We start from the raw sequence: 144,179 nt of genomic DNA, 5'->3' as shown, positions 1-144,179 counted from the left end.
TCTCCCGTGGGCCTGGCCACAAGTCTGCTCAAAAGGCCAGGTGGAGCGGGAGACGATGAGAGAAGGGAGCCCAGAAGGAAAGAGGGGGGTTCTCTGTGGCTTTCCCATTCCTGGGTCCCGGTCTTCCTGAACCCAGATATTTTGGGGGGTTCTCTGCGCCTTATAATAAATGCACCTCATTTGCACACCTTCCTTCTATTTTTTTCCCCATTTGAGTGGGTTTCTGCTAATGGTGACTGATAGCGATGACTGACAGAGCTGCCGACTTGACCCCCCAACTCCTCACCCCTCTTGGTGCGGGAGAGAAAGATGCGGAAGCCAAAATGTCAGACTTAATTCCCCAACCTTAGGATTAAAATATGGGGTGCAGACATGGAAACTCACAGGGCTGCCTAGTAACGGCCGGACATGCATGTTCCTCATCTCAGTTAATTGTTACAATATCCCTTTGAGGCAGTTATTGTTGCCGGTTTATAAGTAAAAACATTGAGGCTCAGAGAGGCTCAGCAACTTGCCTGCAGTCACACAGCGCCTGCTGAATCCATGCATGTGTTCCTCATCCCGCTCAATCCGTTCCCCAGTGCTAAAGACCCCTGGTCAGAAGGGCTCACGGAATTCAAAACATTAGCCAGAGCAGGACTCTGAGGAGTTTACTGGTCCTATTAAGGCCCTGACGCATGTTTTAAATTTCATTTTCCCAAGCCCTGGGGAAGACTTGCTAAGACAGCCGAGTAGACAGCAGCTGTGGACACAGATCACTTCCTAGGGGCCCCATTCGGTGACTCTCCTCATCAGCTGGATCCTCTGCGCTGCTGTGGCCATTGCCTGGAGAGGAGACGGCTGTGATTCTTAGAGCCCCCCTGCTCTGCCCCCCAGGCCAAGTACGGTCCCAGACCCCCAAGTCAGAACCACCAGGGGCATTTGCTGGACGGCGGTTCTCCGGGTCGTCCCCCTCCCCGACTGGGCTGCGTTGAATCAGAGCCTGCTAATGTCAGTCCCTGGATCTGCACACTTGAAGGCAGATGCAAAGAGTCTTATGCAGACTTGGGCACCGTTTTGGACGTTGAGGACCCCATGTCCTCCAAGTGAGCCAAGAGTCCTCCTCGTGGGACCTTCCCAAGTGTTTCGCTTACATTCCTTTCCTTCATTAGTGCTTTTGGTTTCCTTTGGGGCACTGCCTGACTCGGCCAGGGAGCGCTTGGGAAAGCAGATGCAGTTCTGCTGGCCCACCATCCTCCAGGAATGCGGGGGCTTCGTTCTGGGTGGCTCTGGGCAGTTTGCCGTCCTGCTGACCGAGAGAGTGAAGAACCCCAGACGCAGGGGGGTGATTTCCAGGGGCTACAGAGGCCTGGTGCCCGAAAGCAGCTTTCCTGGCTGGCTGGTCACTGCAGAGCAGCAGAACCCCCTGCAGAGAGCCCCCACCCAGAGCAGGGTGCAGGGAGGGGTTCCCTTTAGCATCTTTACAAAGGAGGGTCTGCAGCAGTCAAGCTGGACAGGACAGAGGAGCTGAGAGGTCAAGATGGTCTGGTACTTCATGCAAGTTTGAGAAAAGCTGAATCATCCATCTCGGATGTGGGGAGCGGGTGTGCAGACTAAGAGGGTCCCTGGTGGTCAGGGACTGAGCCACCCCTCAGCTCTAACCCGTGGAGCCACATGGGAATGCAATGTGAAAAGAATGTCTCATCTTTCCACAGAAATTGGAAACGCTGATTTTATGTGGCGTCTCCCAATTTTCAACAAAATGTTCGCGACGAATTTGATTTACAAAGTACATTCTATGCTGGGCAGATGAATATATCTGTTGACCGGATGCGGCCCTCGGGCTTTGTCTAGGAGGCCATGATTCTGCAAGGGGCGAGCAGAGCTGGGTCAGACGCGTGCCCTCTGGCGGGCAGCCTCCCAGGCTGAGGCTGGAGGCCGTGGGAGGCAGAACCACCAGGGACACAGGCGGGGGTCTCGATCGGGGGGATGGGGGCGGGGAGGGGTCTTGGCATCAGGTGGGCCCAAGCTGGCCTGGGGAACATCCTTGGTGAGGAGCCTTCATTTATTCTTTCAACGAATATCTGTGGACTCTGCCATGCGCCAGGCCCTGGGATATGGTAGTCTATTTACTTTCTGTGGCTGTCATAACAAATCACCACAGACTTGGTGGCTGAAAGCAGCAGAAATGTATTCTCACAGTTCTGAAGACCAGAAGTCAGAAGTCAGTGTCGCCGGGCTGGAAGCCAGGTGCGGCCCAGGCTGTGCTCCCTCCGGGGACTCCAAGAAGAGGATCTGTTCCTCGCCTCTTTCAGTTTCTGGTGCTGCCAACATTCCAGTTTGTGGCCCCGTCCCTCCCATCCCTGTCTCTGTGGTCACACAGACCTTCCTCTCCTGTGTCTATCCAAATCTCCTTCTGCCTCTCTCTTTGAAGGACACTCTGGATTTGGTGTAGGACCCACCTGGATGATGCAGGATAATCCCCCATCTCCAGATCCTGAATCCTATTCGCAAAAACCCTTTTATCTTATAAGGTCCCATTGAGAGGTTCCAGGGACTAGGACTTGATAGCATTAGGAGACAAAGATTGTTCAGGTGGTAAAGGAGAAAACAGTGAGTCTCTGCCCTTGTAGACCCGACTTTCTAGTGGGGGAGGCAGGAAAAAGCCAAGAGGCCAATAACTGCCTAAAATAATGTCACACTACGCAAGTAGGAGGAAGAACAATCAAGCTCCTTTAGGTACCCTCAAACCTCAGGGGTGCTCCGGGGGACGGGAGGGGAGCCTTGCCCCATCGGGCCTGCCCTGGCCTCCCTCCAGCCAATCAGGCAGACCCAGCGTGTCCCCAAGCTGCACCCCTGCGTCTCTTACCTCACGCCTGCTGCAAGTGTGTGCGGGAGCCCTTGAGACTTGGTGGATGAGAATGTCATCTGGTGGGGACTGAGAGCACAATAGGGACGGGACCTTTCCAGATGTGGGCCACAGTCAGCCTGGTTGCTGCCAGGCTCCTGCTGGGCTTACCCTGGTGGATGAGAACAGACTTCCTGCAGCACACTTCCTTTCTGAGTTCCAAGCCCCACTGGGGAGATTTTCTGGGCTCCCAGAGGCGCGCATCAGGGATTCCAAACCTGCCGCTCCCTGGGCAGGGAGCAAGGCAGGCATAATGGCAGCGACTTCCACTGAGGGAGGACTCCTCGTGGGAGGGCCTGGCAGCCCCTGTGCAAGCCTCCCAGAACAGGCACCCGCGCCTTGGGGTGTCTGACCAGGTGGAGCCATTTAACCGGCGAGCCCAGCCTGGGAAGCACACCTTGGAAGAGCCTGCTGAGAAAGGGCCAGAATGGGGAGAGTCTCCGCCACCTCAAGGTCACATGATACATTTCAACGTCTGCTTTCTCCTGTCCCACTTGATCTCCCCTGCCAGGCACACACCCTGTTTGGCACGTGAATTTAAGTGCAATTCGTAGACAAAACCTCACACCACCCCCTCCTCCCCTGCCTCCACCCTCTGTCACCCTGACGTCTCCCCTCCCGGCCATTGGGAAACTCCGGATGGGGGCCGGGTCTACCCATCCCCAAGAGCAGCAGGAGCTGAGCCTCTCCCTCCTGCCCCCAGGAGCGTGGGCTCCTGACAAGTCAGGCACTTGCTGTCTATGTGGTGAGACATTCTTCACCCTCTCTCAGAAGGGAGGAATGTTGGGGCAGGTCCACCGAAGCCAGGGAAAGCCCGAGGCTCCAAGGCACCCTGGGGGACAGGGAATCGGGCTGGGAACATTTGGGACCTGGCCGCAGTGCTGGGAAGCAGCTGGGCATGGTGGCTTCAGAAAGAGTGGGGACAGCGGGACCCTGCTTACTCACCTGACCTTGACCAAGAGCCCTCGTGGGGACTCTGGAAAAATAAGAATAAGGCCACTTCTCTCACCTGGTTGTTATGAAAATTAGATCTAATTTCAGCATAGCCCCTAAGACATACTAGGCACTCATTAAATGGGAGAATATTATTGTTATGGTTCATATGACATGACCTTGAGAAAGTCATTCTATCTCTCCGGAATTGCTTCCTCAGCTGTCAAATGAGGCATGCTCAGGCTCTTCGGTGTTGTCGTCTTTCAAACGGGAACAGTCATAGCTCATCCCCCATCGGTTATCACGGGGGTTCCACAGGTCAGTGGGGCACAGAGCCCACTGCTACTCTGCATGCCGGGACACGCCATCCCTCCACGTCTTCCCAGGGGACGGCAATGGGCCCAGGATCAGAGTCCAAGCAAAGGGAATGGTTTGCAGGAAGCCCAGTCCAACCCAGCCCCGAGCCCAGGGTCACAAGGGCCCCACCCCTGGCAGCCACCCACAGGCCCACTCCTGCTCAGCCGGTCCTGCTGTCTGTTAGACTCGGGGTGGGATATTCGGGCAGGACACATGCGCAGGGATGAGACAGGTTCTCACTTCAAAGACGAGCAAACTGATGCCTAGGGAGGTTCAGTACTGTGCCTGGGTCACATGGTAGATCAGTGAGGAGCGGAACACTGGAGAGCTGGTGTCCTGAGACTCCTGTGTCCCACAGGATGGGAGTCCCAGCATCACCTAGGGAGAGGGCATTAGACCGCCCCAGCCCCTGGACCTGGAATGCTGGGGCAGCTGGTGAGTCACTTCCCAGGGCACCACGAGCACAGCCCAGGCCGTGGCGGGCACGCAGAGGCCCGGAGGCCCAGCTGCGGGTCCTGGTGACGCACTGACCTGCGGACCACATAGGCAGGAGGGAGCACCCGGACCCCGCCGACCCTGCCGGAGCTCCCAGGGCCTCAAATATCCAGGAACCTGGAGAGGAGAACCCAGCCCGAAGCAGAGCATCTGCGAGGAGCTGCTGTCCCCAAATTGTCACCAGGGATTCACGAAATGGAGTTATTTCAAGAAATCGTGACGTCTGATACGTCCTGGACTGGCCTGGCTTAGGGAGTTAAGTTCCATCCCCTTTTGAGGTCCGTAGCCCACAGAAGGACTGGTCCGAGGCCACCTCTGTCCCCTCCTGCTCCTTCCTTTTCTCCAAGCATCACCTGGAAAGGGCTGGTCGGAAAAACACTTATTGATTCTGTTGGAAGAGTCCACTGGGCATAGCTGCTCCGACGTGGTCTCTGCCCCCCCCCATTAACCACTCCCCCCCAGTCCCACTCCCCTTAGCCTGGCCTCCGTGGGCTGTGGCTTCCCCACGTGACGGAAGAGGATAGCACTGTGCAGAGGTCATTTCAGCAAAGACCTTGGGCGTCCAGGCCCAAGGACAGGCTGCAGGGCCACAGCATGCAGAGTGCCCAGGGCGTGGGATGTACTCACAGGCTCACCTGTTCCAAAGTCTCCCCCCCAAGCAGACTGGAAAGTTTCCAGTCTTGCGCCGTTAAAGCAGGGCTGCAGTCTGGACACATGTGTGAACATGGTGTGTTATTTGATTCATGAACACACTGCTCTGTGGTCACCGAGCCCCTGTCCATTCCCCCGCACCCCGGGAACACAGCTAGACCTCTTCCCTGTCTCTCCTGCCATTTGGAGCGTGCTGACTTGGGACCAGTGGAATGTGGGAGGAGGTCATGTGAGCCCCTCCGGGCTGCCCAGGAAAAATGCCTGCAAATCCGCTCTGCCCTTTCTCCACCAGGGAGGAAGTAGAGAAGGCTCCAAGGTCTGGAGAGGGCGGAGCCCAGGATGGAAAGATCCCTGATCTCGGAGAAGCCACCGGCAAAGAGCCGCCCAGGAGGGCCTTCCAGCCAGGAACCCTGATGTTGGATCCCTGCCTCAGGGAGAGGAAACTTCCAGAGCTTCAGGCCAGGGCCAGGCAACTGCAGAGCGCAGGCCAAATCCAGCCTGCTGCCTCCTTTTCTATGGCCTGTGAGCTCCACATAGTTTTCGCATTTGGAAAAATGGTTTAAAGAATAGAATTTTGTGATGCACAAAAATGACGTGACATTCAAATTTCAGTGTCCGTGAATAAAGTTTGACTAGAGCACAACCCGCCATTCATTCACATGCTGTCTGCAGCTTCTTCCACAAGGACAGAGATAAGGAGTTGCAACGGAGATTGTATGGCCTGCGAAGCCTCAAATATTTACTCTCTGGTCCGCAGAGATGGTTGGCCCAGCCCTGCTTCCTCTAACCAGGATTTGGGGGCTGTTTGTTAGGAGAGTTAGCTTACCCTGGCTGACCCAGCTAAGGGACTTTTCTAAAGAGATACGTTGAATCCTTTGAAGACTGAGGTAAAAGGCAAAATTGGCTTTTGGAGGATGATGCTAATCCACAGTCCCACTGAGGCTCAGGAGCAGGACCCTCTCCCGCCACTCCCCTGGCAACCCTGGGAATGTGATGCACCCTTACCTGTGAAATCAAGTAAGAATTCCATCCTCCTAAGATTGTGGTAGTGCTGATACGACATAATCAATTCACATCGCCTGTAGTTGATAGAGTTGGTATCTACCTTTGGGTGCCTGGGGGTCCTTCTCAAGACTCTTATAACACGTGGATGCTTTTAGTGCCTAAGGCTAGCCCTGGGAGGAAGAGCTCCTTACCAGGTCAAATTTTACTGCCTGGAGAGTATCTGTGGAAGGTGCTTTGTCCTTCGGACATGCATGCTGTCACATGGCCCTGTGACAGAATATCAGAAGTCCTGTGCTTTTCTCCATTCGCTAGGTTTCCATAGCGCCTCCAGACTCTGTTGCAAGTAGAATGCAATCAGATGGCATGATATTGTGACTTCTAATGAGACCTATGTATTTGGCCTTCCCGCCTGTTTCTAGCACAGAGCTCCTAGGACTCTTGAAAGGAGAGCAGTAAAGTTGTCTCTTGTTATGTTAATGAGGTGACCTTTAGACCCCATCTAAGGCTGGGGGCTGGTTGCCTGAAGAACCAGCCATGTGATTAGAGGCTTGGAACTTTCAGTCCCATCCCCCAACCTCTGGAGAAGGAAAAGGAACTGGAGGTCATGTGAGCACCTCCAGGCTGCCCAGGAAAAATGACCTTGGGGGTCCAGGCCCAAGGACAGACTGCAGGGCCACAGTCATTCACTGCCAATGACCAATGATTTAATCAATCGTGGCTAGGAAATGAAGCTTCCATCAAAACCCAAAAGGACGGGATTCAGAGAGCTTCTAGGTTGGTGAACATGTGGAGATTTGGCCGACCTGGAGAGGGCATGGAAGCTCATACCCTTTCCCCATACCTGGCCCTAAGCTTCTCTTCCATCTGGCTATTCCTGAGTTATATCCTTTTATAATCAGCCAGTGATCTAATAAGTAAAATGTTTCCCTGAGTTCTGTGAGCCACTCTAGCAAATTAATCAAACTCAAATAGGGGGTCATGGGAACCTCTGACAGTTGATCCAAAGCACAAGTGATAATCTGGGCTTATGACTGGCATCTGATGTGTGTGTGTGTGTGGCAGGGGCAGTCTTCGTGTGGGATCTGATGCTCTCTAGGTAGATAGTGTCAGAATTGAGTTGAATTGTGGGATACCCAGCTGGTGTCAGAACTGCTTGATCATTTGGGACTCCCCACCCCCCAACACACACCGAAGTTGGAATTGGGTCCAGAATCATTGTGGGTTGGTGGGAGGGTGGGGGAGCCTGAGCACTTCTGCAATGGAGAACTCTACTGGTAAAAGATCAGTCCTCAACACCAGTAGAATGAGGACACCCAACTGCACATTGGCAGATCTCTACAGAAAATCAAGAACCCTCTGTCTCCTTTGAAAATTCCTACTGATGAGAGGGCCAAGGAATACTCAAGATGATGCGAGGCAATGGTTAGACAATCTGAATTCTATCTAGCACATGAGCTGGTGAGGAACTGAAGGAAGGAAACTATTTTTGGGAGCTGGTTAAATGTACAAGTCAGAGACACAGATGGAAATTCTATCCGGCAACATCCACAGGTCTATCAGGAAAGTACCAAGAAAGGAGAGAGAAGGTGGCAGAGATATGCTGCGGGCAGCTCCTACTATCCATCATGGCCAGTTATTAAATACTTAGGAACTTGGTGAGCCTGTTGGTAAACTGTTGGTAACTTAAACTCAGCCATGGTGGAAGTATTTATACCACAGAAATTGGCAGAAGCCACAGATCAAAGCTTTGTGATTACTTACCAGAGAAATAATTTACCAACACATGACTGGGTAGAGGAAATAGAGGAATGAAGAGTCTGGAATGAAGACAATGTCCCAGCAGGGAAAGAGCCTCCCCTCGGAGGAGGAGAAGCAGCAGAAAAGGAGTCGAATAACCTTAGGAGGTAAATATTTTTCCTTTAGGGAAAATTTTCAGTTAAAGCTCAATGGTTAAATAATTTGCCCAAAGTCACATAGCTAATAAGTGCCAGAGTTGGAATCTGAAATCAAGGGTTTCTGGCTCTGATCATTTTTTTGTTTTTTGTTTTTTCCACTCCACCAATAATAGATGAATGAATGGTTAATATAGAATTACCTGTTTTAAAGAGTCTTTATAGAGGCTGTCTAAAAAATTCATAATTCATGAGTTAGAATCACAACTTGCTTTTGGCTTGATTTTCAATGGCTTTATTCTCACAAACCAAATACACCCTCAGTGGATCCAAGTTTGCTATAATGAGAGGTTTTCTGTATGTCTAATTCTTCATGTATAGTCCTAGAAGCCAACGCCGAGAATGTGTTTTGAGAATGCTTTGGTGTTGCCCCTGGAGTCATGCCTGACCTCTCAAGGAAGCCAACTTTAGAGGCAAAAATCTGGATATGGTCACCACATCCAGGAACTGGGTGGTGACTTTGAAGAGGATGACTGCCATTGAGAGTCTAAGTCCTGCTGGCTGTCTCATCACACCCCTTGGGGAACCCTTGGCAGTTGTCTCCAATGGGGCAGGGGGTTGGGGAGGTTGGAAACTCACTAGACTTCTGTTTGTATTTCTTTTGGCAGGGATGGCTACGTGTGTGGACAAGAATTATTAGGATGACTTACCTGGATTTAACTAGTCAGGATAAATTAAAAATCTTCTTGACTTTCAGAAGTAATTTTGAATTTTATAGTAAGATCTTGGTGCTTCATCTGCAATCAGGATTCAAACACCAAAACCCAGTAGTTGGAAGTGATGATTCATTCAAACAGCACATTCACAGATTTTGAAATAGAACATGGCTCTCTCTGCTCCCATAAAATTCATTTCATTTTCCTTTCAGAAGTCAGAGCCATCAGACAACTTAGGAATGAATGTCAGCTCATTCTGGGCTGTGCTCAGGGTTTTGTTTATGTCAATGTGAGGGGCGGGACAACCCTTGACATTAGCACTGCTCCTCACTCTGCATGCATCGATGCTACACCTGGCTGGACTCTTGACTGCAAATGGTTCTCCCCACTTAGGGAGGGCCTTTCTTCTGCAAGGTTTATTAGGGCCAATTAGCTCTTCAGAGGAGTATTGCAAAAATACCCACAAAGTAAATTCAGGAGACACCTCCCTTTAAATGGACAATGTTCTACCAACAAGCTGTAACACATCCAGAGCAGTGATGTTAAATTTTCGGTCTTCGGGACATAGCCTGCAGCCCTCCTTCATTTCCCTAGCTGCCTCTGGATGCATCCTTGCCACATAGACAGGTGACATACAGGCAGAAGAGCTGCAATATAGTGAGGCACCATGCCATCTGTGAAGGAGATAACTGGTCTGGAATTACCCACTTCTTGTGTCTAATCTAATCTGGACAGGCTTTCCAGAATACTATTTACATATTGAAACCCTCTCAATAGTTTGTAGACACTCATCTCTTCTGGAAGGCTCATGAGTAATTTGTCTCGGTATCTCTATGTAACTGAGACAGAAGACTTGGCTCTACCCATGAAAGGATTAGTCACCTGTATAAATAAGGATAGAAACAGCTTGAGGAAATAGATTCTGTGAGACTCAAAACAAGATCACTGAGCACTGAAACGTACAACACAGAGGCACACAACATATGTCATTGCATCCGCCCACCACCCCACCCCACCAGCAATATCAACAACGAACAATGGAGAAGAATGTGCAAAGTGCAGTACCATCGACAAGGTATCATCAATTTTCCAGCTAACCAGCTTGGCATCACTCACAGATTCATTTATTTGAGATTCATTCATTCCTTAATCTGACCTGATTCCCCATTTCCTCCCCACCCCAAACCCTTCACCAGGTTCTCTGGAACTTTCCATCTCCTCAACTTCTTCTCTAAACTTTTCCTTAACTCTTTGCCTTAACTGAAATGGGGCTGTCCCTCCCCAGAGGATTCCACTTGCCCTGCTGCCCCTGGGGGAGAGGAAGGAGGGCTGGTGTAAGAGAAAGGTGGGGGCAGCTCAGAAGGTGAGGAGCTCCCACTGCTGCTTCCATACCACTGTCTTTCCCCTCCTGCTCAACTGGCTCCCTATTCTTGCTGCTGTCATCCATCAACCCACCTGGCTGAACCTCCAACCTTGAATGGACTCAACAGTTTGTCTTTTCCACATATTTGTCATTGCCACAGAAAGTCTACCAACCCAGTGGACAGATTCCACCTCAGTCCATTAGGACAAGCCTCAGAGACACTTAACACTGCTCAGCACCCAGACTCCTTCCCTGGGGGTTGATATTTGGGCTATTTGAGATGATTTTATGTTCTTTCCCACCCCACACCCCATTTTCAGGGGTGCCCTTGTTTCATATTTCCTACGTGGAAAACTGAAGCCATTAGAGGGGCCATCCCTCAACTTTCCCACCACCCCATAAAGATGTGTACCTGCATGGTCCCCATCTCCCTGTCCTCTCCCCAGTGCAATGGGCAATATGTCCCATTCCCCTCCTTACCCTTGCATGGTTTCCTGCTTCCCCACCCTCTTCCTCACCATCGCCTTCCATCTGGCCACTGGATTGTTCCCTGCAGCATACAAACATAGTCTGGCACCCTCCGACATGAAAAACCACTTTCCAAGGATTCTGAGCCCCTCTGCGTCATCTCTCTGCTTTCCTCCACAGCAGAACATCTCCAAATGCTGTCTTTACTCTCTGTCTCCATGTCCACACCCCTGCAATCTACACCTCTTCAACTCTCTCCAATCTGACTGTTGTCCCCTCACCTCAGGTCTTCAGTGTCTCCTTGTGAAAAAATCCAGTAGACACATCCTTCCCTCATTAGCGTTGCTCACATTTGTCCATTCTCTGCTAATCGAAACACCCTCCTTTTTCAAAGTCTTGGGCCTCTCCCCAACCTGGTTTCTTCCTGTTGCATTTCACACCCATGTTCTCTCACTCTTCCTTCACTTACCAATACTCAGTATGACACCACCCCAGGCTTGGGTCTGGGACCTCTTTTTCTCCATCTGTACTCTCTTCCTACATGATCACATGTGGTCAATGCTTTAAATACCTTCTTTATGCTGAGGACCCCAACAAGACCTCTCTAGCCCTTGCCCATGATCCTCATGTTCTTATATCCAGGTGCCTCCTTGGAATTCCTAGGAGGCATCTCAAATGGAATAATGACCAATATGGAGCTGCTAAACCCCTCTTCCCACTGGGAAAACAAAAGCAAAACAAATAAACACATTTATTTCTTTCCCTTTTACAATTCCTCTCTCATGGCTGAGTGCTCACAGGTGCCTACAGCCAAGAGGACACCCCTGTGCTTGGCAGCCTAAGTCACACTGTTCTTAAGCCATTATGCCCTTTGATGGGAGATGTTGAGAGGAAAAGTGCTATGGTCCACTAAGTTGCCATGCTCAGCTTTACTCTCACCCAAGACTTCAATATCTCTCTGGTCTCGCCTCCAGCTACCATCCACTGCCATGTGGAACTGATACTCTTGCCTGCCCTGCAACCTTCCACCCTTCTCTGTCAGCAGCACCCCCATATTCCCATGGGACCTCACCTCTCCTCCAAATTCAGTGTGCCTGTGTCAGCTCAAGGTTGACTCTACTCCCCAGCTCCCTGACAATGGGCAGATGACTGAAGTATGACCAATCAATCTATTCCATTTCCTTGGAAACGTGACCCAAGTCTGGGCAAAAAGACCAAATTCCAGACCTTTGGAGTTACTGGAAAAGTAAAGCTACCCAGCTAAGAGTGCTGATGACATTTGAACCCCTGGATCCAGCTAGGCCCCAAGTTATTTCTAAATCTGTCCATTATGGGAGCCAAAAAATGCCCCAGTTTTATTTTTACTTAAGCCAGTTTGAGTTGGGATGATTTTACTCACAACCCAAAGAGCTCTAATTAATGCATCAATTCATTCATTTTTTTTACTCACTTACATGCATAGTAAGTACAAGGCATTAATCCATCTACTAGTGACTTGTCTAAATCATGTCCCTGAAACCACAAATGCTCCCCTCTCCCTGCCCCGTTGCTTATGGGATCAAGCTCTGGCATTTACAATCCATAATTGGGCCCCATCTGTTCTCATTCCTCAAGACTCTTCTTAAATGAGCCCACTACACCAAGGAGGCCAGTTATAATCCCCTTAAAATGCTGTATGTATTCCACTTTCAACCCTTTCTTGGCACTCTCCATATGTGATCCATCTTCAAGATCCATCTCCCAGTCATGGCCCCTGCGAGGAGTTGCCCATATGACTGGCTCAGGCACTCAGCTCCTGGGCCACATCCCCTGCTGGAGCCTAGCCTCCCTGCCTGTGTGTCTTATTTCCTAAAGAGCAACATGAAGTCTGGGGCTGGGTCTCCTGCTCCTTTCGGGTTCTTGAGACCCTGAGACAGAACTGGATATGCTCACCAATGACAAGAACTGACACTTGTACAGGGTCTAGTATTTTCCAGACCTAGTTCTATGCTAATTCTGCTCATGCTCCCAATAACAACAGTTGAGAAACTGAGACACCCCAGAGCTTACCCAGCGTCACACAGCAGATAGGTGATGGGGCCAGAATAAGAAGTTAGAACTATCCCAACCCACACTGGAATTTCATGGGCAGGAGACTGACGCTTCTTCAGTGAGGAGAGGCAGAGGAGACTTGCAAGGAACATGCATTTCTGAAGCTACCTTTTCCCACCCAGCACCTCTCCCACCATCTATGGTGAAGGGCCAGCTTGAACCCACGTATGTCCTAGTGGTTCAAGAAGACGAGTCCACAGATCACTTGTTTGACCCTTGCAGCAGTGTCACACTGCTTTAAAAATTTCTTAGTCTCCACATCTGTACTTGTAGCCTTGCAGAGAGTAACAAACAGCAGACCAGGCGTTGAGCAGCAAATTGAACCAACTACTTTCCCAGCGAACGTGGTGCCTTTCTCTCCAACCTGTCTTTCTCAACCCTTCCTATCTGATGCTGGAGTCCACGTGCCTGGAGAAATGAGCTGGGAAGCAGGGAGCCAGCCCAGAGGAGACACCAGACTGACCAGAGCTTGGCAGGGGCACTGCTGAGACAGCAATGGGAAAGCAACTCAGCAACTCAAAAAAAAGCTCAGCCTCCCCCTCCCTGAGCCAGTGGCCACAGGCCAGGTCAGCTCTGTCACTGACCAGCAAGAAAACATGGAGTCAGCACCAAGGGCCATTGGGTCTCTTCAGAAGGACTAATCAGACCACTTAAAGACAGAGGTCAGGCTGATGGACTCGAACCGGGGGTTAATGGCCTCTGTCCAGTAAATTCTCCAAGTTTGATTAATTCTTTCAACAAATGTTTATTAATTGCCAGGCCCCACGCCAGCACTGGAGATAGAACCAGGCCATGTCTCCTGCTAGCTGGAGACAGACGCCTGAACAACAGCTCACAGGGGCAGTAGAGTGTGGGTGGACAGGGAAGAAGAGGGGAGGCCGAGAGCCTGGTGGCCTCTCTTCCATGCTGTGCCATGAGAAGCTGTGGGAGAATTGCCTTTCCCCCTGCCTGGCCCAGCCCATTTCTTGGCATCAGGCAGCAGATCCCTCCAGGTGCCCCTGGGTTAACAAGCAAAGGAAAGCCTGGGGGTCAAGCACCATGTCTGGCACCTAAGGAATTAGAACTGAACCAAGGGGCAGCACCGGCACAGGAGCCCCCTCCCCACTAAATCCTTGTCCTCTTCCTGCCCCCCCTTCCACCCGCCATTCTTTCTTGTAGCAGGAATCTTGATGCTGTGAGCCGGGATCTGTCACTTCCCCAGCAGACATTGGGAAGCCATTAGGAGAACCGAGTTCTTTCTTGAGGCTGAGAGGCAGCATGATATGCTAGAGAAGGTGGTCTTTGACCTCAGAAAGATCTGGGTTCCAATCCTGAGCTGGCCACTTTGGAAGGATGATGTAACGTGGGTGAGAGCTTAGACTCTGAGCCAGACTGCCTGAGGCCAAATACCAACGGTGTCAAGTCCTAGCTTGGTCACGTTGTGTCACTTGCCATTTCTGTACCTCAGTTTCCTTCCTCATAAAGTGGGGATCCCTGCCACAGGACTGTCAGCAGAACTGGATGAGTGAATTCACATAAACAGAGCTTAACAGTGCTTAACACAGAGCTGAGCTAACAGTAAGCACTTAGTATTACTAGTTAGTTATATGTTAGATATTGCTAGCTACTCACAAGGATACTTAAAAGAATTAAATGGACTAATCACTGAAAAATGGTGAGTAGGTGCCTGACAAATACTAGTGTCCTCTCTTCCACATTTTTCTGATAAGATGAAGAACACATGGAAAGTGGAATGTGCCGGCCCCGCCATCCTAACAGGCATAGGCCTGCTGTAGAGGGGACTGTCCCAGGGATTGTTCCTGCTGTCCCTCGGATGTACACGGGGCCCCAACTCCTCTAAAGGGGTTGTGAAGTTCTTGAGAAAAGATCCATTTGAGTTCATCTTCATGTTTAGATGCAATTTGCTTGAACGAAAGAAGCAGGAAGGCAGAGAAGTAGAAGACTATGGCAGAATCAGGCCTGCCACAAGTCCAGAGGAGCGCCAAGGACGTCCCCAGCACATCCCTGCCCTTGACCTGGGGTAGATGCCAAAGGTCCCTCTCCATAGAACCGAAACTTCACCTTTGCAGAGAAGGAAGCCAAGTGCTGCCCAGAAAAGTCAAGGCTTAAAAATGCTTATTCCTCCCAGAATGTGAGGTTTCTCGCGGCCTTTTCCTGGGTGTTTTTGTGACAGAAGGCGGAAAACCGTCAAGGGTCCAGAGCTGAAGTCTCAAGGCTAGAGGTGACTAGAGGGAGGTGAGAAGGGTAGGAGGAGGACCCCCAACCACCATCTTCCACTGGAAATTGCCACCCCAAACTCTGACTAAGGGACTCGGAGAGAGGGCAGGCTCTCCATGAAGTGTCCCCAGAGCCCTTCTCCTCTCTGTGGCCATTGTGGGGCCCAGCCCCTGGAGAAGGACTAATCAGACCACTTGAAGACAGAAGTCAGGCCAATGACCTCGTCCTCTTCCTGCCCCGCCTTCCACCCGCCATTCTTTCTTGTAGCAGGAATCTTGATGCCATGAGCCGGGATCTGTCACTTCTCCAGCAGACATCAGGAAGCCATTAGGAGAACCGAGTTCTTTCTCGAGCCTGAGAGACAGCATGACACACTGCCTGCCCAATGCTGGAAGGAGGAGAGTCCCGCTGAGGGCCTTTCTCTACGCAGCCCCAGAGACCCTAGAGTCACCCCCACATATACTCCCCGGAGGGCGGGGATGGACCTGGCTTTAAACCCCTGTTCCTGAACCCAGACCAGTCTCCCCTTGTGCTACCTGGACCTTCCATCCAACTGGTTCATACCAGCCCTCCCCAACACTGCCCTGCCATGACTTGGGGCTGATGTCACCATCCGAATGGTGACCCAGTCCCTGACTTGGGCCTCACAATGGGATTCGGTTTCCCCTCGCCCTCTGCCTCTGACCCCCGGCCTCTGTCTGCCTCTCTAGCTGGCAGAGTCCGGTCACACCTGAGCTGAGGGCACCAACAGGCACCTCTGGACTGGGCTAGCTGAGGTGAGACCGGGGGAGCCCAGGGCAGAAGCCAGCAGGCAAGGCAGGAAGCGTGGGATAAGGTCACCCTGGGATAGCCGCATGGCAGGTGAGTCACCCCTGAAGAATCCTCTAGCTTATAAATAGGCCAGGCTGGCAATGATGAGAAGAACAATAAGGGACCATTGTCTTTCTTGATAGGCTGTTACTAAACCATGAATAATCCCTCTGAGGAATTAGATTCTACAGACAGCTCCTGAGCCGAGCCCTTCCGTGCCAAACTCCAGCATTGCGAGGGCCCCAGGTGCCCGGGAGCGTGCTGGGGCTGTAAGTACATGCCTCTCCCAGGGCATTTAATGAGTCAGCACACCAACCTACGAGGTAAGTATGCCCATCCTGAGTTAGAGATGGATCAACAGGTTGGAGGGGTTTCCTTCCCAGGCCCATGGTTGAGTCACTGTTAGAACCCAGGTCTGTCTGCTGCGAGGCCTCAGTGACTTCAGCCTGACCATGGGGCTTCCCGGCCTGACATAGGGTGGGAGGGCCGGGGGGCCCCAAGTCCTGTGCTCTGACACAGTCCCACCAACCAAAGAGTCCACTGACACTCGAGTATAAGGCTGGCAAGGGGAGAAGTGGTTGGAAATCCAGTCAAGCAGGAATGGATCTATTAAACTTTTTTCATCTTTATGTCCCTTAAAAACATTAAGTAAAGGCCAGAGCCAGGAAAGGCTTCCAAAATGAGCAAAGCAAAAGTCTGTTCTCAGCTACAAGGTCATCCGGAATCCATTTGCCAATGAAGGTCAGGTCTCTATCCTTGCAAGAGTTCTGAAGACCATTCCAGCAATTCCCTGGCCCACACCACCACACCCACACCTGCTTGTCCCACACCCCCTGGGAGGGAGCAAGGCTGGGCCTGGCTGGGTGGGCATCGGAGTCCTCAGGAGACCAGGATCAGATCGAGACTCCACCCACTTCCTTGAGCCTCAGGCCCAAAGTGCAGGACCGTGCACATTCCCAAGCTGCCTGGGATGTGGAGATTGGGGGCAAAGGTCACCAGAGCCCGAAAAAGCTTCCTCCCAGCCGGCCGCAGACTCCTGGGTCTGCTGGGGACAGAGGTTGGGAAAATTGTACCTGCTCTCTCAGGCATGGCAGGAGCCAAGCCCTGTCTGCACCTGCAAGGTTGGAAGGGTACATTTTAGCACTACTAATGCAAACTAGGAGGGAGGTTAGTTTGCTTATTTTTGTGTTTTGCTCTTTTTTTTTTGCATAAACACCAAGCAGCCATCTTTCTTTCCCTTCCCCAAACCAGCCAGTGACCTCGTGAAAGCTTTCAGTGCGGGGTATATTTCAGGGAAGAAACCAAGTCTGTCTGGGTGTCTGCAGGTCTGGAAAAGAGATTTCTAAACAGGCTCTCTGGGAAGATCCTTCCTCCAGGAGTTCCTGGGTGGAGCAGGCAGCAGCCGGGATACAAGAGCTTTCTCCATGGACACGTGCAGACCTCGCCTTTTCCCCAATACCGGAAGATGACCTAATCCCTAAGCCAGGCCACAGGGCTGCTTCCTCCATTGATTGTCAAGTCCATTGGCTTCCTTGAACCTTGGACATCTTACACACAAATTAGAACCAAGGACAACTGCTTTAGGTCAAAACAGGCTTTGACCTCAACAATGAGGTAAAACCTCAATGAAATGGTTTGATTTCAATGCATATTTCAATCAATATTTCAACGAAATGTCTGTGTACTTGATGTCATCTGTGTATCTGTCTGTGGACCTGGGGGCTTGTTTCCTATGATGACTCCCAGTACGGGCACCCAAACTCACAAGCCAAATGCAAACCCACAACAAGGATACCCCTTACCCACCCCAAGCCTTCCCTCCTAACACTGGCACCCAAGGTTACGACAAAATGTGGGTACACCTCCAGCCTTCAGCTCCACTAGATTTGCCAAGGCATTTGTCCAACAACCCAAGACGGCAGACCACGGACACCATGCTGAAGTCAGTGCAGCCTGAAGGGCTTGGAGGAAAGGAATCTGTATGATCTGAGCACACACCCAGTTGGCATACAAGCAAGACACCCATCACCAGAGTCACTGTTCACTCCTGTGCCAAGCCCAGCTCCCTTAATCTACCAGCCAGAGTCTAGCCAAGGAATGGAGAGGTAGGGCCGTCACTTCCAAATGGCACACAAATCCTTCCCCACCAATTGGCTACCTCTGAGTAACTGGACCCAAAACATAGACACAGTCCCTTAGGTCCATGACAAACAGGGCAGGGCACGGCAGGCCCATCCTGGCTCTGATGGAGCTGGGTTTGGCCCTGTTGCCTGTGAGAGTAGGACCTGCACTGGACCCTGGGTCTTATGCTCAGGAGTTTTCTGATAGATGGAGCACTCAAGAGACATCGCTGCCCTTTCCCACTGGAGCTCATCTAGGAGACCATGACCCAAGCCAGTCACCAGCCAGTCCCCTTGTCTTCCCTTCTGCTTGTTTTCCTATGGTCCCATCCACTTCTGTGGCTGTTGACCCATATCCGCACTTATAGCCCAGAGTCCTTTCCTGAGTTCCAGCTGGTAAAGGGCCAGTTCTTTGGGACACCCTGTGTCTGCTCTGCAGATGCATCAAACTCACCATGTCCATGATGAGCTGACTTTATTCTGCCCCATTCCATCCTGGCCCCAAACCTACCCTCCTTCTACATTCTCTATCTTGATAAAATGCACAAGGGCAGATATTTCTGCTACTCCTCACCATCGCCATTTCTATCACGACCACCACCACCACCTCCAGCTCTAACATCATCTCTATGTCCACTTCTAATTGCACCAACACCCCCATCTCCACCGTGTGCACACACACTCATGCTCACACACACCCCTAATGACTCATCCAGTTCTAGCAGTTCTTTCTCCTAAATTTCTTGGAATCTGCCCCTTCAGTGCATCTACCCAAATGCTGCCTGAGCTGGGACAAGTCCATGTTAGTCTTGCTATAACCAGCTCTTCATTGTTCGTCTCCTCCTCCTCCCATCTGCTTACACATAGCTGTTAGGGGAACCTTTCTAGTGGCCCAAAGCCCTGCAAAGCCTCCCCTGTCCCACCTGCTCCCAGACTTCCCCAAATGTGCCCTAAAAATAAAGAGAAAGTTTTGATCAAATATGGGAAATGTTGGATTCGAATTTTAAGTGCTTTTCTTTGTTGTGAGATTGGTCAGCAGTGCCTTTGAGATGAATAGCATGGAGACACTTAATGGGGAAGAAAGTACATGTGATTTTCTGAATTTCTTTAATCACGTAAGTTTTGGTGAAGTTTCTCAGGGTGGGAGAAGCAAAACCAAGACACCTGTTTTTGGCTCTGGCTGCCCCTTTTCACAAATCCCTCCCTGCTGTTCGATCTGCACAAAGGTCCTTTCTCTGCTTCACAACCTCCCACGTCAACGTAACCATCACCCCCCCCCACACTCCTACCTTACTCGATTTCTAATATTATAATTGTTTTAATTTCTGATATCTCCCCTGTTCTAGGAGCTCCCTATGGGCAGGGAATAATGGGGATCCCCTCAGCCAACACAGCACCTGAGAAATGGTGGTGCCCAGTGTTTGTGACAAACTGTAGAATGCTTACTGGTCCGGGCAGGAAAAGTTGAAGCAGACCAAGTAGTGTCTTGTGCGACTAGCCCACCCTCTGCATCTCACTCCCTCTCTGTCTCCCACTCCTCAACCCACTGCTCCCTGGACTCTGCCTCGGCAGCACCCCCACCGACGTAGCTCTTCCTCATTTGCCAATGACCCAATTCACTAAATTCACGCTGGTGTGTTGCAGTTTCCAATGGACTCAACCTCTAAGCAGGAGTTTACACAGCTGCCCCTCTGTCTTTCCCAAAGCCTCTCACGCACAGCCCCACCTGATTCTCCTCCCACTGGCTGCTCTGTCCTGGTCTCCTTTCTAGGTCCAGCCTTATCCACCCTTCTAGTCTGTGCTGGCATTGCTCCTCCTCAGGCTTGGCCTGGTTCTTGTCTCCTGCCCTGGGCTCTTCCTCAGTGGGTTCCCTTTGCAGCTGCTCTTGGGGCTTTGGCCACACCGCATCCCCTGCTAATTCCCTCCTGGTGTGCCTCCCTCAGTCCTCTCCTCTGAGCTTCCAGTCTGATTCCACCAACTGCTCACTTGACAAATACACTTTGACATCTCCCTGGGGCCTCAGATTCTGGAGAGCCAAAATATTAACTCTTGATCTGCAGGCTCAAGCCTCATCTGCCTCCAGGATTTTCCCCCATCCACAGATGGCACCACCATCCACAGCCATCTGCCCACTCCCTCACCTCCCCAGCTTGGCCAACAGTTAGTCCCCATAAATATGTCTTTTTTTAAAGTCTTTAAAATATTTTATTTTATTGTGATAACATTTAACATGGCATCCACCCTCTTAACAATTTTTTAAGTGTCTAGGGCAGTATTGTTAACTCGAGGCACAATGTTGTACAGAAGACCTCCAGAACTTCTTTATCTTGTGTGATTGAGACTTTATGCCTTTTGAGTCCATTCCTCAGGTCTCCCTCCCTCTAGCCTCCGGTGGCCACCCTTCTACTCTCTGCTTCTATGAGATCCTTTTGGGTGGATACCCGGGAGTGGGATGGTTGGATCATATGGTATTTCTATTTCTAACTTTGCGGGGAACTGCCATACTGTTTTCTACAATAGCCACATCATTTTGCATTCCCCTCAGCCATGCACAAGGTTTTCCATTTCTCCACCTCCTGGTCACCACTTGTTTTCTTTTCTCTCTCTCTCTCTTTTTTTTTATAATAGTCATCCTGACAGGTATGAGGTGATATCTCACGGTGTTTTGGATTTGTGTTTCTCTGATGATTTATAACACTGGACATCTTTTTTTTTTTTAGTTCCCTCCTTTTCTCTTGGTCCCCACTGCTGCCACCCAATCTAGATGCCATCTTCTCTTGCTCGGCTTCTTACAAGAGCTTCCAAACAAGCCTCCCCTTACCCATCGTTACCTCCACCCATGCTACGACAAGCAGAAAGGTCCTTCCAAATACAAACCATTCCCTCACTGAAACCCTCCAGTGAATTTCCTCCATCAGCTCTTGGGATAAAACGAACATCCCTAGTGTCGACCCTCCACTCATCAGTGTGTTCCCAGCTGCATCTGTGGCTTCCCACAAGTCAGCCACGCCAGCTTTCGTGGTTCACTCTCCCCACCCTCCCCCTTCCCGTGTCACTTAGCCAAATTCCTCCATCTAACTCCGTCATTCCTTTGGAGTTCAGTTCAAATATCACCTCATCACAGACATCTTCCTCGGACCCTTCTACATACATGTCCTTGTGATACCAGTGGTTCTTCATAAACTCACTGCAACAGTGATTAAATCCAAAACTGTATTTAGACTCTGTTTCTGTTGGGTTTCCCTTGCCAGAATGCAAACTGCAAAAGGGCAGGGAACCCATGCTTCTTGTTCTCACTCTGTCCCCAGGGCACACAAGTGGATTCAGCCCATACTTCTTAAATTTAATGTCTGGTGAGCTTGGCTTATTCAGAGGCAGTTTCTCTAACTAAGTTAAAAGCAAAGGTTTCAAGAGGCTTGTGGGCAACTCAGTCGGTTAAGCATCCAGTGGTTTCAGTTCGGGTGATGATCTCTGGGTCTTAGGATCAAGCCCCGCATCAGACTCCACACTCAGCATGGAGTCTGCTTGAGATTCTCTCTCCCTCTACCCCTCTGCACCGTGTGCTCTCTCTTTCTCAAATAAATAAATAAATTTTTAAAAATAAATAAATAAATAGAAGCAAAGTTTTCGGAGTCAAACATGGCTCTACCTCTCACTAGCTTTGGGACTTTGGGACTCAGTTTCCTCATTGGTAAAAGAGGGATAACTGTGCATAGGACCTGGCATGGAGAATAAGCTCAAGGAATGTCAGCAGACTTTTCTTTCAGCAGAGGAACAAAAATCTCTATTCTTGCTTTCCTGAAGGTTCAGTGCTTGTAGACATCTCCCTCACATCACACAGAATGGAGACAGTATTGAGTCGTTTCCTAGGGCACCATAACAAAGAACCACAGACTAGGAGGCTTGAGCTACAGAACTGTATTGCCTCGCAGTCCTGGAGGCCAGAAGTCTAGATCAGGGTGTTGGCAGGGTTGGTTCCTTCTGAGGGCAATGAGGGAGCATCTGCTCCAGTCCTCTCTCCTTGGTTTATAGAAGCATGACCACCATCTCTGCCCTCATCTTCAGGACTCCCTGTGTGTATATGCATGTGTCCAGATTTCCCCCTTTAAAAAGATACCAGTCATATAGGATGAAGGGCCCACCCTACTCCAGTATGATTTTATCTTAACTACTTATATCTGCAACAATCCTATGTCCAAATAAAGCCACATTCTAAGGTACTGGGGGCTTAGGACATCTACTTCAGTTGTGGAGGGATACAATTCAACCCATAACAGAGCCTATCTATGGGGTCTGAAAAGGAGCCCTGGACAGGCTGGCAGGGCTTAGGCAGGGGGCCCTCTGTGTTTGGTGGCATGTGCTAGCCTAAGTGTCCAGTGTGATGAAGCCCTCAGACTCTGCCTGGCCCAGGAAAATACTTTTTAAAAATTTATTTATTTTAGAGAGAGAGAGAGGGCGCAAGTTGGGAGAAGGAGAGTAAGAATCCTCAAGCACACTCCCTGCTGAGCACAGAGCCTAACGTGGGGCTCAATCCCAGGACCCTGAGATCAATACCTGAGCCAAAATGAAGAGTCGGATGCTTAACCAACAGCAAGCTCCTGGCTGATCTGACCGGCCAGTCACCCAAGGAAGGTCACGGGTCCCACAGCTCCCCTTATCTGCTGACAGAGAAAAGCACCCACCCTCCCCTCCCTTTTCACCTCATTACCAAGAACTGAGACAGGCCAGAACCTTCCGAGAACTTGCAAGACAAATGAGAGTAGGCAAATATTTCTGTGGCTTGCTTCAGTTCCTGTGGCTCTGTGGCCCAGTTCAGTGTCCGGGGTCTTCACTCCAGAAGGTCTCCTCCTGACTCCAAGGAGTACCCAAGAATATACCTAGGACAAATACACCGGGTGGTCTAGACTCCACAGGCTGCATGACCCCCAGCAGCTGGAAGGCAAGGTAGGCCCTTCACAGAAGGCATTTTGTCTACATCAAAGGTGGCAGAGGGATGCCCGCTGAGGCCATCCCTTGAGGTTAGCTCGTCACAGCCATGATTTCCCTCTTTTGCCTCCCATACATGTCCAGGATCTTCAGATTTAAACTAGTGACTACAGCTGATTAGTGACATGCCAGGCACGTAGTAGGTGCTTGATAAACATGCCCCAGACTAGCATTTCCAGTTTCCAAATGGAATTATCTTCAGCTGACATCCCCTTCAAATTCCCCTTTGGTGTCCCCTGCCAGGACTCCAGCTGTCCAGTCACCTCAGCTGGGATCTGTGACCCTTCTTCCAGCCTGTCCGTAAGAGGCCTCTGGGGTCTGTCTCCCCGTTTCCCTCAAGCTCCCCTCACTTCTCCAGCCACACAACCTCTAACTAGGCCTGCGCTTGTCTTGCCTCCAACTTGATGACTGTCTTCATTCTCATCTCTACTCCAGTGGTCTCTCTCTGTCCTATCCATCTGACCTCTGCCTCCAGAGCCCCAGAACAGCCCAGGACCCAACGTCTGATCATGCACTGTTTGGATGGACATTGTCTGGCCTCCACCCGTCTGGTCATCTTCCCCTGCCAGCCCTTTCCCATGCCCCTCGCCCTCTGCCTCAGCCCCACCAACCCCTGTCTCATCCCAGACCATGCCGTGCAGTTCCTCCCTTGCTACAGGGCCCTCTTTCCCCAATTCTCCAGCTGGAAACACTCCTATTCATACTGTGAAACCCAATGCCAACTCACCCTCTGTGATCACCCCACTCCTTCATCTCTCCTTCCAGAATAGGTTGGATACACGTCCACTGTTGAATTTGTCACTCTGCATTGTGATCGTCTGCCCATTAGTCACTCTCCCATAAACGTCCCAGAGGTTCCCAAACCCCGGTGTGCACAAAATCAGCAGGCAGCATCATAAAAAGGCAGGTTGCTTGGCTCCATGCCCACGATTCTGATTTGGGAACCCAGGAATGTGCCTTTTAATAAACATACTGGGTGGTCTTGTTGCAGGTGGTCTTTGGGGCCTACATTGAGAACCACTGCTCCTGTGGGTTCCAGGCTAGGGGATCTTGTCTTATTCAGGGCTGTGTGTCTCCAGCTCCAGCTCAGCCTCCATCACATGGAATGACAGGAGAGCTGGAGTGCGGGCCTTGGCTCATGTAGCTACCCCCTTCCACAGCCGAGGGACAATGGCAAGTGCCTCGGTCCCCCTGAGCCTGGCCCCTAACTCCATCTGAAAAAGGGAGACCTCCAGGCCTGACTCACAGAGCCTTGGGGAGAATCGCAGAATAAAAACCTGAGGTGCAACTTTTGAACCTGATACACTATCAGTGAACACTGCCAAACCTATAGCAACCCATGCTTCTCATAATTTTCCAGGAGGTCCAAGAGGTCTCTCCAGCCCATTCATGGGCAAACAGTTCTGGAAGGAGAAATCCCTCCTTCTTTGGAATTGATAGAGTTTAAAACCAGTCCTGGGTTCCCCTAGGTCTCTTGCCAAGTTTTAGGAAGGTGGGTGTTAATGCATAGAGATGAAGGAACCGACACTTCCCGAGAAGACAAAAGGTGGGAGGTGTTGCCAGCACGCTGTGTGCCTCTGTGATGGGGATGGCCCCAGTGACAGGGAACAGCAATGGCCAGCAGAAATGCAGGTAGCCAAGGGCCAGGGCCTGCCCAGAATTCAGCACCCTTATTTCTGTTTAACTCAACTCCAGTTGGATTTGGTCGTGCACCCACCTGTGTGCTCTGTCTCACCCACACACTGTGTCATGCATTCACTGATGCACAAATATCTATTGAGTGCCTGTTACCTGCAGTTGCTGCATTAGCCCTGGGATTCAGAGACAAGAGAAGCCTCTACACAAGAGGATTTACAGCATTTGAGGGCACAGATAAGCAAGCAGGAGTGAAGCAAGATGGTAATTGCTGGGATGAAAGCAAATGGAAAGTTCTGGAAGGACTTGAGAGAAAGACTACCAAGGTGGAGTCCTGCCTTTGCCTGTGAATAGGGATGGAAGAGGCCAATGACACAGGAAGCCCTCATTTCAGAGTCAAGGTCCATTGGGGTGTCCCATGTTGTCCCACCTCTCCTGGTGCAACGCAAGGTCACTGCAACCTCATCCACCAGTCCTTGAGGCCGGGGGCCTGCAGGCCGGGGGGTGGCTGGCCAGGAGGACTGAGCAGAGAGGGCAGAAGGAGCATGGAGGAACCAGTGTGCCAAGAATCAGAGATGGGGACCCTGCCAGCCCTGACAGAGACTCAAGGCCGCTACCCTGGTCTGTAATTGATCTCCCGGACTAGTTCTTACAGCATCCGACTTTGTCAGGGTACCTCTTCTTGGATCCCCATGAGCCCTTTGTAGTCTTATTTTAAGAAAGCATTCTACTTGAGCCAGATTTGTTCATTCATTTGTTCAAGAGTATTTATCAGGCATCAACTAGGTGCCAGGCATAATTCTATGTTCTTGGGATATATAAGAGAACAGCTTTAACAAAGACCCCATTTTCACGGAGCATGCATTCTAGAAGGAGGAAACAGACAATAAGCAAGAAGCATAACAAATAGGTCAATGATATAGTATGGAGAGAGTTGTCGGTGCTAAAAGGCAGAGAGTAGACTAGAGTGAGGAGATTGGGGGCCTAGAGAGTGGGGGAGTAAGTTGTAATATTAAATAGGGTGGTCAGGTGAGTCCTCAGTGGATTAAGGGGATGGAAACAACACTATCTAAGGGAAGGCTGCTTCTGGCAGAAGGCAAAACCCCACATGGCGGCACTTCCAGAATGTTTGACGCACAGCAAAGAGACCAGAGGGCTCGAGCAGAGTGAGCAAACGCAGAGCTGTGGGGGAAGGAGGCAGGTGAGGTAAGGGGGCCTGGGGTCCCGGGCACCCCCTGCGGGCATGAGCAGAAGAATATCACCAGCTGAGTTATGCTCTTAAAGCAATCATCCTGGCCACATTTTGAGACTAGATGGGAGAAAGAGGAGACTAGCTGGGATGCTGTTGCCATATTCAGGTGTGTTATTGATGCCCAAAGGGGAAGCAGAGTTAAGTGGGGAGCAGCGGCAATTCTGGATCTATCTATCCTGTGGGAGGACCAGCTGGGCTTCCTGACGTTGGACGTGGAACGTGAGAGAAAAGTCGGGTGTGAGTGGGTTTTTGTTGCTTGCAGCCACAAGAGCTGAATCTTGAAACTGGTCTCCTTTGCTCTCGACCAGGCTTCCAAGTGGGCTCCCTGAGCCTGACTTGCCACCGGGCCCAAGGCCTCGAAGACACTGCCTTAGAAACCACCCTTTGCCCTGTGAGGAATTAGGGACGATGACTCAGCCAAGGGATTGAGCGCACTAGGCGTATTTACACACAGAAGCTAGAGTCAGAAGGAACAAAGGGTGTGAATGAGAACTACAGGAAATAGACCATGGGCCCAGGAGCTTGTTCGGGCTCAGCACACTTTCCCACACACAGTCAGCAACTGCAAGGCCAGTCCTCTGTGGCTGAAACTTCTCAGTGAAGGCACGAGACCACACACATCAGTTTATTTACGGGGACTTTGCTGGTGTCATTGAAACTGCTCACCTACTCCCATCCATGAACTTCCCAGCATTTCCCAGCCTCTCTTGCTAGGAGGTCCGGTCACATGACTAAGTCTAGCCAATGGACGGTGAGCACTAGGGAGGTGCTTTCCTTCCAGGACAAGCACTAGAAAGACTAGAAGGTCGTCCATCCCTCTCTTCCCCTGCTGCAGTGACCAGAGACAAATGCAGGGATGTTGGATCGCTGAGTTTCCATGGGACAAGAACTACCACCAGCTCTCAATGGACCTCATATGAGCAAGAAATAAACTTGTGTTTGTTACAGGGTTAATTTATTGTCACAGCATGGCACAGCCTTCTCTGATCACTACAACTGGCCAAAGACTTTTAGACCAATTGAAACAGTAACAGGAATAAGTAATAGTCACATACTATTTTACAGCTTGAAAGAGCTTTTGCTTACTCTTGATCCTTATCTACTCCATGAACTAGGTAGTTCTGTGTGAACATTTTCAAACAGACACCTTCTAACCAGCTGAGAAAAACAATTACAGAGACATCAGTAGCTTTTCTTTGTAGAAGACAAAATAGAAAAGAAGAGTGCTTTACCACACTGTCAAAAATTACGGATGTATGGTGATGGATGTGAGCTAGACTTACTGTGGTGATCATTTCACAAAACAAATGCTGAATCATATGATGATGGGTGTTAACTCGACTTACTGTGGTGATCATTTTTGCAATATATACAAGTATAGAATCATGTGGTATCCCTGAAACTAATATAATGTTACGTCAATTATACCTCAATAAAACAAAAGCAAGGAAAAAAAAGAAACATGTAGCACCCACTTAAAATCTGAGACTTTAAAATTTTTTCCAAAATCATAAACAAATGTATCCTAACAAGTTTCCTTTTTCAAAATGTCATTTTGTTTTAAATTCCAGTGTAGTTAACATACAGTGTTATATTAGTTTCGGGTGTACAATAAAGTGATTCACCACTTCCATACCACATCCTGTGCTCATCACAGACCAGTGCCCTCCTTAATCCCCATCACCTATTTAACACATCTCCCCACCCCCAACCCCTCTGGTAACCATCAGTGTGTTCTCTATAGTTAAGAGTCTGTTTCTTGGTTTGACTCCCTCTCTTTTTGTTTTTTTTTTTTTTCCTTTGTTCATTTTGTTTGTTTCTTAAATTCCACATATGAGTGAGATCATATGATATTTGTCTTTCTCTGACTTATTTCACTTAGCATTATACTCTCTAGCTCCATCCACATCATTGTAAATGGCAAGACATCATTCCTTTTTATGGCTGAATAATAGTCCATTGTATATAAATACACATCTTCTTCAACCATTCATCTATCGATGGACACTTGGGCTGCTTCCATAATTTGACTATTGCAAATAATGTTGCTATAAACGTAGGGTGCATCTATCCCTTTGAATTAGTGTTTTTGTAGTTTTTGGGTAAATACCCAGTAGCTCAATTACTGGATTGTAGGGTAGTTCTATTTTTAACCTTTTGAAGAACCTCCCAACTGTCTTCCAGAGTGGCTGCACCAGTTTGCATTCCCACCAACAGTGCAAGAGGGTTCCTTTTTCTCCACATCCTCAACAACACTCATTGTTTCTTGTGTTTTTGATTTTAGCCATTCTGACAGGTGTGAGGTGATATCTCATTGTAGCTTTGATTTGCATTTCCCTGATGATGAGTGATATTGAGCATCTTTTCATGTGTCTGTTGGCCATCAGTCTTCTTTGGAGAAATGACTGTTCATGTCTTCTGCCCATTTTTTTTAAATTGGATTACTTGGTTTTTGGATGTTGATTTGTATAAGTTCTTTATATATTTTGGACATTAACCCCTTATCAGATATGTCATTTGCAAATATCTTCTCCCATTTGGTAGGTTACCTTTTAGTTTTGTTGTTTCCTTCACTGTGCAGAAGCTTTTTATTTTGATGTACAAAGATTCCTTTTTACAGACTCTCAGAGAAGCCCTATTTTTAGATTCTGAAAAAAAATTAACATGCACACAGGAACAACCTTATCAAGAAAAAGCAGGATCTGATGAGAAAGCTATGAACTCTAGTACATGTGCTGTTGAAGCAAGCATGCAAGCTATGAATTCTAATAAGGGAAATAAAATAAAATTTTAACAAACAGAGAAAGATACTGAGTTCTTGACTGTAAAGCTTCAATATTGTAAAGATGAAATCTCTTCCCAAATTAATTTACAAGTGTAATGTATTTTCAATCAAACCTCAAGATGACCTTCTGAATGACTTGACAGCATTAATATAAAATTCTTCCTGAAGAATGTAAAGCTAATAATAATGGAGAAAATTTTGAAACAAAAAAAGTATAATGCATTGCCAGGTATTAAAACAAAGCCTTTCTTAAAGCTACCATCATCAAGAAAGTGTGGTGTTGGTGGAGAAATAAACATACCAATGAAATGGGATTAAAAGAAAGCTACCAAGAAAACCAAGTATTTCAGTAATACAAGATAAAATTCCAAGGAATAAGTGACAAGGGTTTAATGATTTTCAAACTCCTAATCTCTGGAGTATTCCACACACTCCCAGAGAACAGTGGTTCTTTACGGCAAAGATTGTCATTGGGAGGGCCCAAGATGGAAGGAAAACCATGTTAAATTGTCTCTGTGTGTGGAGTGCCTGGGTGGCTCAGTTGGTTAAGCAACTGCCTTTGGCTCAGGTCATGGTCCTGGAGTCCCGGGATCGAGTCCCACATGGGGCTCCTTGCTCAGTGGGGAGTCTGCTTCTCCCTCTGACCCTCCCCCCTTTCATGCTCTCTCTCTCACTCTCAAATAAATAAAATCTTTAAAAAAATGTCTGTGTGTGTGTGAATTTGGAAAATTACCCCAATATATACATGTGCAGTAAAGTGATAAACAGCTCAAGATGTTTCTTACTTCTTCAAGAGAAGAAAGAGAGTGAGATCAGAAAGAACATCAAAGGGTCTTCAAAGACTTGAGATATTTTGTTTATTAAGGTGAGTGGTGGATAGAGAAAGGTTCATTGTATTATTTTTTGTTCTCTCTATAGACATTATACATATTCTTTGTATGTGTGAAATATTTCCTAATATATTTTAAAGCCCCTGAGGAATATTAGGTATCCCTCCTGGGAAGGTGTACCCACACCATCTCCAGTTATGAATCACTGAATTAATAAATGATAATAAAACAATAAAAGAACTTAAAGAATTATCGGTAGTACCCATGATGCACCAGAGTTTGCAAAAAAAAAAAAATGGTCATGAAGATGAGGTCTAAATGCTTTCATAAAAGCAAATGAGGGAAATAACGTTTAGCCATTCCCTTCTTTTGCTAGCACCTCACCCTCCATACCCTGCCACAAACAAAGGCATAGACTTCCCCTACATCAGGAATCACCATTTATAATTGTAATGGGGGAATATGCCATTCAAAACAACAAATGAAATATTTTAAAACTCCCATAGATAAAAGAGTATAAATTATAGATGAAAAAATGTACACCAATTTACTGAACAAAATTTAAAAAGCCCGAGTAACTCCATGAGCCTCACTGGAAATGTTCAATGTTATAAAGGGGTGGAGTCTGCCCCCAAATAATGCACAAATTGAATAAAATCCCAAGCAAAATCCTAAAGGGTTCCTATGGAATGTGCAAAATGGATTTTATTTAAAATATAGAATAAAATATAGAATAGCCGGACGTGTTTGAAAAATAAGAAAAATGACAGGTTTTTGATATACTAGATATCAAAATATTCTATAAAGTTACAGTAATTAAAACATTGTGGCATTGGCATATCAGAATAACAAATAGATGGATGGGAAAGGATAAGTCTTGGAACAGACTCATGATTTTTCAGGAATTTATTACATGATAGAGGACCATCACCAACAGAGACTAGAATGTTCAATAAATGAAGTTAGGATGACTAACTACAATTAAAAAATAATAGACTTAGTTTCCTAAAACACCACTATATACAAAAATAAAATCCAACTGTATTAAAGAATCAAATGCAGAAAAATAAAATTATTAGAAAAATATATAGGGACATATCTTCATATTTGATATGCAAAAAGTCTTTCTAAGCAGAATACCAAAGCCAGTGGGTATAATGAGAACACTTAACAGATTTAACCAACTATCACTTTTAAAACTTCTATATAATCATAACATCATTTGCAAGGTTTGATGACCAGGGAGACTTAGAGAGAAAATATTTGCAATATGTATACAAGACTATGTTCAAGTTACAAATTGTAACAAATTTATAAAAGTTAATCAAAGAAAAAAGAACAGCCTGATAGAATAAATGGACAAATTGTATTTAAAAACAATTCACAATGTGTGCAAGACTGTTGAATCTCAGATCTGTACCTCTGAAACAAATAATGCAATATATGTTAAGAAAGAAAAAAAGAAGAAGAAGAATGTAGCAGGAGGGGAAGAATGAAGGGGGGGAAATCGGAGGGGAAGAAGAACCATGAGAGACAATGGACTCTGAAAAACAAACTGAGGGTTCTAGAGGGGAGAGGGGTGGGAGGATGGGTTAGCCTGGTGATGGGTATTGAGGAGGGCACGTTCTGCATGGAGCACTGGGTGTTATGCACAAACAATGAATCATGGAACACTATATCTAAAACTAATGATGTAATGTATGGGGATTAACATAACAATAAAAAAACTAAAAATAAATAAATAAATAAATAAAAATAAAAACAATTCACAATAGATCCTGGATCACCACATCAAAAACTAACGATGTATTGTATGGTGACTAACATAACATAATAAAATTTAAAAAATTTAATAAATAAAAATAAAAATAAAAACAATTCACAGAAGAAATACAAATGGTTGGTAAACCATGAAGTACTGTGCATGAAAATGCAAATTCAAACAATGAGATGACATTTTAGAATCTATCAGATTGGCAAAAATTTAAAAAGATTGATCATATCCCATATGGGTTAGAGTGTGGGATAAGGGGACTCATCAAACACCGTTGGTAGAAGTGTGGCACAGGGACCATGTTGGGCAGGGCATTGAGTGGTGTCCATCAATTGATCACCCTCTGACTCAACAATCTCACAGTTAAAAACATAGCTGACCCAAATCCTTGCACCATGCACAAGGCCACATGTTCAGGAACATTCCCTGCAGCATAGCTGGCAACAGCCAAAATTGGAGAAATTTAAATGTCTGTTGGGATAAGACTGTAAAAATAAACAATAGTGTATTTCTACTGTAAAATGTCATGCTCCTTTACCAGAATGATGTGGTTCTGTATGTGCCGAAGGAGAAAGAGACCAAAGATCTATTCTTAAATGCAAATAATAGAGCCTCAAAACAATACATTTATTATGACCCATTTGTGCAAGTGCAAAACATATATACATATTATAAAACAAAGAACTAGAATGATCCTCACCATTCTATTACTCTGGCAAGAGAGATGAAATTGGGGGTGAGATGGGGAGATTGGCTCTGCAATGAAAAACTTTTAATAATCTATGGTTCTGTTGGATTTGACATTTTAAAAAGATTATATTTTAAAAACTGAATAATAATAAATCCAGACTTATTCCATTTTAGTTGTTAAAAGGCAAATAATACCTAAACACATATGCAGGATTCCTTATTTTGCATAATAGTATAGGACCATAAAAATGTGTGATCTGAAATCATGCAAAGGAATCTTAAGATTCAATGGAGAAGACACACTCTAAACTTTCTCTGGGACTACGACTGGATCTTGAAGAGGAACTTACATGTTTTTCTCAATATACTTCTGGGTTATTGAATACTTGAAAATGATCCTTGGAATTTTAAAAAGAAGAAAAACACATGCAGAAAAATAAAAAGTCATCTGACAAAAATACCATTGTTTTTCTAAAAAGATATGGAAAGTGCATACAAATAGAAAGATTTCATTAGATTGTTTTTAAATTGCCTTTATTAGATTTTTTAAAATTATGAAGTAATACATGTCTTTAATAAAGGAAGTAAGCCAAAGACAATAAGGAAAATGTTAATATTTCTGGACTTTATTTTGTTTCATTTGTTTCTGATTTATGTCATTTTTATGCCAACTCTTAAAGCAGTTTTAAAGTAAATTGTAATAATCTGGTGAGGCAAAACACTTGCTCTACAGCATTTTTTTTTTTTTTAAATAAAATGTTCTGGGGTATTCTTAAACTTTATTCTGTCATATTACCTGTAAAACATATTTGTTCTATTCTAAGACATACCATTGAAATTCCATTTAGAACTGCATTTTATTTTTGTTCCTATACAATTTTGTGTTTATATCTAGAAACATGGCATGTCTCTCCAATGTTTTAATATTTTTTAGTTCCTTAAACAAAATTATAAAATTTTCTTCAATAGGCATTGTATCACTTTTGCTAGATGTCTTCTTATGTATGACCTATTGAATTTTTTCACTAGCATGAGTAGGATCTTTTCATTTTAATTTCTAACTAAATTTGTTAATACAAAGAAAAGCTATAGATTTTTATAGATTTACTTTGTATCCAGGAAGTTCATTAGATATTCTTATCAATACTGATTTTTTAGTCTCTTGGGTTTTCAAAATACCCAACCCATTACAACTGCATATAAAGATAATTTTATCTTTATTTCTGATGTTTATGTTTTTAAATCAATTTTTTATTTTTTATGATAGTCATAAAAGCACATAGTTTAAAAAGTCAAATAATATGCTAGAAGACTTATAACTAAAAACAGCAGTTCCTTACCATGCTCACTTTTGATTCTGAATTCTCAGATGCAATTGATTTTATTTTTTTTAGTTATTTCTTCTAACATTTTCCTAATATTTATACTTCCAAGTGTCATGCTTATATTAGTATCTTTTTATTTTTATTTTTTGGTTTAGATACTATCTATTGACTTCCTATAAAGGAAAATAAGAATTTAGCTGTCTTATACCACCTCTCACCCACAAGTATCTTCCCCATTCTCCTAGTACAGTTTTGTCACAATAAACCATTTTTTCATATTCATATGTCATATTATCTATAAATATTATCTATAATATCTCTATCTAATAGTAAATATTATCTATAATATCTCTATCTAATAGTAAATATTATCTAGAGCTGAGCTACACGCATAATGGCTATGACCATCTTTCCTTTACTGTACAACTTTTCTTTCCCTGAAGTTATTTTTTTTAAAGATTTTATTTATTTATTTGTCAGAGAGAGAGCCCAAGCAGGGGGAGCGGCAGGCAGAGGGAGAAGCAGGCTCCCCGCTGAGCAGGGAGCCAGATGCGGGACTTGATCCCCGGACCCCAGGATCATGACCTGAGCCGAAGGCAGACGCTTAACTGACTGAGCCACCCAGGCATCCCTCCCTGAAGTTATTAATGGCTTTTGTTTTTTATTTGTTTCTTTGTTTTGCATGTGTGTTGTTATTATCTTGTTTTGCTTAGTTATTCACTAGCATTGCTCTGGATACATTCTCTCAATACATTTGAACACATCCAATGATCTATTGACTTTGTTTCTTTTCTAGAGATCTCTTTTCTGTGGCCCTCTGCTTTCCTGCTTTGAATGGGACCAGCTGCTCCGCTAGGCAGCAACACAGCTGTAATTCTGGACTTCGTTCACATTAGCCTTTCACAACAGCCCTTTGCCTCTCCCCTTGTTTCCCGTGCTTCATTTATTTCAGGTTTTCATTGTCTTTCTCTAGATAGAAGATAGATTTTGATAAAGAGGTCATTCCCATACGCTGGAGAAGTATTCCAGTGAAGAGAGAAACATGAACCATTAACCAAAAAAGGGAGGAAGAGAAGGAGTAACCTGAAAAAGAAAAAAATTGTGTCACCTGAGAGAAGGAGATAATATGTAGGAGGAAGTTCGCAGAGAGTACATGCGATGAGCTGAGTTTGGAGAGGGAAGTCTTCCCACAACCATCAGCAGGAAGAATCAAAAGATGGACTCTGTTTCTGGGAATTTGGCAGACTACATTATTTGGGCCAACCCTCCTGCTGAGAAAAATTTTAAATGCTGGATAAAATAGAAGAAGCATTTTTTAAGCATCCAAAGCCTAGCTAAATATTGCATTTATTATATTTGCTTTTTGACAGTCAAAAGAGGTCAACTAGTAATAATTTCATGTTTCAACCCTAATAGTGAAGAATTAACAGGACAAAAATCTAAGGGAAAGAGGAAACCCCAGAGAGGTAAGAGCAATACTGGAGTTGCTTTTGCTTTGAGGGCATTTGTTGACCCAGGCAAACTTGAACTCTGATCATTCTCTTGATGTTGAGGGGGCAAACATCAAAAGTGAGCAGTATAATAGGAGAATCTTCCAACATTAAGCTATGAACCTGAAAATCTATACTCTCAGAATAAAGATGAAGCAGGGAACTAAATGAGAGTTGCTGAGACACTGAGCAGAGTGTGGGGGGCACTCCTCTGAGAACTTGTAATCTTAGGTAGGCTATTGTGGAGATTTGCATCCCAAGTTCACATTTCTAGGGTAGTCTCGAAGTAATCTCAATTGTGAGTTTAGTTTAAAGTGGTCTTTGTCTCCCTCTCTGATTTCTTCCGGAGAGGGAAACAAACCATGAGAGACTCTGGACACTGGAAAACGAACTGAGGGTTACAGAGGGGAGGGTGATAGGGTAACCAGCTGATGGGTATTAAGGAGGGCACATATGATGAGCACTGCGTGTTATACGCAACTAATGAATCGCTGAGTACTACATCAAAAACTAATGATGTACTATATGTTGGCTAACTGCACATAATAATAAACAAAGAAGACTAAAAAAAAAAAAAGAAAAGAAAGTGGTCTTTGGCTGGTAGTGACCCCAGGCAACTTGCAAAAACAAATGCAAATCCTGAGGAAAAGCACTTTATCCCACAAATACTTTTTCAAGAACAATGAGCAGCATACAATAAAAAAAAATAAGCAAGTATATAAGGAAAAAGGCACCACAAGTGAGATCCAGTAGAAACAATGGGTAACAGAAACAGACCTGAAAAAAAGACGGGTATTAGTTTATAAGACACAAGTTATAAAAAACAACACTTAGAATGTTAAGAGGTATTTAAAGCTTAAAAAATATCCGCAGAGAATAGGAAACTATAAAAAATGACATAGAAGATTTGAAATAGAACCAAATAGAACCTCTAGGAATAATTTAAAAGGAATAATCAAAATTCAAAACACAGAATTTTTTTACTTCTATTTTTTATTGTGTTAAAATATACATAATATTTACTATTTTAACAAATTTTAATTATGTAATTCAGTGGCATTAAGTATATTCATATTGCTATGTAGCTGTCATCTCCATCCATCTCCAGAACTTTTTCATCTTCCTGAACTAAAATTCAGTACACTTGAAACATTAACTCCCCATTCCCTCCTCCCCCAGCCCCTGGCAGCCATCATTCTACTCTATGTCTCTATGAACTTGGCAACTCTACCCACCTCATATGGATGAAATCATACAGTATTTTCCATTTTGTGTATGGGTTATTTCACTTAGCATAATGCTTTCAAGTTTCATCCATGTTATAGTGTGTATCAGCATTTTTCTTTTTTTTTAAAAATATTTTGGTGGATACACAAAGCCAAAAATTTACCATCTTAACCATTTTTAAGTGTGCAGTTCAGCGGTATTTAATAGATTCTCATTCTTGTGCAACCATCACCACCATGCATCCCAATATCTCTTTCTATACTATAGAAATAAAGCTCTGTACCTACTAAACAACTCCCCATTCTCCTGTTCCGCTATCCCTTAGTAACCTCCATCAACTTAACTAAGTACCTCATACAAGTGGAATCATACGGTATTATCTTTTTGTGACTGGCTTATTTCACTTATAATACTATCCTCAAGATTCACCCACGTTGTCACATACTGCAAAATGTCCTTCTTTTCTAAGACTGGATGGTATTTTGTTGTATGTATATACCACATTTTGCTTACTCATCTGTCCATGGACACCTGGGTTGTTTCAACATTTTAGCTATTGTAAAGAATGCTGCTATGAACATGGAGGTTCAAATGGCTCTTTGAGACCCTGCTTTCAACTCTCTTAGGTATATACTGAGTAGTGGAATTGCTGAATCATATGGTAATGCCATTTTTATTTCTTGAGGAACTGCTACACTGTTTGCCACAGGAACTGTCCCATTTTAAGGTCCTACTAACAGGGCACGATGGTTCACCCCATCACCAACACGTGTTGGTTTCTGTTCTTTTACTAGTAGCCATCCTAATGGGTGATATCTCATTACAGTTTCGATTGCATGTCCCTAATGATTGGTGATATTGAGCATCTTTTCATGTGCTTATTGGTCATTTGTGTATTTTTTTAAGTTTTTATTTAAATTCCAGTTAGTTAGCATACAGTGTAATATTAATGTCAGGTGTAAAACATAGTGATTCAACACTTCCATACAATATCTGGTGCTCATCACAACAAGTACGCTCCTTAATTCTCATCCCCCATTTTTGAATTTCTTATTTAATTTAATTTCATTTAAATTCCAGTTAGTTAACATAAAGTGGAATATTAGTAATAAATGGCCAAAGAAGATGTGATAAATACACACACACACACAATGGAATATTACCAGACCATAAAAAAGAATGAAACCTTGAGGGCGCCTGGGTGGCTCAGTTGGTTAAGCGACTGCCTTCGGCTCAGGTCATGATCCTGGAGTCCCAGGATCGAGTCCCACATCGGGATCCCTGCTCGGCAGGGAGTCTGCTTCTCCCTCTGACCCTCCTCCCTCTCATGCTCTCTGTCTCTCATTCTCTCTCTCTCAAATAAATAAATAAAATCTTTAAAAAAAAAAAAAAGAATGAAACCTTGACATTTGCAAAGACGTAGATGGAGCTAGAGAGTATTATGCTAAGTGGAATAAGTCAGTCAGAGAAAGACCAATGCCATATGATTTCACTCACATGTGGAATTTAAGAAACAAAACAAATGAGCAAAGGGGAGAAAGAGAGAGAAAGACAAACCAAGAAACAGAATCTTAATTATAGAGAACAAGCTGATGGTTACCAGAGGAGAGGTGGGAGGGAATAGGTTAAATAGGCAAAGGGGATTAAGGAGGGCCCTTGTTGTGATGAGCACAGGGTGTTGTATGGAAATGTTGAGTCACTATATTGTATACATTAGTGTATCTTTGATGAATTGTCTATTTAACTCTTTTGCCCATTTTTGAATCAGGTTGTTTTCTGTTTTGAGTTTTAAGAGTTCTATATATGGATATTAATCACTTATCAATTAGATATACGGTTTGCAAACATTTTCTCCCAGTTGGTGGGTTGCCTTTTTGCTGTTGATGGTGTCTTCTGATGCACAAAATTTTAAAATTTTCATTAAGTCCAATTTGTCCCATTTTTCTTTTGTTACCTATGACTTTATTGTCATATCCAAGAAATCACTGACAAATTCAATGCCATGAACTTTTGTCCCATATTTTCTTCTAAGAGTTTTATTGCTTTAGACCTTACACTTAGGTCCTTCATCCATTTGAGTTAATATTTGTATATGGTGTTAGGTAAGAATCCAGCTTCATTATTTTTGCATGTGGATATCCAGTTTTCCCACCACCATTTGTTAAAAAGACTGTCATTTTACCATTGAATAATCTTGACAATCTTGTCAAAAATCATTTGACCATATGTGCAAGGGTTTATTTCTGTGCTATTTTATTCTATTGGTTTATGTTTGTCTTCATGCCAATGCCACATTGTTTTGATTACTAGAAATTTGTAGTAATTTTTGAAAATAGAAAGTGTGAATCCTTTGGTTTTGTTCTTTTTTTCAAACATTGTTTTGGCTATTCAGGGTCCCTTGAGAATCTACATGAATTTTAGGATGTTTCTATTTCTGCAAAAAAAAATCATTGGGATTTTGATAGGATTAACAGTGAATCTCTAGATTGTAGTGTTGATATTTTAACAATATTAATGCTTCTCATTCACGATGTGTTTCCATTTACTTACATATCTTTGATTTCTTTCAACAATGTTTTGTAGTTTTTATTGGACAAGTTTTTCAACTCCTTGGTAAATTCCTGAATATTTTATTCTTTTTGATACAATTGTAAATGGAATTGTTTTATAATTTCCCTTTCAGATTATTCACTGTTCATGTATGGAAATGTAACTAATTTTTGTTTATTGATTTTGTATCTTGCTACTTTGTTGAATTCATTTATTATTTCTAACAGTTTTTGTGTGGGTGGCATCTTTAGTGTTTTCTGCATATAAGATCGTATCACCTGCAAACAGAGATAATTTTACTCTTCCTTTTCCAATTTGGATGGCTTTTTTTCTTTTTTCTTGCCTAATTGCTCTGGATAAAACTTCCAGTACAATGCTGAACTGAAGTAGTGACAGCAAGCATTCTTGTTCTGTTCCTGATCTTAGAATGAAGTTTTTAGTCTTTCACCATTGAGTATGATGTTTGCTGTGGATTTGTCATATATGACTTTTATAATGTAGAGGTAGTTTCCTTCTATTCCTAGTTTTGCTGAGTGGTCTTATAATGAAAGCATGTTGAATTATATCAAATACTTTTTCTATATCAATTGAGATAATTATGTGGGTTTTTCCCTTCATTTTGTTGATATGACACATTACATTGATCAATTTTTGTATGTCTATCCATCCTATATCCTATATTTCAGGAATATATCCCACTTGGCCATGGTGTGTAATTCTTTTAATATGCTGCTGAATTCTGTTTATTAGTATTTTGTTGTGGATTTTTGCATCATTGTTCATAAGGGATGTTGGTCTGTAATTCTCTTGCAGTATCTTTGTCTGTCTTTGGTATCAGGTAATGCTGGCCTCATAGAATTTGTTTCAGAAGTATTCCTTTATCTTAAAATTTTTTTGGAAAGGTTTGAGAAGGCTTGGTATTAGTTTTTCTTTGAATGTTTGGGAGAATCTACCAGTGAAGGCACCAGGTCCATGGCTTTTCTTTGTTGGGAGATTTGTGATTACTGATTCAATATCCTTACTGGTTATAGATCTATTCAGATTTTCTCATTCTTCCTGATTTAGTCTTGGAATGTTTTGTGTTTCTAGGAATTTCTCCATTGCATTTAGATCATCCAATTTGTTGGCATACAGTTATTCATAGTACTTTCTTATAATCCTTTTCATTTCTATAGAATCACTAGTAATGTCCCACATTCATTTCTGATTATAGTAATTTGAGTCTTGTCTCTTTTTTAATTAGTCTAGCTAGCTAAAGCTTTATCAGCTAGTTTTGTTGATCTCTTTTTAAGAACCAACTTTTGGTTTCATTGATTTTTCTCTATTGTTCTAGTCTCCATTTCATTTATCTCTTCTCTAATTTTTATTATTTCCTTCCTTCCACTAGCTTTATCTTTAGTATGTTCTTCTTCTAGCTCCTTAAATTGTAAAACTAAGTTGTTGATTTGAGATCGTTCTTGTGTTTAATGTGTTTATAGCTTTAAATTTACCTCTTAGCACTGCTTTTACATCGTCCCATCAGTTTTGGTATGTTGGATTTTCCTTTTAATTTATCTTCCATCCATTAGTTGCTTAACAGCGTGCTGTTAAATTTCCAAAATTTTATGAGTTTTCCAGTTTTCATTTTGTTAATTTCACGTTCTTTAAGAACATCTTTAAGATAGTTGTTTTGTCCCATTTTGATCAGAGAATATACATTGTATATTTAAAAACATCTTTTTAAAATTTTATTGAGACTTGATTTGTGACCTAACATATGGTCTATCCTGGAAAATGTCCCCTGTGCACTTGAGAAGAATGTATATACTGCTGTTATTGGGTAGAGTGTTCTATATATATCTATCAGATATAGTTGGGTTAATGTGTTGTGTAAGTTCTCTATTTCTTTACTTATCTTCTGCCCAGGTTTCCGTTCCATTACTGTGAATGCAGTAGTGAGGTCTCCAACTACTATTGTAGAAATATCTATTTCTCCCTTTAATTCTGTCCATTTTTGTTTTACCTATTTTGATGGTCTGTCATTAGGTGCATAGATGTTTATAGTTGTTATATCTACTTCTGTATTGAGCTTTTACTAACATATAGTGTCCTTCTTTGTGTCTTATAAACTTTTTTGGTTTAAACTCTACTTTTTTTATTAGTGTAGCTATCCCTGATCTTTTTTAGTTACTATTTGTATGGAATACCTTTTTCTATCTTTTCACTTTCAACCTGCTTATATCTGTGGATCTCAAGTGAGTCTCTTATAAATAGAATATACTTGGATCATATGTTTTTATCCATTTTGCAATTTTTCTTTTAATTGGAGAGTTTAATCCATCTGCATTTAAAGTAATTTCAGATAAAGAGGAACTTACTTCCATCATTGTGTTATTTGGTTCCTGTATGCCTTATAGATTTTTGTTTCTCATTTCCTGCATTACTACTTTTTTTGTGTTTAGTTTTTTTGTTTTAGGTTTTTTTAAGTAGTGAAATATATAAATTCTTTTCTCATTCCTTTAGTGTATATTCTATAGCTATTTTCTTTGTGGTTACCATGGAGTTTGCATTTAACATTCTAAAGTTCTAACATTCCAGTTTGAATTTATATCAACTTAATTTCAATAACATAAAAAGATATTTCTTTTCCTTTACAGCTCTTCCCCCACTTCTTTTGGCTGTTGATGTCACAAAACTACATCTTTATACATGTGTGTCCTAAAACATAAACTAATAATTTTAAATGCATTAGTCTTTTAAATTATGTAGAAAATAAGATTTGATGTTACAAACAAAGGTTACAGTAGGTTACAAAGTTTATTCACTTTTACACTAACGATCTTTTCTTTAAATATATTAGACTCTTCAATCAAGTAGAAAATAAGATTTGAAATTACAAACAAAGGTTACAGTAGGTTACAAAGGTTACTCACTTTTACACTAATAATTTTTCTTTAAATATATTAGACTCTTCAATCATGTAAAAAAACAAAAAAAATCACATACAAACCATTGTTTCAATAATATTTGCTTTTATAATTCCCAATATATTTTCCCTTATTGAGACTTTATTTCTCCATACTGCTTAAGTTACTATCTAGTGCCCTTCCATTTCACCTTGCAGGAATTCCTTGAGCATTTCTTGCAGCACAGATCTAGTGGTCACAAATGTCCTTGGCTTTTGTTTATCTAGGAATGTCTTAATTTCTCCCTCACTTTTGAAGGACAGTTTTGCTGGATATAACATTCTTGGTTGACATTTTTTTTTTCTTTTAGCACCTTGAATATATTAGCCTACTGTGTTCTGTCCTTCAGCATTTCTGATGAAAAATCTGCTGACACTCTTATTGAGGATCCCTCATATATGACCATTCACTTTCTCTTGCTGCTTTGCTTTTAAGATTCTCTGTTTGTCTTTGACTTTTGAAAGATTGCTTATAATGTGTCTCAGTGTGTTTCTCTTTGAGTTTATCTTACTTGGAGTTTGTTAAGCTTCTTGGATGTTTATATCCATGGCTTTGATCAGATTTGAGAAGTTTACAGTCATTAGTTTTAAAAGTATTCTCTCTCTTCTCCTTTGGGACTCCTACAATGCATATGTTAGTCCACTTTATAGTGTCCCACTGGTCCCTTAAGCTCTGTTCACTTTTTTTTTTTTTAAGATTTTATTTATTTATTTGACAGAGAGAGAGATAGTGAGAGAGGGAGAGCACAAGCAGGGGGGAGAGGGAGAAGCAGGCTCCCCATTGAGCAGGGAGCCTCATGTGGGGCTTGATCCCAGGACCCTGGGATCATGAACTGAGCCAAAAGCAGATGCTTAACTGAGCCATCCAAGCACTCCTGTTCACTTTTCTTCAATCTCTTTTCTTCCTGTTCCTCAGATTCAATAATTTCCATTTTTCTGTGCTCAAGCTTGCAGATTCTTTCTCCTGTCTACTTAAATCTGCCCGTGAATATCTCTAGTGAATTTTTCATTTCAGTTATTGTATTTTTCAGCTCCAGAATTTCTTTTTGTTTTTGTTTTATTTTGGTTTTCTATTTCTTGAGCATTTCTATCTCTTTATTGATATTTCCATTTTGTTCACACATTCATTTTCTTGATTTTTTTCCCCACATCTTTCTTTAGCTCTCTCAGCATCATTAAGACATATTTATTTTAAAGTCTTTGTCTAGGGGCACTTGGCTGGCTCAGTCAGTAGAGCATGTGACTCTTGATCTCAGGGTTGTAAGTTCAAGCCCCATGTTGGATGTAGAGATTACCTAAAAATAAAATCTTTTTTTAAAGATAGAAAAAATAATCTTAAAAGAAATAAAGTCTTTGTCTAGTATATCTACCATTAAGCCTTTTTTTTCAGGGACAGATTCTGTTGAATTATGTTTTTCCTTTGAATGGGCCGTTCTTTCTTATTTCTTTGTATGTGTTGTAATTATTTTGTTGAACACTAGATATTTGAATCTAATAATATGGTAACTTTGGAAAGTAGATTCTCCTCCTTCCACACTTTGTTTTTTTTAATTACTATTTTTGTTTATTGTTTTTGCATTTTTGTCTTATTGCTATAGGCTGTCTCTGTGTGGAGGATCAGATTGAGTTATAAACTTAAGATCTTCTCAGGTCTTTTCTGAGCCTCTCCCTGGGCATGTGTGGTCATTTTCTAATTTTCCTCATATATGCAGTTGTTTTTGAATGTTTTGGTCTCTAATGTCTGGCTCCCAAAAGGGGAAAAAGCAAAAAATGAACAGAGGGGGAAAGGACAGTAGCTCTTTAAGTCCCTGGATGTCACTTTAGCCAAGTGGGGAGGAGCTTCCAATAATGGGGAAGGCATAACAACAATGGCTGTCTGCCTCTTTGACTACATATCTGCGATCAGAAGCAACAAACAGTGACCACATATGGAGAGCAGATTCCTGGTATTTGGAGGACAGGAGGACAGAGTCTTTTTTGCCCACCCTGGCTCCTGTAAGTTGTGTGCAAGCTGCTCCATGAACACGTGCACGGCTGCCTGCCACATGGCTAGGGCTGGGAGATGGGTAGTTGCTACTGTGCTAAGAGCTGAAATTGACCAAAATTAACCACGTTATACCATCCAAGTCTTCCCCTAGAAGTTATAAGCCTTCAATAGACTCCAGAGTTCCAAAATAGCTACATCAAACATATCCTGCCAGTATAATGGTTGTCTAGGTAGGGAGACAGATTTTTGGGGCTTCCTACTCTGCCATCTTCCCAGGATCCTCCTCTAAACTCAGACCTTTTAATATAAGGTTAGAAAAAAGCTAAAGAGAGAATATGGGAACTGGAAGTTAAGTTAGTAAAAAATCATTCAGAATGAAGCATTGAGATACATAAAAAACGGGAAATAGGAAAGAAAGTTTAAGAGACATGAAACATGTTGTTAGAAGATAACCATGCATTTAATTAATCTGAGGAAAGCAAAGGAAGAATGAGACAAAGTCAGTATTTGTAGACATAATGGCCAAACACTTTCAGAACTGATGAAAGTTTGGAATGTGTTTCTGGGTGGTGTTCCTTGATAAATACATAACAAAATTTGCACTGTTGTTATATCATTGTGGATGTTAGAAGGACTTGGAGAATTTTAAAATTTTATTAAACAGGATCACATCACCCCACCTCCTGAGCTAAAATCCAGTTTCGGTGTGATAATGCACTGCAAAATCAGCCCTTACTCTGAATGGGAATGAAGATTTCCAGCCCAGCTGAAATGGAGCAGAGGAAGTCCTTCAGAACACCAATCTCAGGTTAGGATCCCTTTGAAATCCCCCCAAAGAGCCATGACATTTCATTTTTAAAAATCAGTGTTATTGGGAAGCCTGGGTGGCTCAGATGGTTAAGCATCTGCCTTCAGTTCAGGTCATGATCCCAGGGTTCTGGGATCGAGCCCCACATCAGGCTCTGTGCTCAGCAGGGAGCCTGTTTCTCCTTCTGCCTGCCTGTCTGCCTACTTGTGATCTCTCTCTCTCTCTGTCAAATAAATAAATAAAATCTTTAAAAAAAAATCAGTGTTATTGGTGAAACAGCATAACTTCATCAGAGGATGAAAAAGAAAATCCCACAAGGTTCTACATCAGCAACCTACGCCAAGGCGCCAGAAAAATTTCACATGCCGTCTTGTCATGAGTTACAATCATTGTTCTGGGAATTTTCTCAGGGTTTGGCATTTTTCCTTATAAACAAAACTACATATCACTCTTGAAACTGTCTGATAACTGGAATGCAAGCAATTGCAGCATCTTTTTCAGGCCAAAGAATGATACCCGGTGGCTCCCATAAACCAGGAGTTTATGTCCCATTCTTCATTCTGCAGCAGAGCTGCCCCCACTCGGGACACATGTGGAGAGAGGCACCCCCAGATATCTTCAATCTGGCCCCAGGCATCTCACACATGGACCTCAGAGGTCCTTCCTCCTTTACCCCACAGAGCCCATGCTTTTCTCTGCCTGCAGATAAGGACTAAGTTTTCCGAGGACCTATTAGTGTGGACATGAGTTCCTTAAGATCTCTGGATCGAGTACTCATGGTTGGTACAGCATGTCCTTTGTTTGTAAATTAATTCTGGGATAGAGTTTGATGACCTCTTGGATAAAGGGATGTCGGCTCAGAGATAGTTTAAATAAATCAGGCCAAAACAGAAAAGAAATCATCACTAGCAAGCCTCCTAGTCATCTTTTTTCTAGTTTCACTCACTGTTAATATCAGGGTCATGTAACTCTTTTTATGTAGTTTTGATCCCTACATGCCCTGAACACAGAGCTCCCTGATTCTTTTGGAGATGGATAAAGGAGCACCCTCCACTTCTGTCTTGTTGTCACTTCTGCCCATTGTGGTCCTGGACCCTCTCCCATGGGCACACAAGACTGACCACAGTAGGATAGGCAGAGGATGACTCACAGGTGTTCTTAGCTACCTTAACAGTCTTCTCTCATTTGAGTCTGGGATCTCCCTTCCCCAGGTTCTCCACTCCAGCTCCCTTTACTTCCCTACATACTCTTTGCTTGTAAACCTTCGGTGATTTCCCATTGTCTTAGGGATCAAGGCCAAATTTTTTCCTTTGGTTTTCAAGGCCTTCCTCAGTCTGACCCCAAATCCCACCCTGGTTGCCAACTCTTGTTTATTCTAGTGGTTCTCAACAAGGGGTGCCCTAGAGGGTGTTTGGAAATGCAATGGAAACATCATGGTTGCCATCATGGGGGTGGTGACTGGCATTTAGTAGGCAGGGTCCATGCATGCAAATTGCCCTCAAATGGGACTCCAACAGTCCCACACAGTGAACAATTATCCCAACCTGATGCCAGTGGTGCCCCTGTTGAGAAACACTGCTTGATTCTGGCCAAACTTGTTCATTCTTCATCCATCAAACCAGTTGTGTGTGTTTGTCTCTGCTGTTCCATCCCACCTGGAATTTCCCTCTTTTCCTCTTGGCTTCTGTGAGTTCTATCGATTTGTAAGGCCGGGCTTGCTCGGATACCCTCCTGAAGCCATCATACCTTCTGAACCCTCAAAGTGACCATCATCTACCACAGACAGGCTGACAGGGTCACGTGAAGGATGTAAACTCTGGAGTCACACAGACCTGAGTTTGGTCTCATTCTGCCACTCTACCCATGTGGCCTGGGGAGGGTCACTGCCCCTCGCCAAGTCTAGTTTCCTCATGTCCAAAGTAAAGGTGATAACAGCATCTACCTTAGAAGGTTTTGTGAGCATGAGATGCTACATGATAGGGTAAAGTGCCCAACGCCACCTGGCATGCAGTAGTAACCCCATTGATGCTATACAATTTTTAATTTTTTTCAACACAATCTATGGATTCGATAAACACATGTGGAGTTGACATTTACCCCTAAGACTCTCTGTGGAGTTAAAGCACTAGGTCCCATCATTCTAGACAGGGATTGTTTAGGCAGAGACTCATTTTTAATCAGCCACATAAAGTGACTTAGAACATGAGCCACTGAGAAGTGACAAAGGAAAAGGGACCCCTAGGAGGCAGCACCCCCTAAATTCTGACTTTTCACTAATGCTGAGTACAGAGCCAAAGCGCAAGAAGCTGACTGCCTGAGGTATGTGCACAGCCCAAAGGAGACCTAAGAGGAGAAACAGGGCCCGTGCATCTCTCTGAGAGCAGTGCCTATGCATAAGTCATGGGCACCAGAAAGGGGGCAGGGTGCTCTCTTTCTGACATGGAAGGCCACTGCCAAGCCACCTCCCCAGCTTCTCGTGGCTCCTTCCTCCTTGCTCTATGCACTGAATACCCACAGTTACCTTGGAGACTTTCCAGCTTGGCTTTGCTCATGGCCTGAGAAATGTCGTGTCTCCTAGTCAAGGAATGACAGATATGGTGTCAGAGAACAGCTTCACCCTAATTACCCAATGACGTAGGGCATCACAGATATCCAGGGAGGTTGGCGAGGGTGGAGGTCAGGCTGGCCCAGGCTCTCTGGGCTGATCTGAAGCCCGAGTCCCCACAAGCCATGCACTGCCTCTTAGCAAGTGTTTGGGGGCTAGCTGATGAAAGCTGAGAGTATGACTCACTTAGTAACCCTAAGAAGTGTAAGTTGATGGAATTCCTGATAAGAAATGACCAAGAGAGATATTATCCAATTCCTTCTTATGATTTTCTATTTTTATTTATTTATTTATTTAATTTTTTTTAAAGATTTTATTTATTTGACAGAGAGAGACACAGCGAGAGAGGGAAAACAAGCGGGCGGAGTGGGAGAGGGAGAAGCAGGCTTCCTGCAGAGCGGGGAGCCCGATGCGGGGCTCGATCCCAGGACCCTGGGATCATGACCTGAGCTGAAGGCAGACGCTTAACGACTGAGCCACCCAGGTGCCCCTGATTTTCTATTTTTAAAGTTAGCAACACCCCAAAAGTCTAAGAGGACCCATCAAGAGTATCCCAGCCACCCCCTAGAGAAATAGTTCAGATACAGGGCACTGAATTTGCTATGATTTGAAGACAAAGAAGTGGTCCCAACCAGACACAGGTCAATGGACTGATGGAACATACTGCACTCTCCTGTGTGGGGGAAGGAGTGAGGAGGACTGGAACAGAAGCCTGGCTCTGCCACCAAGTGGCCAGAAGGTTCTGGGCACCTGGCACATCTTCTCTGGGTGTCTGTCTCCATATCTATTCCATTAGAACGTTGGCCTATGAAGATGACTTCTATGATGATGATGATTTAGTTAAACACCCAATTGACTTTTTTTACCCAAGAGGTTGGTAAGTAGTTGGAATGATCATGATCATGTTGTTTATTTGGCTGCTGGCTCTTCCTACAGAAGACTTCCCACCCACCACCCATAAAGGCACTTTGAGGATGCACCTTGAGGAGGTCACCCAGATCCACCTGAGGGGCCTCCATCTGACCAGGTTATATGTTCCTGGCTTTGAGTCCTGGCTCAAGCTCTGCTCCTGACACCTGTCATCCATCATTTAACACCCCAGACTGCCCTTTCGTGTGTCCACTGCTTCTGCCCCCAGGCCTGGGGCAGGGCAAGCTCCATCAAGACTCCGGGCTGCAGGGGAGGGGTCAGATGGCACCTGTGACCCAAAGACCAGACTCAAGAAGATGCAGTGACTTCCACTGCCCACGATCCACTAGCAGTGGATGGTGTTCAGCCAGAACACTCAGATGAGAAGGGACAAGCACCAACTCAGGTTCTTAATCTCAGAGGGAAGGTGCTGTGGCCACCCTGAGCAGAGATGGAACAGATGATTATGCAGCATGTGCTTGTACAAGCCCCTTTCAATGTAAGGTCCCAGCAGAAGTTATGAACGGAGAACCACGATCATTTGCACTCTTGGGGAAGCTGTCCAAAAGAGCAAAGCTGAGTAGTCTTCCCTGGCCAAGGACAAGTGCAACCTCCCTCTCTGGGAGCTGGAGAAGCCTCAGCTTCAACGTGGAGAAATGTGAGTCCTTCTCAAACCCACCTCCAGCGGCCACATGTCAGGGGCCTCCCGCCAGCTTTCATGCTTCTGGCCTCTTTAACTCAGAGGTTTTTCTAGAGGACAAAAACCTTAAGGAACTAGAGCATCATCAACACTCTGAATTCACCAGATCATTTTTGTAAGATTTTCCTGTAACAGGGAAATCACATGGTAGAGAAAGAGCATGTCTCTGGTGTCTCTTCTTCTTCTTATAGGGACGCTAATACCATCTTGAGGGCCTCACCCTAATTACCTCCCAAAGGCCTGCCTCCTAATGCCCTCACACCAGGGGTTAGGGCTTCAACATCTGAATTTGGGGGGGGGTCACAAATGTTCAGACCATAGCAAACGTTCAGGTTCTATGACATCAGTGTCACTGAGAATGTCTTTCTGCTGCCCCTTTCTGCTCTGGCCACAGGCTCCCTCCCTGTGTAGGAGCCAGGGAAGCAAGCCACGTGTAATTCCCTTTTCCTATGGTTTCCTGGGAGGAGTCAGAAGGGTAGGGAGGCAGTGAGGGGGTAGTGAAGGGAGACTAGCATTAGTTTTGAGATTTGGCATTTTAGACATAGATCTTGAAGTTCCATCCCAACACTGTGTCTATGGCTGGGGGCGGGGAGGAGGGCGCGGGTGAGACCTGTACTTGGTCTTCATGCTCTGGACCAAAGAGTAAAGCAGAGATTGTTCCTCTATCAGTGTCTCTGTAGGGACACATAACATGGCAGCATTTAAGGCCTGTGGCAGTGGCTGAGCTAGGGCCCTGGGTGGGAGCCCTGCCGAGAGGGGTTGGGAGCTGAACCTCTGCCCAGGTCTGCGGGGCTGGCTGCCTCTCGCTTCCACCTGGCTCAGGGCTTTGCTTGATTCATTCTCAGGGGGGCCGTGTTCCTCACCCATCTAGGGACTCTTGTCTATTCCCCTGATAGTCTCTCTCCTGTGCTCCCTCCCTCACTGCTGCCTGACATGGGCCCCCTGGGAACCTGGCTGGCAGAATCCATCATTCCCGCCAACCCGGCTGGCATGGGGGAGGAACTGGAAGCTTCTGTCGGTAATAGGCTACCTTCTTCCCCTGCAACAGCATTAAGAGGCTGCACAACCCACTTTTCCTGTAATTTGCTCTTCTGCTCTTGTAATCCTGGGCTGGGTGATGTAATGGATGCCTCTATGTCCACCAGTTCCTGTAATGATTTCTTTCACAGGCCACGTTGAAGCTGGAGGCCCACCAGAAGTTTCCATTTGGTTCCTTGCCTTTCTCCCTTTCTATCACCCTTCCAATCCATCCTGAGGCTTTCTGAATAAAGCCGAGCAGCAAATTCTTGTTTTTGGCTCACACTTTTCTCCAATTGAAAGCTCACTGTGTTTCCTTACAGAGAAACTTCGTGTTGAGTATCTCTGAGAAAACTCTTACTCAGTTGATTACAACATTGCTGAACTTTTGGCAGAACATATGTTTATCCATTTAATTATCATTATTAAGTTTCTCTCCCACTCAAATTTTTGGCTTTACATATTATATCATTTTTGGCTGAGTGTCTGTGACTCGGGGGAGGGGGTCTATGGAAGGGTAAAAAGATACAATTACTCCTATTGACTATCATGCAGTGTATTTAAACCTTCATTTTATCCCAAGGATAAATAATTAAGAATTATCTATGCCACTAAGCAAATATTCCTTTCTTTACACCGATTTTTCTTTTCTTTCCTGTTTCCCTTCTATTGTTTCTGCCCTCACCAAGGCTTACTCATGCCTCAATCACTTCCTACTTGGGTTAGAGATAGTTTTTGTTTCACCACTGGTCTAAGATGATGTCTTTTGAATATTCCAGCAGCCAGCCAGACAGCGGAACGACTGATTCTGGGCTCATAGTTTTTGTTTTGCCACTGGTCTAAGATGATGTCTTTTGAATATTCCAGCAGCCAGACAGACAGTGGAACGATTGATTCTGGGCTCTGGGAGATAAATTTTTTTTTTTTTAAAGATTTTATTTATTTATTTGACAGAGAGAGACACAGCGAGAGAGGGAACACAAGCAGGGGGAGTGGGAGAGGGAGAAGCAGGCTTCCCGCGGAGCAGGGAGCCCGATGTGGGGCTCGATCCCAGGACGACTGAGCCACCCAGGTGCCCCTGGGAGATAAAATTTCAGTCATCTGCTTTACTCACCCATGAAGCAGCCTGAAGGATTGACATCCAAATCATTCATTCAGATTTCCAAAGTGTTCATTGTTCTAGTAATTACCATAATTCAAACTTCACCTGTTACATATGCCTCCCTTTCCTTGGTGTATTTGTGGGCGACCATTTCCAAGTCACTGGCAGACAATAAAGGAGCTCTGGATGATCCCTTTGTGGGAGCCCCAGGCCTGTCTGCTTTCCCACCCAGACTCAGGGCTCACTCGCCCACAAACCCACCTGTCTCCAGGGCAGGATCTGTGATGCTATTGCAAGGACTCTGACCCCCTCAGCGTGCCCTGGCCTGAAAGGACCCCACATTTTCTCTGCTCTAACTCCCATTTCCTAACAACGAACTCTCTCATTTGCTCACCGCCATTCCCCACCAAGGTTCCCTGCTCTAAGCCTGCTTCCTAGGCTGTAGGCCCTGTCCCAGAAGGCTGGAGCCAGAGATAGTCCATCATTCTCAGGGGGGCCACGCTCTCCCTGAGCCTGGGCCTACAGCTGTTGACATGTCTCCCGGGGACTGGGATCCTGAGAGTCTCTTCCTTCTCTTTCTCCTCCAGGAAGTGGCCCTCAGCCTTTTCCTACCATTACCCACTTCCTCCTGGGCCTTGTCCCTGCTGTGGTGGGCGTGGCTACATACACACCAAAACCGCGTGCTCCCCTGCCCAAGTGTGGGATGTTCACTAGGAGACAGGCCCACCAGGACTACATCATCTACCTCCCTGGAGTCCAGGTGAGGCCATGTGACTAGTTCTTGCCAACACAATGGAAACAGCTGAGCAGAGCATCACTTCTGGGTTGGGATCCTAAGAAGCCGATGGGAGTGCCCCATCCTCTTCTCTCCATTTGCTGACTACAGAAATAACAGGTCAAGGGACTGGAGACAAGGTGGGAGGGTCCCAGCCCTGATATCATATATGGAAGAAAGTCACCCATTGACCAAGAACGTCTCCCTTGGACCATTACATGAGCGACATGAAGTCCCCTTATGCTAAACCACTGAGAAGTGAGGGGTTGTTTGTTACAGCTACTGATGTAAACTTCACTTTTCCAATGGCCATCTTCGGCCCCTTCCCCTCTGGAGCTGCCACCCACTTTCCCAAGGGGCTCATTTCCCCACAATGGTTGAGAGACCAGCACCCTGAGGGCGAGGGGTAGATCCAGTCTGGAGCCTCTACGTTTTTTGGTGAGGTGACTTCTCCTGTGCCTTCGGGGTTATCCCCGGTCAGTGCTTCTCTCCCCACAGAGATGCCTGGTTGGTATTGCTCCGGGTCCTGTGAGGAGGCTGGGGCTCATTCCCCACTAGGGGTGTGGCGAGGCTATCTTGGGGTCAATGTCCCAGGTGCAAGTCTGCACCCTAGCTGCACAGGTTCTTAGCCTGTCTCCACCTGAGTTTTTCTGCCTGCTCCGTGGCATCATGATGTCTACCCCGCAGGGAAACGGTAAGGCTTTCAGAGGACAAACTCCCCAAAGTACACAAAGCAGAGCGAGGGCTCAGAAAATGTTAGCGCCCTTCCACTCTCCACCCCCCTTTCCCACAGAGGAGAGTCAGACACAAAACTTTGTGTGGCTGAAAATCACCCAGGGAAGCAAAGAGGGAAAACCCCCTAAGAACCCAAGTTGGCCAAGCCAGATAGGCAGGTCACTTCTGGCTGCACCCTTTCTGCTGGGGAGTGAGCTCAGCAAGGCTTGTAGCATTCCAGGGAAGTGAGCTGTCAGGGCCAGGGGTCCAAACGGCCTGTGCCTTGTCTGGAAGGCCATCCCAGGCCCATCGCGACTGCTCATCAAACCCCCACACCACGCCAGGAGCCTCAGAAGGGGGTTGCAGGTGCTGCCGAGAGCCCATGGGACCCCTTTGCATCCCACCCGGGCCCACCTCGGGACAAGAAGGAAGCTGTCCAGAGGGCTCTTTAAAAACAGCCCCACGACGAAGAAGGAACACTCGTGCGCTGTTGGTGGGAATGCACACTGGTGCAGCCCCCGTGGAAAACAGCAGGGAGATGCCTCAAAGAGTTAAAAATAGAACCACCCTATGATAGGTCCAGCAATCGCACCGTTGCCGAAAACCCACCCCGGTGCTCCGGAGCCGAAATATGGAAGTCGGGGACAGAGTTTGGTGATCAAGAGGAAAGATAGTTTATTACTTTGCCAGGCAAAGGGGATTGCAAGCCTGCCCCGGATCAAAGGAGAGGGGTTTTATAGGAAAACACAGGATCTGGGCGGTTTCGACAGGAATCTGCTATGTGCTGCGCTTAGGTCTTCAAGGTGGTCTCATGACTAGGGCTGGCTCGGGATCCGAGTCTCGTTACTAAGTATCAACAACGATACCCAGTTCCTGGAACAAAGGACTGTACAGATAAACAAGTGAAGGGAAGGGGGAGGCTTCAAGAATGAGGAAGAAATGTATTCCGTCTAAAGTCAGGACTTGCTGAAAGACTAGCGTGCCCATCTTAATTTCCTTCCATTTTACATTTCTATAGCAATTTCAGGACTACTAGGTATTTGCCCCCAAAATACAAAAACACTAATTCAAAGGGATAGCTGCACCCCGATGTTTCTAGCAGCATTATCTGCGATAGCCAAATTATGGAAGCTGCCCAAGTGTCCATCAACAGATGAGTGGATGAAGAAGAAGCGGTATATATATACAATGGGATATTATTCAGCCATAGAAAAGAATAAGATCTTGCCATTTGTAACAACATGGATGGAGCTAGAGGGTATCATGCTAAGTGAAGTAAGCCTGGGCAGCCCAAATGGGGTGTCCCAAGGAAGGACGCCCCATGCCCTGCACTCGGTCAGCGTGTCCACTGGAGACCAGCCACAGACGCCTGCTTGTTATCTGTCATCATTTCAAGTCTGTGACCTTCGTGGACATCCTTCCACCCTGCATGCTGCTTTCTGTAAGTCTGTTCCCTCCTTCAGAAGGGTCAGCCGTCAGTGAGACACAGCCAAGGAACCAAAGCCCACCGGATGTGACCTTGAATACTTAGTGACCTTGAAGAGGGATTCAGGACCTCTCATTGAAAATGGAGTCAGGTACTGTACGATTATGTTGGACCTCCACCCTCCACCAGACCCTGACCGCCTTGGAATGTCAGCCAAGGGAAGCTGGATTGGGGGGAAAGCTGATTAGCGTTTGGAAACCCTGGCACTCACGAGTGGAGTCACCATTTCTTTATATATAGAGTCACTTGGGGATCTCAGGGTGGCCATCACCCCTCCCTTCCTAGCAGGGGGGTCGGTGTCGAGGAGTGAGGGGACATGTAAAACCTCCATTCTTGCTCCACGTGGATGCTTCGTCTTCCCCAAAAGACTGGCCGGGGTCTCCCTCTGGGGCCAGGCTCTGAGAACCTCCTGAGGCCAGCTTCTAAAGATTTTATTTCTTTATTTGACAGAGAGAGACACAGCGAGAGAGGGAACACAAGCAGGGGGAGTGGGAGAGGGAGAAGCAAGCTTCTCGCTGAGCAGGGAGCCCGATGTGGGGCTCGATCCCAGGACCCTGGGATCATGACCTGAACCGAAGGCAGACACTTAATGACTGAGCCACCCAGGTGCCCCCTGAGGCCAGCTTCTAGAAGAAAAAGGGAGAAACTAACTTCTGATGCCTCTTTTCTGGAAAGATGAGCCCAGACTCTATTCCAGATCCGCATGACAAAATCATGAGCATTTGTTACGTATGACTAGAGGAAACCCTTCCTGTCCCTTCTTCTCTGCAGAGGGGTGCACTATCCCTTGAACCCCAACACCTCCAAAGTGGCCCACACCCTAGCCAGCTTCTCCAAATTAAAGGGGTAGGTCGTATTTTCAGCAGGGGAAAGGGAGAGGTGAGTATGTGGGAACTCTGCAGGACAAGGGTGGGGACAAAAAGGACTACCAGGAATGGAACCAGGAGACCTGCTCCCCCAGGACCCCTTAGTAAAATGTCAACTGCAGCAGGGTCCACAGGAATCCGACCCTGCCTGCCCAGCTGGCCCCCCCCCAAGTGACTTACACGTTTACAAAAGACTCTAATAGTATCCACAATAAAAGATTCCGCAAAGAAATAAGATTTGGGGTTTGAAGCCAGTGCAATTCTTAGTCTGGAAATGTCAATTGCTCCTAGACCCAATCCTTCATTACAATATCCTACCCCGCCTAACAATAAAATGCAAATTGAAAGCACTCTTGATTTGTCGATGCTGCAAAACCATCAGACTTCAGAGTTTTTTGACAAAGGCAAAATCCTCAGGTGGTCCCCGGCTAATTCAACGACACCAAAGGCTGCATTACCAAACAGCAGTGAAAGAGAAAGGACTGAACTTGAGTGAGCGAATCCATTGCTGGGGATTCCCCAAGGAATCCTGGCTTCTCCTTCCCCCAGGAGGTACGTGTCCACCCTTGAAGGCAAGACACTTGACTGGAAAGTGCCTCCAGTTATGGGTAGGAGTTTACACCCCGGACAGCTCCCGGTGTCCCTGTGTGCAATGTCTGGCCTCGTGCCTCAAATTTCTCAATTTGTAACCGACAGAGAGCCGGCATTCGGGGAGGACATGCCACGCGGCGTGGGAAAGGCGGGGCAAGGATCCTGTGGGCATCCACGCTGTATGAAGCTCGGCAGTGGGAAGGTAAGTGGGCACAATCCTTTGCTTCCGTGACAGCATCCTCACCCCCACTTCCTGGGCAGCGTCTCTGTCCCCCCATAATCTGATGACGGTATGCGAAGGCCTAAAGAGAATGGATCGTGTTGCTGCCAGGCAACTTTGCAACATTTTAATCATCACGTACTCACCAAGTGTTGCAACACGATGGTCATTATTCATTCATTCTCTTAAGGACTGCTAAAAAAAGAAACAGCTAGCCCCAAATGGAGTCATTTGCCCCTCTACAACAGCAAAGGAGACTTAATTACAGTTTCAACTGATCCCAGGAATGCAACCTTTTAAGAGTCAATCTGTTAAAAGTCTCCTGATCAGCACCAGTGAAGTCAAATGCATGATTAAAAAAAAAAAAAAAAAATCCCGCTGTTGCCTTCTCCCCCAAAAGAAGATGATCTGGCCTGGCATAATCCTTTCTTATCTGTTGCTAATAACTCCTTGCCTTCCATTTTGCATGACTCCTGGGAGCATCTCTCTGGTTGCTAGATGGGGTGCGGCTGGATTCATGAATCCCTTAATAAAGCCAATTAGATCTTCCAGTTTACTTGGTTGAATTTCCTTTTTTTTTTTTTTTAGAACTTCGTGGTGAGCACCAGGTGCTACATGAACAAGACACACAGGGCCCATGACCATGAAGTACATAGTCTGCGGGTGGTAGAGTCCCATGAGCAGGGAATAAAGAGACCCCACCGCATCTGGGGGTCAGAAGAGGCTTCAGGCGGACCGGGAGGTCTCTGTTGAGGCCTGCAGAATGTCCAGCATTGGATGCGGGCAGAGTGTGAAGTGGGGTGGGCGCCCAGGCCACCCTGTGTCGCAGGCACACGGGGAGGGGGCCGAGCACAGGCCAACACAGAGTTTGAACTTCACCCCAGGGGCAACGTCAGGACACAAAGTTGGCATGGGAATGCCACGTGGGTCAGCTACGGGTATCGTGGAACCTAAGACAATATCAGTTTGAAACCACAATCCATTTCAGAAATGTTAAAATATGAAAAAACGTACATATTAGAAATATGAGAAAAGGAAGTTCGGTCCATTGCACGAAGCGAAAATAATGTCAGTTCAAAGCAGCACAAGCAGCCGGGGTGTGGACAGCCCCCCCATGGAAGGCAAGGCAGGGGCTGGGGAGGAAAGGGCACACGTATGTAGCACCACTCGGGGGAGGCGACCTTGGCTCCTCATTCCCTTCCCTCAACACTTTTGTTCAGGCCAACCCAGATAAAAGTAAACCTCAAGAGCGGACTTAAAGGAAAAAATAGATAGATAAATAAATAAATAAATAAATAAATAATCCAGAAAAGGTTTTCTGAGCACGATGTGAAAGCAAAAGGAAGTGTGTTTTCTCTGAGAGGGGCATTTATGCTTATGAGGCCTCCCATGCTCCCACCATGGAGCTGCCTTTCTAACCCCCAACTCAATAGCACCCCTAAACCATCTCCTGCTCTGTCTCACCCCCGCCCCCAGCAGCTGTCCTGCCCTCCCCTGGACACTGGGCATTCGCACACCCTACTTCCCTGTTGGCATTTTACCCCCTTTGCTAACGTCTCTGAAATCACCATGCCTCTTACAATGGATGTGTATGTACATTGAAAGTGATGGTGTTTTTCCCCCCTGAAAAGTCATTAAACTGATGGTGCACCTCATAACCATTTACAATCTAGAGCCTTGGGCTCTAGAATATTCAGTAATCCACAGGCCAGGCAGATCAGGCCATAGCAACTGTGTGGTTTATTTAAAAAAAAAAAAAATAGGGCACTTGTGCTTCCTGTTTTTAAATCCTGCTATCTCCAACTGTCTCCCCTTTTTGCTGATGTGCACAATGAACCACTAATAAACAAACTCCAACCTCTATTGGGTAATTCCTCTTGAAAAGAAAAACAAAATGGGGGAGTATCTGGATGGTTACAGGAATTGGAGACGCAGATATTTTCGGGAGTGGCTTTGCATCCACACTTCACCGTACGGTTTTTGCAGAGCGAGAAATGACCTCGGCAAAGCAAGGTCAGGCGTTTGGCTGGTTGTGGTTTGCTCTCCTGCTGGCCGTCGTTTGATGATGCCTTTGACACACAGCGTCTTCATCGTCTTCACTGCGACCGCTGTCCAGATGTGGAAACCAAGTCTTGGGGACGGAGGGGGCTACCTGAGGCCACACAGCACAGAGGTGTGCGATTGGGACTGGAACACAGGTGCATCTAACTCCGCGCAGAGCCCAGAGACCCCCGAGGGGCACAGCACCCTGGGGCTTTAACCCACGATGCAAATCAGCTTTCCTCAAGCCACATCCCAGGAGAAACTGGCATGCATGTGTAGGGGATAAAGAAACTTCCTTCTTTCCTGCAGGATTCTTCCAGCTGGTTTTGGAATTAAATTGACATGAGACAGATTAACAGGAGAAAAAACCCCAAGTTTTATTATGTGCACACAGAGGCGCAATAATAAAATCGAGACCCAGAAGAAAAAACCAGTGCAGGCAGTTTTTATGCATTTTAGACAAAGAGACAATACGCTGGTGAGGAACTGACAAGATAAAGAAAACAGATGTTTGGGAGCTTTAATTAGTAAGGAATTCTAAGCGCAGTTTGGACTGAGGTGGTAGTTTAGGGGGAAAAAAACCCAAAACAATAAAAAACAAGGTTTGTTTCTCCAGCTTTCTCGGTTTTAAAGTCCCTGTGTCTGGTCATAAGGATGTCTTTTTCCTTCTTAGTACAAAAAGGGTACTTTTTATATGGGGGATTTCTTGCCTGCTTTCAGGGGGACAGAGGAGGGTCTGAGTGTCCTCGAGCCGGCTGTTTTCCCAGTAGCTTCAATTCAAAAGAATCAATACGCCACTGTGGCACATTTTGGGACAGTCTGCTCTGGGTCCCTACGCATGATTCACTTCCCAGCTGCACAGCACTTCTCTGTTCAAGAGGGGTCCCTGGGTGGGGGTCAGATCATGACACTTTTCTTTCTTTCCATGTCTGCCCCCAACTGTGTGCTGGGAATGGCCCCTTGACGGAGCTCATCACTTTCTGGTGCCTTCCAGATACTAAAACAGTTGAGGTCCAGGCTGAAAAGTCAGCCTCCTGCCTGGCTCGCCTCGGCCCAGCCCAATCGGCCCAGCCCAACTAACGCTTCTTCCCTTGGAGGTGGAAAGAGCAGGAGCCGTCTTTCTTTCACCCCACCATCTGTCCCCCTTCTCCAGCCCCTGAGGCTGAGGCTGGGGCGATGATCAGGGACGTGTCGGGATCACACTCTGGTTTGCTCTGCTTCTGTCCCATTCGAGGATCTGGAATGGGGCAGGGGTAGTGTCCATAATCCTGTAAATCCCCATACAAATCTCAGGCAGGAACAGGTTCCAATACCTGGGTCCAGTGTTCCCCCAACTCCATATCGTGCCACGGGGGCTGGTGGTCCTACGGCTCAGCAAGCAGCCAGCTGAGCAGACAGGGACAGGCCCCCTCTCTTGGGCACCCTGGACTCCAGGAGGAATATACCCATTTCCCTCACTTGGCTGGGGTGGGAGAAAGCACCAGTGCTGCCCCTCCCCCATGAAGCTGCCAATACAACTTTGACCTTTCCTTCCTGCCCTCCAGTCCACTCTTCTTACAGACTGGGGGGCAGGGTGATTGCAGTGCCAGAGAGCTGATGGTTCCCTGTGGTTCTGGCAGCTGTTAGGAAGCCCTCGGGGAGCTCCCTTTCTAATATCTTCCATTTGTGGATGTGGCCTTGAGCCAGAGCCCAGCCAGGGCCTGTGGGGAAAGCCTTCTGACACGCTGTTAAAAAGGAGGGGATTGGGGGCGCCTGGGTGGCTCAGTCAGTTAAGCGTCTGCCTTCGGCTCAGGTCATGATCACCGGGTCTTGGGATTGAGCCCCGCATTGGGCTCCCAGCTCAGTGGGGAGTCTGCTTGTCCCTCTGCCTCTGATCCTCCTCCTCCAATTGTGCTCTCTGTCTCAGATACATAAATAAAATCTTAAAAAACAAAAAAACAAAAAAACCCAGCACCCCTGCGACGTCAACAATGCCAAAGAGGCCACTGGAAGCTTTTTTGTCCCTGGTCTGAGTGGAAAGAATAACTCCCAGTGAAATGTGCCAAGATGGCTTCCATCAAAACCAAACCCCCAGTGGCCTGTCCTTTGAGGCACATCACCTGGGCTCTGCATGAACCATTTCGAAACACCACAGTAATGCCGGCCAAGGGCTCAGTTAGACCAAACGCAGCGCTCCTTGGCCCAGAAAGGAGACTCTGAGAGTGTCCAAGATGGACAGACATGGGCCACCATCCCACCTTCACCGCTTCCTCACCATGCGACTTTGGGCAAGTCACTGAGCCCCTCCATGCCTCAGTTTCTTCATCTTTACCCTGTGGTACTAGAGTACCCACCTGGTAGAGTCATGGTGCAGGGTTAAATGAAGTGAAGAATATATAGAGACAGACATGCTGTACCCACGCACGTGCACTGCAAAGAGCTTTCAAGAAGCACACTTCCGGGCCATTGGCAGCCCCTTGAGATCATCTAGTGCCAGGGAGGAGATACAGTGCAAGGGGAAGGCCGTACTTCGAGAGCTCAGGGCAAAGCAGATGCCAGCACTCAGGCCTCTTGCCCCTCCCCAGGGAGCTCTGTACCCTCCCAAGGAGCCGGGCACAGTACACACCCTCATGCTTTCTCTTCAGTAGACCCCAATACTTCTCATTGTCAGGAAAGATGATTTTCTTTCATACATGAGCTTCTTATTTCACAGAAAGGAAACAATTTAAAAACGGCATCTAGAAATGGCCACCTAGGTTAGGTGGGAGCAGAGATATATAATGATCCTCCATCCTCCACTTTCCCATCCATATTTCTGAGATAGTGTGTGTGTGGGGCGGGGGAGCGGGGTGTGTGTGTACGTGTATGTGTAAATGCAAACAAGTCTGAGTCACAGAATTTAAAACCTAAGGAAGGGAATTTTCAAGAAAAGGCTCCTTAGCTCCAACTCTGTGGGACTAACCAACGTGGGCCGTCTATTTACTTTGTTATTCAGCTGTTGGCCTGAGAGATGAAATATGGGATTAAAGACGGGGGGGGTGCAGGGGGCAGAAAGAACCACCATGTTGTAATGACATAAAGAACAAACAGGGCTGGCCAGGCCTTGCCTTCCATGGGGCGTGTAGGTGGCCTCACCTCTCTTCAACTGATGTAAATAGACGGGCAAAGAAATGCCAAGTCGGTGAGAATGCCCTGAATCACCAAATACAGGCTAATTCCTGGAAGGGACCCCAGCGTTTCCCAGCCTCTGCCGAGTGGCCAGATGTTTTCCTCATTAAGGCTTTCCTAGGGTAGAAATGATTCTTGCCTGTTGAATCCTCAAGTAGATTAGCAGTCTTTCTGCAAGGCCTGGGAACTGTCTACTTTCAACTGCCTTCAGAGACGAAACTTTTTAAATGGATGCTAGTACACAACATTGTCAGTGCAACACATTTCCTGAGAATGTTTACCCTGAATCCAGCCTCGCTGTCAGGCTGGCTTTGAGTTTACAGGAAATTCCAAAAGTAGATGAACAAGCGAAATGACACCAGGAATAAACAGTCACGCAAATCCTGATTATGGGACATTCTCCCCGGCAGCTCCTCTATATTCTTTAATGTCACGAGATTAAAAATAAATCAATAATAAGGTAGGGGGTATTGTTCTAGACCCAAAGAGACCACAGGGAAACGACCAAATGCAACGTGTAAACCTCGATTAGATCCTGATTAAAAATAATACCAAAAGAATTATAACAGACATTCTTGTGGCAATTGGGGAAATTTGAATACACACTGGATATTACATTAGATTCTGGAATTACCATTATTTTCTGAGGAATGATATTGGGAGCATATTTATGTTGAAGAATGTCTGTAATCTTGGATACAGGGTGAAGTGTTTAGGGGTGAAGTGTCATGATGTCTACAACTTACTCTTAAATGGCATGAAAAGATATGTATGTATAGCCACGTAGAGACAAAGCAACGATGTTCAAATCTTCACAAGTGTTGGACCTACATGGAGCTATTTCATTATATCATTTCGCAACTTTTTTGTTTGAAAATTTCATATTTAGGGGCGCCTGGGTGGCTCAGTCATTAAGCGTCTGCCTTCGGCTCAGGTCATGATCTCAGGGTCCTGGGATCGAGCCCCACATCGGGCTCCCTGCTCCGCGGGAAGCCTGCTTCTCCCTCTCCCACTGCCCCTGCTTGTGTTCCTGCTCTCGCTGTCTCTCTCTCTGTCAAAATATAATAAAATCTTTAAAAAAAAAAAAAGAAAATTTCATATTTAAAGGCCAGGGATAGAAACAAAGCAAGCAAAAGAAAAATAGACAATGGAGAAAACAAAAATAAATGAAAGGAGAACTGTTTTCAAAAGTAGAAAAAACAATTGTTTTTTAAGTCGGGGAAAAATTCATTGTACTTAGAAGCCATGCATTCCACTCCTCTGTCTTCTGAAAAACACAGTGGAAGACCATTGCCAGCACGTACAGACGCACAATAACACTCCCAGCAGCGAAGCGAGGAAACAGGACCATCATAAAATCCCCGTGCGGCTCGTGGTGACTTCTCAGGAGGATGGGGGAGCACAGATGCCAGTGAACGTTCACGTCGCTATTCCAGTTCTTGGGCTGTGTGGAGGCTTGATGACTGTAACATACTCTGAATAAATGAATAAATGAAACGGAGGCGGGCCACGCACAGACTGACAACGACAGGTCAAGCATCAAGTAAAACGAAATACTGCCCAGTGTGCGGGAACAGTAAGAAAATGCTCTCATGGTGGAGTCTCTGGTCCTCCGGACACTGAAGCAAAATAATTATACTCAATAAGTGATATTTCCATTCATCTGCTGATTTATCCAGGTATATGGTGTGTATATATGGATAAATAAATATACATAGAAAAATATATACATAGATCAATATATATCTGTATATAGATATTTGTGTGTGTAAATATATACATTGTATATTATATGTGTATATATATATATACACACACACACATTGAGGATTTGCTATATTCCAGGTATATAGTATGTGTGTGTATTTACTATATATAAAAATATATTTCAGGGCGCCTGGGTGGCTCAGTTGGTTAAGCGACTGCCTTCGGCTCAGGTCATGATCCTGGAGTCCCGGGATCGAGTCCCGCATCGGGCTCCTTGCTCAGCAGGGACTCTGCTTCTCCCTCTGACCCTCCCCCCTCATGCTCTCTCTCTCTCTCTCATTCTCTCTCTCAAATAAACAAATAAAAATCTTTAAAAAATATATATATATATTTCATGTATTTATAAATATATATATAAAATATATATAAAAATATATTTCATGTATTTATAAATATATATAAATATATATATTTATGTATAAATATATATAATATATAATTTAATTTATATATAAATATATAAAATATATATTTTAATATATAAATATATAAATATTTATAAAATATATATTATATAAATATATAAATATATAAAATATATAATATATATAATATATATAAATATATAAATATATATAAAATATATAAAATATTATATATTTTTATATATAAATATATAAATATATATAAATATTTATAAATATAGTGTCACATATTATATATTTATGTATAATTTATTGAGGGTCTATATATAAATATATATATATTTATATATATTTATATATATATAAAAATATATTTCATGTATTTATAAATATATATAAATATATATTTATATATAAATATATATCTAAATATATATATTTATAAATATATATCATATATAATTTAATTTATATGTAAATATAGTGTCACATATTATATATTTATGTATAATTTATTGAGGGTCTGCTATATTCCAGATATATAGTATGTGTGTGTATTTACTATATATAAAAATATATTTCATGTATTTATAAATATATATAAGTATATCTATTTATTTATATATAAGTGTGTATACATTTATCAAATATAATTTATACATATAAACATAGTATTACATATTATATATAATTTATTGAGGGTCTGCTATATTCGAGGAATATAGTACAGTATGTAGAGTTATGATATATGCAAATATATGGTATATACTTACTGAGTAATATATGTATAGTAAGTATACATATGGTATATACTTACTGAGGCTCTAGGCATATATACGTAGGTCAAATGCTATGAAGAAAAGCATAAGACATATAAAGGGGCTTGGGGGCAAGGAGCATGACCTTCTGGCCAAGGGGCTGGAGGCGAGCTCTCTGAGGAGGTCTTTCGGCCAGGCCTGGAATGACTGAACTAGCTGCCCTGTGTTCTCGGAGGAGGAGTATTCCTGGCAGAGGAACAGTTAAGTGCAAAGGAAGGTTCTAGGGCAGGAGTGTGCTCTGTGTGTCGGGGAACACAAGAGGTCAGAGCAGCTCCAGTGAAGTGACATGGGTCCGAGAAGGTTTGGAAGCCATGATAAATAAACACCTCAGAGTTGTGTTGGAAGCAATCAGTGGGTTTCAAGCAGGGAAGTGATCTATCTGATATGTGTTTTTAAAGGTGAAAGCTGAGTGATTCCCTTGAACAAGTGAACCAGAACAGCATTATGTCCGTGAAGGCAGGGGTGATATTCAAAACACTGAGCAACTTGCAACTGTGCTGACCAATCAGAACGGACCCTGGTCCTGGCACAAGAGCCAGGTGCTTGAGAGCCCCTGTGGGCCAGGTGGCCAGTCCTGGAGCTGCTGGATCTGGGTGAGGTCTCTGAGGTTGAGGAGGAGGGGACTGGAGGGCCAAGAGAGCGCTTGTTTGTCCGTCTGCATGGAAGTAGTCAATATTTTAACAGAAGAACGGGTAAATACACACTGTATAAAGGTACAGTCAGTGGCTAGGATTGAGCTGGAAGTTTAAGGAAACACAATCAAGGTCATCAATGAGCAGATCTACTTCCCTTTATCCAAGGTAAATAAGAATCACCCATCCATCCATCCATCCATCCATCCATCTGTCCATCCAGCTATGCAAGAATTTGTAGTTTTTGAACTACTGGTAGATGTCAAATACTGTTTTCGTGTTGGGATCTGTCCGCGAATAAGACAGGCAATGTCAGCAATCTCATGAAGTTTATATTTTAATGTAGACAGACTATAAACAGATACATGTCAAGCAAATTTCAGCCTGAGAAAATAAAAGCTCTTGATGATATAGTGGTTGGGAAGCAGGTGGGATATTTTAGAGTCAAGAAAGAAATGAGTGAGAAAGAGACAACATAAAAGAATTAGTTCCTGCTATCTCTCCAACTCCTAGGAAAGTACTCCATACATGGAAGTTGCTTGATACACATTGGTTGGAAGAAAAAAATGAATGTGGAATTTATTTAGCCATTAACAAGAATTAGGCATAACTACACATGGTAACATGAAAGGGTCTCTACTTGTAGAGATGAGGAAGCTGCAGAGAGGTTATTTTGTAAAACTAAATGCACATATAGATGCACAGACTTGGAAGAATCCACACAACATGATCAACATTGAGAGGGAATGAGAAGGTACTTTCACTTTTTACTTAATATGTCGGTTTACTGTTTGCATTTTAAGAGTAGATAATTCGTTTTGAAATAACAAAGCTCTTCGAAGCACGCACACAATGATTCTGCGTATCAGAGGGGTGACCTGGAATGAGGCATGAGTACTGGTGAATAATTGATCCAATCAGGAAACCTACATAGTCACTTGACAGGTGATGATCCTTGTATGGTGTGGGCAAAGCAGGTTCACTCACACTCAATGCCATCACCCAGGCTCCCTGATGCTCCCCAGGGCCTCTCCACGCCCAAGGAAATACAGGCATAGAATATGTTACAGTTTCTAATGCACCTGTGTGCTACGGCAGAAACAAGAGGCAGAACGGAGTAAGAGCAGAAAATAAAGAAGAAAAGGTATTGCAAGTTTCAGAGGACAGCATCCTGGTGGCATCGCTGAAATGGATGCCAGGAACTACTGGCATTTAAACATTCCAGACCTTCACCTCGGAGGAAGTTCAGCAATGCTGATCCCACGAGACCTCTCAATCCAGGTGAATTTTGTCGCTGGTTTACAACGAAAAGAAGAACAACGAAAGGAAGAGGTCTCACCCTGGAGAGACCTGCTGCATGGTGGGGATATAAAAACCTTAAAAACAAAGGCACCTCGTGCAGATTTTTGTGGAAGGATTAGAGAACAAACAAGCATGCCCTCCCTAAATTCTCCTGGGCAGTGCTGGCCCGAGAGCCCCATCTCGGAAAGCTGCACACAAAACGTGGGGAGGCGGGATGCCGGCAGGAGAGCGTCCAGGGGTGAGGGCTCCCTGACCCTAGAGGCTGAGCAGGCGAACCACGTGGCTCCTAAAAGACCCTGTAATTTTCAGTTGACTAATGGGGGGCGGGGGGAAAATCAACATGTGAATCACCTTTCAAGTACTTAATTTAATTAGACAAGGAAAATGAGGCTTCTTTAACATTCTTCCTTGGCATTAACTTCTGTCACAAAGCAGCGTAGCCTAATTGGTAAAAGTGAAAAAGTGATTACCGAGGCTTAAGCTTATTTATCACAGCTGCTGCACTTTTACAAAGTGAGTTTTATGGTGCTAAAACCCTCCGCCAGGGCAGTACGGACCCCGGAGCATGGATTCCAGTCTTTTCATAAAGCACCTCTAATAAGCCGCAGTAATAGGATGGGTGGGTGGGGAGGGGAGTATATTAAACACACAACCCGGCTGGGGCTTGCAGCTTGGTCTGCTGCCCTAGGTGCCCATTCTTTCCCCTCCTGTCTTCTCTGTCCCTTTAGAATCATACAGTATGGCAGGTCAGGGAGCCCTTAGCTCACCTCCTCTCATCCCGGGCAAATGACTTGCCCTGAGTCACACTGCCCTTTACCAGCAAAGCCAGATCCACCCAGGCCACGTGAATCCCAAGTCATGGATCTTTCTGCCTTTAGCAAGCTAATCAGAAAGAAGGCGGAGCTGGATCTCGGGAGCTAAAATTAAGGGTGTTCCGCAGCAGCCCCTTATCCGCTGTTCTTCTTGGTCCTTCCAGTTTTCCATCGTGCTGGTAATTTTCGCACACCGTCTCTTCTCTCCAAGGGCCTAAACATTCGGAAGGCAGGCTCCTGATCCCACTCCTCTTGGATTACTACTGTAGGGCACCATCTTTAGGAGGCACTGGATACAACTGTGGGAAAGAAAGAAACCTCTCCCTGTTAATAGCCACACTAACTGATGGACTGTAGGAGTGTTTCCTCAACTCCACGGACTAAAGCATGAGAGTGGATATTTGCAATGTGTCAAGATCTTGTGTCGGAATCCAAGATCTGAGGAAAAACTAGAGCCAGCCCACAAAGAACTTGCGATCAAGCTGGCAAGATGACAATTTTTCTTTTTGTTTTGGGGGAAAATATCAACACGAAGACTCAGAGAATACTAGCACAAACACCCATGCACTCACGACTCTAAATTTTGCACATCTAAATTTTGTCATATTCACTTGGTCTTCCCACCCAAACCAGACAAATAAAACCGATAGAACAGCAGGCCAGGATTGTCTGTGTTCCTGGACCGAAGGCCAGGGATTCAGCTGCACGGTCCTTTAGAAAAATACTTAGTTAGGCAAGCAGGAGATACAGGGATTGGAGAATAGTAATGCTGCAATCCTTCCAAGGGTTTGAAGACCCTGAGTATTTTATTAAACACCTCCGCCTGATGAAGGAGTTCCAGCCCCCCTCTACCCTACATTTACATGGGCTGCACCATTGTCAGGAGGAGGCTACGTAGCGGATGGACAGGGCAAGTGACCTGCAGCCACTGTCCCAAGACCCACTGCGGCCAGGCTTTGGAGCAAGGGGTAGGCTGAGCCTCCGTCGAGAAGCTCCCTCAGAACACCACTATTGTCCTTGCTACCTGTGTCCCAACCTGCTCCCCTACCCCCAAGGCCATCTGCCCCTCGAGACTGGCCCCTTGAGAGTGATACTCATTACTTGTCCCAAGTCCTGGGTTGCGTGTAGCAGCCTATTGTTCTGTGAGGATCAGCCTTGGACACTGCCTTTCCTTCACGCTGTTTTTCCACTTTCCGATGGGAATCATCAAACATTACCTATGTACAGCTTTTTGTATAACAATTCTAAACTCAACTGAACTGTTCCAAAAACACGGTGGGAAGGGGGAAGGAACAATGCGGATTCTTCGTGTTAGCGGGTAGATGCCATACAGAGAAGACTTCATTTTGGTGGCCCTCAGAGTGGCTCCTGGACCAGCAGCATCCCACACAAAGCTACACTCATCTGAAGATTTTTTTTTGTTTGTTTTAAAGCAGGTACCACCAGCTTAGTCCCCAAGAAACCCACGTTCCCTCCCAGGGCTAGGAAAGGACCTGTGGGTGCTGGCACGGGCTGCTCCCAGCCTCGACCTGGCATCTGCCGTCAGCTCTTGGGCCAGCCCTGCCGATGCTTCTTTCCATCTTCGGGACATGCCACCGACAGGCTGCCTCGTGGGTGGTGCCAGGCGCATGGGGGCCGAAGCAGCGAGAGTCACTGTCTCCCCCACCCCAGAGTAGGCTAGGACTGCCATTATCAATGTCGGGCAGACATACACTTCACGGGCTGCTGAACTAAGTTGAAGAACAATAACAGCAAGACCCCAGAACTACAGGCTACTGGTTTTGTCTCTGCCCAACTTGCAAAAGATCACTGGACACATAAAGGCCCAGACGTAGAGTCAGCTTGTAATGCGACGGGGGTGGGGTGGGGGGCTGGGTAGAGGTGGGATTTGTGTTCTTTGTTAGCACAACACACAGAGAACCATTCAGGCTGGCCCATAAAATAAGGCGACTTGGTGCACACGTGGTTTCTGAGAATCTCTAGAAGTGTTAGTCACAACTCATGGACAAGGAGGTAGGTGGTTTCTGTAACAGCTCATGGTGACTTCTGGAGTTTTCTCTCTTCTCTCTTTTGCCATGCAGAAAGCCTGAATACCCATCTGCAGGGGATCTCAGTGAGGTCTCTTGACCAGCAGCATCAGCATCTCCTGAACTCTTGCTGGAAATGCAGATTCTGGGGCTCTGCATCAGAAACTCTGGTAATGGGGCTTAGCAGTATCTTAATGAGCCCTCCAGGGGATTCTGATTCTCACTCAAGTTTGAGACCCACTTGGACTAAGGTATACAGTGGAGTTCCATAATTCCACACTCCCAAGAATGGTGCACAGCTTGAATTTAGAATATGGATGTCCTTGGCCAGGCAGAGCCCTACCTGATTTCCACACAGTGTGGCCTCCCCACACCAGCCTTGCTTATTTCTCCCCACATCCCCACACCACCCTGTTATCTCTTATCCATCCCCTGGGCTCTGACACCGGCTGGCTCCTGAATGCTTGCACGATGCTGGCCCCTCAGCCTAGGCATTCCAAAAAATATGCATTGAATGAGTAAGCGGTCCTCAACTGGATCATTTTTGAACTTTCCCAGGACTTTGTGAACAGGCTCAGTAAAGACCACGGGGGTGGAGTCTGAACGTTACATAAGGGATCTCCCATGCAGAACTCAACTGGGTTCCACTGTTAAGAACACCAAGGACGTCCTCTTAGGAAGGAGCTTTTTCGTATGGTTTCCAGGGGTACGGTCTGGCTGGAGGAATATCTCAACTTCGGTATCATGAGAAGATGAGCTTCTACTAAGCAGGCATTTTATTGTTATCCACTAAAACACAAGGCGATTAAAGCACTTTTTAATTTTAAAAATTATTAAATGGGGAAGGAAGTAAGAGTATCAGTTAATCTCAGGTCAGTTTTTTTTTTTCTTTTTCTTAAACCCTCTAATAAGTTCCTAAACAACCAGCATTTCCATGAAGCTAGCCAGTTACTTAATTATAGACTTGGTGAGTAAGTGCTTCTACAGAATTCTCAAAGGGATTGCCAGGATCCTCGTATAATATAGGGTTTAGATGTTCCACACCGGAGCCTATATACTAGCCCTTTTATCTTAAGGCAAAAAGGTGCCCGGGAGAGGATGCAACGCGGGGTCACACATCTTGGGGAGCCAGCCCGGCTCAAGGGTGAGGGAAGCCACCGAAGGCTGTGCACTGAGGCACCAGCAGCCCCACCCTGCTCGCCACGGGCCACAGCAGGACCCGCTCTGGTCCCACGGGCCCTCCGGGGGCCTCGCAGGGCAGGGGAGTCTCTTCAGGGCAGTAACCTCATGTCTCATCATCCAGGACAGTCAGCAGTGCTGGTGCTCCCCTCCCAGCTCAGAGCTTCTCTCTGGGGTAACGAGCCTGCGGTGCCGGGTGGAGGAGGGAAGCACAGTGGGCGGCCGGCATGAAGGGCCCGACACCTGGCTGGCACCATGATCCCCTGGGAGGCCACGGGCAAGCCCTCCAGCCTCTTCTGGCGGGGGTGTCCTCTCCTCTCCCCAGATTGCAGCGTGGGGATCCCCCAGGTCCCTTCTCGCTCGAAAACTCCCTGCTCATTGAAGCCAGAGATTCAAGGCCCATGTGGCAAAAGTTAAGTGAGGAAATGAGAAGAAAGGTGGGGGAGCAAGGAGGACCAAGGCAGCCGACTCAGACCCCAGCCCAGTCAGGGCCAGGTGGGAACTCCAGGCCCAGGAGGCTGGAGGGGGTGTGTGCCATCACCTGGCTCAGGGGGGAGCACTCAGGACTTAGGCTGCGTACGTGGGCAGGGCCCCAGGGGTGGTCGGGGAGCTGCCCTTGGTCCTGGGCTGGCAGGGAGACATGCTCGGGAACGACCACAGGGTCCCTCAGTGTGCTGCTTCCTGACACTAGGGGATTACAGAGCCCTTGGACAATCTGACAGCACCCCAGACTCTCTTCCCTGGAAAAGTCACATGTGCACCCATAGGGTATTTTGCACACTTAGAGGGATTTTGTAGGTTCTGCATGAAGAACCCTCAGGAACACCAGCACACACAAAGAATAGGACAGTGGTGATACGTGTGATACGGAGGCATAAAGATGTCTGCAGGAGCCCAGAGAACGGCGGGGAAGGCCCGTTTGAGGGCTTGGGAAGCATCCCTGGTGAGGAGGCACTGAAAAGATGGGTGGGTGGGTGGGCCAAGGCTGGGCAGAGCCTGACAGGCAAACCAGATATTGGGGGGGGAGACCCAACCTCAGCTTCTTCATTTGTGAAAATGGTCAGGGTACTACCTTGCAGGGTACTGATGAGAAGGGAATGACAATCAGTGGTAGCTTAAAAGGGAGTGCGTGCGGGCAAATCGAACGTTGGCTCCCTTCTGGTTTTCTTACCTGGCCCCAGAGCTTTTGAGGGGCTATTACACCCACTCCCTCACTCAGCAAACATCTCCGAGGCCTGTGACTACAGACAGGCACTGTTGTAGTTGTCGGGCCACAAAGCCTGAGGCCAGATCGCTGCCTCCCAGTGGTTCCCAACATGGCAGGTGGAGACAGAGCTACAAACCAGTTTCCCCCTTAGGAAGAGGAACGACAGGACAATCCCCCCAATTAGGACTTCCCAAAGGACATGGACATGGCCAAGGGATGGGAGCGGAGGGAAAGGGCAGCCTCACGACTGGAACGGAATGCCTTGGAGACGCCATCCCAAGAGGCAGCCCCAACTACTGCCCTGGGTTCGGGCCTAGAGCCCAGCAGGACAGGTCACCCGTGCCCTGCTCCCGCCACCGCCGAACTCCCAGCTAACACTCACGCCTGAACACCAGCCCCTCCACCTTAGTTTAGCTGCCTTAGTTTCTCATCCCCTTCCAGACCCGAGGAACCTGCTACTCTAAGTCCTCGGACCCTTCACACAGAAGCCCCGCTCACGACACCCAATCACAGCTGATCTCTCTGAGGCACCACAGGCCCGCCCTTCCACCCAGGAGAAGACAGCCTGTTTCCTGTCCAACACAGTTCCATGAGCAAAACCTCATCCCTGTTCATCTAAGGCTTTACTTTAACACACACACACACACACACACACACCTTTGGGGGTGGGTGGTAACACACATTCATCACTTACATGTACAGGACAGACACACCTGAGGACAGACTAAATAGGAATCAGGAGTAAAGGCAAGTGTGAGCAGGGGCAGTAAAGGTGCTGCCTCCCGGGCCCACAGCTTCCGTGGCCCAGGCGAGGCCGTCCCTCATTCTTTAACAGGCTCCAAGGTAAGGAAGCGCCTGCTACCAGCTCGGCCTGTCTCAGTTCAAGGCTCCCGGTGCACCGTGAAGCTTGTCATCAGACTGTGGCCATGCGTCAGGCCCATCCCTCCCAGGGCCTGCTCTCCCCACGAGGAGAGGCGTGAGGCGAGGGACTCTTCATCTTTCCACCACTGGAGAGACCACCCAGCAGGTGGAAGCCTTAATGACCCTGCATCTCCTGCCTTAGAAATGCCTGCCAGGGGTGGGGAGGTGGTGGGCGTGACTTTCAAATCTACCCTGAATTGGGATTGACAGGAAGTTGGAAGAGAAATGACTGCCTTATTGACATGTCCACTGTGGTTTTAACCACGGGACCTCCACATGTTCTACGGATAGTAACTGAGTCATCAGTACTTTCTGGAATAAAGCATCAGAGTCTCAAGGGCTGATGAGTTCGGGTAAACTAACATGACACCTTCCAGGTCAGCAAAGACACTTGGCCCATCCCATCTAAATCTGCAAGTTTTACTTTTTAATTGCTAGAGGTAATGACGTAAAGCTTGAAGAAAATTTATCAGCATCTTCCATAAAAACTTCAGAAGCCTCCAGATAAGAAACATCTATTTTTTTATTTTTTAAAGAAACATCTATTGTAAAGTATACACAATTAGTTGCTATCTGATACAAGGACATTTATTTCAAGTCAACCTTAGTTCTAAAATGAAATATCCACGTTCCTCCCTCTACTCCTTGGCAGGGCTCCAGTAACTCTCAACGGAATTGCATAGGATGAATGTAAGGGATCATAAAACGTGATGCAAGGATGGTGGCATGGCATTCTCTTAGCTGCCCGTATAAAAGCTGAAAAGGGGAGAAAGAGCTGAGTGTGAAGACTACGGGCATCCCCATGTAGGGTCACATATCCAGTTACGGAACCCATCTCATCAACCAGCAGTGCAAAACAAGCACGGTGGGCCCAGAATTCCTATTGGCCACCCCCACAAGGAGGGCAGTGCACTTCCCAAGGGCGTCCCCAGAACCTTTGCTATTTCTCTTCGGTTCAGAGCATCCAAAAGTCGTGGTGGAGGCTAAGACGGAACTCTCAGAAAACGTTCTGTAGGCAGTTATAGGCAACGTATGGATGTGTCGGCTTTCAATCTAGGAAGTAGCTGTAGAAGATCCTGAGCTCCGCCAACTCTTGCCAAAATGTATTTCATCCCATTATTGCTCCGGGTCAATTTCTGTTCATGGGAAACTGCTGGTAACAGCAAGAGCGGGGCCGGCTGGGCTGGGGACAGCCAGAGAACGTCGGGGCTGAGATGGCCTGGCTTCTGCACCCTACCCACCTGTCACTACATGCAGGACCACAGCCACCGAATTGCTTCCATTCTCAACTGCCCGGCTTTCCCACCTGCAGAAAGAAGGGTTTGGACGAGATTAAGTCCTTGGAAAAATACTGATTGTGTAGGACTACGTGAGGCCCTGGGCCAGGGAGGCGCTCAGAAGGGGTTAAAGAACGGAAGGGCCAACTATGCTGGTGCTTTCCTGCTGCAGAGAAAGTGATCCGATTTGTGCTGTACGTAGAAAAGTGGAGAAGAGCATGCGGGGGGGGGGGGGGGTGGTGGTGATGGGCCAGGGGCTCTGCCTTGGTCCCCATCTAGCTGCCCCAAGAACGGAGGAGAGCTCTGTCCAAGCGCGGCTGTAGCCCACGGAGACACACAGGGAGTTGGGGCTCCCTGTCCGCACGCTCTGAACTGGACATGCATGGAGGGTCCGCTGCCCCAACAGGAACTGTAATCCTTCAGCTCAATGCACTGTGCCAGCTCAGGGGCAGGCAGTCCCCAGGTAGGCAGAATTCCCTGCAGAGTCCGGCGGTCTCTCTTTGGCAGCTTGCCATCCCAGTGCCACGCATGGTGGATCATCATGTGGGTCCGCTGCCCAGTGCTGACGGTGGAGGGGAGGGCCGGAGGGATGGGGACAGAGGGTAAGAGGAAGGGACAGCAAAAGGCAATGCTGGTAGGAATTAGGACTGCACTTATCTGAGATTTGGTGCTGAGAAATGCTGATGCTGGCATCCACTTGGCCCTCGTTTCCTTAGAGGCTTCCAGGAACTATTTGAGATTCAGGCAAGTAAGACCTGGGGTTTGTCCTCCAAGGAGCTCGCTGTACAGTGGACTTATAGCCAATGATTTTTTTTTTTTTTTAAGATTTTATTTATTTATTTGTCAGAGAGAGAGAGAGAGAGAGAGAACAAGCAGGGGGAGCAGCAGGCAGAGGGAAAAACAGGCCCCCCGCAGAGCAGAGAGCCCGATGTGGGACTCGATCCCAGGACCCTGGAATCGTGACCTGAACCAAAGGCTGAACCACCCAGGCGTCCCATAGCAAATGATTTCTTAAGAGCCTCGGTAATAAACCAGGAAGAAATGCAATCTGTTCCTCTCTGGTGCTACCCAAGATGGTAGATGGATGTAGCCCTGACTAGTTTGCTAGAACATTCTTCCCAAATGATACTCAGCTATCATTCCGCCCAGGTAAGGCAGCAAAAAACAAGCAATCTGGGAACTCTAAAATCAGCACACAAAAGCAACTCGGTGAGGCCAAGACCACACCCTGTGCACATGTATGTACTTCACTAAAGGGTTAAGTGGCCAGAACTAAGAGAGAAAACCTAGAAGGTCTCTAGAGAAATATAAAATGGTCAGGTACAGTAAGCCTGTGCCCCACAAATGTTTTTTTTTTTTTGTAAAGAAAAAAACTGAGCAGTGACCAGACCCAAAACTATCAGAGGAAGAAAAGCAACATTAGCTCAAGCCTGAGCAGCAAGAAAAATATGATTCCGTTTGCCAGATAAAATAGGAACTATCTGCAGCTGGATTACCTCTGTGTCAGTCACAAAGGGTCAGTCTACTCATCACATGACCGAGTCTCTCCACTTCAACTAAGTCCCATTGTCCAAATTAAGCCAGCTCTTTTCTGATTCATAAAATGCCATTTCACAGAAAAGTGCATCACTTCATTACTACTTCATTACTACTTCCTGTAACGTAAAAGAAGTTACATTTAACTAATGTAAAAACAATTTCCTAATTAAAAGGAAACTTAAAACAATGTTCCAAGTGTGATTTTTAAGATGCTGGAACAACCCAAGATTCAGAATATATTTATAATAACCACAAACATGATTATATGAATTTTTCTTAAGGTCCTGTCTGCAACCGAAGAGAATCATCCCCTTGAATCCGATCCTTTACCCCTAATGGGTCTTCAGAATTGCTAAATCACTTAGTTTTTGTGGATGCACAACAACGACCCAGCACAAGGCACCTTGGGCATCGGTGAATGAATGAAACGGAAGAGCACATCTCACTACTGAGTGTGGCATTCCTTTAGGACAAGAGACAGAACACTGCAGCCAACAGCCCTAAGGGTTCCAGGCCCACACTGATGAGCTCTTACGGGGCCTTCTGCAAATCACCTCAGTGTTTTCAAATGGGATTCAGAATGTTAACTGTCGCTCAGGCATCACAGAGTTCTTCTGGAACATAAAGAGAGATCTATAAAACACATCATGATCTTCGAGAAATAGATCACAGAAGTTTGAACCCTGTTTACCAGCAGCATACAAGAAAAGTCATGAGATGCAGCTTGATGATCCGTTTTGGTTATTGAAGACTCAGAACACCTCAATGGTAATGACAAAACAACTCATGATAGAATAAAGACAAATGACTTCTGTATCTTAGGAGTCTAGAGCAACTCGGGCCTGCAGATCAGTATCTGGCAGTGGACATTTAAAATCATTTTATTGGTACTGAACCTCGTATAAATTCTAACATCAAAATCTGTAAGACGTTAAGAGAACACAGTTAACATGATGTGACATAAATACAGGCAGACGATAGAAATTCATTTTCTTTCTTCCCTGAAACCCAGCTACAGAGAATGTGGAAATATTTTTTTTTTTTTTTATCAAGGAGATAATCTGTTTTATCAATAGCTAGGAAGCCATTTTTGTAAATTGTCTGTCAGCTGAAAAAACAATACACTACTTACATCATATTGGAAAAGGAATGACCTCAAGATTTCCAAGCAACACAGCTATTTTTCACATCTGAACTCCCCTGCTGATCATCAAGAATCGTTTCAAATGTCCCATTCTTGGCCTTCAGTTGTGCCAAAGCCTGGACAAGTCCGCAACAAAGTGAGTTGCAAAATACTGAACATTTCTGCATGGGGTGCTCAATCTCAATCGTCTGGCCTCCCTTTCCCTTAGTACACCATCACTCATAGTAGTGTGAAGTCTCTCCTGAATCAAGCTGTGTTTATATTACATAAAGGAAGTGTGAAATCAGAGTTGTCTTGCTTCTCTCTCCTGCAGGCTAATAAACTCCCTCCAATTCATCGTTCTACTGTTCTGTGCTTAGAAACGCTGTGGTCCAAACTCTGTGCTCGGTCAAGGTGTGGCAGGCAGGAGGCAAAGGTGAAATTGGCCTAAAAAGGCTCAGGGCTCACTCAACACACTGCAGGATGCCATCGTCTTCTGTTGTGGGTGTATGAGGGATGCAGCGAAAACTGCGATTTGGGGAGGGGGCAAGAACTGCCTTCTCTGATCTAAAATGGTACTGTCTTCTCTATCATGCTCTCGACGCAATTCCCAATGATCTAAAATGCCGACGAAGGAAAGAGAGCTCTTCGCCTCTTTTCACCGAACAGCCTGAAATACTAAAAAGCTAAAGGCAGACTAGAAATAAAACACAATTCCGATAGGTTTTAAACCAGATTTAAGTTTTTTTTTTTTTTTAATTCAAATTGACCCAAAGCAAAACTTACATTACAAAGGAAGAACAAAATACATTATGATATAACACACTAGGAGTTACATGAAAGCTAAATTTGTGGGCAAAGGGCCTCATCCCAATCACATTCTGGGCTAATGAGCAACTCTGCAGGAAAAGTTAGAATCTCCATTTGCGTATGGTCCACTCTGGTAATGAAACTATACATTCTTGTCTCTCAGGGTGCGCATCTGACAAATCACTCTAGACTCCTCATGCTCCAGATGTGTACTCTTACCACTGCCAGAACAATGAATTCTCTAGCGGAAATGCTGTTCCAAGCATTACGGATAATGAATTAAAAAAAAACAAAACAGTCAAGTCCTCCAAACTAACAAGCGTGGGTTATTTTGTAGTAAATAGTTTAGAAATATGGGAATTAAATAATCTAAAAAACACTCTTAACTCTGCTGTACATTTATAAACAAATATTTACACACAAAAAAAATCTTCTGTTTTCAAAAGATGAGGTTTGCAGTTCATTAATGGTCATAATCTTTTATGAGCTGGTTTCTTTGGTGTACTTGCCAAATATACTTTCATAAAGATTTAGTAATAGGCTTAAACAATAAATTTCAAAAGGAACATGGAAGGGTCAGCGACAAATCTGATGATATTCGGAACATTTCAGTGAAGATTCTGGAAAAACCAATCAGTCGATTTTTGGAAAATAACTTGTTCTCTCTACTCGTTACGTGACCACCAAATGTGTCTCTGCCAATTAAATTCAAATGCGGACCTGCACATTGATCCCTATGTTCTACTGGTTACCACCTTTGAGACTAAAATTTTAGTTATGGTTCAACAGGATATGTGACTGGGATTTTACTAACAAAAATAAAACATTCTTTTTAAGTTTCCAGGTAAATCAAACCTCCAACAATAAATAATGGAATTATACACTTCTTCATTAAATAGAAATTTCAATTCCAAGGAAGAGCTCTCATAATTTTTTTTTTCCCGAAGTCGCAGCAGCAATGCAGAACAAAGAATTTACCTTAGTCTGATCTTTTTACTTGGAACTCCCTGACTCAAACTCAGTGGCTAACTTAGTTTGGAAACCTCTGAATGGCTGGGGAAAGAAAGTCATTTTCATCTACCTGAATAAATGAATACACACGTTTTGAGGAATTAAGCCCTGTGTGAAGGTAATGTTACTAGCACTGCTCTGAGTGCAGGGTCCCGGGCGCCCGCCCTCCCAGCTCCTTGTCTCCCTGGGCCTGGGGTTTGACGGGGAAGTAACACTCAGTACATTTCTGGCCATGCCACGTTCCTGACACCGCGAGTCTCACTTCTGACTTGGGTACTGGTAGGAAGGATGAGAACACAGCTCAGCTGCATGAGGGACTCTCTCTCGGAAGATGACATTCTGGAGATGGGAGACCACCCATTTCTATCCATCAGGCTCCGGTTAGTCTTGGAATGGTTACCAAATTGGCCACGCTGTCACTGGCTCCCTGCAAAAGAGTCTATGTACCCCATCAGCAATCCCCCCAAATCATTCTTTTTCCGGAGCCGCCCGTTCTTCAGGCACCTGGGCACTGCGTAGGCGCGAGCAGGTCCGATACACCAATGCCAAAGCTACTCGGGATCCTAGGGAACTGACTCTGTGCTTGAGAGATCGATATCCCTGCTGGCTCTCTAAAAAAAAGGTAAAGCCAGAGTAGATGCTCAATTCTGCTTAGTTATACTTTCCAGGTGAAGTAGTTTTATGCTTAATGACTCAAAACTAGAAATTCAGACAAAAGAAGCCCTTTATCTTGTAAACGTCTGATAACAAATTTATTTCTAGCGCGTAAATATTTTGAAATCGCCCAAAGCACGGAGAACAATACTGGGATATTTGAAAAGGTTCTTCTGAAACTAAAATGATGACATGTTAATAAGCACAGAACACATTTCCGAGGGCATCAGCGTAGATCCCCAATGTCTCTGGAACCTTGCCCACTGTTACTGACACTTTATCATAACTGTGTTTACACTGCAAACATATGCCCAATCAACCCAGAAAATAAAATAACCGTCCAGAAGAGCTTCACTGTGCATAACCTTAAAATAGATAGGAAGTGTTGAATTAGCCTATTAGGAATTAACCAGACTTACAAATGTGCACCCATTAGAAATTGTACCCTTTAGAAATTTTTTTTTTAACTGGGAAGAAGGAAAAAAACAAAAACAAAAAACACCATGAAACCACCCCCAAATTATTTAACTGTTAAAGCCAAATGGCTTAACAATATTTTGGGTTATTTTTAGGGAAGACTCTACCACCAGGATATGAAATTTTCTGCTTAAAGTGAAGTAAAAGACAAAGCCTACAATGGAAATGGCACCTGACATCCTATGGTCCTGCAATTAAAATTAAAGTGGCGGTTCCTGTTCTCACGGGCATGTCAAAGCTGGCTGTGGAATGAGAAACATTGAGTGAAATAATGGATAAAATACACCAGAAAGAGTATTGCACGGGAGGCACTGTTTTAAAAACAGAATACACTGGCTTTATAAAGTTATTTTTGTTTCCATTAATTGTTTTAAAAGCACGATTCAACGAGAGACAGAAGTTGAGACCCAATGTCTCTGGGTAGTGTACTACAGTTGTTAAAAAAATAAGTTAAAAACAAGAGCACACCAACAGGAAAGCAGAGGTACTGGATTTATGTCATCCAAGAGCTACATTAATTAGGAAAGGAACAGTTTGAAACAGCCAATTTGTACTCATTAAAAATGAATGAGGTGACAGAGTTACTTTAAAAATTTCTTAGGGCATTTTCCAGTAGAACCCAGGACCCCCCCCCTTCCCCGGGTGAAACTGTGCCTCCAAACCTTAACAAGTGCTCTGCTGGTTTATAATGTCGTGCACGCCCATGAAACCATACATTTGGAAAGGGGAAATTCTCCACTCCAACGCTGCTTGTGTTGTTTTGGAAAAACAATTTTCGTAAATGCAATATTGTATAGAAAGCTTGGACCTCTTAAACTTGGACCAAGAAACCAAATTAAGACCTTCAAGCATGTGGTGTGTGTGTGTGTGTTTATATATATAAAAAAATCCCTCCCCTACCATGAAAACCAAACAAACAAACAATCAAAAAACCTAAAAGTGTATACCTGCTTTCTGACTTCACAGCAAATCAGAAATTGCATAGGATATACTTTGTGCAAGGCAAAAAGCCTTTTAAGTATCTGGAATATAACTCCTAATCTTGCTCACAGTTCTGTGTACATCAGATATCATCGAATTTGTGTTTTAAGTAGTCTTTCATGACCTTGGCAATTGGTAGTTCATCAAGTAGCTTTAGGTTTTGAAGGCCTATACATTGTCGAATTTTAATTCGGCACAGGTCCTGCAAGTTTCTGGGCTGTCCTAAAAAGACAGAAAAAAGAAACTGTTACAAAGCTACACAGTACAATATTTAAGGCAGGCTTTTCAGTTCTGAAAAGAATTATTTGTTTCACCGGGACGCGTCTCTCTATGGACTTCACATGCAAAGGACCAGACAGACTTACTGAGAGGACGCGCCCTGGAGACCTTCATGTGAGGTCTTATCTGATGCTTTTCACAACCCTGGGATGATGGATATTTTCACCTCCATGTTAAAAATAAGGACTCAAGGGATCAGGGATTTGAGCAAATTGCTCAATGTCAGATGACCAATTAAAGCTTTTTGGACAGAGACTAAAACCAGTTTTTCTGAGTCTAAGCCTGGTATTCTTTTCATTACAAATCAGAATGCCGGTTTTCATCCTGGGATGCCTCTAATATGCTGAGTGAACCTGGGCGAGCAAATCAAAGTTTCTCTGTCTGAAAAGTGGGGGAACCAAATGAGATGCTGTCTAATGTGGCCCCTCCTTCAGCTCACCACTGACGACACTGGAGCCTAGACATGTAGCATGATCTCCAGGGAGCTTTCCCAAGCGACATCTGCCCACCTGTTCGCCATGATTCTGGACATAGCAGACGCTTGGCTGTGGGCACGAGGGCATAGACTGGGGGGGGCAGGGAGCCAGGCAGAAAAAACACCCCAAGCTATTCTGAATCTACGTGTCTTCAAACCTCACACCCTTACCTAATGTGCCAATAAAAACCACTGCTGTAACTCAACTCAGAAGAAAAATTACAAAATTCAATTTCGTTCACTTCTGAATATCGTATTTTACCAGAACAATTTAGATGACCTCAAACACAAGCAAGAATTCTGAGCAACAGTGCCTCAGTTGCTGGACTCACATAAATTTTGCTCTCATATTAAATGGTAACAAACAGCAAAAGCTAACATGTTGAATGCTTACTCCATGCCATGGGTCCTTATAAGCTCTCAACATACACTAACTCGTTTCATCCTTTTATGAGGGAAGCACTACTTTGATCATCATCCCCATCTTACAGACTCCTTGCGTCTCAGAGAGATTAAGTAACATGCTCAAAGTCAAGTAGAATGCCATACCTCAGCGAATCTCAAACTTCTTGGTCTCAAAACCTCTTTGCATTTTTTAAATATATCAAGGACCCGAAAGAACTTCCATTTATGTGGGTTATATCTATCAATAATTACCATATTAGAAGTTAAAGCAAATTTTAGAAATACTAGTTAAAAAAAAATAAAAATAAACCCACTACATGTGGCCATAGACAACATTGGTACAAAAAAACAGTATTTTAAAAAACAGTAAGAATGACATTCTTTCACATTTTTGCAAAGTTCTTAAAGGGCTGGCTTAACAGAGGACAGCTGAGTTCTCATAGATGCTTCTACATTCAATCTGCTGTGATAAAGTCATCTCGTCTCTAGACAAGTCCACTTATGCTCATGAAAGAAGGAACGTGAGGGGCGCCTGGGTGGCTCAGTTGTTAAGCGTCTGCCTTCAGCTCAGGTCATGATCCCAGGGTCCTGGGATCAAGCCCCGCATCGGGCTCCCTGCTCGGCAGGAAGTCTGCTTCTCCCTTTCCCACTCCCTCTGCTTGTGTTCCCTCTCTCGCTGTGTCTCTCTCTGTCAAATAAATAAATAAAATCTTTAAAAAAAAAAAAAAAAAAAAAAAAAAGAAAGAAGGAACGTGAAAAAGGCAGATCATGTCTCGGTATTATGAAAACTGTTTTGACCTCAGACAGGGGAAAGGGTCTTGTGGAGCTCCAGGAGTCCCCAAGCCATACACGGAGAACCGCTGCTATAATTAGTACTTTACCCCTTACTTGAACTGCCCTTGTTTATAGTGATCGCCATTATTCAAAATTAAGTAATTCTTCATAAATGAAAAAGGCTCCTTAAACAAGCTCTCTGTAAGGGCCTGTGTGAACATGTGCTTTCCAAGAGTTACTTAACACACGGTCTTCTCTGAACAGAATTGCAGAAGCTACTGCTTTCCTAGAAACGCCTGTAAACCTGGGGCACGTGTATCTATGGATACCTGGATATCAGTGTGAGTCTGTGATACGCTCACGCGTCTCTCGCCAAGATGTGTCTTCTCCATTTTCCAGATCTCTGCTCGGAAGCACTTCATTAGGGGTGACAAAGGTTCCCCATCAGATACTTCAGAGTTCCTTTCTACTACAGCACTTAATAAGGCTGTGATTTTACATTTATTTGGTGATTCTCTACTAATGTCCACCTTCTTCACTATCTGACATGTTCCATGAGGGCAAGACCACATCTGGCTGCCAATGTGGCCCAACGCCTGACACTGTACTCAGTAAAAACTAGCTGAATGAATGAATACTTAACAGGCTTGTCCATAAGGGACAAACCAGTCAACTCACTGCAAAACCCACCCATGGCAACAGCAAATCATTTTCTAACCTGTTCTGAATTATTTTTCACCACCCTTCATGGGCTACCATTTGGAAGGGAATAAATTATCATTGTCATTTTTTGATAAGCGCTTACAGTATTTGATCTGCAAATGCAAACCAGAATATGAATTAGATATGAACCTTCTTTTTTCAGAGTAAAGAATCTGATTTTCCTAATAGATGGCAGGTTCTTTTCAAATGTAATATTAACAAAAAGAACAAGCACAATGTATTCAGGCAAAAAACAGGTGAGGATAAGGCTGACATATAAAAAATATATGCACACTTAATGGAAACATATCATCCAACAAAGTAGAAAACCTGTATTATTGGGATTTGCTTAGCTAAGGGGAAAAAAGAAGGGATCGAGGCAAAGGGTTACAGAAGGGGGATCTTCTGCTAATCCTATTTTGTGTCAGACTGTGCTCTCCAAAAATAGCCACAACATCTCCTGTGCCTCATGTTCTTTTTTACAGTGTGATCCATATGCCCACCTCTAAGAGATGGAGCCTCGGTTCCCCTTCCTTGAAACTGGGTGCACTCATCACTATGGGGGAAGTGAAGCCACGTGACTGCGATGAGTAAGTCACAGAAGGTGACATGCTTTCACCTGGATCTTGGGACATTCACTCTGCCAACACAGCTACCAGCATGCCATGAAGAAGTCTGAGCAGTCTAGAAGGAAGAACTGAGGTCACTGCCCAGCAACCCTGGCTGAACGGCTGAACTCCCAACTGCCAGCACCCAATTGCCAGCCATCGGAGCATGCCATCTTGAGAGTGGAGAGGCCCCAGTCAAGAGACTCCAGATGACACTGCGTGGGGCAGAGAAGCAAAATAATCCACCATTACTGTGTTAAGCCACTAAAATTTGCAGCATTAGATAACTGAGATTCTGGGACCCCGAAGTAGGGTGTTGCCATTAAAAAAAAAAAAATCTAAAATATGTGGCTTTATCACTGGGACCAGCTGGTGGGGAAGGGCTCTGAGGAGTCTGTTAGGGCTTAAAAGAAAGTTCTAAAATGTTACTAGAAGCTGGAAAAAAAAATGTCACTAGAAGCTGGGGTGGGGGGGCTTTTATTAGTAACAGAAAGTTTGGCAACACCGTCCCCTGCTGTAACATAGAAAAGTAGTAAATATATCCTAATGATCTAGTTAAGAAGATTCCATGGGCCGACTATTGGAGGGGCCACGGGCTCTCCTGTCTATGATAAAATGCAAGAAAGCAAAGATAAGCTGGCACCTGTAATCCAAGGGATGTAGCTACAGAAATCCTATCATCCTCAGAAGGTACCTCCACAGGGCCTCTCCCAGGGAGAGATGAACTTTCTATGCCTAAACATCAGAGAGTTTTACTCGATTTGCTACTCATTTTTCTTCTCCTTTAATTATTAAGTGGTGTGTTGTGGCAATCTTTTACTATTTTGGGAGAATCTTATCTTTTAAAGAGCTCTTGGCCATGTATAATCTGCAGAATGACCTTTAATGGGAGAGGCACATCTTAGTGGTTAAAAGCATCAGGTCTGGAGCATGACGGCCCGGGTCTGACTCCTGGCCCCACCATTTACAATCTGCGTGATCCTGGGCAAGCTCCTTAGCCCCCTGCCTCAGATTCCTCATCTATGAACCGAGGATAACAACACCTCCATCACAGGGTTTACAAGCATCAAAAAAGTTAATTTTGCTGAAGTGCTTATGGGTATCGTACCAGACACACAGTAAGGGCTATATAAGTATTTGGTGAATAAAGGTTAAAATAGTGATTTTTCAATACTTGTAAGGATAACGTTTGCTTCTCCTTCCCAGAAAAGTAGAGGGTGCTTCCTGGAAGTTGAGGTCTCCCCTCTTCCTGGTGTTAAGAGAGGAAGACAACTAGTTGGCAGCTTACAGCAAAGGAGCCACTTGGTAATCGGTTACGGGGAAATGGTCCTGGGCAAATTGATGGGAATGACACTGTGGAAATCGCCGCATGATTCAGGGCAGGCAGAGATGTAAGAACCTTAACTATATAAAAACCCGTGCAGTGATGAAGTGAGGGGTGCTTTACGGTACTGCGCCGCCAATGGAGACAGGGACTCATCTTGCCATGTCGGAACACAGACCGGACAGCACGCTTCCACAGGTAGGAGTGTGATAAGGACTACTCATTGCCTCCCTGCTGTTTCTAAGACTGACTAGGGAGCTATTTTTTTTCAGGAGTATCATTTTAGGAACAGAAAATGATAATTGAAAAAGTACTTACTTCCTAGTCAACACATCACTCAAAAAAGATTTACTGTGCGCGTCTATGTACCCCCAAAATGCACTATGCCATGGATTAAAGGGGTGAGGGGAGAGAAGGCGGCAGAAGAAAAGAAGGCAGAGAAAGGGAATAAAGAGAATGAAACCAAAAACACTCAACATACACATGCACAAGGTTTACTAGGTGTCGCAGAAAATTACTCCTACCCTGTTAAGTAACAACTGCCTTGTCCAAGGGATTGTAACAGGAGAGACCTGGGGGGATAGCTCACACAAGAGTATAATTTCAGGAATCATAAACACTTTGGGGGATGCAGGAACACTACAAGGTATTCACACTAACAAACTACAATGGGATTGCATAATAGTTCAAAGGGCTATTAGTCTCTCCATTTGGTAAAGCAGCCCATCATTAGTAATAATTGGGCTTGCATAAAATAGGAAATCAGCTTTTGAAGGGTCTGGTCTAAGATAAATTACAAAACCAGGGCAGCGGCATAATTTAGAAAATTAAATATCCTAAACCACCTCCTTTTGATACCACCATTATACCACATTTATGACAGGCTAAATTTATTTATTTGGGTAAAATATTTGTAAAGGTAGACAGAGAGGCAAAACATCTTTCCATAGCCAGAGAAAAGAAAATGAAAGCAAAACAATGTTCTGGGTCTTCTTTGGGGGAGAGGGGAAAGAGACCGGCAGAAGAGGGTGTAAAGAAACACAAAGAAAGATTTAGCCTCCCTTGACTGCTGTCTACAATCTGACTTGTTCCTTTCAGCTACCTCCCCATTTTAGGTCAGCATCTGGAATGGTCTCCCAATACCTCTTTGTTTTATTTCAGCTTCCCATTTTAAAATCCTACCATAAACACGTTTTATTCCTTCGCTCTTGTCTCTGAATTTCCTTCACAGACACTCAGGATGAAATGTGTTCAACAAATCTTTATAGGACAATGGCAGTTTCTAGCTCACCTTAATATAAAAATTGTGGTATTATAAAATAATTTAACTTAGATAGAATCCAAATATATACAGTTTCAGCCTTGATGACATTTGTCCATTGGTTACATTTGTTTCCACAGGCTAATGAGCTTTGACCTATATTCTTCATTTGCATTAAAACTAAACAAAACCATAGACTGCTTCTTAACAAATAACAAATCTCTAGAAGCCTATATTGAAAACAGAAAGCAATATAAATATCATGAAAAAAGTGAAGAATAAGGCAATGCTTTCTAGATCAAAGGACCTTAAAAATAAATGACTTAGAACTATGTACTATTTATTTCTAAAAGTGATTTTAGTAATTGGGACCCAAAGGCCTATCAAGACTATAGAGATGTCTGGCAAATCCCCTATTACCAAAAAAAAAAAAAAAAAATCACCATAGGTAAAATGTGCTACACAAATTACTTCTCTTAAAGAGTTATGCTAGGTGGGGCGCCTGGGTGGCTCAATTGGTTAAGTGACTGTCTTCGGCTCAAGTCATGATCCCGGGGTCCTGGGATCGGGCCCTGCATTGGGCTCCCTGCTCAGCCAGAAGCCTGCTTCTCCTTCTCCCACTCTTCCTGCTTGTGTTCCCTCTCTCGCTGTGTCAATTAAATAAATAAATAAAATATTAAAAAAAAAAAAGAGTTACACTAGGTAACCCTGTTTTGATATCATCCTACCCCCCCCCAAAAAAAAATCAAAGAGTGATTAAAGAAGCATTTGAAAGAAATACAGAAATAAGGGCACCTGTTGTAGAGGTGTTTTATGTGATCATCCGCTCACATGCTTGCCGTTGTACTAGATTTAGCTGAGAAAGCCACAGCCTAAATTTTACTTTCTTAAAATTAAAAAAAAAAAAAAGAACAGAATGCAGGAGCAGAGTTTGAAACTGTTTTTGAAGTTTAACTCCTGCTGCCAAAACATCGTGTGTGACTATTTTTAAATAAAAACACATTTCAGGTTACTGCAGTGTTTATAAAACAGTATTTTTAAACACCTGTGATGCTGTTCTTGAAAGCAACATGCTTAAGTACTTGACAGATTAAGTCTCCCCCAAATAGTTTACCCAATTCAATTCCTATCTACCTAATCTTTTTTTTTCCTTAGAAATAGGAGCCATTTAATTTCCTAAACTATACAAATCAAAATACAACCCAGTCCGACGTTTCACACACCACTGATGCAAACTGGGTGGTTGCTTCAAGTCTGTGAGCAACATCTACTAGAAACACAGATTGCAACTTGGCCTCCTTTTGGATAGTAAACACAAACCCAAATTGCATATTCCCTGCCTTAAGAATAATCTAGACCAGAGCTTGCCACAGGAATAAAATATGCTTGTGAAAGTTGGCTGTTCAGTGAACAAAAATTAATGGTTAACTTGCTCAAGGACTTCTTGGCACCTTGGATATGCTGCTACTCCCTGAAACTGGGATCTAGAATCCAGGGTACTAGTCTTCCAAACTAATTTGAATAATGTATCCGTTTACCCTCATAGCATCTGACAGAACCACAATTTTATAGACACACTTCAGGAATCACTGATCTCTACAGATCCTAAGTTGTAAATACACTGGCATAGGGCAAGTAGTAATTTAAAGCATTTCATTTTATCCAGACTGTAGTAACTGCAAACAAAAATATATTAGAAATTCACCATATCTGAGAACACCAGGCTAACAAGGTGTCCTTAAAAATTTGAAGGTAGAAGTTGTACATCACCAGGGTCTCAATCTTTTAGTTTTATGACCTCTTTGCACTCTCAAAATTGGAGGACCCCAAAGAATTTTTGTTTATGTGGGTTATCTCTATCTGTATTTGCCATACTTAGAAATTAAGGTTGGGAAGTTTAAAACATATTCGTTGATTCATTTAAAAATAACAGTAATACAGGGTGCCTGGCTGACTCAGTTGGTGGAGCATGCAATTCTTGATCTCAGGGTTTGGAGTTCAAGCCCCACATTGGGTGTAGAGATTACTAAAAAAATAAAATCTTAAAAAAAAATAACAGCAATATAAATTCATTATCAGTTGAAGTAAATTTTGGGAGAAAAAAGAGGCTGCTTTCTAAAACAAAAAAGGTTTCACAAGAAGAGTGGCACTGTTTTACGTGTTTGCAAATTATCTCTTAAAGTCTGGCTTCATACAAGATAGCTGGATTCACAGATCTGCTCCTGCATTCTGTTCTAATATGTTGTCTTGATTGAAGTACTTCAAGAAAATCCAGCCTCATTCACATAGTTGGAAAGGGAAAGAATATTTTCATAGTGTTTTTAGATGATCGTCATCTTCTTTGATACTTCACCAAAACTCGACAAGTGGTATTTTTTTAAAGGTTAGTTGCAATATGCAATCTGAAACCAAATCAATGAACCTCTCGTACTCTTTCACATTCAAATCCATTGGTCTACTTTGTCCTTTGAATGGATCTTTTACCCACGCATGTTTTTGTCAAATTATGCATTAGTCCTTTGGAAAACATTGGCTCACTAGGTTATGGAGATCTTCCAAATGTTGACCCATTTCATTAAATAGTATCAAAAAAAATCACTTTTGTTAGTATTGCCGCTTATCTCAAAAAAGTCTTTGCATATTGGGAACCTGCCAATGTCATAGTAGCAAATACAAGCTTTTCAAAATTCTAATTTTCACTTGAAAGCTCAAATTTTATGACTTGTCATAAATACTGTCAATTGTTTTCCTTAACGTGACAAGAAAGTCTGCCAAATAGCCAAGACTAAATAGCTATCGTTTGGCTGTCAGTCAATCTTCCAGGTAAAAATGGGTGTTCCACAGAAAAAGCTGCTGGTTCAGCTCAAACAAATCGAAGAAGTGCTTTTTGTCAATTCAATCACAGCACTTTGGTATGCAGTAAGAATACTTTCAATTTCCATTCCACAGAATATTAAAAAGGCATGTACTCAGAGGGATCAGATTTAATGGGATTAATTTTACTGCTTTGTCAAAGACATCCCTAAATGGAACTGGAATCTTCTTTAGTGAGATTGCCTGGTGGTGAAGAACTCAAGAACTACGTGTACCCTTTGGGGCCACTGCCGCGGTTAACACTGAGGAGCCAGCAGTTTGACCCGCCATTGCTCCTACCCCATCAGTCAAATGACAGCGCAGTGAAAGAGGCGAATCACATCTCAGCGCTGCTATGAAATCTGTTTTGACCTCATGGGCACCTAAAATGGTCTTGAGGACCCCCCCAAGAGGCCACACTATGAAAACCACTGTTCTACATAAATCATAAAATAAAATCACAAACGGCAGGAAATCATCCCCTTTAAGAGTGGTTACCGGCAAGAATTTTAAAAAGGAGGGGGGAGACCCCAAGGACTGTGATCTAATTCCCTCATGTTTCAGAGGGGGTAACTGAGAATCAGGGGGAGCTGGGAGGCTAAGCGGCTTGCCCAAGGTTTTTAGGCATGTCAGACATGGGGTCAAGAGCCCATTAGCTGCTCTCTCCACCACTAGACACAGCCAATTTAACAACACCTCTGACACAGGCAGAGCTGAGGGATCTTCAGGATCGTATACGGGAGAGATGTGCCTCTGAATTCCAGCGGGCGAAATGCTACTCAGCCCAAATGACCATGAATAGACTGTTGTTCACTTTTTACGTAAAAACAACAAAACTAATGAACTGACTTCCAGTTTTAGCTCCTGAACATGTAAGGAGCTTGGAAGTCATCACTCCTGCTCTTGTAAGAAGAAAACGCTGAACAAACGCAAAATCAGTGACTTGCCTTGGACTCGCCCACCATAAATCTACATGCCTCGATGAAATAGCAGCCCCACAGAGATAGATTCCACACAGTGAGTTTAGATGTGCAGGTCAAATGGTGACAAGCCAACCCCTCCAACAGCTTTTCACCTTGCTGCTTGTCCAAGTCTTGGATTCCACTTTGCCTTCTGAACGTTTCCTTCTTGTGCAGAAAGAGCAAACAGACCTCACAGCGCAAACCACCACAAAGTCAGGAGAGAGAAACAAATCCAGCGAGTGACCGCTGAGATGTGCGTACCTGGAGCACAAGCTGCTGGAGCCATAAACTCGTAGGAACACTTCAATGGTAATTTTGACGAGTTACCTGAGGCTGTGTGTGGACTGGCCTGACAGTGAGGGTCACAGTCTTAGGAAGCACCCCCCCCCACCCGCCACATTCTCTCCATTTTACTTTCAGGAACCCCACCAGGTTGTCATAGGGAATAGCTAATAAAAACCCCCTTGTGGCTCTGGCAAGGGAGGAGGGTTAAGAATAATCATGGGATTTAAACCCAGAACCTTCTCCATAACAAAGGCCTGTTCTCTAAGGGTAAAGACTTGACCAGAGTCTTATCCCACCTGGAGAAAGACTCTGGGTGCTGGAGTCAGAGAACTGTTCTAACTGTCTCACCAAGCTGTGTGAGGGAAGAGGAGGAGGACAGAGAGAAGCCCAAAGTCAAGAGGGGAGACAAGACCGAGGACGCAGGAGGGACTGAAGTTTCCAGGACCTACAGCTCCAGCAGACATGGTACGCAGCCCAGATCCCGGCCAGGTTCACACAGAACCTGACATTTAAAGGCCTATTTACCTCTGTTCCTCTTACCTGATCCATCCTGTCTGGCTTCAATAAAAAGTTACAAGACATGCTAAAAGGCAAGAAAAAAAACAACAGTTGGGAGAGACAAAGCAAGCATCGGAACAGACTCAGCTATGACACAGATGTTGGAATTATCAGACAGGCAATTTAACTTATGATTGCTCTGTTAAAACTGACAAAGATGGTAGATGGTAACAGTAAAATCTTGCCTCTCTAATGCCTCGATGAAATAGCAGCCCCACAGAGATAGATTCCACACAGTGAGTTTAGATGTGCAGGTCAAATGGTGACAAGCCGACCCCTCCAACAGCTTTTCACCTTGCTGCTTGTCCAAGTCTTGGATTCCACTTTGCCTTCTGAACGTTTCCTTCTTGTGCAGAAAGAGTAACAAGCCTTACAATCGAAGGATTTCCTAGGCAGGCAGCACAACATGGCACCTGTTCTGCAAATAGGCTGGCCAATCAGACATGGAAGCAGCCTCCTTTCAAGTGGCACTCTCCAGCAGGGAGCCATCTCGTTTTCCGCCCTCTCTACTCTGTTCTCTAAAACCCTCCTCTGACTTCCAGACCCTTGGACACAAGGAACTGCAATTACCAGAGATTTTCAGGCCTAAGGCCTTCTCCTGCAGAGGCGGCTGGCTGAAGAAAGTCCGTCCCTACCACAGGCATAATCTGGGCCTGAGAATTCACAAGTGGGCTTTCCCCCCAAACTTAAGTTCTACACTACTTGTCTCCGAACAAAATTCCAGGCATGCAGGTCATTAAAATGCCTTCTGTACCCCCCGTAAGTTTAAAAGTTCTTGCTAGTCTATGCCCGAGGTTCAGCTTTCTTGTGGAATTTCTCTCTTAAAAGATTTTTCATTCTGGTTAACTCCCTCGTCCGTACAGTGAGTAGGGGAGTTTACATTTGGCACAGGGGAAGATAAGGGGAATAACAGTCCACCAAGCTAAAAAAGAGGAGGCTGGGGGAGAGTAAGAATCTAAGGGATTCACTCTATTGGTAGCAAGCCAGGCCTTGCTGTTCATCCACTCTCATATTTTAAAAAACATATACAGCACTTAAAATGTGCCAGGTGCTATTTTAAGCACATTACAAACATTAACTCATTTAACCCACACAACAAGCCTGTAAGATAGATATAATTATCCTAATGCTCCCATGAGGACACTGCGGCAGAGCAGTTGGGTAACCTGCCCAAGGTCACAGGTGACAGGTGGCAGAGCTGGGGCTTGAGCTTGGGCAGCCCAGCTCTAGTCGATGCCTTTAACTGCTGAGCAAAATATTTAACAAAAGGGGCTGAGGCAGTCACACTAATTTAACCAGGAGTCTCGAGTGAGAAATTAAAACAAAAATGAAAGCAACAACAAAAAGATACTCAGAATGCAGAAAGAGTAAGAGATACCTCACAGGCTTTTTCCAGAACAGAATCCTAACCTGAAGTTTAAGAGTAATATCCTCTCTCATAACACCAATACCCATCCCAGTCTACGAATGAAGACTGCTAGAAAATTTGCTGAGAGAACCAGCACTGGAAATGCCACGGCACACTTTTCGTTAGATGCGGCCTGGATCTGAAGAGTCAGAGTAAGCTGGCGAGGAAACACCACACAGGACATCCCCTGTGTCTCGGTATGTCGTGTGTCTCAAAAACTTTCTTCAAGGGATCACCTACCAGTCAGCCCAAAACCCTGCTCCCAAGGCAGACAGATCTGTGTAGAACACGGGAGCCACCAGGCCCTTGTAGCCATCTAAATTTCAATTAATACAGATAAATTAACAACTCCGTTCCTCAGTGGCGTTAAGCACGTAACACGTGTACACCGGCCACACGGGGCCAGGGCTGGTAGCTACCATACTGGACGGTGCGGACAGGCCGTTTCCGTCGCCACACACAGGCCAAGTGGACAGCCTAAGTTAGATCCTGAGGGTGATTTCTTCTGAGGCTTTGGTCTGCAGACACACAGTGGTAACAGTGCCATCTTTTCCTTTTCATAAGCACACAAAATCCAAATTACACTTCATTTGTTCATAAGATTTCCACTCCCAAGTTCAGTTCCAAGCGGGAGGTAGATTATTTACAGGGTCGAGTCAACTCCTTACCCCTCAGTACCTGGTACCCACAGTGTATTTGTTCTTCCATGATAACGACTGAAAGGGAAAAAGCAGGCGAGGAAAAGGGAATTCATGAAAGAGTGAAGCAGAGGGTGAAATCAAGCATTTCGTTTACCGACTTGAGCCTTGCGTTGGATGTTGAGCTCCGAGACGCACCTCGACTAGCTGCGGAGGAAGCCTGACAAGGGAGGGTGGCTATATCCACACACAGACCAATACCCCTACCAGAGAAACAATGCAAACGTGCACCACCACGCAAGGCGGGGCACACATTCCCAGGCTTTCAGAAGTGCCCGTACCAAAACAGGTCAGAAGTGGAAGCCACAAGGGCCCGGGGCCGTAGTACCAAATCTCCCACTGACGACAAATCTCATCTTACAACAACTTCTGGCATCTGTAACCTGCATTACTAGGATCCCTCGCTCAGGAACACTGCTGTTCATCTCATGTGGGGTCACATCCCGGGAAGCCAGAAAAGCAACAATAAGACGGGGAGCAACAGCCTGGCACTAAAGCACCGATTCTAGAACACTTCCACAGCTATGGAACCTAAAGGCCAACGCTCTCCTTCTAATTCTTCAATCAGAAGTCCATGAAAGCCCGAATGACTATATGTATGATCAGTAAGAACTGTCTTGTTCTAACAGAGACCTTTGTGAATTTAACAGTTTCTCCTTTCTCTGTCCCTTCCTACATTTCCGCTCTCAGCCTATCTATCCCTATTACTTTTAGTAACACAATTGAATTTGTATGAAATCTTGTGATATAGAGCTTTCTTTTTATTTCAGATGAATGAGGCATGAGTCACATTATTAATAACTTACTAATAAGCAGGGCTGATAGGAATCATTAGCGTCTGCTCATTTTAAGTTGTAAACACATCTGAAACACGCCCCCAGAAGATGAAAATTTCTTAAAAATGCAGTAAGATTAATAATTAAATTACATACTTGTGACTTCTTGTAAGAAATCCAAACACGGTCGACTACTTCCAGAAATACTTATTGAAACAGCCAATGGGGTCTGTCCTTCATAGTTCCTTGTGTTTGTGTCCGCTCCATAGTTATATAACATCCGTGCACAAAGCACATCATCCCTAAGGGCAGACAAATGCAAAGGAGTCTGTCCATCTTCTAAGCGACCCAAGTTTGTGTCTGCTCCTCTCTGAAGGAACATTCGGCAATAAGAGTGATTGCTTTTGATCACAGCGTATCGCAACAGAAAACCGTTCTGGATGTCGATGTTGGCATTGTGGTCCAGGAGGATCTTCACGCAGCTTGACCTCTCTCGGATGATGGCGAGCTGAAGGGGGGTGGTGCCTTTATCGCTGAGCGGGTCGACCTCAGCCTTGAACTCCAGTAGGAGTCGGACAAATGAGTCCCTACCATAGTGAGCAGCCACATGGAGGGGAGTCCAGCCATCATTGCTTTTGGCATTAATAATGTCGCTCCTGTATTCAGATTCTAACATCAGGCGTGCAATCCGGGCCCGGCCGTGCATGGCTGCATAATGAAGAGCAGTGAAGCCTCCGATCAAGTCCTTAACTGTTGGATCGGCTAGGGTTAAAACCAAAATGAAAACATTAGCAGACTCGAAGACAAAACAATGAACTCTACCACGGCACAGAGCATTTAAGCCCATTCCCAGGAAAAAAAAATGACTGAAGATTATAATGGACATCAAGTACTTCTTTCTCAGTTTAATTGAAGCATAGTTTTCACAGAAAATAAATTTTGATAGAAAGTCATCAAACCTGGGTTAACAGGACAAAAATGACCTACAGAGTATTTAAAAGATAGGCAAAAACAAAGTGTTCAGATGGCCACAGCCCCTCTCGGTCTTAATTTAACCAACTGCTTTTGGCTACTCGGCTCTCTCATCTCTGTATTGTTTCATGTTTCTCTTCAGTTTTGAACTTTTTGTTTTCTCTTGTGCTTCTTGGTCTTAAAGAGAAGCATGTGTAGCAACATCTGCTGCTCTAAAGGACGGATGTACTGTGGTCTGGCAGGCTGTGTTGTTTTAGGGTGTATTAGGTAAAAAAAACAAAAAACAAAAAAAAACCTGTGGTCTGTAAAAATTCCAAAGCACGTAAGATATATGTTAAATGATCTTGATAAATCATGTTTTCCTAAGATAAGAGACTATTCTGTGGATTCTTAGTTTTATAAGAATTTTGGAGTTTCTAAGAATTAAGCAGCATGTTGTGTGAAAAATTGGGAGAAACCTCAGCCCTGTATAAATATTTTCTATAACAGTTCCAAAATGCTCTCCTAAATGGACTGATTTCTGGAAAGAAAGTGAAAGGAAGAAAGAGAAGTGACAATCGGCTGTGTGACTCTTCATCACAGACTTTTGTCACCTGCCCCGATCTTCCCTGAAGCCAAGGGTCAGTTCTGTGTGGCTCTCATCCCACTGGCCTTCCTGGGCAGTGGGTAGAAAAGGGGCAAGAAGTGCTCCCTCCTGTTATGTAGGTCACGTCCTGGGGGCCAACAATCTCAGGTGAAAATAAATTTGTCAGGCCTAACTACCTAGGGTTAAAATGCTCCCTTAATTTCTAGTTTATTCATGAAAGAGAGAAATTCATGAGTGTTTTCCAAATAAAGAGAAAGCCTCCAAAGTTATAGGATTAAAACACTCCTATATTGTTTACTAAAATGTTATTTAGTTCTAAACTATATGATGGCAGCTGGGTCCCTTAGAAAAATCTATGAGGCAGAAAACTCCATACAAAATATTAATAATACTATAGAGAATAAAAAATACAATTAAGAAGTAGTTGCTAACAAAACCTATAAAAAGTTAACATTTTTAGGAAAGCTGTATCAGTTGAATTTCTAAAATCATTTAGTATAAACTGATACTACCCAGTGGTCGTATTACAATTTAAAGAAAGTAAGAATATTCTATCTGCCTTGGCCGTCGCTAAAAAAAAAAAAAAAAAAAAAAAAGATACAGTACCTATATACTGTGAGACTTTAAAGAAAGCAAGAATGTTTAAACAAAGCATTTTGCTGCCATCTACTGGTAAGGCACAAACTTGAGCGACAAATGTTTTCACTTTGACAGCTTGTGCTGAGCCCTCAAGTCTCGGACACCCACCTCCCTTATGTATGGAGACTAAGACAGGCATGAAATCTAAAAGAACCCCTTCTATTCGAATGAAACGATGAATCTTGCCAAGACTTCCATTTCTAATCTATACCTGACCAATCAGCTGCTTCTTTCTTAATCTGTGGGGTTTCAGAATACCTTCTTTCATTTCTCCCACCTTTGAATCCACCAGGGGTGTCTTTAAAGGTGCCAGCAAACAGTCTTATGCGCATCCTATACTCGCTGCATTTGACAGTAAGATTGAAATTATGTTACATGAAATTGCACCAGCATCTTTGGTTTTCCACTTTAGGCCTTTTTTAGGTGCTACTTGCATTTTGTTGCTATACTGAGCTAGGAAAAACAAAGATTAACAGATACAACAAGGATCTGCTTAGTCTCAGTAAAAACCATGAAAACGCAGTAACCGAGGACATGCTGGAAACACAGCACAGAGGTAGAGCTATAAATTAACAGTGCATAAAAAGTGTATACTTACTGTCCTCAAGGCATTAACAAATAGGAGACAAAAGACAAATGAAGATGAAAACAAAGATTAATTTAAGGATTATTATAGCTAATGCAACAGATAAGGAAAAGATCTCATTTGTAATTAGTAACAGAAACTACAAAACGCCTAGATACAAAGTGAATAAGAGATGCACAAGATACATGTGAAGACACTTCTTTGATTGAACTGAATTCACTTCATCTGTATCTGCTCAAATGTCCCTTCATCAGAAAAGCTTTCCCTGAACACCAACAGCAGTCCCGGCCACCTCATTACTTTGTCCTTTTAGCTCGCTTCTGCCTTCTCACAGATGCAACTTATTTTAAACAAGTTATAGTATAGTTTCAAGAAATCCATTTAAACCTACTGAAAATTTTTAAAGTATATATAAATAAAAGAATTTCCTACCAATATGATTTTTTTCCAACTGCTTTAGTGAGGTATAATAAAATTCACCCGTTTTAAGTGTAGAGGTTGATGAACTTTGACGAACTAAGACAGCCACGTAACCACCACCACAATCAACATACTCCCATCATCTCTGAAAGTTCCTTCCTGCCTCTTTACAGTCAATTCCTTGCCCAGGCTGTGCGTCCCAGGCAACCACTACAGTTTTGCCCTTCTAGAATTCCATATGACTGAAATCATACAGTATGCAGACTTTTGTGTTTGACTGATTTCAGTTAGCATGACGTTTCTGAAATTCACCCATGTTGTTGGTGTGTATATATCAAAAGTTCATTCCTTTGTATTGCTGAATAGTATTACGTAATATGTATATACATTTATTTATGGATTCACCAGCAGATAGATAACTGCGTTATTTCCAGTTTGAGGCTATTATGAATGAGGCTGCTGTGAACATTCACATACAAGTCTGTATTTTTCATTTCATTTGGGTAGATACCTAGGAAAGAACTGCTAGGCCACATGTTAAGTGTACATTTAACTTCCCAAGAAATTGCCACACTGTTTTTCTAAGTGGCTATACAATATTATGTTCTCTCACCAGCAACACTGTATGAGAGTTACAGTTCTACATCTTCACTAATACCTGGCATCATCAATAATTTTAATTTTACTGCTCCAGAGAGTATAAAGTAGTAACTTACTGAGGTTTTAATTTATATTACCCTGATGACTAGTGATATTGGGTTTATTCATGTATTTTCTTTTGTCAAGTGTCTGTTGAAATTGCTCACTCATTTTTACTAGATTGTTTTTCTCATTACTGAGTTTACAATTCAATTGTGTATATATTCTGGATACAAGTCTTTGTCAGCTATGTTTTGTAAATATTTTCTCCTAGTCTCCTGATTGCCTTTTCATTTTCCTTTTTTTGAAGAGCAAAATGTTTAAATGTTGAGGAAGTCAACTCATCTGTGTCTTTTATTGCTTGCGCTTTTTGTATTCCATTTAAGAAATCTTTGCCCAACACAATGTCACCTAGAATTTGTGTTTTCTTCTAGAAGTTTTATTTTTAACTCTTACATTTAGGATAATGACTTATTGCTAGTTGATTTCTGTGTAAAGTGAGATCAGATCAAGGTTCACTGTTCCATACAGATATCTAGTTGCCCAGCACAATTTGTTGTAAAGACTACCTTTTTCCCAATGATTTATCCCTGTGCCACGGTCGAAAACCAATTTACTATACAAGTGTGGGTCTTTTCCAAACTCTGTTCTAGTCTATTGACCGAAAAGTGTATCCATACACCAATACTGGATTGTCCTGATCACTGCAGCTTTACCAGAAAGTCTCAATAGCAGGTAGTACATATCCTCACACCTTTTAAAAAACTGTTTTGGCCAATAAATTTTAGAATCAACTTGTCATTTTCTTCAAACAAGCCTATGGGATTTTGACTGGAACTCCAATGACTCAAAAAATGGAAACCATCCCCAAATACTCTAAATAATATTGATTCTTCCAAACATGAACAAAGAGTATCTATCTATTTAGGTCTTCTTTAATTTCCCTCAGCAATGTTTTGTACTTCTCAATGTAAAGGGCTTGCACATCTATCATTACATTACTAAATATTTTAAGTTTTGTTGATATAATAACAAATTTTAAAATTTCATTTTCCAATTAACTGCTGATATAGAGAAATAAAGTTGATTGCATACTGAGCTGTGTAAGCTAAATTCACATTTTTGTTCAAGCACATTTTTGTAGATTTCTTATGCTAGTCTATATACACAATTACGTTCTCTGCTAATAAAGAGAGCTTCACTTCTTTCTTTCCAATCCACAGGACTCTTATTTAAACAAGTGTTAAATAAAAATGGTAAAAGCACATACTCTTGCCTTGTTCCTGATCTCAGAGGAAAAGCGTTCAGCAGTTCACCATTTACTATTATGCACATTGTAGTTTTTCCTAGTTACCTTTCCTTAGGTTTTGGAAGTTATCTTATGCTTCTGGTTTGCTGAGTCTTTATGATAATGGGTATTTTATATGGTCACATGCCTTTTCTGCCATCTCTTGAAATGATCACTTGGTATTTATACTTTTATTCCATTAATAATGTAAATTACCATGTTGATTTTCAAATCTTAAACCCTGCACTCCTGGGGTAAACAGTACTTGGCCATGATATAATATTCTTTTTTTGTACACTGATGGATTAGATTTGCTGGTATTTTGTCAAGGATTTTTGCATCTATCATCACGAAGGATACTGGTATGTAGTTTTCATTTCTTTCAATGTCTATTTGGTTTTGTATCAGGGCATTGCAAGCCTTAAGCAGTTACACAACCAAAGAATTTGGGTAGTGCTGTTACTGTTATTCTTTCAACATTTGAAATAATACAAGAGAGAAGGCAGCTGGGCCTAAAGTTTTCTGAGTGAGAAGTTTTAATTATGAACTAAATTTCTTTGATATAGGGCTGTTCAATTGTTTTATTTCTCCTTGGGTCAGTTTTGGCAATTTGTGACTTTCCAGAAATTGGTCCATTTCTTCTAAATGGCAAAAAGGTGTTTGTTATATTCCTATTACCCTTTTAATGTCTACAGGATCTGTAAAACAGTTTTCCCATGCTTAGCACTGGTTATGTGTTTTTTCTCTTGCTTTCTTCATCAGTCTGGCTGAGATTTATCAATTTTGTTGATCTTTTAAAAGAGTCAATTTTTGTTTTTTTTGTTTTATCAATTTTCTCCATCATTTGCCCATTTTCAATCCCACTGATTTCTTTTCTCTTTATCATTCATTCCTATTCTTACTTTGGGTTTAATTCCAGCAGTACACAGAAACTGTTCCAATACAGCCCTCTTTCCTCTCCCCTTCTTTGTGCCACTGCTGTCATATATATTACATCTTTATATAGATTTTTTTAAAGATTTTATTTATTTGAGAGAGGAAGAGAGAGAGAGAACAAGCAAGGTGAGGGGCAGAGGGAGAAGCAGACTCCCCGCTGAGCAGGGAGCCCAATGCGGGGCTCGATCCCAGGATGCCGGGATCATGACCTGAGCTGAAGGCAGACACTTCACTGACTGAGCCACCCAGGTGCCCCCTAACAGCAGTTTTATACTTGTGTTATGTTGTTGTCTTTAAGAGATGAAAATGGGGAGAATATATTTATACTGTCTATGGCAGAACGATTCTAAGGGGGCCCCTCCCATAATCCCTGCCTCTTCATGTCCACGCCTTTGTGTACCTCTCCCCTTGAGTTTTAAGCAGGACCTATGACTTCCTTCTAAGCCAACAGAATTCGGCAAAGGTGATGAACTGTCACTACTGTGATTGTGTTATGTTATATGAGCTTCCACCTTGCTGGCGGGCTTGCCGTAGTGACTCTCGTTGCTGAGCTGAGGTAAGGAGTGCTGGTGGGAAAGCCCATGGGACAAGAATCTGCAGGTAGTCTCTAGAAACCGGAGGAACCTCCAGCCAAAGGCCCACGAGAAGCTGAGGCCCTTAGTCCTACAAGCACAAGGAAACTAACCCGGTAACAACCTGAGCTATCTTGGAAGCAAACTTTTGTCCAGTCTAGCCTACAGATGAGAACATTCTGGCCAACACCTTAAAAGTACAGGGTAATAAATGTGTGTTGTATAAAGCCATATGTCAGCGTAATTTGTTCCATGGCAATAGAAACAAATACACTGTATTTTTAGCTATATCTGAGTAATTACTTTTACCAGTGATCTTTATTTTTTGTATGAAAAACAAAGGACAGTTTTGCTAGATACAAACTTCTCGACTCACAGTTCGTTTTTGGCAATTAGAATATGTCATCCCACTGCCTTCTGGCCACTGCTGTTTCTTAGGAGAAATTAGCTGCTAATCTTATCAAGGAATTCTTATACATAATGAATTACTTCTCTAGGTGCTTTCAAGATTTTCTCTTTGTTTTTGGCTTTCCGCAGTTAAGACTATTTTGTGTATAAATGAGTTTATCCTACTCAGAGTTCACTGAACTTTTCAGATGTGCAGTTTAGTATTTTTCATCAAATATGGGAAGTTCTGGCCATTATTTCTTCAAATATTTTTTTTCTGCCTCTTTCCCTCCTCTCTTTTCTGGCTCTCCCATTAGGCCTCATGCATATGTCAGTATTCTTGATAATGTCCCACAGGTCTACTGGGCTCTACCTTTTTTTTTTTTCTTTAGTTCTTTCTTCTATATATTCCTCAGACTGAATAATGTCTGTTTATCAATTTTCAAGGTCACCAGTTTCTTCTGCCAATTCAAATCTGCTGTTAATTACTGTAATGAATTCTTGATTTTAATTATTGTACTTTCAACTGGAGAATTTCTAGAGACATACACATATATTGACATATATGTAAATTCTCTCTCTTTATTGCTAGCTTCTATGATGAGTCACTGTCATCACGTTTTCCTTTAATTCTCTGGACATGGTATCTGTCCTTAGTTCTTTGAACACGTAATAGCTGCTCTGAAATTTTGTTAACTGAGTAAAGCATCTGGGCCCCTTCAGAAACACTTTCTATCAGCTGGTTTTATTTCCTGTGTATGAGCTATACATTCCTGTTTCTTAGGCATGTCTCACAATTTTTCTGAAAACTGAAGATCTTAGGTGATATTGTAGCAACTCTGGATTAATGAGGAACACCTTAAAAGTGAGGATGGGGTGAAATGCTGCTACTGTTTGTTTTAGTGAAGTGCTCAGACTAATTATACAAAATCTGTCTCCTTAGCACTATGCAGCCACTTAGGTCTCTGCTTAGTTGTTAATATTATTAAATTCTGGCTTCTAGGTGCCACTCCTAAGACTAATTTATGTTTGGTGAAAATAACTATTTTTGACCAATGACTGGTCAGAAGTTGTGCTTAAACAGCTTGAACGAGCAAGGCTCCCACACTTTGCCAAGGTGGTATGTGTATAGGTTGAGGTGTACATTCAATCATCAGGGAATTTATGAGTGTGCCCTAGCTTTCATTCCCCGGTCTCAGGTTCAGATGAGGATGAAGAGATAACTGGGGTCTTCTCCGGCCTTTCTTAAGCATGCATGTAGCCTTCCAAATTCCCAGGAATACATAGAAGCTTAACGAAGCCCAAATGGCTGTCTCCGTCTCTGGGTCTCTATTAAATGTGAGGGTACTATGTTGCTTGCCCCAACCAGTATCACAGCCTCAGGTAGCTGTGTTGTTGGCCTTTCCAGATTGTTTGCCACCTAAACTGACACCACTGTTATTTTCAACTAGGCTCCAGGCATAGGGCATTTTCACTGAGCTCCAAAAGCAGGTCAGCCCAGTGGCAGCAAGGAGAGCGCCGGCTCTCATGATAATTGCCGCAGAGACTGTTGGGGGCAGGAAGGGCAGATGGCGGCGGCCACTTTGGTTTCAATTTCTTATTCAAGTTTCTTATGGTAAAATTTAGATAACTGATTTAAGATCATTCTTCTTTTCTACTATAAGCATCTAAAGTCACAAATTTCTCTCTAAACACCACTCTAATACATCCCATAAATTTTGATATAGTGTACTTTCAGTAGCATTCAGTTCAAAACACTGTTTAATTTCCAAACATCCGAGGCTGTCCTAGATATTCTAATAAAATTCCATTATAGTCAGAGAACATATTCTTATAATTTCATAAAATTTACTGAGACTTTATTGCCAGCATACAGTTTATCCTGCTGTCCTATCACGTACACATGAAAAAAAAAATGTATATTCTGAAGGTGCTGGGTGCAATTTTCAAAAATATCAATTAAGTCAATGAGCTTGATATTTTTCAGATTTTTCTCTAGTTATTGATTTCTTTATCTAGTTGTTCTATCAATTGCTGAGAGGTGTTAAAATTTTCAACTGTGATTGTGGAACTGTCCACTTTTCCCTTTATCAAATTTTTGCCTCAAATTGGGCTCTCTTATTGGGTACACATTCTATGATCAACCTCCTCTCTAATATTTCTGGGCATTATAAACCCCTAACCCTGACGAACTGTCCCATCTGTCACTGTCTTTCTTTAGTTCTGGTAATAGTATATGTCTTAAAATAGATTTTATATGTTATTAACATAGCCACTCTGGCCTTCACTTAATTATCATTTGCATGGTATATCTTTATCCATTTTTCTACTTTCAACCTATCTGTCTCTCTGTACTTAAAGCACATCTCTTGTAGGCAGCATATAATTGAGTCTTGTCTACTCCTTTTAGACAATTTCTAGCTTTTAACTGGAGTGTTTTGTCCATTAATGTTTAATATAATTATTGCTATACCTGAGTTTAGATTTACCATTTTATTATTTATTTTCCATTTGTTTCCTCTATTGTTCCCCTTCTTTACTGCCTTTTTTGTACTATTAGGCCATTTTTTAGCATTCCATTTTAATGTCTCTATTGACTTTTTAGCTACACATCTTTGCACTGTTGGTTTTTTGTTTGTTTTACTGGTTGATCTAAGGATTGGAATGTACACTAACCTGATTAAAATCATAATCAGGATTTATACAAATGTACTATTATATTATACGCATCCCATTTGCATTTAAAAGGAAAATCCTAAAATCAGGAAAATACAGGTATAAGCACCATACTCTAGTTCACTATACATGTGATTACTCTTTTTTTTTAAGATTTTATTTATTTATTTGACACAGAGAGACAATTAGAGAGGGAACACAAGCAGGGGGAGTGGGAGAGGGAGAAGCAGGCTTCCCGCGGAGCAGGGAGCTCGATGCGGGGCTTGATCCTAGGACCCTGGGATCATGACCCGAGCCAAAGGCAGACGTTTAACAACTGAGTCACCCAGGCACCCCTACATGTGATTACTCTAAAAAGTTTTGGGAAGCACCAAATGCAATTAGCTAAGTTGCACAGGAACAGACATTGCTTGGAGGTCTAAAACATAGTTATGCTTCATGTTGTAAGTATTAACACAGGAAAGAGAGGCAACAGTGATGGAGGAAAGCAAACTAGATGAACACCTAAAACTCTGCTAATAATTCACCACAGAATAAAAAGCTGGAAGGTCAGATGGTATAATGTCTCCAAACAGGATTTCGCCCAGAAACAATTTTTTCATTAATGAAAAACTGCAAATTTAGTAAAGCAGCAGTGCAAAAAAAAACCAAAACAGCATTCCCTGATAACTACTCTCAATACTGATGGTAGACTTGCAGCTTTTCTTCTACACCTTTTAAAAAATTACAAGTAATTGTAATCATAGTCTAATAACGTAATCTTTTCTCTATGTTTGGGCATGAGAATTTTAAAAATTATGTGAAATGAGGGGTGAAATTTTCAGAGAGAAAAAATTCCTTCATTAAGGATGGATTTCTTGGAATAAATTAATTAGAAGACAATTTATTGGACAAAAAGATCTCCCAATTCTAAGGATCTAATATATACTTCTAAACTGCTTTCTACAAGTGCTTTCATAAATTCCTACCATTAACATTTCTGTTTTATCACACTTGGGATATCATTTGCAAAATCTTTCATTTTTGAAAAGCTAAAAATAATTTCTCACCACACTGCTACTGATTTCTTTGATTTATCCCTTATCTCCCTAACTTACTTTCATGTGTTTCTCCACAAGGATTTTACCTACTGTACCAAGAGGAACCCTGAGATGCTCTTCTCAGGTTCCTATGGGGATTTGCTCTACGGATTTAACTTCTAGAGCTTCAGCTGACTGCCTTTCAGGTCAGTTACATGAACACTGAATCTGAAGATAAATAAACACACCTAAGATAGGTCTCTTAATGTTATTTTCTTAAAATGTCTTAATGTTATTTGCTTAAAACAATCTTAGGATTTTTAGAGTGATTCCAAATGGGACAATGAAGAGGATAATAATAATGGGATTTTTATGATTCCCACTATTATAATACAGACTCCTCTGCATAACTTTAACAGCATACTAACCTGGTCAGAAAGATTATCAGGATTTGTACTGAGGTACTATTATATGCATCACATTTGTGTTTAGAAACTCTAATATTTCTGGGCATTATAAAACCCTAAGTGTTCGCTTCAAAGCATGATGTCTGAAAGCACAGGTATACCTTGTTTGACTGTGCTATGCTTTATTGCACTTTTTACAAATGGAAGGTGTGTGGCAACCTGCATCATCGAGCAAGTCTATTGGCACCATTTTACCAACAGTATCTGCTCACTTCATGCCTCTGTACCATGTGTGACTTACTCTCACAGTATTTCAAACCTTTTCATATTGTTCTATTTATTCTGGTGATCTGTTACCAGTGATCTTTGATGTTACTATTGTAATGGTTTGGGGGCACAATGAACTGTACCCACATAAGAAGTGAAACTTAAGCAATAATGACTGGCCATTATCCCATCTCTCCACCTCTCCTCAAGCTTCCCGATTCCTTGAGACATAACAATATTGAAGTTAGGCCAATTAATAACCCTACAATGGCCTCTAAATCTTCAAGTGAAAGGAAGAGTCATGTGTCTCTGACTTTAAATCAAAAGCCAGAAATGATTAAGCTTAGTGAGGAAGGTGTGCTGAAAGTCAAGATGGGCTGAAAGCTAGGCCTCTGGTGCTAAACAGCCAAGCTGTGAACGCAAAGGAAAAGTTCTCGAAGGAAATTAAAAGTACTGCTCCAGTGAACGCACGAATGATCAGAAAGCAAAACAGCCTTACTGCTGATATGGAGAATGTTTCAGAGGTCTGGATAGAAGACCACACCAGCCACAACATTCCCTTAAGCCAAAGCCTAGTCCAGAGCCAGGCCCTAACTCTCTTCAATTCTGCGAAGGTTGAGGGAAGTGGGGAAGCTGCAGAAGGAAAGTTCGAAGCCAGCAGAGGTGGGTTCATGAGGTTTAAGGAAAGAGGCCGTCTCCATAACATCAAAGCGCAAGGCGAAGCAGCAGGTGCTGATGGAGAAGCTGCAGCCAGTTATCCAGAAGATCTAGCTCAGGTGGTTAATGAAGGGGAAGACACTAAACAATAGATTGTCAGTGTCAACAAAACTGCCTTCTACTGAAAGAAGATACCATCTAGGACTTAACATAGCTAGAGAGGAGAAGTCAATGCCTGGCTTCAAAGCTTCAAAAGACAGGCCAACTCTTGTTAGGGGCTAATGCAGCTGCTGACTAAGTAGAAGCCAGTGCTCATTCACCATTTCAAAAATCTTAGGGCCTTAAAAATCATGCTAACTCTACTCTGCCTATGCTCTATAAAGAGAACAACAAAGCCTGGATGACAGTACATCTGTTTACAACATGGTTCACAGACTATTTTAAGCCTACTGTTGACACTTACTGCTCAGAAAGAAAAAAAAAAGATTCCTTTCAAAATGTTACTGCTTGTTGACACTGCACCTGGTCACCCAAGAGCTCTGATGGAGACAGACAGTTGTCTTCCTGCCTGCTGACACGACCTCCTCCATTCTGCAGCAGATGGATCAAGAAGTAATTAAGTCTTATTATTTAAGAAATATCTATGTAAGGCTCTAGCTGCCATACACAGTGACTCCTCTGCTGGACCTAGGCAAAGTAAACTGAAAACCTTCCAGAAAGGATTCATCATTGTATATGGCACTAAGGACATTTGTGACTCGCAGGAAGAGGTCAAAGTGTCAAGAACAGGAGTTTGGAACAAGTTGATTCCAACCCTCATGGATGACTTCGAGGAGCTCAAGACCTCAGTGGAGTAGGTAACTAGAGATGTGGTGGAAACAGCAGAACTAGAATGAGAAGTGGGGCCTGAAGATGGGACCGACCTGCTGCCATCTCATGACCAAACGTAAATGAATGAAGAGTTGCTTCTTAGGGATGAGCAAAGAAAGTGGTTTCTTGAGATGGGATCTACTCCTGGTGAACATGCTGTGAAGACCGTTGAAATGACAGCCAAGGAGTTAGAACGTGACATAAACTTAGTTGATGAAGCAGCTGCAGGGTGTGAGAGGACTGACTCCAATTTCGAAAGTTCTACTGTGGGTAAAATGCTATCAAGCAGCATCACGTGCTACAGAGAAATGGTTCGTGAAAGGAAGAGGCAATCGATGTGGCAAACTTCACTGCTGTCTTATTTTAAGAAATCGCCACAGCCACCCCAACCTTCACAACCACCACCCTGATAAGTGGGCGGCCATCAGCATCGAGGCAAGACCCTCCACCAGCAAAAAGATTAGGACTGGTTGAAAGCTCCCATGATGGTATTAGCATTTAGCAATAGTCTTTTCTAAGTAAGATATACATAAATATATATGTTTATGTATATACATACATACACGTGCGCCTGAGTGGCTCAGTCGGTTAAGTGTCTGACTCTTGATTTTGGCTCAGGTCATGATCTCAGGGTCATGAGATCGAGGCCCATGTTGGGCTCTGTGCTCCGCAGGGAGTCTACTGGAGATTCTCTCCCTCTCCTTCTGCCCCTCCCCCTGCTGGCCTGCATTCTCTCTCTAAAATAAATAAATAAATCTTGGGTTTTTTTTAAGATTTTATTTATTTATTTGACAGAGAGAGAGCAAGAGCAGGGACACAAGCAGGGGAAGTGAGAGAGGAAGAAGCAGCCTTCCCAATGAGCAGGGAGCCTGATGTGGGGCTTGATCCCAGGACCCTGGGACCAGGACCTGAGCCGACGCTTAACGACTGAGCCACCCAGGCGCCCGTAAATAAATCTTTAAAAAGAAAGGTATGTATTACTTTTTAAACATAATGCTATTGCACCCTTAACAGACTACAATATAGTGTAAACATAATTCTTATACGCACTGGGAAAACCAAAAATGCACTGACTTGCTTTACTGCGCTGTTCACTTGATTGCTGCAGTCCGGAACAGAGCCTGCTACATCTCCAAGGCAGCCTGCAGAGCAGCAAAATGTAACTCACCTGCACAAGCTTATGTTTCACATGTGTGCAGTCTACCACGGTGGCTGCTGGTTAACATGTAGCTAGAGCCCCTGAAACATGGCGACTCGGACTGCAGCGCTGAAGTTTTAAATTTCATGGAAACATAAAGAGCCGCTATGGATGGCCCAAGTTTAAACCAGAAAGAGAGCCTCCCTTTTTAATGTCTTCCCCGTTTTTGGAATATAGACAGTATCGGCTAACCAAGTCAAACTCGCTCATTTTCTCACTGAAACTGGGTTCCTCCCACGGGGGCAACCAGGGTGGTGTCACCCAGCCGCTCCCTGACCAGGCTTCCCCGGGGGTCACACCGCGGGCGCCCCAGCACCGTCACTCGTGGCCTGTTACCTGTGAGTTTTGTTAGTGCCGTGTGACCACTCATTGGCAGTTTTACTGTGCAGATTTAACAGTGGTGAGTGGTCTTACTAAACATCTCTGTCCTGCTTTGTTGTTGTCGTTGTTGTTGTTAATCGCATTTCGTTAATTTCCCCTGCTCCTTCAACCAACGGCAACCTTCTTCTCCCTCAGGCCCCAAACGTCCGTTATCTTGATTCCTATTCCCTGCCACTGCATGTCCAACCGATCTATCCGCAAAGCCTGCGGGCTCCCCTTTCAAAGCCTATCCAGAATCTGACCACTTCTCAACACAGGACTGCTACTGTCTACACTGAGCCACTCACATCTCTCGCCTCAACTATTCCAAAGCTTCCTGACACGTCTTCCCGTTTATCCTTTGCCCCTCTACACTCCAGCTTCCTCAGGCCAGAGTGAGCCCTTCAGTAAGGTCTTCTCATTCTTCAGTTGAGAAGCCTGCGATGGTTTTCCATTCTCAGTCGGAACAAAGTCCAAAGTCTTTTGAACCTTCAAGGATCTATGGACCACGTCAGCTGATCAGATGGTCTCTCTAACCCCGTCGGCCCTCTCTCCCATTGCTCTGCTCTTGCTGTCGTCCTCCCAGCTTTTTCTTCAAAGTGCAAAGTACGTTCCCATCCCAGACTGTGCAGCACTTGCCTGTTCCCTTTACCTTTAACATTTTTATCCCAGATATTCTCACGGTTGGTTGGGTCTTCCTTTCTTTCAGGGCTCAACTCCAAGGGCACATCAGAAGCCTTCCCTAAACACCTCATTTAAAACAAAATCCTGTACCTCTTTATCCCTTCCCTGCTTCATCTTTCCTCACTGTGCTCATCCCCACCTGACGTTGCACACTTCACTGTCAATTTCCTCCACTTAGAAATTAAGTGCCATGACAGCAGGGACTTTATGTGTCGCTGTGTTCCAGCCCTCAGAACGGTGCCTGACACATAGCAGGTGCTCAATAAATATGTGTTTAGGGTGGGGTGTAGGGAAGTGAGATCACAGTCCTGATCAGGCAGCAGGAACCCACCTGCTCTTGCCTGAGGCCTTAGGCTCTTTCCCTAAGAGCCCACCATGAGCTTGCTAAAACACAAATCTGTCTCCAGCACTCCTGTCAATGGCTCACCATGGTCCCTAGACTCAATTTTGGATATGCTCTAATCGTACTGAACTTTTCTCAGTTCCTAAAACCAAATGTGCTCCCTTTCTTCTTCTACCCTTCACACGCAGTGTCCTATGTATTTCCAATAAGCCCACATCTCTATCCTTCCGGTGCCCCATCCCTGCCTTGCCTTTCAAGCTCTCAAGTCAAACCATGCTTTCTCTAGGAAACCTCCTTCACCACTGCCCCCACCTCCACCCCTGCAACAGTGGGGACCCTTTTATACGTGGCACTTAGGCTGCTCTGTTGGAACTGCCTTGTCTCCTTATAGGCCATACACAATCACGGTTAAGACCATGGGTCTGAACCCTAGCTCCAGTGTTTATGGGGTGAATGGCCTTGGGCAAATTACTTCCCAACCCTTGGCTCAGTTTTCTCAATGGAAAAACTACTGCTGACCCTCACAGAATGGCTGTGAAGAATTATGCTAGTACTAAGTGCTCAATAATTGCTGGCTATAAATCTATCCACCCCACTAGTCTATGAAGTGCCAGACGGCTAGCACAATGTTTGCTCATTCTGTATCTCAGGGCCTGGCCCAGAGCCTGGCATATGGTAGGTGCTCAATAAATATTTGCTGAATCAATATATGAATAAGTGATTTATAGAAGACCAACTGGCCACTTCATCAATCTATATGAATCTTCTCTCCACTCTCATGGAATGGGGCGGGGGCAGTAAGGGGAGGAAGTGAACCTTTGTTTCCTGTGGGTTATTTTGCTCACTTATCCTTTTGAATCTGACTTCATTTCACCTTAATATCCATCATAAAAGAAGCTTATTAGGAGGAGGGGGCCAATCTGACTGGAAATTTTCAAGCTCTTGAAGAAACTGTGCTTTCAGGAAAAGAGCTGTTGTGATGAAGTCAAGCACTCTTCTGATCCCACCACAAGGCTGGCCCATGTTCAATCACTATTTTTCAAGAAAGGATTATTAGTCTTGTCTCCTTAAGGCAGAGAAGCAATTCTTTTAGATAGCTGACATTTGTCTCCTCGCTCTCTCACTGAGAATAAACCGGGTATGGGTTCTGCCCTCAGGAAGCTCCAGATGACAGGAGTTAAACAGAATACTATAAGAATAAATCATTAGCATAGGAGCTGCAATAAAAAGGTACAGAGAATAATATCCCATAACAAGTCCGGATGGCAAGAGATTTCCCTGAGAAAGGGGTGTGACAGAGCAGTGGGGGTGAATGAGGGGAGGGTGGCAGCAGTGGGGTGAGCTGGGGGACTCAGCAGGTCCTGCACAAAAGCCTCTGAGCTCAGTGAACGTGAATGAACACAGAGAGGCTGCGGCTCAAAGATGAAGCTGGAAAGATACTGCAGGGGGGGCCAGACATTGCTGGGCCAAGGAAGTCACAGGGAGGGCTTTGACTATTACCCTAAGAGAAGTGGAAAACTTTCAGGGATGGATTTTAAAAAGGAAATATCTGAATTTTCATTTTTTATCACAGATCACTCTGTTGGGAGACTGGCTGGGAGGGGGTCAAGATTGGAAGCAGAGATGGAGAAGAGCATCATGGTCCTGGTGAGGGACAAGGTTCCCTTCCCTAGAGGTAGGGCAGTGCCTCCGAGGAAAAGACAGAAGATCTGGCAACTATTTAGGGGGAAGAAAGTCAAGGGTGATTTCTAAATTGCTGGCCTAACAGGCTGTGGTGTGAGCCATGAAGGTACAGAGTCTTAACCAGCAGTTGGACACACTGGGCTCGAGGTCAGAAGGCAGGCCTAGACCAAACACAGAGCACCCCGAAGCATTACGTGTGACCAAGGGGACAAGGGAGGAGGAAGTTCCTTCTCCTGTTAACGTTTCCAAGTTGATACATAACCTGCTAGGAAAAAAATATACCCCAACCTCCTAATTCTGCTACGGTAATAGGAGCGAGTAAAAGGTGGTGCTATTCAAGAACCAATGAGCGGCTTCTCCAAAATACTTAATTCTGTTGTTTTAAAATATTATACGAAAATGTAAAGGGCTAAGACTGGCCAAGACATCCTTAAAGAACAAGAAGAGGACATGTGACGCCCTCCCCCAACCCCCGTCCTCCAGGAAATCAAAACTTATCATAGAACGATATTAATTACAACAGTATTACAGGGACTCAGGGTTCCACCAACAGATGCTAGACTCAGTGTAACCACACACACATGAAGACTTTATATTTGAGTTGGAATGACATAGCAATGGGGACAGAAGGAAAGATTTAGGCTACCTTTATGGGGAAAAAATATGAAATTGTACCTGACCATCTCCTACTATACACCAAAACCAATTCTGGATAGATTAAGGACCTAAACGCCACAAAACTTTTTAGAAGAAAATACAGGCAAATAATGACCTTTGGGTATGATGTACAAGATACAAAAAAGCACAAACTAGGGCGCCTGGGTGGCTCAGTTGGTTAAGCGGCTGCCTTCGGCTCAGGTCATGACCCTGGAGTTCCAGGATCGAGTCCCGCATCAGGCTCCCTGCTCAGTGGGGAGTCTGCTTCTCCCTCTGACCCTCCCCCCTCTCATGCTCTCTCTCTCTCAAATAAATAAAAATCTTTTAAAAAAACAAAAAGCACAAGCCGTTAAGGCAAAAGAAAAATAAAATTCACCTACGTTAAAATGCAGGCTTCTGCCCAACAGCATACAAACATGACCTCAGAAATGTGAAAAAGCTAAAAACTGAGAGAAAACTGGTGCCACGTAGATCTAACAAAGAAGACTATGTGAACAATTCCTACAAATCAATAAGAAAAGGACCAGCAAAGCAGCCCAGTCGTGCAATGTTTTGTTACTCAAATGTCATTCCTGGGGAAAAAAAAGAGAGAGAGAGGCCAGCAAATCACACAGACGAAGAGCAAACCATCTGGTGACAGATTCCTGACAAAGGTGAGAGAACAGGCACTATCCCACCTGATCAGTAAGGACAGAGCCATCCTAACCTTTAGAGGACAATCTGTCAAAAAGCTATAAAAAAAAAAAAAAAAATATATATATATATATATATATATATATATATATGTAACATGCCTTTGATTTGGCAGTTACGCTTCAGGAATTATACAAGAGATAAACTCTCACATATGTTAAGAAAAATGATTCAAAGACATTCTCTGTAATATAGTTTCTAGGAGCAGAAAAATGAAAAATAAAAATGTCCAACAATGCAGGATAAGTTTAAAGAAATTACATCCATGCAACGGAATCTGAACGTGTCAGTACAGTGACAAGAAACTCTCACCCAGCTAAACTGCTCCGTGAAAAAATCAAGATGCAGAAGAGACTATTAACGAAAAAGGAGCAGGCTAGAAGGTGGAGGATGGAAAATTATGTACACCTATGTACACAGATTATCTCTGCAGTGACACAAAAGAAACCAGGAAGAGGGACTGCCTCTGGGAAAGGGACTAAGGGACGGGCACTAAAGGCATTTTCCCCTCGTTGAACAGTCCAGAATACCTTTCATTTGGTTTTTAACCACATATATGTACATACTACATTCTCAACAAATAAAATCTCCTGCCATTCTCAAAAAAAAAAAAGAAAGAAAGAAAAAAAACAGAATGATTTAAACAAATAATAGTATGCCCATATTAATAAATATTATATTTAGCAGCTAAAAAGAACAGAGTAAATCTACATTAATATAAAACAGGCACAGGGTTTTTTTGGGGTAATGAAAATGTTCTAAAATAACTTGTGGTGATGGATGGCCAACTCTATAAATACACTAAAAGCCACTGAACTGTATGCACATTTTAAATGGGTGAATTGTAAGGCACAGGAATTCTACCTCAATAAAAGCTATTAAAAAATATCTACACACACACACACATATATACACGCGTGCACACCCCCACAGCCACACAGAGGGGAGGGTGAGTGAGAAACAGGGTTCAGTAAACTAAGGCCCACAGGCCAAATTTGGTCCACCAGTGGTTTTTATAAAGTTTTATCGGCACACAGACACACTCCTTCATTTCCAAATTGTCTATGGCTGCTTTCATGCTACAAAAGCAGAGTTGAGTAATTATGACAGAGACACTGGGGTTTGCAAAGCCTAAAATATTTACTATCTGGCCTTTTACAGAAAAAGTTTGCCAACCCCTGATATTAAAAAACAAAGACAAAAACAAAAACAAAAAAACTTAAGTTCTATAGTTGAGTGAAAAACAACTGTAGGAAAATATGGTCAATATGATATCATTTCTAAAACTACACACAACACAATATGACATATTTTCTATGAGTACAAGTAATAGTGTCAGGAAATGATCCCAAACTCCTACCTATGGTTACTTCTGAGAGGGGACAGGCAGAAAGGACTGGGAGTTGGACAAAGGGGTCTTTAGCTTTATTTGTAATTTATCTGAAAATTGTTTTATTTAAGGAGATAATATTACCTGAGTAATTGCACTTTTTTTTTTTTTTTAGTTAATTTTTTAAAAGCAAGGCTGGTGGCAGCAGAAAGTAACAGGACTAGGTTGGATTAAAACTGCAAACTCTGATCTTGGTAAGCACTGCCAGAATTTTAAGTGTTCTTTTTTTTTTTTTTTTTTTAAAGATTTTATTTATTTATTTGACAGAGAGAGAGATAGTGAAAGCAGGAACACAAGCAGGGGGAGTGGGAGAAGGAGAAGCAGGCTTTCCACTGAGCAGGGAGCCCGATGCGGGGCTCGATCCCAGGACCCTGGGATCATGACCTGAGCCGAAGGCAGACACCTAACGAATGAGCCACCCAGGCGCCCCAAGTGTTCTGATCCTACACCCCACCTTTCAGTTTTTTCCAATCTTTCTCCAGTTCCCCTTCCATTTTCCCTTCATTAACTTTGGAAGTGAGCTTTCCAAGGTTTAAGGTGAAATGAGATAGGAGCAAGAGGAACAGGAGGGCTGGAGAGCGGCTACAAAGGAGGCATGGGACAGGGAATGGCTGGGCCCTGTCCACAGTCCACTGTTCCGGGGATCCAGTTCCTATTACAGGGTCCCTGGGATGTGTGAAGACTCAGTCTCAGGCTTAGCAGTGCCCTGCAATTAGTTTCTGCTCATAGCCTTCATATTCCTAGCTTCGCATGATTCACACAGCCCTCACCAGAGCCCTGGGGTTTCTAGAGTTTTCTGTACTTCAAGGCGGTTTACACGTTTGACTAGTCTTGTAACACAGTACACCTTAAAAATGAAACTAACTGTCAAAGAGCAATTCAGGCTTCAGAAGGGCACGTGTAGAACTTGAGTCCCAACTATGCTGCTCACGCCATCATTACAAAGATCAAATGGGTACAAATGATAAAATACATATAGTCCATCCCTGGAAAAGAAAGTAAGTAGAAATTCAACTGGGAAAAAAGTAAACTAGTTTAGGGCAATTATGAGTTATTGTTAATTATGGAAATTAACTATGGGAATGGGCAGTTTTTCGAAGCAAAAGCATAAAATGTCCAAGGTGGTTTCCAATTGTGTGTATGTATACAGAATGAGACCTCAGGTAACCTGTCTTCAGAAACTATGTACAATTCTGGAAAAGGCAAGAGCTCTAAAACAGCAATAAAAGAAATCATCCAAAAGTTTTTTTAAAAGAGGTAAATTCAAAAGACAGGCTACTATTAAGGCCATGATATTTAAAGGGACCTGTGCTAGGTCTCTGTTTGCACGAGCAATTACCAAAGGGGAAACTTGTGTAACCCTCTAATTTTGGGTCCCAAAGCCACTTCTGCTTCTGAAACAAAAGCAACTGGACAACATGAAGGGTTGCTGGGAAAACCTGGCTGCATTTAAACTACAGTGACGGGGGAAAAAAAGCACATTCACCAGACTGCTCTTTTAAACAATCTGATTTTGAACAAAACTCAGCATAATTCCAACAAATCTTCACGAAGGAGAGAATAAGAAGTTGGGTGTTAACCAACGAGAAGCATTAAATGTTTCATATACATGGGCACATATATTTTAAACTAAATAGAATTTAAGTTTCCCCTTGGCAAAAAAAGGTTTGCTTCCGGTAAACTCACCTCCATGTTCTAGAAATACTCGAACACATCTTTCCTTCCCTCTTGCTGCAGAGAAATGAAGCAGGGTCCAGCCATTAGCATCCCGGCCATTGGGAGAATAGCCTTGTTCTAGCATCTTCCGTACTGTGTGAACATCCCCAGCGGCCACTGCAGCCTGAATCTGCAATTCTTCCTGGAGTTCAGGGTTCCTTCGACAATGGTGGTGTAACATCCTAGCTGAGTCCGCTTTTTACAAAGGATTCATTAGGTCACAGGGAACAGCCTTTGAGGGGAAGCAGAATACATGAAATTTAGAATACGTGGCTCCTCATGGTGTGTCTGTTAAATAGTACAGAATTTTCCACTGTTAAATCATGTAAATCTTAGTAATGACAGTTCACCCTACTACAACTAGTTAACATGACCTGTTATGACCAAATTTCCCTAAGATTATAAAAGATTTCAAACAAAAAGCCAGGCATAAAGCTCTAAATTGCTGAAATAGATCAGTTCTTTTGTAGTCTTTTGAAAACTCAAAGCAAAGATCCCATGAACATAGCAGCGTTATTCCAGGTATAATGGAAGATGATGCTGGGCAGCTAGAAAATGGGAGACAGCAGAGGAAGAATTGGATGAGTTTGAGTTCCCTAATGCACACAGTTATAATCCATTTCAAGGATTCTATCACAGATTAGTGAGTGAATATGGAGTATCAAGTGGACAATTCATAGACTATGAAGACTACAGACCTTTAACTATGAGTAGTTAAAGAAAAAAAAGTAAAAAACTTTAGGTGAGTCCCCGAAAAGTATTTCAACAGTATTTTATTTTTAGCCCCAAAGGGTGAAAGGTTTGGGGAGGGAGGGAAAGGGGAAGTGGGTGGGGTGAATTAAAGTAAAATGCAAAGACAACATGTATTTTCCTTTTATTTCTTTTTCTCTTTCTGTCCTCCCTACTTTGTTATTAACCACCCCCCTTTTTCTGCCACATCTTTTCCACTTTTCTAATTCGTTTTCCAGAAGTTTGACTCTATAAGCATACAGAGTACCAAGATCACACAAAATATTTAAACACTGTTAAGAACTGAAACAACCTGTTGATTCACCACATGAAAAAAATCATTTTAAAGCAAAAGGAGTATATTGAATTTCTGCACTCTCTAATAAGTCACAAAAGAGGTGTGGACTCAGACTCAATATAAAATGAGATCTCCCTCCTGTGAAGAAGAAAAGTCCAAATTGAATTGGTGAAAAGTGGCATCTTACACATGTGTATGCAAAAACTTTTGCAATGTATTTTTAAGCTTTACAGAAGCTTACAGAAGCTTAAACTAACATGCTTCTAAGAAGCCATTCCATCTGGGTTAATTTTAAGGAATAGATTAGACTCATCTCCTAATTAGTAGGCTTCCATTTCTAAAAATAAAAAATTATGTGATAAAGTCCTTTAAAGACATTTTGGTCTCCTATGTAGGTTAGACATCTTGGGATAATCTTGTTACCAATAATAATTTATCTTGTAAAACTTCTCGTTATAGATTGTACAAAGGTAAACTTAAGCCTGAACTAGGTCAAATCGTCCTATCTTAGAGTAAAATCAAATATCTCATGTTGTTTTGTACATTGAAAATGGTTATTTTAAACTCTTACATATTACTATTAAGTAACATAATTTAAATTGAGAAATTTCCTGACTGTTTGTTTTCTTAATAAACATGATTTCCCCCTTATCTCTTCACTTGACTACTTTTTCAATCAACACTATAAAATCAAGTCTCTGGTCTTAGAAATTTTAAAACTGAGAATCCTTTTGGATAGGTTTTTGCTTATTTTTAGATTATAAGAGAAGATGTTGAAGACCATTAGAAGAAATTAATAATTATTACTACGTGCTCAAAACAATCAGCTTCAGATTTTTTTTTTTAAATGAGACGATTATCTTGGCACTTAAATGAGGTCTACTATGCAGGATCCAATCAATATCAAAGCCAACTTGGATTTTCTTTTAGCAACAGTTGTGTTTAGTATATATTAGCTGATTTGAAGGAAGAGAACTGCACAGACGACCAATGACCCTCAGTCACTTACCTTATGGAAGAATGTCCCTTTTCCTGATATGTGGATTGCCTAATAACCATTGTGCACATACAGCATCATGAGGAGGAGGCTCAGAGTGTGTCCAGCTTGCAGCGTGAATGAGCTTTAACCTAAAAACAAATACCAATTATGGGAAGATTCCTAGCAATAATAAAGAATCAGAGCTGCTGCACAGTCTACCTTTTGACAAGTTTAAATTTTAGCACTTTATGATAAACTTAACAGAGTAGAGAAAGAACTCAGATCAATTCTTAGAGAAAATCATCATAGTACCTACGCTAATCTCCACCCTGGTATAGAATACGGTTTATTTTCAGGAATTTTTTTTTCCCCTAAAAGGACAGTTTTTTGAAAAAGAATAAAGATAATAAAAAAAAATCACACATTTGGAATTTGGATACAAACACAGGTTCCTTTTATTTTTTGGTCTATTCACAACAGAGCAGACTTGCTTCATCTGAATTACTTTTTAACTGACACTGTAGGCGCTTGCTCTTTCTAAACAGGACAAAAATGAAAGCGTGTGTCTATTCAATACAGTAGGTGGCCAGGGCCAAAATGGAATCTATGACAACTAAAAGGAGATTATGTCTTTAAATGCTGGTACTTCATATGCCCAAAAAGCATTATGTTAACCATTTTGAAATTGTTATTCCTTTATGCATACATCAAACTAGCTAAAAGATTAACAACATTTCTTGCCTGCTTCCCCACATGAATTTTGAAAAAATTCTCTCTACAACTATAAGAAAAAGGGTCTTTCTCTATGTAAATTAAATTCTAGGTCTGTGAATTCCACTAAGGTTAAAAGCACATGCTAAGTGACTTCCACACACTACACTAGAATCACTCTAGGAATTACTCACTGGGAAAACGGCCACCCCTTCCCCCTGGGGTGGGTGTGCTAAGCCCTGTGTCACTTAAACAGGAAGGTTGGGCCACCTGGCAACCTGACACGCTTTCGGGAAGAGTGGCAGTCACAGGTGCTTCTGGGTGCACACCAGAATTTCCAACCCATCCAAATCAGGAGAGTCCACTTGGACCCTTTCCTTTTTCCATACCTTTTTTTCCCTTGTCAAACTTCTTCAAGGAAGGCCAAGGAGTTGGCCAAGATGCACTTGGAAATAATATCTGACTTAAAACTGCCTATTGTTTCTAAAAAAAAAAATGAATGAGACATGATCAGAACAACTCCTACAAGGCAAGCTACAAAAAATGCAGAACTATCCTTACAAAAATGCCCAATTCTGAGAGTGGGGCAAGGAAAGAAATATGCAAGATGAGCCTGGAGTATCTCACTGTGCCAAAAAGGAAGTGCTCAAAGAAAAATGCAGTGATGGGGGTATGTCAGAAGAACACAGGAGCCAATGACTAGAGCTCTCAGTAGCCAAGATGGAACAATTTGAACAAGATAATTCAAGTACTACTGGATTCTAACCCAAAGTATAGAATACCTATATGCCCATGTTGCTATCACTGGTTGAATAAATGAATAAAGGAGGGGAGGAGAAACAAAATCTCCTGTGCATAATTCCAAAGAGTTGTGTAGATTCTCCCTCCTCAAGGCGGTAGAGCATAACTCACCTCTCCTTTAGAATGGGCCATGCATAGCGACTTCCTTCCAATGAGGATAGCACGGAGAGGGAGGGAAAGAGCAACTTTATGGTGAGAAACCTGCAAAACACTGTCTCAGCCCAGTGATCACAGTTAACAGCAGCAGTGCCAAGTCATGTTATTAGTATGATATGATGAGAATGGCAATTTACCCTGGTGATCTTTCTCTCCAAAGCCCATAACCTCAGTCTTATCATAAGAAAAAATACCAAATTCCAAATGAGGGGCATTCTACAAAATACCTGACCAGTACTCCTCAAAATGTCAAGGCCATCAAAAACAAGGAAGTCTGAGAAACTGTCACGGCCAAAAAGAGCTTAAGGAGACAAGATGACTAAATGTAATGTGGTGTCCTAGATGAGATCCTGGAACAGAAAAAAGGTATTAGGTAAAAGCTAAGGAAATCTGAATATGATTTGGATTTTAATTAATTATAATGCTCACTGTTGGTTCATTAACTGTGACAAATGCATCTATTAATAGAAGATGTTACCAGAAACTGGGTGTGGACTATGTGGACATTTTGTACTATCTGTGCACATTTTTCTATAAATCCAAAACTATACTAAAATAAAAAATCTGTTTAAAAAAGGCAAACTGAGGTCTCCAATGATGAGCCTCCAGCATTTTCCACAAAAGAACACGTGATTATTTTCTACATTAGCTACATCCACATTTCAAAAATCAACACCACTGGATGCCTTATTTCCAAGGGTGTCCTTGGTATCCCCTGCCTCCCAAGAGAAGTGGAGATGGCCCTGCATGGTTTCAGGCCTTTAAGAATCCTTGTTCTTACTGTCTTCCATCTACCCATGGTCACTTTCATGGAGGCGGGGGGGTATGTGTGAAGGAGGACATGCAAGGTGGGGGTGGAGGAGAATTTATGAAATGGTATTAATTTATTAATAATATCAAGAAAAGCCTGTGTTAAAAGATGAAGTGACTATTTCTCTCAACAAGAAAGGTGCACGAACCACAGTAACTTGTGATAATGCTGTATGGACTCCTTCAGTCAGACAAATGAAAGTCCACTGAGTGCCTGACATGTGTTTGGCACACTGCTGAGCCTTGGCCACTGGTGTTACCTCTTGGTAGAACTTTAATAGAAAGTTCTCGGGGCACCTGGGTGGCTCAGTCGGTTAAGCGTCTGCCTTCAGCTCAGGTCATGATCCTGGGGTCCTGGGATCGAGCCCCACGTCAGGCTTCCTGCTCCACGGGGAGTCTGCATCTCCCTCTTCCCCTGTCCCTCTTTCCGCCTGTGCTCTCTCTCTTTCGCTCTTGCTTTCTCTCAAATAAATAAAATCTTAAAAAAAAAAGTTCTGCACACTTAAATCAAATACACCTAGAAATATTAGGATCATTTTTCTCTTTTCTGACAATACTAAGTGCTATAAATAATAACCATAGGTTTAAACCAAAAAAGCACACTTCACATGCCTCAGTCTTCCCCAGAAAAAACAGACACACGTACCATGCAAACATAATTCCTGTCAGCTGTATCCCTCAAGTTATGAAGGGCAATGACTTATTACCAAAATATCCATTATAATAGTTCAAGGCATGAGACAAGTAATAAATTTTATCTTGGTGTTACGCGAGTTTGCACTTAACAGAATTTAGCTATCCACACGTGAATAAATTTTTTTAAAAAGACTACTGAACTGAAAAAGGAAATACACCATCAGTGCTAAAGGTGTCTATTAAAAATCACAGAGGAGGGCGCCTGGGTGGCTCAGTTGTTAAGCGTCTGCCTTAGGCTCAGGTCATGATCCCAGGGTCCTGGGATCGAGCCCTGCATTGGACTCCCTGCTCTGTGGGAAGCCTGCTTCTCCCTCTCCCACTCCCCCTGCTTGTGTTCCCTCTCTTGCTATCTTTCTCTCTGTCAAATAAATAAATAAAATCTTAAAAAAAAAAAAAAAAAATCACAGAAGAAGTCCAGAGATGAGATTGGAAAAAAGTCTATTTCCCCTCAAGGGGAAGCTCGAAAATCTGAGAGCTCCCGGAAGTCACCTATAAAATAAAAGAATATGGCCACAGAGGCAATTTTCTAAAGAAATACATGTAAATGTGAGTTGTTTTAAATTAATGACTCAGGATGACTAAAATTCTGAGGGTGCAATCTTAGAAATTCCATTCCAGGTTTCAGTCAGAAAAGAAAAAAAAACATACAAACAAGGAAGACTTCAGATTTACGTATCAAAATGAGCCACTTCCCCAATGTATATCATTTTGGGGAATGTGTGTTGGGATTGTTTGGGGAATGTGTGTTGATAATGGGATAGTGTGTTGAATAGTGTGTTTAAATTTTATGAATCCATCTTTTTCTATTCTACATGGTGTCAAAAGAAAACCATCCAGGCCTCTGAGCTTTTACACTGTTGATCATATTAGAAACTATAAATGTAGGAATTAAAATGTTACCACTGAATTCCATAAAGATGCCAAGTGAACTGCATTAAGTTGAAACCAAATTTCTTGCTTCACATAATTAAAAGAAGTCTATATTCATAGAACAGAGCGCAGCGTAAAATAACTATAAAACAAAATATATTTAAGACCTGTCTAAAATTGTATAAAACTTTCACCAGATCTGCCACATGTCCCCACTTTCCTTTGGAATAAATGATTAGTCACTAATGGCTTTCTGCATATTATTTTCACTAAAAATCCACACATTTTTGGATTAAGTGATACAAATTAGAACTGTGCTTTCAGATTTCACACCAACTAGAAACAAGATAACAGCTTGCTACTCAAAAAAGGAAATAAGCATTTCTTTGTAGAGCAAACAGAGATACAGGCTGGTATGAAAATAAAATCAGCAACTCCAAGGATAGTGGCTCTGAGGAAAAAAAAAAAAAAAATACCACTGGCTCAAGGGTCCTAGATGGCTGCAGGAACACAAGGCCCAAAGTGTGCCATACGACTGAGGTCTATGCTGACCAGCACTATTTGTATTATCAAGAGCCTGGAACCCAAAGTAAAGTAGAAGTGTTTTTTACTATCACTCCACATAGTTAGCATGGTGTTTATGTTCTAGAACAAGTAAGGGCATTCATATTTCCTCCAAATTGCTGGGCCTCCGTGTAACACAAGGATGTATTATCATGCACGACTTATCTACAATTCTCATCCTTTCCAGCAGAAAAAACCAACCATTTTCACGGAATGTGGAGGAGGCAAGAGAGGACATTGTATAACTCACTTAATCCAAGCTCAACTCAAGGATTAAATCACAAGTATTGTAAAGGAGAAGGTCTTGTCAATATTATCTTAGTAACTCACGTCTGGCATGATCATCTTAGCAGCCTCAAGTTAGTACTGAGTAAGTTTGCAAGAAAGGAGAAAATCTTTCTCTACTTAGGGAGCATCTTCAGTTGGGAATGAAATGAAAGGCTGTAAGTCTGATATTAGGTATGCTTATATAAACTTTACCTGACTTTAGACTTTTTACAAATCATATGAATTTCTACATTACCAAAGTTAAATACGAAGAAAATAGATATTATATGTAGCATAATATTAAGCAATTGTGAATGGTATCACTTCAGGTATAAAGACAAAACTATGAAGCCACAGCATCCTCAAAATGCATCTTCAGTTAAAATCAGTTATTCTCCCTATGTGACTACAAATCTATATTTGGTTATCAAATAAATCAGGTTCTTTACCTTTTTTTTTTTTTTTCTGTAAAAACCCATGTACCTGGCAAGAGAATTAACACAAAGTTAACTACCAGGTTGAAAAATATAAACTATCTAACTGTCCATGTTAGTAAATGATTACCCAAATTAAACATTTTAAATGTTCAGCATAACCTAGACCAAACACTCTCAGTCATGCTAATATCTGGAACCGAGGCCAACAAGTTTATATATATATTCCCTAATCTTAGAAGAACTGTTAAAAGCAGAGAGAGGATCAATGAAATATTATTTAAGCAATGAGAATGAGCTGGCTGGCAACCAGGAGAAAGCAGGGTCCTTCCTGTATCTTCCATGCTTGACTTGCCACAGACCTGCTCTCTTACCATCTCAGGTGATAACACCCCTTGCAAATGAAAACACGCTAGAGTTATATCTAAAGTAGAAAAAATATTTAAGTGAGAAGACCTGAATAGAAAATACATAATTCATTTTTACCTTAAAAACGTACTTCAAATATGTTAGCATTTTAAAAAAAATTCCTAAAGTCATCATTAGGCATCTCTCTGGTGATTTGTATATTTAAAAAATAAAATTGCCTTTAACTTGATAGACTTCTGCCTAGCTTTTACTGAAATGAAGTGGACCCTATATAAAGGCTGCCCTAAATATTCACCATGGGAACAGTCACTGCTAGATACTGATTTTCAGTCTCATTCAGTAGCATACACTCTCCCTTTGGTGTCCAGTTCCAGGTCTCAAGAAAACGCAAACCCTCAAAGCACTTGAAACTATCTTTAGCAATGTCTTTGCAATTAAAAGAATCAGGAAAGGCATTAATTTATTTTTGTAGAAGGCAGAAAGTCCAGTGGAACAGAGTAAATCAAAAATTTCCTAACAACTTCTGCTATTTTAAGTACTTCTTTGTACCTGAAATTCCCTAAACAATCTGAGATATTAAAATAACTCTGAGATTACCCAGTCACTTTATACCCCTGTTATTGGATGGCAGAGAAGTCATTCACTTGACTAATTTCTGAATTAACTTTTATATAATTTCCCTGATCATATTCCCTCTTTAGGAACTACATGAATGTCCTAAACTTACCTTTAGTGCATTTTCAGAGGCAGCAACAAAATACAGTGGCAGAAATGTGATCACATGAATGAAATACTTAAATTTCAATCTAACAAATTATCTGTAAGGGTTCTGAAATGAAAAATCTTATCTATGAAGAGTGCAAAAATAAAGCCCTAGATTCTAAACACACCAAAACATTCCTGTGTTTGCAAACTCTTAGTGCCAAATGATTAACAATATTGTATAAAGTTTTGTAACTTCTTCTAGAAAATCAAAGGTGTAACAAATATTACTTATCGTTATAACAGTTTCAAAATCCATCCACATCTGTCACACAGAAACACGTAAGAGCCACATAAGTTAATTACATTCAAGTGCGTCAGGGGCCAATACTGCTTTCAAACTATCCACACTATCCAGCTACACAGATTCACTTTTCACTAGAAAAAAGTCACATTATTTTCCAAAAGTCACAAATTTCAGCTATTACTGTACCTTCCTCTACCAAACCCTTGTCAGTTAACTCAAAAGATTTTCTGACAGAGGTAGAGGAAAGGTGATAGGAAAACATAAGGGGAAAACAGAAAATTGTGGTTTAATTAAAAAACAGAGTAATTCAGAATTAACAAGCAATTAACAAGGAATTGAGGAATTCCTATGAGAGTAAGGTCGGTGGGGGAGCTACCAAAAGGTCTCAAAGTCTCAGAGCAGGGTAAATGGTACAGTGTACCGAAAGATAACGCAGAAAACGGAAACGCAACGTACAGAGAGAAAGGGGAAAATACATTTCTGAGATAAAGAAGTTATTAATTAAAATCTTAAGGATCGGGCACAGGCAGTGTTTGGTTTTGCTGGGAAACCGGGTGCCAGCAAAGAGTTACATTTCCAGGTAACTACGCTGAAAATAAAGCAATGCTTAATGAGATAGGGGCCAGGAATAAACAATGGGGGAGGGGAGGTCTGGCTCATTACCTTTATAGAGGATGCTGGTCAGAGGCTCTCTGCTGCTTCTCTGGTGGGTGGCTTGACCCCTCCCTGCTCTCTCGTCTCCTCTAGCCAGCTCAAACCTAGAAAGCAGAAACCAGTGAGTGGTGCAGTGACCCGGGGCGAGGAGGAGGGGGCTCTGAGGAAGGGGTAGCAAAGGAAGAGTGGTAAGGGCAGACAGGAAGAAGCAGTGATTCTCTCTCCCAGCCAGCCCCCTTCCCCTGGGGGGGGTAACTGACTTTACCTGTCTCCTCAGCTGCTGCTTCTCTTCCTCCTTTCAGCCTTCTCCACACTCACCAACTTCTCCATTGAACAAACACTCCAGGCAGGGCCGGACACGGGTGTTCCTGATCCTTCTCGGTGCCTCACGGCCCCAGCCCAGCGAGCATCCGGACAGTCGAGCAGAACTGGGGCGACGGTCCTGACCGCCGGGCAGCCTCGGGGCAGGGGTGCAGGGAGGAAGTCCCGGCTCGAGTGGGGGGGCAGCCCGGGTCTGAGGGCTCGGAACAGGGGCTGCCGCGCTCCGGGCCGGAGGCTCCCGGCTACGGGGGCACACAGCAGGTCTCGGGGCAGCGAGGTCCCGGGTCATACAGGGTCCGAGGTGCCAGCCGCGGGGGCTCCAGGCAGGGGGCTTTCGGGATGCACTTTGCACTGGGCCACCCCCGCCCCCTCCCTCCAGCACTTTGGGGTCACTGGGATGGGACCAAGCCTTCAGCAGCCAATCAGCGGCCGCATCGGAGCCTGAGCCCGGAGCCGTAAACCAGGTCCGGGGTGGGTGGGGGTGGGGGGTGGGGGCGACTTGGTTGGTTGGTTGCTTCCTTCTCTCCTCCTTACCCCCGGCAGCCCCCACCCCTCGCCTGCCGTAAAGCCGTCTGCGCATTCGCGACAGTTAGAGGAGGCGTGCCGGTCGAGGTTGGGACTCGTCTCCGATTGGGCTCACTCACTTCCCCCTCGGCTTCCCCCCTGTGGCTTCCGATGCTCCGCCCCTGGCGGAGGGACTCGATGCGGTTGCTAAGAGACACTGTACGCCGAATGGGATCTCTGCGCATGCGGAAGGAGAGATTGGCGTGTGCTTACCGCGAACTACGGTGGCCCGGAAGGTGCTGCTGTTCGTTCGAATGGCGGTGAGAAGAATGAGTCTCCCAAGGCCGATCTCCGGCAGGTAACTAGGAGTGGCAGCGGAGGTCGGCGGCGGGGAAGGCGTGTGTGCGGCCGACTGAGAGGCTGGTCCAGGGGTCTAAGGTTGGGGAGGCGGCAGTCCCCAGGAAGCGAGGAAGGGGACGCCAAGTGCCGCAGCTCCTCCTCAGCGCTCTTAAGACGAGGGTGCCGGGTCCGTGGCTCATCTTTCGGTCCCTGAGGCCCATTAGCTACCAGGCTGGGCTTGCCTCTCCCGGTGAGGAAAAGGGGACTCTTTTTGGGATGGCGGTGACGCTTCAAGAGCTTTCCTGCAAGGACGGCGACCCTCACGGATTTCTGACAATGAAGGGGAAAGGAGAATGGAAAATACGCGAGATGGACAAGCTTATTGAGTGCATGTATTCATTTAGCAAGTGTTTATTGGCCGGGCACTGTTCTAGCCGTTAGGGAGACAACAGTGAACAAGGTAGTTGCAATCACTTGTCCTCGTGGAGCTTTCGCTTTAACAGGGGAGACATAAAATTATCACGTAGGGTTAGGTTATATAAAGGAAGTCGAGGAGAATAAGAGGATCGAGTTTGACTAGGACGTGTTGGCTGTTTTAGATAGGTAGTCAGGAAAGGTCTCTGAGGAAGTGACATTTGAGCAGCGATCTGAATGAGGAGGAACCAACCAAGGCGAGATCTGGGGTATGGGGGGAGGGGAGGAGGAGGGAAGAATTTTGCAAGCAGGTAGAATCAACAGTGCAAAGCCTCCGATGCTGGAATAACCTTTGCTGTTTAACAGAAACTGCAAGAAAGAAGACCAGCGTAGTCAAGCAGAGTGAGTAAGAGGGAGAATGATTGGTATTAAGATTGGGGATGTTGGAACAGGTGGCCGACCTTTGCAGGACCTTGTAAGCCATGGTAGAGAAGTTACAGTATCGTATTTATGTTTTGAAAAGATCACTGGCCGGCTGCTCAATGGAAAATACTAGCTAGAGCAGGGTTACTGCAAATGTGGAAGGCCATTACAGTAATCCAAACAAGCGCTGCCATTATTTTAAACTGAGTCATCCAATACACCAGACATTTGGCTACCACCAATGTCCACATGGAATGGCCTACTCAATTATGTAAAGGAAGTAATTTAATGTATCAATTGCTTTTATGTAATGAGATATGTTAAGATGTTGTATGGCAGATGGGGGTCACTGCAAACACTTTCAATTTGCCCCTCTGATGTTTTCTTTTACACTATCACTCATTCAAGAATACATGTTTTGGTGCTTTCCTCATGAGCTGCCTATTGGCCTATATAAGCAAACAGCTCAGTCCTGCGCAGGGAAGCTCCTAGTCAAAGTGTGGGGAAACCAAACTAGAAAATAATTATAGACCATGCAGTGAGATAAATACTGTAGTATAGGCTGAAGGAGCACTTGGCAGGGCCCCCTAATCCTGAGTTGGATATGTAAAAGGCTTCCCTGGGACTGCAGGTTTTCAAATTAAAGGTTGAGAGTGGGAGGGAGAAGGTTGAATGTGGCTTCGAAAGAATGTGCCAGGAAAGCTTGGGAACCCTTAAAGTGCACAGTTTCTGAGGACTTGAGAGAAAGCCTGTAGCTTAGTTTGTGGGGCAGATTGATGAGGGAATTCCAAAAGGCAGATCTTGAAGGATTTGCTAAGTTGTGTCCAGGGGGTTGGACTTTATCCTAAAGAGAGTGAAGAGGTTTTTCAGAAGAAAGGGGGTGTAGGGTGGGCTAAGAAACAACCATTTAGCAAGACCAGTGAGGGTGGAGAGAAGTGGGCTGAGGAAGGGTCCAGAAAGATGTCCAGATTTCTAGCCTGGGTGCCTAGGAGATAACAGTCACCATAAACTGAGAGGTAGAAGAAAACAACATGGAGATAGTAATTGAACACCGAGAGTCCATGAAATTGCTCTAAGAAGAGAGAGGATGTGGAGGATTGAACACTTAAAGATCCCAACATTTTTCCCCCTTATTGAGAAATAATTGATACACATCACTGTATCAGTTTAAGGCATACAGCATGATGGTTTGATTTACATTTATTGTGAAATGATTGCCACAGTAGGTTCAGCTAACATCCGTCTTCTCCTACAGACATAATAAAAAGAAATGAAAGAAGAAAAAGGGAAAAAATTTTTTTTCTTGTGGTGAAAACTCTTAGGATTTACTCTCTTAGCAGCTTTCCTGGGTATCCTACAGCTGTGTCAGCAATAGTCGTGTTGTACCTTACATCCCTAGTACTTATTTAACTTATAGTTGGAAGTCTGTACCTCTTGGCCACCTTCCCCCAGGTCCCCACCACCCCACCCTCTGCCTTTGATAGCCACAAGTTTGATCTCTTTTGCTATGAGTTTGGGTTTGTTTTCTGTTTATTTAGATTCCCACATGTAAGTGAGATCATACAGTATTTGTCTTTTTCTGACTAATTTAACTTAGCATAATGCCTTCAAGGTCCATCCATGTTGTTACAAATGGAATGATTTCCTCATTTTTTATGGCCGAATAATATTCCATCGTATGTACATACCACAGCTTTTTCATGCACTTAGGTTGTTTCCATGTCTTGGTTATTATAAATAATGCTGTTAGGAACATGGGGGTGCAGATGTGTTTTCAGGTTAGCGTTTTTGATTCTTTTGGATATATCCTCAGAAGTGGAATTGCCGTATCATACGGTAGTTCTATTAATTTTTTAAGGCTCCTCCATATTGCTTTCCATAGTGGCTGCATGAATTTACATTGCCACCAGCAGTGCACAAGGATTCCCTTTTCTCCACGTCTTTCCAGCATTTGTTGTCTCTCTTTGATGATGGTGACTCTTAACAGGTATGAGGTGATATCTCATTGTAGTTTTAATTTGCATCTTCCTAATGAGTGGTGCTGTTGAGCATCTTTTCATGTACCTTGTTGGCCTTTTATATATCTTCTTTGGAAAAAGGTCTTTTTAGCTCTTGTGCTCATTTGGATTATTTGTGGTTTTTTGTTTTGAGTTGTATGAGTTCTTTATATGTTTTGGGTATTAATCCCTTATCAGATGTATGGTTTGTGAACATTATTTTTTCTATTCCATAGGTTTTCTTTTTATTTTGTTGATGATTTATTCAGCTGTGCAGAAGCTTTTTAGTTGGATATAGTTCTACTTACTTATTTATTTACTTGTTTATTTATTTATTATTTATTTCTGCCTTTAGAATCACAGCATCTTCATTAATGGGGCAATATACATTAAGTGACCAGTTGGGCTATGATCAGATTTGAACCTATTGTTGCATTAGGCCAAAGCCCAATTTTGAGTTTCCTAGCCGATTGGCAAACTGTAGTAGATTTTCATATAAAGAAAAGCATTTTTTCATTGTAACATTGACCATGGAAGTAATTACTTTTCTGAATATTCAATATATGGGTTATCTAAAGAAAATCTCGTAAAAGAGACAGTGGCATCTTTTTTATTGTTGTTATCTGCATACAAAGGAGGATTAAATTACTAGCAATTTGTTTTTTAATAGTTTTGAAATTGGGTGTTGGTAGAATGCCTTCTAATGAATAGATCATGCACTTAAAATTTCTACCTAGTTATTACTTAAGAATATTTTTTAAGAAAATACTTTTTAACATTTTTAAAATACCATTCTGCTCAGTTTTCCGTCTAGGGATTTTTAAAATCAAAGTCCCAGTACATTTACATGTATATTTAGTTGATGTTAGTGAAATCCTATGCATATTAACACTTGGGATCAGAAGGCTGATATCTATAGCTGCAATTATTGTATATTTTTTAAAAGATTTTATTTTTTTATTTTAGAGAAAGAGTGCAAGCAGGGGGAGGAACAGAGGGAGAGGGACAAGCAGACTCCTTGCTGAGCATGGAGCCCGCCGTGGCTTGATCACAACCTGATGATCTCATGACCCTGATCTCACAACCCTGAGATCATGACCAGAGCTGAAATCAAGAGTCAGATGCTTAATCGACTGAGCCACCCAGGCGCCCCTGAAATTATTATATTTTTTAATTGAACTGTTAATTTTGAGAAATTGTAGATTCACATGCAGTTGTAAGAAATAATACAGAGAGATCTTGTGTACCCTTTAACTCGTTTTCTCCAATGGAGCATCTTTCACAACTATTGTACAATATCACAACCAGGATTAATATAATCCACTGATCCTGTTCAGATTTCCTGTTTTTACTTCTGTTCATTTATCTGTGTGTATATTTAGTTCTATGCAATTTTTATCACATATGTAGGTTAGTTAGTGTTGCCTTCACTAGTTCCATGATCACAAGGATCCCTTGTATTGGCCTTATAACCCTACCCACCAAGTGGCGGGGGCGGGAGGGGGCTCCCTAACCTCTGGCAACCACTAATCTCTTCTCCATCTCTCTAATTTTGTCATTTCAAGAATGGAACCACACAACATGCAACCTTCTGAGACTGGCTTTTTTCTCTTAGCATAATCCCGTAAGAACTATCCAAATTATTGCATGCATCAATAGTTCTTTCCGTATTGCTGTGTAGTATACCATTCATGCATTGAAGGACATCTGGGTTATCTCGTTTTTTGCTATTATGAATGAACCTGCCGTGAACTCTCATATGCAGGTTTTTGTGTGACTGTAAGTCTTCATTTTACTGGAATAACTGCCCAGGTATGTAATTACTAGGTCATATGGTAGTTGCATATTTAGTTTCTTATTTTGCTTTAAAGATTTTATTTTTTTAGAGCAGTTTTAGGTTATTGTAAAATTGATCAGAAAGTACAGAAATTTCCTGTATATTTCCTGCCCCTGGCACATGCATAGCCCTCCCCTGCGTTATCAACATCCCCCCACCAGAGTGGTAACATTTGTTACAATTGATGAACTTACTATTATCGCCCAAAGTCCATAGTTCATGCTAGGGTTCACTCTTGGTGGTGCACATTCTCTGAGTTTGGACAAACATACAATGATACATATCCACCATTATAGGATCATACAGTCTTTTCACTGCCCTAAAAATCTGTGCTTCATCTGTTCATCCCTTTCTAGCAACCACTGATCTTTTTTACTGTCTCTATCGTTTTACCTTTATCAGAACCTCATATAGTTGGAATCATACAGTATATAGCCTTTTCAGATTGGCTTTTTTTACTTAGTACTATGCATTTAAGGTTCCTTCATGTCTTTTCATGGCTCAATAGCTCTTCCTTTTTAGCACTGAATAAATATTCCATTGTCTGAATATACCACAGTTTATCATCCACTGAAGGACATCTTCACTGCTTCCAAATTTTGGAAACTGTGAATAAAGCTGCTCTGTATATCTGTGTGCAGGTTTTTATGTTGACATAAGTTTTCAGCTCCTTTGAGTAAATACCAAGGAGTGCAATTGCTGGAACATATGGTTAAGAGTATGTTTAGTTTTTTAAAGAAACTACCAGACTGTTTTCCAGAGTGACTATACCATTTTATAATCTCACCAGCAATGTAAGAGTAGTCTGGTTCTCCATATCCTCTCCAGAATTTGGTGCCACTAATTTTTTTTTCCGTTATAGTGATAGTAGTATTTACTGTGACTTTAATTTACATTTCCCCAGTGGCTAATGTGATTGAACATCTTTTTTGTGCACTTTTTTGCCATCTGTATTATCCTCTTCAGAGAAAGGTCTGTTCATGTCTCTTGCCCATTTTCTAATTATTGCTATTTTTGAAATACTGAGTTTTGAGAATCCTTTATATATTGTAGATACTAACCTTTTGATTATGTGATTAACAAATATCTTCTCTCAGTCTATAACTTGTCTTTTCATGCTCTTTATAGGGTCCTTCACAGAGCAAAAGTTTTTAATTTTGTTGAGCTCTGGTTTATCAATTTTTACTTTTTAGACACTGCTTTGGGGGCCAAGTTTAAGAACTTTTTGCCTAGCCTTGAATCCTAAAGATTTTTCTCCTGCTTTTTTCTTTTTTCCTAAAATCTTATTTTAAGTTTTAAGCCCATGATGCATTTTGAGTTAATTTTTATAAAAGGTTGAAATTATTTTAAGTGAAGTAAAACCAAGGTCTTAGTCATGCCTTTAAACTGTTGGTGGGCTGATAATCAAAATATGATCTGTGGATAGTTTGGCTTTTCATCCAGGGTTTGATGTAGCTTCTAAAAGTAATTTAATATAAAAATTCAATCAAATAGGATGGCCTGATTAATGTTTTAACCTTTGGTTGCTGAGTGTCTTTTGAAAAAATTGATTTGGTTTACATTGGGAAGTTGTATAGTAATTGCCTTGAGTTTAGATGTTGTGCAGCATGTGAAAATTATTCTAAGGATGGGTATTCTGATTTACAGTACTATGGGAGAAAATCTAGAAACTGTTAAAAATTAGACTGTGTTGAGTTACTACTTTCACTTAGGAAGCTTGTTAGAAGTCCTCTATTCATCCGTTTTCCTGAGACTTAGAGGATCAGAGGAAATTTGAGGAGGACCACAAGCTTTGATATTAGACTTTGTGGGTTCAGATCCTGGCTCTGCCACTTAACTACCTCTAACTTAATGTCTCCTTGCCTTAATTTCCTTATTTGTAAAATAGGTATGATAATTATCCACTTCATAAAGTTGTTGTGAAGCTATTACTCACTTAGAACAGTGTCTGGTACATAGTAGGCACTCAAGAAATTTTAGCAGTTCTTTTTTCTTTTTCTTTTTTAGATTTTATTTATTTGAGAGAGAGCGCGCGCTCGCCTGTGTGTGTGCACGCGAGTTGGGGGAGGGGCAGAGGGCGAAGCGGACTCCCTGCTGAGCAGAGAGCCTGAGGAGGGGCTCGATCCCAGGACCCCGAGATCATGACCTGAGCCTAAGGCACACACTTAAGCATCTGAGCCACCCAGGTGCCCCTAAACTTTAGCAATTCTTATTCCTGAAGCATCGACTTTGTGTGAAGATGAGTGGGAATATATTACTTTTATATTAAGACAGGTATGCTTCTATTAGGAAAAGAATACACAATTCAAATCATTTATAGTACTTAAACAGTAAAAGAGAGACTTGAGGTAAATTTTATGTCGTATTGGGTACCCCTTTTGGCCACCTAGTAAACATTCTCCTCTGCCAAGAGGTATTTTCTGAAAAAATCTCTTTGAAAACGCTACCCATTTCTTATCCTAGTTAGACCTTTCCTAATATTTGTTTCCTTTTCAGGCTAGACAGATCTCTCCCATATATCCAGTATAGCTGGTTTAAAAACTTGTCTGAGAGGTACACCTTCCTCCAGACCAGCATGGAAAAGAGCTTGAGATCTACTACCCTTGTAACAGACACTTCAGGAAAAAAAGGTGTGGTTGGTCAAATACCCTAGTTCATTTTTTCAGGATTTGTCTTTTCCTTTAATACTTTAATTCCTTTAAAAAAAAAAAAAAAGCTACAGTTCTCAATAGGCTACCCACAGACATTTGTTTCAATGTAGATTTCTTTGGCCAAAATCAATATTTTAAAAGATACTGTAATGAGAAGAGATTGATGCTTAGTCATAGTAGAACCAGCCTAGCACCTATCTGGTACCTATTTGGTACCTGTGAAGGGAGGGAAAAATTCTTCCTCTACCTTTCAAGGTCTTCCAGCTAGACTAACACTTAAATCTATATGAGACAGATTAACAGGAAAAAAAAAAACAGTTTTATTACGTGCGCAAGAGGCCCAGTAATGACAATTGACACCTAAAGAAATGACCAAGACAGGCAGTTTTTATGCTCTTTAGACAGACAATAAATCTGTGAGGAATTGACAGGACAGAGAAAACTTAACTTTGGGCGCTTTAATTAGTAAGGAATTCTTAAGAGAATTTGGATTGTGCTAGTAAATCAGTAAAAAGTAAAAAAGGTTGTTTATACAGCTTTCCTGGCTCTAAATTTCCTATCTGTGGAGATCAGGTTGTCTCTACCTCCTGATACTGGGAGGATACCTCTTGCATGGGAGATTTATTTCCTGTTTTCAGGGGGACAGAGGAGGGTCTGAGTGTCCTTCCTGCACAGGCTGTCTCTGAAGTAACTTTGATTTAAAATAATCGATGTGCCAGAGTGACACATTTTGGGGCAGCCTGTCCTTGGCACCCTACACCTGCCTGGCATCTGTGGGCCCCAGCTGATGCTTTTCAATCTGATTACTCACAACCACTCTTATCAAAGAACCTGGGTCCTACGATGAAAGAAAATGACCCATTTTCCCCCTGTAATGCTTGCTTACTTACTTGCTTGTCTATGTATCTATTTATTTACTGGTATTCACTTTAGTCTTGCATGCTGAAATGTTTGAATCATTTGAAATGGCCCTTTTTATAGGTCAAAATTGTTGAATACCCACAATCTTATTCTCATTCATGGTAAAATTTAAGGACTTAAGATTTATAGAAATATTATTGAAAGTGTTGTGTTTTTTTTTTTAAGATTGATTGATTGATTGATTGATTTGACAGGGAGCACAGGGGGAGGGACAGAGGGAGAGAATCCCAAGCAAACTCCATGCTAAGCATGGAGCCCTGTGTGGGGCTTGATCCCACAACCCTGAGGTCATGACCTGAGCAAATACCAAGAGTCAGATGCCTAACTGACTGAGCCACCCAGCTGCTCCTTAATGGAAGTATTGTTACTGCCATGGCATTGAAATAAAAAGAATTCCATTTGCAGCTAAAAATTATAATAGGCTTGTACATGTGATATTAGTTAAAACCTAAAATAGTCTATTGTCACAGAATATTTGACATATAAAAACGTAATAGTTTATGTCAACTTCAATAAAAGATGTCAATAGTTTTATTGGGAAGAAATGTTACTGTTATAACCAAAATATAAAGTGAAATAAATACAGTGGAAGTGGACCCTGAAGTAGAATATGAAAGCTAGTTTCTGTTTGTGGCAGATAAAATTCACCAGACAATTAAGATGATTTTATTCAGGCTATTGCAACAGGTAGAATGTTCATTAATGGAACATGTCTCAAAGAAGAAGGAGGAAATGTGGGGGTTTGTGAAACAAGGGGAGTCAATGTGGAAGCGTAGAGGTGAGGCCTAGCTAGGAATATGGTGAGCCGTTTCTTGGAACATTAATCATTCTTGCTTTCTGGGAGCACAGTGTTCAGGTAACAGATAACATTGAACACTATCAGATGGAACAAGATTCCCAATAATTAGTTATGTTTCCAAATCACGTGGGATGTTCACAGTTTCAAAAGAGGATTCAGAGAAACTTTACCAGAGAAAGTTTCATTCTTAACTTTAAGTTACAATCTATAGGTTTCTTAAAACTTATTTTTACACTATAGGACAAAAACAAGGCAGTTTTGTCCTGTGGGGGTGATCAGGAATTGAAATTCCTTAGAAGCTAAGCAAGGGGGAAGAGAGGGAGGGGAAAAATAAAGACCAGGGGCAGGTCAGTGGGCCATACTGTAGAAGTGAGACCCAATGTAAGTGACAGCCCTCCTAGGATTCCTCCAGTGAGGACCAAGGTTAAAAGATGGACTGGGCATTTATAAATGGGCCAGAGTAGATGGGGAAAGTCCTTGGACTTTATTAAAGGATAAATTGGAAAGGGACAAAGTCATGACCCATACAAAATGAACTTGTATCAGCAATTTTATTTAACTCATTAACTAATGAAAGAACTAGGCAGATGTCACAGCCGTTTTAAAGGAAAGTTAAAGAACCATGAATTTATATGGAGTAAAGGAATGTTGAACTGAGTTTACAAATAGAAGCAAACCTGGCTTTTCCCGCTGAGAGGAGGGTTGACCCTCCACCAGACAGTTATTTGCATGTCTATAGACAAGAATTGTTTGCATTGCCATCAGCAATCAACAAATTTACAAAGGTGTGAAATAGCTCAAAGGCAATGAAAGGCCTGAGCCCCAAAGGATCATATAATTCCCAGAGGCTCAGCATTTCAATGGAAGGATATTCAGTAATCTCTAGCTTCTGCCAGTCTTAAATTTCTCCCAGCCACGCTTGCTCTATAGTAACTACATTAATACTTGTATTACCTATAATATTTCCTCTAATACTCATCTATCAGTGATTGTCCATATTCCTTGCTTTATAAGCCACGTCTGACCGTAAGCGTCCTTTCCCTTCTCCTCACTCTTGCTGGTCTCTATCACGTCAGAGTCCGTCCGGGACAGCGGGCGTGTCTAAAGTTGTATCCAGCTACAAGGACAGTGTGCTCACGTTTGGATTATTTTCGCTTAACATTTTGTCTTTTTCTTGGCGTTTTTCATTTTTTATTTAATGTTGAAAGTGCTGGCCAAGGATCTTCCTATTATTCAATTTTAAGTTGTGAATTAATCATCAATAAGCAGAGTAGTTTGACCACACAGCCATCTAACTAGGTTTTCATCTGTAAGTTGAAGGTGAAGGTTAATTAATTGGAGGTGGCCCTGTGGGTGTCAGCCTGCATGGTTATGCCCCCCACCCCCGCCAAGGGAGGTATTCCTGGCATCTAGTGGGCAGAGGCCAGGAATGCTGCTAAACTTCCCACAATGCACAGGCCAGCTCCCCCACAACAAAATTATCCAGCCCCTAATGTCAGTAGTGCCAAGATTGAGAGGCCCTCATGGCCCATTGAAAAATGTTAGAGGAAAGGTAAAGTTTCTGCTCTGATAAAATTAAAAATAAATTTATGGTCTTAAATCTGTATGGAAAACATCCATTTCATTTTTAGTCTTAAGATAATGTTCTTATTACCAGTTTTCCATTTTAGAAATTAAGCAATCAGTATTACCTTTATTTAACTTGAGAGGCTAAATGATTAAGTGAAAATAGATGCCTTTCCCCTGTAATATGGTGTATATGATGCTAATTTTAAAATTACTGTTCCTGTTTTAGGTTTTACCGAAGAAACATCTTACAGATTTGTTGCATTTCTGAGATTAATATTTACAGTTTGGAGTTGTCAGCTTTCTCATGAGATATATTTTGGCAGTCCCAATGAAAGCTTTCTTTGACGTTTTAGAACAATTATACAAGAAGGTACTTCTGGGAGCCACACTTGAAAATGAGAACCACGATTACATCTTTTATCTCAACCCAGCATCTTTGGATCAAGATTGCTCTACAGCTGCCTCTTCAGAATGCCCAAACCCCCATGGAGTCCAGGACAAGCATCAGCCATCCTCTGCCAATTTGGCTACCATTTCTGCAGTACCTGTGTGTTTGAAGAAACACTCGCCGATACGCAGCGCCCGGGAAGTAATCCTCCTTCAGTTAACAGTAATCAGAGTGATGATAAACAGAATATTGTCTGTTGAAACTGACTTCCGTGCGAAGGAGAAATACAGAGATATAATTAAAGTTCTTTTAAAATCATCTGACATCGATTCTAAATTAGTAAGCCATTTGTTTTCTGTGGGTTTTTTGTTGTTGTTGTTTTGGGGGTTTTTCTTTAGATCTAGGTTTTTAAAACAAAAGTTTTAAAAACATTCAGTAATAGTGGGTAAATTTATTTGCTTTCCCGTAGACCTGTATGTTCCAAAACTCGGATAAATTGTTATCTCACATGGCTGCAAAGTGCCTTGCACTACTTCTGTATTTCCAGTTGAGAGAAAAGGTAAGATAAGTAATCAAGTTATGCTATTTTCTTTCATAGTTTCTTTAAAATTGTTCTTTGGCATTCGATTTTACCCTTCAAATGTTTGTATCAATAAAATGTTTGCTCTTTTAATAACGTATAAATTCATAAAAGTGTAAGAATGGAGTAGTAATATAATAGTGACTTGTATCAAAGATTAGAGTCTTAAATATGTCATAAGTCATTATAAATCAGATTCTTCACCTGAAGGATGGGTTTCAAGTCAGTCTATAACTTGACTTCAGTTTCTCAAAGGAGCAGGTAGGCCTGCTTCCCTTTCTCCAAAAAAAGATTTAGGAGCCTCTGCTGGAGACCAAGACCATTTTTACAGGTTCAATATAAATAAATTCTAAGAATGGTCCTCAGCGTGATGAAAAAAATACAAACAAATTGAGCATCAGATTTTTCTCTTATCTCTGCATTAGTTAATAAACGTAAGCATCTACCGATTGATTTAAGCTATAATTACTTATTCCTTTCTCAAAGTAACATTTTTTTCTAAATACAAAAAGATGGCATTAGTAGTGGAAAATTTGAGAAATGAGAGAAAGTATAAAGAACAAAATAAAAATCACACATCATTCCACCACCTAGAAATAATGACTGCTAATATTTTCATGTTCCCTGTTGAGCCTTTATTTCTATGGCATATTGAATTTTTTTACTTAAAGAATATTAGGATAGGGCGCCTGGGTGGCTCAGTTGGTTAAGCGACTGCTTTCGGCTCAGGTCATGATCCTGGAGTCCCGGGATCGAGTCCCACATCGGGCTCCCTGCTCAGCAGGGGGTCTCCTTCTCCCTCTGCCCTCTTCCCTCTCGTGCTCTCTGTCTCTCATTCTCTCTCTCTCAAATAAATAAATAAAATCTTTAAAAAAAAAAAAAAAAAGAATATTAGGATATTTGTGTCTTTCTTGTTTTACCAAATACTAGACTTTTTTTTTTTTTGCAAGGGAGTAAACAATGTTATATAGAGTTGTATTGTATATAATAGGTAATTTGCAATTGTAAAGAAAATTTTCTATTATAACTTGCTACTTTTTGTTTTCTCACTTGTAGATAACATTTAGTAATTCCTGGATTGCTTTTTGCCAAAAAAATCTTTCTGAATACCCTGAAAATGAGAAAGCAGTATACTGCCTCTGGACCCTTACTGTTATAATAAAAGAAATCTTTAAAGATACATGTTCACAAAAAACAGGTACAAATTATGGTTCCCCATAAATGTCATTCTTTTGCTCCCAAGGAACATTATGTTTCTTTTTTTAAGATTTTATTTATTTATTTGACAGAGAGAGACACAGCGAGAGAGGGAACACAAGCAGGGGCGGGTGGGAGAGGGAGAAGCAGGCTTTCCGGTGAGCAGGGAGCCCGATGCGGGGCTCGATCCCAGGACCCTGGGATCATGATCTGAGCCGAAGGCAGACACTTAACGACTGAGCCACCCAGGCGCCCCGGAACATTATGTTTATAATGAAGATTAAAACTTACTTTATAGCATCTGATCTGTCCTGAAGTATGAAAAATGAAAGAATCTCACTCCAAATTTTTTGACTGAAGACTATAATTATTAGGCAAAAATTAAAGCTATTATATGTCCCTTTTGATATTTGTAGAATGGATAATTAACTGTGGTTATTAGCTGTTTTTCTTCTGCTTGTTTCAAGTTTTTATTTAAATTCTAGTTAAAATATAGTGTAATATTGATTTCAGGAGTAGAATTTAGTGATTGATCACTTACAGATAACACCCCGTCCTCATCACAAGTGTCCTCCTTAATCTCCATCACCCATTTAACCCATCCTCCCTGCCCACCTCCCCTCCAGCAACCATCAGTTTGTTCTCTGTAGTTAAGAGTCTGTTTTCTGGGGGCACCTGGGTGGCTGAGTCAGTTAAGTGTCTGCCTTCGTCTTGGGTCATGATCCCAGGGTCCTGGGATCAGGTCCCATGTCTGGCTCTCTGCTCAGCTGGGAGCCTGCCTCTTCCTCTCCCTCTGCCTGTCGCTCTGCCTACTTGTACTCTCTCTATCTATCTCTCTCTCTCTCTCTCTGCCAAATAAATAAATAAGATCTTTAAAAAAAAAAAAAGAGTCTGTTTTCTGGTTTGCCTCTTTTTTTTTTTCCCTCCATGTTCATCTGTTTTGTTTCTTAAATTCCACATATGAGTGAAATCATATGGTATTTGTCTTTCTCTGACTGACTTATTTCACTTAGCATAACATACTCGAGCTCCATCCATGTCATTGCAAATGGCAAGATTTCATTCTTTTTCATGACTGAGTAATACTCTATTGTGTGTGTGTGTGTGTGTGTGTGTGTGTGTATTATATATTAGCTGTTATTTTGTGTATCTTCATTTGTTCACATTAATCCACATCCATTTTTTCATCTTGTAAAGTGATAATATTTATAAAAATTGAATTGTAAATTGTGTTTTAAGAAGCCTTCACTTTTCCTCTTGTTTATAATTACTGTTTTTATCATTGCAGAAATTTTAAAGCAGTTCTTGACTCCTTTTGACACTATTTTTGAAGTTTTTTACAATTCGTTATTTTCTCAGCATTTTGAAAGCTGCCAAGATACCTCTAAAATAATAAACAGCTTGATATGTTTCCTGGAATTACTTGAACTTCTTATAGCTTCCAGAATCCATCTGAAGCTACATTTCACTTGCCAGAGGATTTTATTTTTGAAACCTTCTTGTGTGCTAGATGTTATTACCTGGCCTGTTCAGGCTTTTGTCAAAAGGAAGTTCATCATATTCATCAAAAAGTGCCTTCTCTGGAAAGTGGGCGAAGACCTTTGTCGGGGATCTAGCCCTGTCCTAATGCCACCAGATCGGCATTTAGATGTAGATATGTTGGCTTTAGCTGATGCTGTTTTGCGAGCTGTGGATTTGGGCTTATTGAGGACGTTGTCTGTCCATGGAAAACTTCCCTGCTTTGGTGGAGATGAAATTCAGCCTACATGTGAGCGTGTCCCTGGTCCAGATCATGTTATTCTCAGAGCAGCAAGCCTACTTATCATTAAATCCGTAGAAATCAAGTTTCAAAGTTGTGCTTCAGCAGATGAAATGAAAGGTAATTCTCTGAACTCCTTTTGTGTGCAAAGTAATGAGTAATTGTTTACTGATAGAAAGTAATTCATAATTTTCAAATCTCAGGACTGTAACTCCACTAATTAAATCTACATGTTATAATTATAATTTATTACATTTTCTTTTAAAAAAGAAAAATTAGAATTACACAAGAAACATGTCAACATTTTGTGGGCTAAACTGAATTTGTATGGCATAATTAATGACTAAGGTTAAAAACAAAGAGGTGCTATTGAGCACCTCAAAGCAAGTGATATAAGTCAGTTCAAATATTTGTAGTGTTTCATTCATATTTTCCTTCATAAAATTGGGTAACGTAGATTATCAATAACTAGAAAGTGAATTAAAACTAACGTGAGAAGTTACATTGATTAAGAAATTGTTGCATATAATGTCAAGGATCTTAACTCAGTCCAAAGACAACTGTTTAAAGTAGGATATCCAATTTAGGTTTTGGGGAAGACATGTCCTCCATTTCATCTGCTAAAAAGGAATAGTAGACTTCCTAAACAAGCGGCATATAGTTTTAGTGAAAGGTTTGAACTGTAAGCAGCTACTTTCCTGAATTGTTTTGAATGTCATTTACCTTGTAATTACCACACACTAGATATCATTCTGTGCGGTTATAATTTAAAACACTAGGTGGCATATGTTCTATAATTCAGAGTTTTAAATTACAGTTAAAACTCCCCAAAACCTTTTTTGGTTTTTATGCTTAATAGTAGTGCTTTCTTTTAATACTTAAACAAAAAAAACTTTCCTGTTATTTTAAAGGCAAAATGATTTTGCTTGGCCACACTGTTGCCTCTAGTAACAAACAGCTGTGGCATCCAGTGAAGTGATGTCTTTTGTCTACTACTTATTCATTTATTTATATACTTTTAGCAAGAATTCATGTAACTCTAGTTTCTCCAAAATAGTTATCTGGTACTTGCAGTGAATAGATGATATTCACTCACTCAAGAGTATACATTTTAATTGTATCCTCTGACATTCAGTTTCCTAATTTGCAAAGTAGAGATAATCCCTAACTCATAGGCTTTTTGAAAGTGTGAATTATGATAATCCATGTTGGAGTACTTGAGATGCCTATATATAAAATTATAATACGATGTTAATGTATTCATAAGCAGTTGCCCGCTCTTTGAAATTTGCATTTGTTGAAGTTGATTTACAGAGTTTCATGTGTGAGTTACTGACCTTCTTAAAGCCTCACCTTCAGTCCTCCCTTCAGTCACACAATCCATGTGAGTGGATCTCCAAGGTCTTCATAGAACAAGACGATGACATGCTGGAGGCTGCCAAAGCGTCACTGGGCATCTACCTAAAGTTGACCAGGCTAGTATATTTTAAAGTAATTTTACTAACTACGTGCCAGAAAAGCAGAAAACATTTTTAATAATGTGCTGGACATACTGTTTACTTTCCATCATTAAGGGGAAAAAAAAAAAAATCCCTAACAATCTTGTGGTTTCCTTGTAAGTTCCAATTCCTTGCTTTAACCCTGCCCTACATGAAAATGAGATTACATTTGAGTTCTCATTATGAAAACTTGGCTGGGTAGGCAGATCTGGGGGAGTAGAACTAGACCGGGGGGGCGGGGGTGCTAGAAAGCACAGGTTCTGGTTTAGCTTCATCCGGTTTACCTGCGTGAGCAGGAGTAAGCTTGTACCATTGTCCGAACCTTCATTTAATCGATGTTCTAAAATGCTTTTCACCCCCAAGACTTAACTTTTCCACCATGAGCTTCAGTGTGGTGATTTTTGCCTTTTTAAAGGTAACCTCAGCGTTGTAAGTAACCAAAGCAGCAGCTCAGTATTTTCATTTTATTATACAGTTGCATGGGGGCTGATAGCAACTTGAGGCAGGTCTCTGAGGTTGGTCATGAAGCTGTGTTACTGATGACATGGCGTGCTGAGCCTGTTCCTGCTTTATTAAAGCGGCTGTACATGGGGTCATATCATCCTGTGGCAAATATCTGTAAATGGTTATGAAGCTCGTAACTGATGACCTTTTACACTGTTTCTGCTCGGCTTTATTAAACCCTCAAGTATTTGCTTGATTTCCATTTCTTTCTTGGCATCAGAGGAAGGGCTTTCTTACTAATGCCCGACGGCTCAGTGTGGTGCTGCCAGGTCGTACTTGTGTTATGGCCCTGTGCAGTGGCTGCTTTCAGACTCTTAAGTGTTTGCGGCCAATTTTCAAAAGGTTCTAATCAAGAACACAAAATGCCTGCATGTGATTTGAATTAGGCTCCCAAACGGTGAGATACAAATTCAGTCTGAAAACGCGCATGCCTGTTAGCCGATTAGAATAGATCTTAGTTGTACTCAGAGCTGACTCCTTACTGCTCAGGGAAGAGGAAGCCTCTGAATTAAATCTCTAACATTCTTCACTTCAGTATGTCCAGAGAGGCATGTGCTCATGCCATTTGTATTTTTTTTTTTAATGTAACTTTTTTAGTTAAGATTGGTTGTAAAGGATAGAAACCAACACAGACTAGTCTAAGCAAAAAGAAAAAAAGAAAAAACAAACAAACAAGGCATTTATTAGCTCACAGTTAGAAATTCCTTCCAAGGGGCTTGTTGGCATCAGAGATCACTGAATATACACTGTATATACAAGGATTCAATCATATGTTGATCATTGCTCTTTTCCTGTATCTTGCAACTCTGAATTCATTCTCAGGCGGGGCTTCCAGCAGTGCCTGGCTTACAGCAGCCTTACAGTATCATCTTTAATATCTCCAGCAAGAGTCCCGGGGTGGGGGTTCTGATTGGCCCGCTGGGGTCACAGATTCATGTTGGAAGCAGTCATTGTAGCCAGGAGCATGAGGCGCTCTGACTGGTCAGTCTAGGTCACGTGCCCACCCCTAGAGGAGAACGTGGAAGGAAAGGAAGGAGGCCAGTCTCCAGCCCCATCTTACCCCATGTAATCAGTTACCTGTAGGAATGAGGGAACTCTGATGTCAAAAGACAGGAGGATAGAGGACTTGTTCGGCAGACAATAACTAGAACTACTGAAATCTGTGGATTTTATTTATTGAATTAGATTTATATGGAGTTTGTAGAGGAAGAGATTGTTTTGAATTTTTTTCTCTTAAAATAATGCATATAAAATAATCTGCTAGGTGAATTTGTGGTATGTGAATTATATCTGTTAAAACTGTTATTTTTGAAAAAAACTGTTATTTTTGTAAAAAGTCATTAATCTGGGGCCTCTGTTACCTTGATTTTCAGACAATGTAAAGCTACTGAAAGCTCGACCCAAGAAAAAGAAATGTGGAACCATCACACACATGAGTATGGCTATAATCCACACTGTATTTTCTTATTCTTATTGAAAAACATAGGATTTGATTCTTCAGTTCTTCTTGACTTTTTGATTTCATCGGAAACCTGTTTCCTTGAATATTTTGTTAGATATTTAAAATTACTGCAAAAAGATTGGGCTCATTTTTTCACGATTTGCAAGTATTTTGACGTAACCGAATCTAAAGATAGCATAAATATTTGTGGTTGTAGCTCCTCACTTGTCCAAGACGGAAGTAGCAACCAAACAGAACTTAGCCCTTCGGCTGCTCCTGGTAGTCCCAGAAGTGCTCATGCTTCAATCTCCTGGGCTTCTAATGTTTCTTCTGGATCTCTGAGCCATCTTGTGATATCCAAGGAGACCCATGCCACGCTCCAGGCTGATAGTCTGCCTGCCCTACAAGCTTCTCAAAGTCTGGTAGATTATGACAGCTCTGATGATTCTGAAGCAGAAGGCACAGACCAGCACTCAGCAAACAGTAAACAAACATCTTTACACCAAGAAGCAATGAAGAAATCTCAGGACCCAGTTGGAACAGGTACGGATAAAAAGCAACTTCGCCTAGAGCCTCAATCAAGGCCTCTGGTTCCAAAACAGTCTAATAGTCCCTTCTCTGTTGATTGTGATAGAGTCCCAAATAACATCTCCGAAGTGGGAATATCTTACACAACACTGAAGTGCTTTGAAGAGCTACAAGGTGCCATTTACCGTTTGCAGAAGAAAAATCTTTTCCCGTATAATGCCACGGCACTTTTGAAGTTGTTAAAACATATTGAGGCAATATATAACGAGAGTATGAACGCTTTGTAAAACAGTAGCATTTTATTTCCAGGAACTGTTTTTCCCTGCTATAAATTGTGCCTTAATGAGATAATCGTAAAAATAAATAAATAAATACCCTCAAAAGCATTTTCTAAATCAAGTCTGTCTTTTTGCCCTTTTCAGAGTAGCCTAGCGACTGACAGAGATACCTCAAATGACAAGTCACCTGACAACGGTTTTATGTCACTTGAAATTTACAGTGGTTCAGACCTAACACAAATTTGAGATGGATATTCTATTAGTTTGCTAGGGCTGCTGTTAACAAATTACCACAAACTCGGTGGCTTAAAACAATGGAAATATATTCTCTTGTAGTTCTGGAGACTAAAAGTCCGTAATCAAAGTTTCAGCTGGGCCATGCTTTCTCTCAAGGCGCTAGGGAAGAATCCTTCCCCGCCTCTTCCTGTCTTCTGGTGATTGCTGGCACTCCTTGGTGTTCTGTAACTTGGAGCTGTGTCAGTCCAGTCTCTTCCTCTGTTGTCAC

General features: G+C 43.0%; 2 protein-coding genes across 7 annotated transcripts; one reads left to right on the top strand and one right to left on the bottom strand.

The window, feature by feature from the left end:
• Positions 1-76,162: 76,162 nt before the first annotated feature.
• Positions 76,163-124,509, bottom strand: ASB7 (ankyrin repeat and SOCS box containing 7). Of its 2 annotated transcripts, none has more exons than XM_036091864.2 (6): positions 123,991-124,509; positions 123,735-123,829; positions 116,415-116,533; positions 114,349-114,610; positions 92,890-93,495; positions 76,163-79,587 (listed from the first exon to the last, which is right to left on the bottom strand). In XM_036091864.2, exons 4-6 carry the CDS (start codon positions 114,557-114,559, stop codon positions 79,448-79,450), a joined length of 957 nt encoding a protein of 318 aa, XP_035947757.1. In that variant the 5' UTR covers positions 114,560-114,610; positions 116,415-116,533; positions 123,735-123,829; positions 123,991-124,509; the 3' UTR covers positions 76,163-79,447. The 2 variants fall into 2 exon arrangements, with proteins under 2 accessions (XP_035947757.1, XP_077935088.1); XM_078078962.1 differs by lacking the exons at positions 123,735-123,829; positions 123,991-124,509 and adding exons at positions 117,485-117,578; positions 118,008-121,471.
• A 229-nt stretch (positions 124,510-124,738) lies between these two features.
• LINS1 (lines homolog 1) lies at positions 124,739-143,782 on the top strand. Of its 5 annotated transcripts, XM_078078959.1 has the most exons (8): positions 124,739-124,908; positions 132,057-132,190; positions 135,727-136,227; positions 136,358-136,447; positions 137,525-137,666; positions 138,954-139,544; positions 140,728-140,899; positions 142,801-143,782. In XM_078078959.1, exons 3-8 carry the CDS (start codon positions 135,805-135,807, stop codon positions 143,681-143,683), a joined length of 2,301 nt encoding a protein of 766 aa, XP_077935085.1. In that variant the 5' UTR covers positions 124,739-124,908; positions 132,057-132,190; positions 135,727-135,804; the 3' UTR covers positions 143,684-143,782. The 5 variants fall into 5 exon arrangements, with proteins under 5 accessions (XP_077935085.1, XP_035947746.1, XP_077935087.1 ...); XM_036091853.2 differs by lacking the exon at positions 132,057-132,190; XM_036091855.2 differs by lacking the exons at positions 124,739-124,908; positions 132,057-132,190 and adding an exon at positions 124,938-125,349.
• The last annotated feature ends 397 nt before the right edge of the window (positions 143,783-144,179 follow it).

Source organism: Halichoerus grypus, chromosome 8 (assembly GCF_964656455.1).
Source record: "Halichoerus grypus chromosome 8, mHalGry1.hap1.1, whole genome shotgun sequence".
Lineage (NCBI taxonomy): Eukaryota > Metazoa > Chordata > Mammalia > Carnivora > Phocidae > Halichoerus > Halichoerus grypus.
Note: the sequence above shows the minus strand (reverse complement) of the source record. Positions and strands in the feature narration are given on the sequence as shown.

Excerpts from the sequence above, each read along its gene's own strand:
- LINS1 (XM_036091853.2), top strand. The coding sequence starts at position 135,805 with ATGAGATATATTTTGGCAGTCCCAATGAAAGCTTTCTTTGACGTTTTA. Across the intron at positions 136,448-137,524 it reads ATTTCCAGTTGAGAGAAAAG|ATAACATTTAGTAATTCCTG; the intron begins GTAAGATAAGTA and ends TCTCACTTGTAG. Across the intron at positions 137,667-138,953 it reads TACATGTTCACAAAAAACAG|AAATTTTAAAGCAGTTCTTG; the intron begins GTACAAATTATG and ends TTATCATTGCAG.
- ASB7 (XM_036091864.2), bottom strand. The coding sequence starts at position 114,559 with ATGTTACACCACCATTGTCGAAGGAACCCTGAACTCCAGGAAGAATTG. Across the intron at positions 93,496-114,348 it reads AGTATTTCTAGAACATGGAG|CCGATCCAACAGTTAAGGAC; the intron begins GTGAGTTTACCG and ends TTTTAACCCTAG. Across the intron at positions 79,588-92,889 it reads TTTCTTACAAGAAGTCACAA|GACAGCCCAGAAACTTGCAG; the intron begins GTATGTAATTTA and ends CTGTCTTTTTAG.